Source organism: Osmerus eperlanus, chromosome 5 (genome assembly GCF_963692335.1).
Source record: "Osmerus eperlanus chromosome 5, fOsmEpe2.1, whole genome shotgun sequence".
NCBI classification, from domain to species: domain Eukaryota; kingdom Metazoa; phylum Chordata; class Actinopteri; order Osmeriformes; family Osmeridae; genus Osmerus; species Osmerus eperlanus.
Window position 1 is genome coordinate 6,223,631 of NC_085022.1, and position 144,179 is coordinate 6,367,809.

General features: G+C 45.0%; 3 protein-coding genes and 1 long non-coding RNA gene across 6 annotated transcripts in view; 2 read left to right on the forward strand and 2 right to left on the reverse strand.

Annotated features, from left to right (window-relative positions):
* Nucleotides 1-33,211: 33,211 nt before the first annotated feature.
* Nucleotides 33,212-108,099, reverse strand: LOC134021027 (A disintegrin and metalloproteinase with thrombospondin motifs 20). The gene is made up of 39 exons (XM_062461447.1): nt 107,994-108,099; nt 107,408-107,766; nt 104,523-104,688; nt 94,644-94,909; nt 92,032-92,115; nt 91,500-91,624; nt 90,872-90,912; nt 90,142-90,247; nt 85,456-85,602; nt 81,364-81,505; nt 80,489-80,593; nt 71,542-71,687; nt 70,495-70,676; nt 69,381-69,517; nt 69,021-69,138; nt 66,602-66,697; nt 64,289-64,455; nt 63,899-64,033; nt 62,860-62,981; nt 62,277-62,487; nt 62,005-62,169; nt 61,571-61,741; nt 60,176-60,295; nt 59,952-60,056; nt 58,842-59,006; nt 58,377-58,643; nt 57,102-57,263; nt 56,692-56,868; nt 43,929-44,096; nt 41,600-41,773; nt 39,770-39,940; nt 39,426-39,629; nt 39,145-39,274; nt 38,070-38,164; nt 37,884-37,978; nt 37,454-37,587; nt 35,985-36,076; nt 35,711-35,815; nt 33,212-35,372 (listed from the first exon to the last, which is right to left on the reverse strand). The coding sequence occupies exons 1-39, from the start codon at nt 108,082-108,084 to the stop codon at nt 35,283-35,285; spliced, it is 5,736 nt and encodes a 1,911-aa protein (XP_062317431.1). The 5' UTR covers nt 108,085-108,099; the 3' UTR covers nt 33,212-35,282.
* Nucleotides 45,894-52,266, forward strand: LOC134021029 (uncharacterized). The gene is made up of 3 exons (XR_009930468.1): nt 45,894-46,220; nt 47,239-47,283; nt 47,809-52,266. It is a non-coding gene; the product is annotated as an uncharacterized LOC134021029 (long non-coding RNA).
* A 27,580-nt stretch (nt 108,100-135,679) lies between the features above and the next one.
* Nucleotides 135,680-140,728, forward strand: irak4 (interleukin-1 receptor-associated kinase 4). 3 transcript variants are annotated; one of them, XM_062461459.1, is made up of 12 exons: nt 135,680-135,840; nt 135,944-136,105; nt 136,302-136,447; nt 136,664-136,816; nt 137,153-137,313; nt 137,414-137,478; nt 137,889-138,003; nt 138,114-138,223; nt 138,358-138,544; nt 139,134-139,196; nt 139,366-139,524; nt 139,916-140,728. In XM_062461459.1, the coding sequence occupies exons 2-12, from the start codon at nt 135,945-135,947 to the stop codon at nt 139,973-139,975; spliced, it is 1,380 nt and encodes a 459-aa protein (XP_062317443.1). In that variant the 5' UTR covers nt 135,680-135,840; nt 135,944; the 3' UTR covers nt 139,976-140,728. The 3 variants fall into 3 exon arrangements, with proteins under 3 accessions (XP_062317443.1, XP_062317445.1, XP_062317444.1); XM_062461461.1 differs by lacking the exon at nt 139,916-140,728 and having other exon boundaries at nt 138,358-138,503; nt 139,366-139,506; XM_062461460.1 differs by lacking the exon at nt 135,680-135,840 and having other exon boundaries at nt 135,979-136,100.
* The window catches only part of twf1a (twinfilin actin-binding protein 1a), a 6,561-nt gene continuing 2,962 nt past the window's right edge, over nt 140,581-144,179 (reverse strand). Inside the window, exons 6-9 of the mRNA XM_062461462.1 lie at nt 142,844-142,969; nt 142,241-142,391; nt 141,615-141,736; nt 140,581-141,466 (exon numbers count right to left, since the gene is read on the reverse strand). Of these exons, the coding sequence (XP_062317446.1) occupies nt 141,299-141,466; nt 141,615-141,736; nt 142,241-142,391; nt 142,844-142,969 (567 nt within the window). The 3' untranslated portion in view covers nt 140,581-141,298. The remainder of the gene's footprint in view (nt 141,467-141,614; nt 141,737-142,240; nt 142,392-142,843; nt 142,970-144,179) is intronic.

Here is a 144,179-nt window from a genome sequence, read left to right on the forward strand (position 1 = left end):
TCTCTCTTGCTCTCTTTCTCACTCTCTCTTTTTTTTCTTTTGTTCTCTTTCTCTCTTTCTGTCTCTTTCGCTCTATCTCTCTCTCTCTCTCGCTTCTCTTTCTCTGTCTGTTTAACTCTGGTTATCTCTCTCTTTCTGTATCTTTTCTTACCCCCCTTCTCTCTTTGGCTCTTTGTCTCTTTCTTTCTCTCTCTCTCCTCCCCCCCCCCCCTCTCTCTCTCTCTCTCTCTCTCTCTCTCTCTCTCTCTCTCTCTCTCTCTCTCTCTCTCTCTCTCTCTCTCTCTCTCTCTCTCTCTCTCTCTCTCTCTCTCTCTCTCTCTCTCTCTCTCTCTCTCTCTCTCTCTCTCTCTCTCTCTCTCTCTCTCTCTCTCTCTCTCTCCCTCTCCCTCTCTTTCTTTCTCTCTCTCTCCCACTCCCGCTCCCTCTCCTTCCTGCTGGTTATGTTTGGACGCCTGCCCAAAAAGTGTATGATTAATGAAGGCCTAATCTGTTTTCCATATCTATATTCCTGTAGATATTCTTTGGGGGATTCATCTGTTTGATCAAATAGTTGGAGGGCAGATTGTCTGTGTCGGCGCATGTTTTTATAAATTAGCTATCTGATGGAAGGAGATACCAAGGCACCATTAAGGGATATCTTGATCACTCTAAAAATGATGAATCTGCAGAGTCTTGAGATCAACATCAGTAAAGAATTACAGACTAGTAATCCGACCAGATCATTTTAGACCAGTCACAACCCAAGCAGCAACTATGTAAATAATGCAGCTTTTGTTCGATTTGGACAAAAAGGCTCTCACTCGGAGATGAAAAAGGAGATGTGATGGTTTTATGCATGTTAAACCCCCTTGTTGCCCTGGAGTCATGGACTGTTCACAGTAAGAGTCTCAGCAAACATAAGGACCAGAAGGGTTCTTCAACAGCTCCTGGTTCATCTCTTCATCCCAGAAACACTGACAGCTGGCCTGGCTGAGACAATGGAGGAGCGGGGAGCCCCAGCAGAGACAGGCCAAGGCTGCTCCTTTTCTTCCTCCATCCAAAATGGAACTCTATCTATAAAGGACCATCCTCTGGGGGCAGAGGGGTTCAACTCTTAATCCTTCGACATTCTCAGTGGCATTGGGATTAGCCAGGATGGGGTCCACACCTTCATCTGGAGTTAGGTCCCTCTTATACAGCCACGGTCAATATGGTTGGTGTTTACAGGGCAGACCGAGAGCATAAGGAGCCTTTTGACTGTTGAGATTAAAGGCCTTTTATTTTGACACAAAATGTCATCACTATTTGTTTTTGTGTGTGTGTGAGCGTTTATCTTTTATTTAGTGTGTATGCACACTTTGTCTGCACTTAACCTCTTAGCTGGGTCATTAGTGAAATAATATCCCCATTAATTTGTCAACAAAACATTGCAATATTTATGTAAACAAGTGCATAATTGTAGTCACTTGAGGTCTGGCAATGCCGACCCTAAACTGTGTTTTTCAATCCCACTTTAGAGAAGTATACAAATGTTTAATTGCCTGTTAGCAACGACTGTCACTAATCCCCACGTCCATCTCTGCCAAGTCACAGCATTTTGCGGGCAGCTGGGTAAAAATGAAGAACTGGGCGCAGTGTGTAAAGACACAGTGGTGTTAAGATTCTTTTGTTCAGGACTCAGGAGTGATGATAGTTGTGACGGTGGGCCCGTGAGCCCAGCAGAACCTCAGGCCCTGTACTGCTTGCTTGGCCGCGGACCGAGTCAGCGTAGATGAAAGCAGGGCACCACTTATGTTCCAACTCAACATGGGGGCTACACTGCTGCTTCTCCTTTGAACATGTGGGTCTTCCGACAATGCAAATTCATGTGTTAGCAATTTTCTTTGGTAATCCATGAATTAATCCGTTTTTCCAATTTTGGTGATTATTTTTTTCTGGGTCGTCGTGGAGCTTTGTCCGATCTTGCTTGTTGTATGGAGAGGTAGTATAAAAGAGAGGCTGGACATGGCATTCAGTAGCAATAGTTGGACTATCATCACAAGGATCAATACCTTTACCTGATCTATCGTTTTCTGGCAACGCCATTGATCCTAGCTATGCATGGCCGAATACTATATCTCTCTTCTAAAGGGAAAGTGTTTTTGAATCTGTCCTTTAATTGTTCTAAGTTGCCAGTCCAATTTCCAAGTATCATCATGAATGGGTTTAATCCTTTGAGTTTAGGACTGTGTCACATCTCCAGCTGTGTCTCCTCCCAGATTGCTGAACAGAAGTCTGTTGTTATGAAAGTCTACACTTTCTAAAAGCTCTCAACCAAAAGTGGAAAATGATTAACATTCTTGAACTTAGGAGGGAAAATTGTGAGCTGATTGCTTATACTTTGACAGTACACTATTTCAACAGGCTTCGTGTTTATTGGCTGAAGTAAGTGGATTCTGGTGTGTTGTTTAAGTGAAAACAGGTGTCCAGTACATTGTGTGGTTCGTAGACAGACTACAGTATCACTGCTGACACATGATGTCTGGGGTGGTACTGTATGTTTGTAAGGGACAGTTGTTCACCGTAATACTGTAAAGTATTGTGTATTCTACTATCCCTATTTCCTTATGAAAACAAGTCAGGATCTATTACAATCTAGCGATTCACTAAACTAAACGGACATTCATGCGGATGGTAGCTTAAATTCTTATTTACAGTTCCACAATTGGTATTTGGAAGCATGTGTGCTTGCTGTGGACATTTGCAGCAGGAAAAAATGCCCCACAGACACAGTGCCATCAGTCACAATGCGTGAGGATTTTTGTGTGACATTCAGTATTTCTCAAGTCGTAAATCTGGTGCCCTGGTCACACCACCACTGTCACTCATACCAGAAGAATTTAAAAAAACGTCCTACTCCATTTGGGATTGAATATTTATTTATGTTGTTTATTGAAAGTTTGATGTATACATTTGTTGTTATTCTTGTTTAGTTTTCATACTTATATATAGCATTTTTTTTTTTACATACATGTATCCGAAATAAAATCTAAATATAAGGCCACTGTGTGGAGAGCGGCTGAACTCACACAGAGGCACACACACACGCACACAATCAAGTTTGCATTTCATATTGTTTCACACATGAAACTATGCCGCATTGAAACTCAGGATACACACCACTTCACAGACCACTTGCTGTAGGACCGAACCTGAAGGATCCCATTACAGTGCGTGTAATAACAGTACAGTAGGAGATTGGCTTTATTTAAGTGACAATCGATAAAATAGTAAAATATCAATGTGATATAAAGATCCATATGTTATCTCTACCATGCAAGGAAAAATAGCAGCACCTACAGTATGTAGCATGACATGTTATTGTTGCACTGTATTTAAGCAATGGATATGTTGCTTGTTATTATTGCACTAGTATTCTATTTTGTTCACCGTGTATGGTAGTTGAGACGTGGTTCTTCTATCAGATGTGGCTAGTAAACAGACTGTTCATTGACTCTGACCATCAAAATTATGTAGAATTATACTTCTGATCCTTGATCTTCTGCTGTGATTACTAAATGCACCATTTGAAAGTCGCTTTTGATAAAGTGTCTGCTAGATCAATTTAATGTAAAATGTTATGTAAAAATCCCAAAGCAAAGCCTCTTAGATGATCTGAGATCAGATCACTTCCTATTATTACCATATTTTATCATTCTTTCTGACCGAACTACTTCCTGTGGTTCTGTTGGTTTACACAGCTACTGTTACATCATCACCCTCCGGTTTGATGATAGACTAGAGGAACGAAAATAAATCTTTGAATAATCCCAATCCATTGAGCTGTGAATACCTCCCTTTCTTCATCTCCTTGACATCCCTGTCGGTAGCAGGGGAATCTGTGGAATGACTGCATGTCATATTCACCAGACTGTCTAAATCTCCCTGTAATCTTTCAGAGATAACACGTCCTCCAATATATCTGTGAATAGACAGAACCTCTTAATTCCTCTTATAAATTGGAAGTATTGTGAGAAAAACGGCTAAATGTCTGGAGTTGCTGCAACATCAGTCATCAGTCAGCAGTCCTTAGAACTCTGGCCAGAAGACAGGGTCTGTTCAGGGCTCAGGCCCAGCTAAGCCTTGTTTTCCACCCCAGACCTGGTTAGGTCTAAATGGCCATGTTATGTCCAGCTAAAAGAACAGAGCGGAAGATCTGTAAAGGAGTGATGGCTTTGGAGGGCCGCTGTAAGCCGCAGTGAAACCAGAGCAGACCCTGTCACCGGGCCCTTGTTTATTACAGAGAGGATTAAGGTATTGCAAGGTTAAGAACAACTTTGATCATGACGGCATGACTCCTGGAACGCACAAAGATCCGGGCGTAAGCCAAGGCAACAATTACAGCCATGCATGCAGCAGCGAAGGAGGGTCGTTAGACATAGAGGTGCTGCCCACGTTCCAGACTCCCCCGCTGGGCACTTTGATAGCATCTTAACCCTCCCTCCTCCATGGAGCCCGGTCCAGGCAACCCTCCAGCCCAGGTCATGTCCTCCGTGCTCCCAGAGCTCCACCGAAGGCCCCGCAGAGCTCCACCATCCCTCGGACCGGCACCGTGAAGAGACGTCCACAGGAAGTGGGGCTGGGTGGGCCAGAGTTGGCTGCTGTGATCCTCTGTGTGGCTGGGTCCGCCGGGAGATCGGCTCCGATTGACCCCTGGATCTGATGCTATCTCAAAGAGCTTGGCGTGCTCTCTACTGCTCTGTTCTTCCGCTGCTCTTTCGGGGCGATTTTCTGCTTTTTACCCAAGGCACATTCCTGGCAACTTTAAAACTGCCCAGGTTGAGTAGTGGTGGGAACATGGAGCTATTTACACTCTGAAGTACCTGGAAATGTTGCGCTTCCCCCGAAGCAGTCATGATTCACTGACTTCTTACCAAGCTGATTTATTGGCCTCATATTGTCACACGTGCTTAGATGACAGGTATCATGGACGAAGTGTGGTGTAAATCTCATTGACTGAAGAAAGTGCATGCACGATCAGTCAAAAACTCCTAATCAAGCCGTGACCTCCTAATCTTGTCGACACAAATTGACATTCTATAGTAACAACATAATTACAAAGTGCCAGATGAACAAAGTAGGAACTTGATAGAAGTGTTGACAACCATGCCTTCAGCCATGACTGCAATTTGAAAAAACTGTAGGAATGATATGGAATGTGAAAATAACTGTACTCCATCCTACCTCATCACACCCTTGGAAAGCATGAGCTCAAAAAAGGTTTCCAACCCTGAATACCTTTGAAATGTATAGCCTCTGTGCCAAATAAATACACCTCCAGTTTACTCCTCCCTTCATTGCTGTTTGGTGTATAGTTTCATGCATTTTTTTTTACCCCAACAGTAATTACTGGGAATTATGTGGATTGGTATCTTGTTTTTTCCTCTGCAAAAAGCTATAGGTATACCTCAGTGGTAGAGCATTTTGATTGCAGATTGAAAGGTTGCAGGTTCAATTCCCCCTCGTCTGTTAATTTGGATAAAAACTTCTGCTTCATAAATAAATGATCTCTCCTCCTATCTACTGTATTGTGTAAGTCTCTACACTCAGTCACATCTTAAAATAACATATACAGGATTTTACCACACTCATCTTTAAAACATTGACCCGCAGAAACTTTTGCTCCACTGCAAGCTGATGTACAGTTACAGAAAAAGTATATTTTCCGAAATATACTGAGGTTTCTCAGTGTGCAGAGCCATTCTCTGTTTTGTCAAACAGGTTTAATCAAATTAGCTCCAATGGTACCATTCCAAGGGTTTCTGGATGACACTATTGTTTTGCAAGCTTATAGGCTAAAGTTACACGCAAAGATGAGTTTGGCCAAGGGTCACAGACAATTCATAAACTTCAAGAAGCCTTGTTAGGAAGAAATCTGGCAACCTCAGCCTGGTTCTTGGTTTACTCACGCTGGACGAGCCATCCCCAGTTGTAATCCACGCATGACAGTGAAAATTAGGGCATGAAATCAGCAGGTTGACCCAGCGCCCCCTTTCAATCCTGGGTGCTCTCTTAACCTCGGTCCCTAAGCTAGCTTTGGTTTCAGGGTCACAGGAGGGTCAGGGTACCTGTAAACCAGGAAGCAGTGGAGTGCAGGGCCGGCTTCTGTTGATAGTAAGATAACATTTGGTTTTTATTAGAGTGGTGAGGGTCAGGTGAGGTCAACACTAGTTCTCACTCTTGCAGCACTCACTTGTAAGTCTTTGTGCATCAAACCGAGGTCATTCACTGTCATTCTCTTATTAATGTCTGAGGTTTCATTGAATTGTGAGAGGACAATCTTTCTTCCTTTACATGTTCTATTTAATTTGAATTTGTTACGACACGATTCTAACCATAATGACACATCTTGTCAAGGTCCATAAGATTGTAACATCGTTTTGTTTCTCTTGTTATTTGTTGGAGTCTAAACACCCTCAAATATAATCAACAACATTCATCCTCGTCTAAAACTGAGGGCTACTCAGACCTTGGCAATGTTTTAATTTCCACTGCAATTATTGCTCTCAGCTGTTGAGGTCCTATTCAGAACTCTCTGCATGGGCATTTCTGTTTATCAGCAGGAAACAATTCTGATGAAAAACGGATGAAAATGCATTGCGGTACAATCATAAAGTCCTTGTGAGGAAAAGGAATGATGACTGACAGCAAATGTGTAAATAAACCACTCTATTTGTGCTATGCTCTCACAGAGATGCAGCAAAATCATTATATTTGTTTTTGACAAAGCAGGAGATAAATAAAGAGAGCCCAGTGTGACAACCGTGAGGGTCGTGCATCAGTAAACATCTAGCAGGAATCCACAAGGGGAACATGGGGATTGGTGCGCTCAGCTACGTGTCAGAGTAATTTCCGTACACAGAAGGGACATCTTGTTTCGGTTGTAAAAAAATATAGACATAAAAATAAAATTAAAAGACACAGGAAGAGAGAGGAAGCTAACAGGGATCGCTCTTGAAGGTGCAGAATAAGGCTGAGGCATGAAAAAGAACTGTGTAATGTGTCCATTGCTGTGCCCTAAATGAATAATGATGATTATAATAACGTATTAATTTAGCAGACATTTTTATCTAAAGCAATGTATGGGGGGAAGAGTTTGAACCTTGATATGCTGACAAATGCTCCACTACTGAGAGATACCGAAGAAGCTAGCTGTAGGGACATTATGATAATTTGACCAATTTCTTCAAATAATGATGAAAAGCATTTTTTCCATGCTTCAAAAACATCACAGCATGAAAGTCACTTTCAGATTTCCACTCCAGCAAGCGAATATGTAAAAACAAATTGCAATTTCCTATAGTGAGAGACGTGAGAGAGGCATGTGAATGAATTCTTAACTTTGGGAGGGAGTTAAAGTCAAGTTCTGCGGCTGGCAGTTTATTGAAATGACAAGACTTCCTTGGAATAAAAGCATGGGGAATAATGTAAGAAAGCCATTTAGGAAGAACAACATTCATTGAGTTAATAAGCCAGCATGTTTTAAGAACAAGGAGGGCCTCAAGACAGTTGTGGACTCTTACCCCTTTTTGCCTCAAGCGTATGTCATGTATTCACATACTCACAAAATGACAAACAGTACATAGTCTATTTGCCTATGTTGTCCCCGAACACACACACACAAACACACACACACACACACACACCAATCAGAAATCCTGCCTTCTGTACAGAACTATGCATTCTACAAATATTATACCTCCAAAAGCCCTCTTGATTCGATTCATTTGAAAGAGTGGCGGCCATAAACGCAAAACGATTTGGAAGCCCTGGAAACCTTTGTGAGAGCTTTGGTGTAATGTTTTCATAAACACAGCAAGCAGAGGGTGGATTTGCACACACGGAGAGTGTGTAAGGCAGGCTATCCCTGGATAATCCCTGACCCCTGCTTTACCTGCAGCTATCTAGCTGGGCCTGTGTGTTGGCTGAGGCCAAATGTCACACAATGTTGACCCATATTCCATTATTATGGCAGATTAGAGGGGGATTTAGCATTACCCTCTAATTTATTAGATTTCTCTATAAATGGCATTGAGACTAGCCGCCTTGGATCCTATCAGATATGTCGAATGCAAAATGAAAAGCCAGGAGTGCTCATGTGCACTAGTTCCAAATCCCAATTATGGGGAAAAAAAGGGTTGGGGGTAAACTGTGGCACAGTGAACCAGCTATCTACGGTTGTCTGCAGATGCTATGAGGCATTTGGATTTCAATCTTAACTCACATATACATCGCTTATTTGAATGGACTATTCTGTATAGGGGATTTCTACAAGAGTCTACTTAAGCACACTTTCTGACCTATTCTCTCCATAGCTCTCTTTGGCTTTTGGCAGAGGTGCAAAGTAAAAAGTGCATCGTATCATTAGATCAGCAACGTTTCTGAGGCCTTTGCCCCTATGGCATGCTCAGGCTTCACCGAGACCTCACTCTTATCTGAGACGACAACGCATTCCTCGCTAGGGAAGACGGAGACACATTTGTTAACTTTCGCTGAGATCTGCTAATGCGCTTATTATCTCCATGATTTGTAGATGTGTAACCCACTTCTGAAAACTCCCACAGAATTGAGCTTCTACTTTTACTCCATTTGGGTCTGGGAAAAGTTGAAATATAGTTCCATACGGTACCATATGCAGAAGTGTTACTTAAATGGTCATAAGTCTCGGTGCAGCATGGATTTAACTGTTGCTATTCGGAGGGAACAGCTCAGTGGTCAGAACACTTGACAGCGAATCAAGAGGTTGCAGATTCTAATCCCCCCTTTACTGTCCGTCTTTGGATAAAAGCGTCTGCAAAATGAATATGTTACAGATCCCACTGTTGCATGCTAAACCGGGATGCTAACTGTCTCGCCATCTGTAGATTGGGGATTATTGGGGTCAAAGGACTTGGACCCCTGCCAGAGTTCTGTCTAAGCCCGGATATTTCCAACCCTGATGTGCTTTTGACACCTCAGCCTAAGTGATGCCTGCATGCTAAGAAGAGGGTTTCACAAGATGACCTGGCATCACGAACATGTGTCTTCAACAGGGAAAACGACCAAGGCCATATTTTATTTAAAAGCCTCATTTCTTTAGTCTTGTAAATGTCTCCGGTCCTGAATGCTCACTGTTCTGTCCTCATTAGACACAGTTCTATTCTTCTGCTTTTCCTATCAAACATCTGAATGGGTCTCATTAGTTTTACAGCTTTCACAGGAAGTACTCTGCCCAAGGAGTGTGTGATGACGACATGCTGCAGTATGGTGGGTCAGAGTAGGAAGAAACACTTTACATGTTTACAGTGTACCGTAATGACAATATTACTGCCTTTTATTTCAAAATGTATTTATATTTCCTTGATAGCCAACACTGCCAGTGTAAGCACAGAATGTGAAAAGGAATATTTGCAAGTAGAAATAATAGTTATTTTATTATTTCTCTCTCTAACACCAGTCTGTGCTGTTTCATGCTCTACACTTTAAGGTTCTGACACCTTCTTGTAATTTGTACAAGATTACCTAAATTGGCTCTGCAGTGTACAAAATGGAGATTACTGGGTTACGACGGATCCAACATCTAAGTATTATTTACGGCTCCACATCTATTCCTCTTAACCCTTCAATTAGGGATTTTGTTAGCTCCCCATACATTCATAGCACCTTAGCGTTCATCATCACAGACAAGCTGGGATTGTACAGCAGTCTTGCATGTTCTCGTGTAGAGTCTAGTATGAGGTACATGCCCATGAAGTGAGACCAGCCTCTGAGATGGGCTTGGCCACTCCTACCACGGCCTTGTTGCTGATCCATGACAAACACATAATGAATGATGAGGGTTGCTGTTGAGTGACAGTGAGCAGCAGTCTACTGCTGTGTACAAATCCTCTCTCAGCAGACTGCGGTCTTCGCTTGCCTTAGAGACCGTTAGAGGGACACTACAGACTACCACTTTCTACTTTCGTGTGACTCCCGTCTTCACTTCCACACAGACAGACGGTATCCCCGGAATGTCTGACAGGCTGAACACCAATTTACAGCGCGTGAGCAACAAGATGACCAGTGGCAGGGCACGGCCTTCATCCTGAATTAAACCCCCTGTTTCTCAGCCTTCCTTTGTTTCCAGAAAGGACACATCCTCTGCCATATCCAAGGCCAGGGGTCTGTCCCAGTGGGTCATAAGCAGTTTAGCTGAGCTCAAAGTGTCCCCGACTCGATGAAAAAGGATGACCCCTCCTAGCTGGTCATCACATCCCCCCTTAGAAACAACTTTAGGCTTACAGTAACTGAGTTTTAGCTGAACCTCTAGTTTGGACCTGATAAGTTATCCTCCATAGGAGTCTCCTAGTGCCATTCTCCTTATGGGCCTCAGGATATGAAAAGAAAAAGGTGTTTGAAGGGTATTTTATGCTGCCAGGTTTTTCAGGGAATACATGTGAGGTTCAGATACATTCAGTTGGATCTGTCTTCAGTGTCTGGCAACACTAGGTAAAGCTTTCCTCTGGCTCCTTATGTTGGACAAACTGGTCATCTTCTTAGGGTTTCTTTTCAACCTTTGGGAAGTGCAGTTGAGGAATACAGTGATTTTATGATTTTTCTTAGCCCTTACAATTATGCTTACTGAGGTGTACAAAATACAGTAATACTGTAAAGAGCTCCAAAGTCTATCCAAGGAGAATGGGTGTGTGTTTTGTTGCCAAAAAAGAGCTCCACTCTGTAGAAATGAAATAATGACATAAACCAGACCTCATGTTTTTGATTAATAAACTCTGTTGTGCTTTGCTCAGTCATATCAAATGGAACATGCTAATGTTTAGTTGAACATTTTGCACGTATACACTATGTATTGAAATAGAGGTAAACAGAAAGAGAGGGAGAGAGAGAAAGAGAGAGAGAGGAAGAGAGGGAGAGAGAGAAAGAAAAAGAAATTAAGAATGAGAGAGAAAGAGAAAGAGAAAGAGAAAGAGAAAGAGAAAGAGAAAGAGAAAGAGAAAGAGAAAGAAAGAATGAATGGGAGAGACAGAGAAAGTGAGACAGAGAGAAAGTGAGAGAGAGATCATTCTCTCAACAGCCTGGCCAGGAAGATCTGGTACCGCCTCATTTCTGGAAAAACTCATCACCATTGTCCTAGACTAAAGGTCAAAGAGACATGTGGCCAAATGCATCAAAGACTGAGAAAAAAACATTGGCAACAATTAACATGAAAGTTACATTAACCACCATGTAACTACATAGCAAAACCTAAAGTGACAACCATATAGTGACAAATATATAACAACTGTTATACAATTACTTCATAATGGTTTTGCAGTACAAGTTATTACACAATTACAACTTCTGGGGAATGTGGGAGGTTGGGCCTTCCAGGGGTAAGTGGATGTTAAAATTGATGTGGTAACACAATATTCAACTACCCACATATTGTGCCACCTAACACTTTTGTAACCCATACCACTAAAACTTAATACCATTTAATTACATAGCAATTACAACGTACCTACAGTACAGCACAATGTTTTTGCCACATGCACTGCTACGTATGTAGTTACATCACCTTAATGTAAAGTGTTGCCAAAATCTTGTGTTTTGCGAGTTTGTTCACCATTCATTTGTAATGGAAACATATGTCTGTGTATTTACTGGTTCCCTACTTCTTTTTTTGTAAATGAATTGCGTTCAAATAATAAACTGTGGACAGTGTCATCTCCTACTATTAAAATGGAATGTTCTTTCTTTCACCGGAACACTAGAGAATATTCTTGTTTTATAGTCAACAGTAGGCTATGCCAAAAGAGTTCCTTACCTCTGCTCTCTCTCTCTCTCTCTCTCTCTCTCTCTCTCTCTCTCTCTCTCTCTCTCTCTCTCTCTCCTCTCTCTCTCTCTCTCTCTCTCTCTCTCTCTCTCTCTCTCTCTCCCCCCCCCCCTCTCTCTCTCTCTGTCTCTATCTCTGTCTCTCTCTCTCTCTCTCTCTCTCTCTCTCTCTCTCTCTCTCTCTCTCTCTCTCTCTCTCTCTCTCTCTCTCTCTCTCTCTCTCTCTCTCTCTCTCTCTCTCGTGTCTCTCCTGCTTATCACACACTCAGATGTATCGCAAAGATTTGAAGAGAACGTGACCTGCATTTTGATAACTTAATGTTGAGACTTGCAGGCATTTGGCCATGCCAGAGCACACGGCGTGCTGTCTACATCCAGTCTCCACCTGAGAGCTAATGGGACCCAGAAGAAGGAGGAAAGGAGGCCTGTGGAATGATGGATGGGTTGCATGTGAAGGTGCATCTTCATCTGCCGCGTCCAGTGGGCTCTCTGCAGACCAGCATTCCTGAGCTTGATGCTCCTCTCCAGCAACTCTCCTAACCAGCAGCATCGACAACACTGGGCCAAACACATTAGGACACCCTTAGATCCTAACACTGCCCAATACAGGGCCTACTGGGCACAGTAGGACACCAGCAGCTCCTGAGTCAGGTACAGTCCAAATATGTTCATATGTTTAAGGTTAAAACATCTCACCATGGCCATTCAATGCATGGTCAGGAGGAAAGGACACCACAATACTGAAGGTGCAAAGCGACCTTGCTGGCAGCGATCTTGGGTGCTCCAGCTGATCCATCCATTCATGTGCATGATAACAACACAAAACTACAACATCACAATTAAGCATTTTGGACAATAAACCATTTGTCATGCACATGTCTGAGCACTGAGCCAGATGGGTATCTGTTACAGATTGAGAGGAAGGGAAGTTAGTGGGATAAAACACCCCTAAGGCAATGAAGAAAACTGGAAAGATTTATACCCGCGATGACAACTTGAATGAAGGAATGGGTTTTAGCTTGCTACAGTACTGTAAACGTGCATCTACTTAAATTATACGGATTTTAATTACATTTCATTTCATATGAATAAACCCAGTGCAGTATGTTTGAAAGTAATCAAATAAAGTATAATGCATGAGAACAGTTTCACATGATGTTACAGGGGTGACATAGTACCAGCTGAATCTGAAGATGTGAAGGAAAATGTTTTAGTGCTTAGGTAAAACTGAACTGTAGTATATTGCAGTAACCTGTAACTGATTTTGACAATGTGTTCTTGTGTGTTGTCAACATAGCGAAACTATCCATTTATCATAGTCTGCTTTTCAGACCTATATTTCTCACCTCCAGCTGTGCAGTGATTTATGACTGTGTCGTAGGTCTGTTTTGACCGGTCTGTCACACACCGTGAGGGCCGCTTACTGTGCAGAGTCACAGCAGAAGGCAAACAAGACCTACATCTCAAGCTTCCAGCCTACCCCCCAACCATAACATCCCCACTCGCCAACCCCCCCCCCCCCCCCCCCCCCCCCAACTGTAGCCTTCCCACCCCAAACCACCACACCCCACCTCCCCCTCCCCACCACACCCCACCCCGAACCGTAACCCCCTCATACAAATGCAAAAACAATCGTGTACCCTCATCCACGTCACTGTCAGAGCCCCCTTTCACTTCTTTTATCCATTTAGCGTTTCTTCTGTGCCTCTAGGTGCAGTAAGAGGAGCCGGCCTCTCTGCAGTTCCAAGGAATGAAAACAGATAATGAGGAAAATGAAGAAACAGATGAATCTTTGAGTTCATGAGGATCCCAGCTCACCAATGTCTGCCAGAGGAGACAGATGAAGTGAAAGGAGGAGAGAGCGAGAGAGAGAGTGAGAGAAAGAGAGAGAGAGGGAGAGAGAAAGAGAGAAAGAGAGAAAGAAGAAAATGAAATGAAACAAAAGCCACAGTCATTGAATTCGAATAATGGTCTTTATTGTAATGTCAAAGCTTGGCAGCACTGTTAGTGCACAGAAAGGAAGGAAAAATCCTGGAACAAGTTGAGCACTTCATCTGCAGAGGATTAAGTGCACATTAGTCATAAGAGCAAAGCCGAGACCACAGAATAACCTTCAAGCAAAGGCCCTATGACATAATCACTTTTAAAAACAAGTGTTCGCTCCTCTTCTGCAAAACTGAAACAATCTTCCTCAGCAGAACTCTTAATGTTGGCTTCACTTTAATGGTCGAAACTCTCCTGTTTTGATGAAAGCCCTTAAAATAATCGTTGAGGGGTTGTTTTGGTGTAAACCTCCTGGTAGACTTGGAGGCTGCTCCCGATGACTTGGGCCTGTTCCTCCAGAGAAGCAGTAACTCACTCAGGACAGGAGCCCCATCGCCCGATGAGTAGGAAGAAAGCACAGCCTCCTCAGCGCACCGTAGACAACATCTCATCATGTTTTTACAACATTCCAGAGAGGATGGATGGGTGTGTGTGTGTGTGTGTGTGTGGGGGGGGGGGGGGGGGGGGTTTGCGGGGGCACAGATGGCCTGCTGTTCGCGTCCAAAGTAAAGGAAAAGCAATCCTTACCCTCCTTCCCATTTGTTTAAACTTGAACGGAACCAGGGCTGAGGGGAGATCGTGTCTGGGGGTCGTCAGGGCCAGAGAGATTCCCCCTGACGCGATGCTTCACATCAAAGATTCGGAAAGGTTCGGAATCAGCAGATAGCTGGATAACCCCAGCGAGCAGAAACAGCTGGGCCAGAGAGGATTAACCAAACAAGAGATGATATAAGTTTCTTCCTCGCTGGTGGCACCAGACCAAGGGAATCCGCGATAAGGCCCAGCCCAAACTACCTCAACCTCCCCCAACCATATCGCCACGTCCCACTCCTCAAACCCCAGACTGTTTACAGACCCCCACGTACTGCAGAGGAAACACGACGAGTGATCTCTTGAACCCCTGTTCAAAACAAATGCCTGGGTTTTGTCTTCTTAGCCTTTTATGGGAAGGAGCAGGAGTGACACTGACTTGTCTTGAGTCGGTTTGAAGTGTTTGAAACTGTGTCTCACTGCTTTTGAGGGAACTGGAGGGAGTGTTGTGTGCTTGAAGGGGATAGGATCAGACGCTAAAGGTATTTTCAGGGAGCTGAGTGTGAAATATTGTTTCCTCCCTCTTCTTCTCTTGCCTCTGGTAGCTTTTGGGGGGAGCCCACCAAGGGAAGGAGGGAAAATCAGTTAGAAGGACAGCGCCCCGCAGTGTGTCACAGACTGTTCAGTGAGATATCCTGCTAATCCTCACCCCAATCACACACTTCCACCTCTCCCTGATGGAAACACGCATTCACACACACCACACTACACTACGCTACACACACACATACATACAAACACAGACACGGATGCAGCCCTTCGTTTTTCTCACACAACCATATGGAAAGCGCACACAGAAGCACACAAGCATGCAAGCATACACACAGAGACACACATGCACACACACACACACACACACACACACATACACACACACACACTCACACACACACACACACACACACACACACACATGCAGACCCACACACACTCCAGCATTACACATTTCTGCAGAATATTCCCTATCGTCTCACACACACACTAACACACAGCATTCAGTCTACCAACCCTAACCCTGCTAACCCTAACTGTAACCTTCCCCTGACATGATTAAGCCTGTAATTTCTTATTCAATTCTTGGATATTTTCATACAGAACAAGATCATATTGAATGCATTATTTTTTGACAGTACTGAATATCGAATGCGGAAAAGAATGTGTTCCTTAGAATAACAGAAGTCAAAAGTGATTCACACACTTTCAAAATAGGCCAGGTTATGAAACAATTACATATTTCAAGAGCAAATACTATGTATGAGCGCAAAATATGGAAGCTGGAAAGCTTCCTGCTCTCTACTTTCCTGGCAGACGCCCAAGGTGGAGGTGGACGTTTTTAAGAGTACTGTACACCATTTCCTGTGGATTTAGCTGACAGTGCTTGCAATCTGAGGGTAGCATGTTATCGGCAGGTTCTAATGTGTGTGTGTGTGTTTGTGTGTGAGTGTGCATGTATGCTTGTGCGTGTTTGTGTGTGTGTGGGTGTGTGTGTGTCTGTCTGTCTATGTCTCTGACAGTCATTCTGTTAGTCAAAAAAGTCAAAAGGATGAGTTCTAAAGGGCAAGTGATGCCATGTCACAAGGTTTACACCATGACAGAATGGATGCATGGAAGGATGGGAGGATTATGGAATTGAAGGCTCTAAGTTGACAGAAGGATTAGGCTGGGCTTAGACACTAAATACTGGATGCATTTAAAACTCTTACACTGGTGTAACTACACATGCTTATGGCCAACTTTGACCTGTGTCTGGGCTTTGGGCCCCATGTGGAACGACACAGTTGCCCTCTTATCAGCAGTGGTCTACCGATGCTCATTTTTGGATGACATCCACAGGACCCTGTTGACACATTCAATTATTCGCTGTTGTAAATGACAGATCCCTTGTTCCTGTTCCTAAACCACCCCATCCCGTTACCCAGGCAGGGTGAGACAAGCTGGGCTCGTCCGCGGTGACAATGACCACACAAAAGAGGCAGCCGGCAGACCGGATCGGGGGGGCCAGACTATAGGGAGGGGAGCCCACGGGGGGGGGGGGGGGGGGGGGTAGTCTCTGCCGGTACTGCGTGAGGGAGGTTGGAAGGGGTGGAGGGTGAAAGGGGGGAGGAAATAAGGGCTTAGTGGGCTTCCGTCCCTCCACACCCCCCACCCCTCCCCGTCCTGGACAACCAGGGTGACATCACTGTCCCCAAACCCAGTGGAGAAGAGGGGTGTAAGGGGAAGAGGAGGGGGTGGTTTGGGGATGGGGGTGAGGGGGGGTGGAGATGGGGGTGAGGGGGCGCCAAGGGCGAGGCTCAGGCAGACCTGCTCTCGTGACAGTGTGAGTCGGGGATTATGTCCTCACACGCAGGCTGTTTGAAACGCCACCATCTGGGGGCCTGAATAAAACATCAGCCAGGCGGGGGGGACAGGGGGGCAGGGGAGCAGGGGGGCAGGGGGGCAGGGGAGCAGGGGGGCAGGGGAGCAGGGATTGGCACCAATTAACTCTGGCTGAGTGTGCTCAGAACCTGTTTTGTATCCAATTACTAAGAGAGCAGATTACAGAAGGGAACAGAAGAGGTAAGAGAGCGGGGTGTGACTAGGTGACAAGCGTGGGTAGTACTGGGGACAGTCACAGCCCAGGGAATAGGGGGAGGGGGTGCTGGGACTAACAGATAGTAGATTACCATCATAATGGTAAACTCAAGCAGAGAACTCTAGTCGTACACATTTACAGTAAATCTTTGAGTGCTGAGTTTTGTTGCTATGTGCCGTTGAGGAAAAGGAGGGATAAAAGTGAAAGAGAGAAAGAGAATTAGAGAGCAGAGGGAGGGCGCTCTTCTGGCATACTGTTGACTATAAAACAAGAATATTCTCTAGTGTTCAGGTGCAGTCCTGTTCCCAGTGAACCTGCTGCTCCCAGCTGTGCCCTGAACACACACACACACACACACATCTCGAGCTAGCAGAGCAAATTCCAAAGGATATAATCTTTACAACATTTGAAACTAGGAATTCATTGTGCACAGCTGTCAAAACCGCCCCTTTGGAATAGTTAGCATTCTACATCAATCTTTTTCCCCAGGGCAAAAATGAGTGTAATCACGGCGAAACTAGGGGAAACAGGTGTTCCTCTTTGTGTCTTTGAAGATCCTGAAGGAGATGGAAACATTGTGCTAATTGTGTGAAATTATACATCAGAGAAACAAAATGAAGTCACTGTAAGCATTGCACAAGCGTAGCTTCACCTTGGGGAAAGTCATGAGCAATTGGATGACAAGGGTATTTCTAAATGTTACTTGAAACTATAGCACTCATTCAGTAGGAAAGATGTAGGGGTTTACCCAAGGTTCACTCTCACTTGGATGATCAAAAAATGATTTATTTCAATGTCACAATGCTTACACAATAATGTCACATGTAATAAAACAATCAATGGCAAAAGAAAGAAAAACATCATCAAATCCAACTGCGTAAAAAAACAAAACTTTTGTACTTTATTTTGTAACAATAAATTATTTTTCAGCCCTCTCGTATACCTCTTGGGGGATTTGAGAACATAAAGATCCATCGCATTCAAGGCTGTCCAAAGCAGAACTTGAACCCTCTGTCATACACATGTCTGGGATGGAACACCCAAACTCAATGTGTTAATAGTATTACTGGGCTTGGCAGCAGCACTTGCTATTGCTTGTTAAACCGACAGGACTGCAGTGCTTGCGTGGTACAAGGGCTCTTTCACTTCACCACAGTCGTTTTATTGAAATAATTTCATTTGATTTCACCTCAGCCTATATTTGACAGCATGGCTGCCATCTCTAATTACAAAACACACATGCATTTCAGTGTGTACCCCACAGCCTTAGGCTCTAGCACAACATCATTTGTACAGAATATTTACACTAGGCTACGGCCACTTATTATACTATGGCTTTATCAGAAAAGGCAGCCATGACTGAAACGATTGAGCGTGGACACAGAGAAAGTAATTTCTTGTTTGAGCAAAGCCAACAATGGACACGTAAGCTGAGGGGATACAGTATGTGAATGGTGATCAATGCTGGAACTAGTTTCAAATTATTTCAGTTGTGTTTCTCTGGCTGTTCGCTCATTGCGGAACATGTATCAGGCCAGTTATTCCCGTCTGTCTGAATTGCATACTGTGCCAGTGCCAAATGTGATCAAATGTACATTCTACCCATGAGAAATACATAAAAGCTGAAAGCCCAATAGTGAGTGTTAATATTCTCTCCTAAAAGTTTACACAATACAATGACAAAACCAAACCATGTTTCTCACTTCCTGGACTCTGGACTCTGTGATTGGTTAACCTCTCTGACTAAGGAGCTTGTGGTCAGAAAGAGGATGGGAACCAATTGGAGGCTTTGAGACAGCCCTGAGGAAAATGGCGCTCACGTCACGTTTCTTTAAATCCGTGACGTCTGTCAGAGTGAGCGACTGGATGTGATTGTTTTGGACCATTGTCTCTTCTAGCGATTGCATGGGAAGTGTAAACCCATGGAAAAAGAGGAAATGCTGCTCTTTGGAGGAACATCTATGTCATTCATTAGCTGGCATGGGAATTACATACCAGCTAAATCTTATCAAATCCAATTTGAAATCTTTTAATCAAATCAAATATTTTATTAAAAGTTTGCATATATACAGTATTAATTATTTCCAATTAAATGCTTGATGTGGAACTGCTCCATCAAAGTGAATTAAAAGTAACAATATGACAAAAAACACAAAATGAATCAATAAAATAGAAAAATAAATGGCTTATGAGACAAATATTTACCTTTATTTGAAACACATTTAAGATTTCTGTCTATCCCAGTCACTCCTGTGTCTCCTGCATGACTAGCCTGGACACTCTGTCCTGCTCACAGAAGAAACTGTTTTCAGCATGCACTTAGCAGCTCTTTTGAGGGAAACCTCTTCATAAATCTCTTCTGGTGTCAATGATTTAATGCTGCAAAGCATTATATAAACCCTTGGCGAAATCAGTGTTTGTAATCCTTTTAACTCCCAAGAATAACACTGGAGCTTATGAAACATTTAGCTCTTTACCGGATAGCCTTAAACACACACCAAAAAAGGTTATGTACACTGTATGAAGTGTACATGTTTTATTGTTTGTAAACCAAGTACAATAAATATTTGAGAAAATCCATTCATGGTCAAATGTTGTATTATTTTCTGTGCCAGAATTAGTCTGGCAGCCCCAGATTCTAATAAAAAGACATCAAGTGTGTTAGCACAGTACAATAACGTAACTGTGGAAATAAAAATCTAAAAAAAAAAACATAATTGCCATGAGATTCTCTCAGATCCTAAACATACATTCTGCCAACGCAAATGTACTAAAGCAGTTGTCAAAAATGAAAAGATATCTTAAATATGAAATATCATATCTGAAATATATACATCAATAAATACATTAAGCTGCTTATCTTTGTAAGACACACCCCTTTGTTCCAACTTCTGAGACGTCAGCATTCTTGCTCTCATCAAAATGTGCTTGCTTGCAAGAAGTTATTAAAGGAAAACAAGTCAATAGGGGGTAGGGCTTAGTCATGGCAAATATCTATTATCTGCAATGGGTAAACGTTAATCCACACATGAAAGTGTTTGGTGTCTCGTCTAACTCTGTGTGACAGCCACATAATGGAATCCCCCTGAGCGTCATCGCCTAAAACTTACAAGCCAATGTCATCTTTTGTTGGGCCTTGCTCTGCTCCTGCTCTCTCTACATGGCTGAAATTTCAGGCCGGGCCAGAAGGGATTTGAGAGCAAAAGCTGGTATCTGCTGCTGGAACAATGCCGCTCGTCTTTCTTGTAAGACTGAGATTTATCTGGCAACACGCCACGTTACTTCCCTCGGCCTATGTCCTCACACACACACACACACACACACACACACACACACACACACACACACACACACACACAGACAGTCACACACCCACACACACACACACACACATACACACACACACACACACACACACACACACACACACACACACACACACAGCGCACACAGACAGTCACACACAGACACATGCAGACACAAACCAAAGACAGTAAAACAGACAGACACATAGTTCTCATTGCAGCTTAATGAAACATGTTGGCATTGGCACTCGCCACATTTACCCAGGAAATAAAAGGAAAATACTTTAGAATGTGTTTAATCAGTGGCCTTCAGAGTCTAGGGTATACACCCTTTTGATCTGCCAGTGTGTGTGTCCAGGAAAAGGGTCAATTACCCGTGGTAACTATTTATACTTGACTAGAATCATTTCCACTCCAGGTCTTGTTGTCTGAGCCTGCCAAGTCTCAGATAAGTAGCTAGCAAATCAGAGAATCACATACGCAAGCAAGCTGAACAGCATCAAGCTTACATCTGATCTGTCAAACTTCTGAAACCTAAGAGAACTGATGAATTATTAGCATGCTTTAGACCACTCATGCACTCAACGACCTCTGATTAGTTCTTGGATATGTAATGCGTAATCTACTGTACAGTATACAACAACACATGAACAGAGATTCAAGGAGACTCTGGAACGGGAAAGAGTGAATGTTCAATCAGCTGCCAGTTTGTTGAAACACCAACAAAGGTCACGAACTGAAAAATCAGCCATTAGCAATTCACCAATAACAGACAGAGAGAAATACCACTGATCTTTTGCTCCACAACTGACCCTTCTAGTGAGTTCACTAAATGAACGCAGGTATTTCAGGGCACTGGGCAACAGAAGGAAGTGTGCCGCTCACAACCTCTCAGGGGGGACGTTTCTTTCTCGTTTACTAAACATGCAACGTCAAACCCTGACTATAGCGTTGTGTAGTTGCGCATCATGGCTGCTGAGCAATCGATAATATCACACATGAATGGCAAAGAATCTTGATTTACGGAAACATACAGAGAACATTGTTGGCTGGTGTGTTTAAAGTATGTGTACAATTTAAAGTATGTGTAATTCCCTTTCAGATTGCCAGAAAAGGAAGACCTGAACTGTCTTGGTCGTATTTCTCCTCTCCCTCTACATTACATTACATTTACATTTAGCAGACACTCTTATCCAGAGCGACTTACAGTAAGTACAGGGACCCCCGAGGCAAGCAGGGTGAAGTGCCTTGCCCAAGGACACAACGTAATTTGTCTTAGCCAGGAATTGAACCGGCAACCTTCTGATTAATAGCCCGATTCCCTAACCGCTCAGCCATCTGACTCCCCTCTACACCTTCTGCTGTATTTCTCACACATAACATTTTGTGTTATTTGTAGCTTGACTCTGTGCTGTCTGCGGTTGCCTGCAACACGTTAAATCTATTTCACCAATTTGCTGAGGAATCAGACTGCACTGATTTGTAATGGGGAAGAAATTCTTTCCAGACCTCAGCGAGAATTAGTGCCTTTCATTTACAGTACAGCAGAAACTAAGGCCTCTGCATTCTTCTGTCTCTTGTTGATTTATGAAAGAAATCCATTTCAATATCCATACAGTATGTGGAGGGGAGGGTTTAATCATCCACAACAAGTTGTATTTTAAGAGGGTCAGTTTGACATCATGCACACACTGTACTACTACAGCATTCTGCACATTGGTCATATTTGAATATGAATCAAAGTGTATTTATGTATCCATTTAGCAGTACAGTACCGGGGGGATTGGGATCTGCAATCTCTTATCTGCAGTCAAGTGCTCTAACCACTGAGCTAGACCTTCCCCATTTCCATCCCTCTTCTTCATGCATTGTCAAGGTTGCTCTGTTAATAGGATTCTCCACCTTCACTTCCATTGGATGTGAGTCTAAGCAACTGTTCCTGGTACCAGCCTCCGGAGCACGTATGGATGTCTGCCAAGCTCTGCTCCCTCTGTCTGTGCTGACGCGGTGGAGAGGCACCCCACTGCGTCTGAGACTTCACAAGCAGCCATGACAAACGCGCTTCTGCTTCCTCCATGATGTGGAGACTAACAGTTTTATTGTTCTGTCATGGATGGCTGGAAGCGGGAAGACGTAGAACTTTGACAACAACATGAAAAAGCCCAGTCGAAAAGTGGGCTTTTTTTGGCGGATTCCAAAAAAGGCCCAGAGTTTTACAGTACTTGCACGTTACAGTCGTTGGAATGTAATGGCTTTTTGTTATTAGGTGTTGAAATGCAGTTTGGAAATATTTTAACGTTAAGTTTAAGCGTCCATGTACCACACATCCTGGACCAAAATAAATAATATAAATATTTCACTGCCTTTCATAATGGTTCTCTCTAAAAGGAAATTCCCATCACATTAAATCCCAAATCCAGTTCACCCCAAAAAAATAAAAAAAGAAGATTTGAACTCAAGTGGTGAGGTCCTAGATCTGGCAAGTACACCATCCAGGAATGCATGCATAAAGCACTTTGATACCGTATCATGTGTCCAGGAAATGAGAATCAGAACTCCTACAGGGATAAGGGATGGACAGAATCAATGCTCCGACCATATCGACAGAGTGCAGAACAAATATTCCCATAATTTAATTCTAATGCCTCGGCAGCTGTGCGAGCCAGCGGCTTGGCGTGTGAAAAGAGAACGGCCTTCTTGGAGAACAGTGTGCTTTGTCAGACTCAGAGCTAGCAGCTCAGCCGCTATCTGTAGCCCGTGAGTGAATCTGATGGCATTGAGGTCTGGAGATACAGAACATCATCCCTCTCTGGAACCACAGTGAGGGTAACTGTAACGCAGGACATTTGCGGTACATTAAGACCCATCGACTTACAGTACAGCTGTTGCCCACACGGGACAGTTTGTTGTGTGTAACAATAGATGCGGAGATTAGATGCAAACCAGCTGAACCTCGCCACTGCTACCGCTGCTATTGAGTTGTAGTCCTCCACAAGCTGTATCTTTTCTTTCAAATGTGAAATGAATCATCTTTACATAAGTTGAACACTCCCTCCTCCAGAGCTGCAGCACAAAAGGTGATCCATCTGAATAGCACCCCACCCCCCCTGACACACATCCCTGACCCCCCCCCCCTCCCCTCCTCTGCACTCTTGTTTACACATCAGCCAGTTGATCCCCTCCAGATGAGAGGGCTACTGCATGTCACGGCCCTGTCTGCTTTGGCTTCCTCCGATGGCCAAAAATACTTGATGCACAATTAGTTTCACCCCAACAATCTCATGCATGCTGCCAGGAAAAATGTCTCGATACCCCCGGAGTTATTTGTGAACGCAAGGGAGCCGCCAACTCGAATGCTATTGTTTTAACGTCTTATTCCTCTCATGCCAGCTTCTCGCACTTTCCCACTCATTCCTGTGCTCTTTCTAAATGCTGTTATTATTTAATCACTGGACTTTGCAGATCACGGTGCACTGAGATCCAAAACTCTTCTGAACACCATGATGGTACTGTCAACCTTCCTATCAATAAACGTTCATCATGTGTGGGATCTGAGTCCTCTGATCAGGAGACAGCACACAGGAGACACCACACAAGACAGAAAGCTTTCATTTAAAAGAGAGTTCTTCTGCTACTGCAGTCTGTGACTTTGGCTTCCGCCAGTGGCCCAAAATACTTACTTCCTCGTTATGTAGGCAGGTGTATTTCTTTGGGTTCGTTACCTGAGATCCACCTCCAGACTCCAGGTAAAATCTCTCTCATGAATGAGGGAACATAAACATTCCAGAGAATCATCCATAGACAAAAGAGTGGGTAAACAAATAAGTAGGCTGTCATTTGGACTAACTCCACGGGCTCTGTAATAAAAATGCTTCCATCAGTCAAATTACCATGGTCTCTCACTTGATATAAATCAGATGGCAAAAAAATTCCACCTTGTGCTGTAATAAGCATCTTCTGCTCTTGAACTCTACATAATACAGAGATCAAACACCTTTTCCCACATTCTTGGTAATATCCATGTGCGTGCCAACTCAAAATCACTCACCAAAAATCACACACACACCCTACAGCTCTTGTGTGATGTGATTATTATCCTCACAATGAGAATTTAGCTTTTGTTTTGACATTTGAGCAAAACCATTTAAGATTATTTCCCAGATAGTTTTAATACCTTTCGAGGAACACCCAGGGGAGATAATTTGGATAGTTTGAAGCCTTTGTCGTGGCCCATCTACTCATAAAGACAAGAATCCAGAACGTCATTGTGCGTGTGGATTCATGCAGGTAAAAGAGCATGTCAGGGATGGAACATGCAACAATAGATCAAGATGAGAGAGGTGTAAAGGTGGAAGCTTGAGGGGAAGACAGGGGCTGTTGCTTTGACTATAACACACTTATCTGGCAAACCATCAACAGCAAGAACAAATAGCTCTCGATGTGTGGGCTCGATGTCTTCAAGCTTCTTTCACTGGCACTGCCATTCTTAAGAGGTGCACATTAAAGATGTTCTGGGAGGACAGTCCTACCTAAACCGATAGGGGCCAGTCTTTCGTATATGTTGTGGAGTGTGTCTGCTGTCATGGCAACAGTCTTGGTCCAGCTTAGGGCTCCATTAACCCAAACAGAAGAGGAAAGACACAGGCAAAACTTGACTGCTCAGTTCATTTCACTTGTCAACCACATCACAGTGTCTTCACATGTGTCAACCATGCTCGTATTGAAAAGTAAAAAAATCCCCAGCTTATAATTTGAAGTTGCTGAATGCACAACAGCGGCTCCACACAACTCCTCTAAGGCATCAGATGTTGTTGTCTCTGGCAGATCCCCGGACGTCTGACGTCTGTGTCTTGTGTTTCATCTCTCCACCCAGTCATCCTCTCCAGATCCGGGGGAATGGAGACACACACATTCAGAGGCAGCACAGTGACAAGGGAGGATTCTCCCTCTCTTTGACGATGTCCATGCTAGTATCTACAGGGATGACACATGACTGACACTCTTACTTGACCAAGACACATTTGGCAGACAAGCATGGCACATGACAGTAAAAGGACGGCAGAGGTGCAAAGAACTGAATTTCCTGTCAGGTGTTTGAATCAGTCCAAACTGAGTACTCAAAATTTGACATTACGGTTACGTCAACCATGTAACCTCGTAGCAATATCTGTAGTAAAAACATTGTACTTACAAAGGAACTGCTATGTAGTAACACTTTGTTACGGTTTAGCAAAGATAGTGAAACTTGTAGTCACAGAGATTATTCCCTAATTAGAAAACATCACTATGGCTCATGTGGAGCAATTAATTTCAGTCACATCTTCTCCTTATGGCAACTGACAGACAGTCTGGTCACAATGGTCACTGATTCTGAGCACAGTGCCAGTTGAGGTGGCACAAGCAGCTGGAGTCAGTGTAGTTTTGAATTGTGGTACCATATGGGGTGCTAAAATGAAATGAAATTCAGACACCCATAAAAACGTGTGAAAATCCATGAATCTGTCCCTTACAGTCTGCATCCGTCATTCATGATGAGAATGGAACAACGGGCAACGACCGAGTTTCAGCCATGAGGCTTGAATTTGAGGTTGTTTTGAAAAGACGCGGCCTTAAGGGACAGATGATGGCTACTCTGTACGGTTTTAGAATCGCCCGCACAAGCCGTGATTACGCAGCCTAGAGTTAAAATGGTTTTGTTATTTTAACTTCAATATAATTTAGCTGAGGACGTCACCAGACTTTGACTCAAAACAGGCTTTCAAAACAGGACAGTTTGGAGAGTAGACAGTTTATCCAGAAACTGGGGGAAAAGGAAAAGAATATTCGAAATCCCCTCTTATTGAAAATAATTTGATATATAGCCAGCACCACTACAAGAGTTTCAAAAGAGATCTCCTTCACAGTCTCTCAAACAGGAACATTTTAGATAATGAAGTTCACTGATTGCATCAAATCTTTAGCTCAGTAAAAAAAAAACCTTGTCATAAACATACTCAATTACTCCCCATCGAGACGCTCAACTGGTTAATGGAGTATGAAGAGGTGGATTTCATGGCAAGTGGCTGAAGAGGGATGTGAAAGGCTCCGTTTAAACGGGTCTGCTTCTGTCTGAAGTGGCAATGTCTGTGGTGTGGTGTAGTGCTGCTGTGAGTATTGAGACAGGATGAGAGGCCCCTCTCACCACATCGGCAGACCCTACAAACTCTCCACACCAGACAGGAAGACCCCATGTCAGTCAGCATCAAGTCCCAAGACAGGACCACTCACAGAGGTTCTGAGTGGGCAGGAGAGGTGTTTGGAGAAGCTGGGAAATGGGTTGGATTTTAGGATCTTTTTGACAGAGGTGTGGCAGGAAATGATAATGGAACATGATGTGATTTAAACGTGTGCGTGTGTGTTTTTTGGAAGTTGACTCACGCCTGTTGACTCACGATGTTATGCATACAGTTGTATACTGTGTACAGTATGACTGCTTGCAGAGCTGTATTCCGTACACATAAATATATAGATATTTCACCTGTCTGGTTTTAAATGTCTCTAAATTGACTTTTCCAAAGCAAAGGCATTGTCGCAAAATAATAATCTTTGTACTGGAGATTGTTCAAAATTGTATTTGTACATCAACGTTTTTCTATCTTGTAGTTTTTAAGTCATCGAGACTTTGGTTCACTGAGATTATATCTACAAGTATACTTGACAGGGAAGGTTAGCGTTAGTGTCTCACAGTTCTGAGAAAACATTGTTTAGTCTGAAGGAAGGCAAATGAGTGTACTCTTAAAATGGAGGGTCCTTTCAGAGGAAGTGATTGATTGGAGTTAACCCTGTCAGAGTCAGGGTTATGGATCAGTGCAAAGGGGCCGTAAATCATTTCCAAATGTCCACTAAGTACCACTCTTAGATGGGACTGATATAACAAGCTTTGTTCTTAGTTACTGTTTTTTTTCTGTCTTTGTCTAGTCTCCACTCTCAGCCTCCACAAAACATTTGTATTACTGTGTAGAAGCATACAGTATACTTCAAATCATTTACTGTAACATACTCGTTGAAGACAACAATGCCCTACTTTGCCTATATCAACCTATATTTTACCTTATGGTAACTTGCCCATTTACTGTCTGTCAAACTGCACACTTGATGGTATTACAAACAGTATGTAACTCAACCAGTTTTTACTTGTAATGACACATACAAAAGGGATTGATTTTGACATCAGTGCCTGACATTTTCTGAGGTGATCAAACTATCACTTGATGTGCAACAAATGAATGATACTCAGTCATCTTTGAACCTGAATTTGAATCTGACTGAGGAAAGTGGTGCTGTCATAGACAGCTGCTTAGCAACTCATCATTCAGAACAATGTACACACTTTATAAGTCACCATGACAGGTATTCTCAGAAGACAATTCTCTTTCTCATTATAGGCCAACACTGTGAAACACTTTTTCATCGAACAACTATTAAAAGCAAACAGAATGCTGGTTCATGTGGCTTGTTTTCCAGGCAAATGTTTTGCAATCAACTTGTTTTTGTTCTCCTAAATGTAAGTGCAGTGATTTTCAAAAACAGTCTTCACTTAAATGAACCCTTTGAAATGGGTTTTCCTAAGGTCTGCAAAGGTCAGACCTAACCCCAATTCACCAGGAGAAAAGGTAGTAAACTGAAAATGAACTAACGAGGCAGGTATTTCACCTCCAGTCTGAGGTAAGCATATATGGTTTGTTGAAGCATAATCAACAATCGAAACAGGTTCTCTCCCTGTCCAGCTTTGTTCTTAATTCTTCGATATTTCTCAATGTTATTTGACTCCAGTCACTGCAGCTGTTTGTACAATCATGACTTGGCTTTAATGATGTGCTCTGCATCAACTGTAAGTATGTGGGCTGACAACTGGGAGCAGATAAAGCTAAAGTTAGAATAAAAAGTCTGCGTCGATCAATCTCAGGCTATATCACACCTCTATTCAGTCAATAGAAAGTGAGGACTGACGTTAGGTAGTTTAGGTACTACTGCCTATCCGTAATCACCAAAAGGATAGATCGATTTTAGGGGTTTAAATGAACTGCGAAAAAGCATACTGTCAATGCAATGCATCTTCCTCAAGGCACAACACACAAATGACTGGCAGCGTAAAGACAAAGCAATGTTGTGAGGCCAGAATAGAGAGAGGAGGAGTGAAGGAGGGGCGGGAGGGAGGAGGGAGGGAGGGAGGGAGGAGGGGGAGTTTAAGAGAGATGTGGCATTCTTTTTCGTGTGTTCAGTTGCTAGTCTGGCCTGTTGTCTGTGTCATCACTGGGGTGTGTGTGATTAAATAGGTTGTATGTAGAGTGTGTAGAGTACACACGACAGGCCTCTTATAGACCTGCTGCAATGGAACAAAGACAGCTTTCTATTTACAGACTTTAATATGCCCTAGTTACATGCTCAGACACAGTCTGTTAAAGTGTCCAGATAGCTCACTCAATTCTGGGAGCTAAGTCATTAAATATAATGAGTTTTTTTCCAGTGGTGGAACAACCATTATTATCAGGTATCTACACAATGAAGTGGACACAGGTATGTCTGGCCTTCACTTCACAACTTCTAACTGCATGGACCCAGTCAACATTTTCCAGACTGCTTAACTGCCTTCAGATTTTACTACGGGAAAGCGTTTTGCACAAATAAAGTCCTGGTCATAAATTTGTAGATATTCTTAGTAGTTGATAACCAATTTTTTGGAGGACTGTTTGACCGGAATCTTCTACCTCATCGAATGTAGTATTGTTTATCCTCATATGGAATAAGCCCAAGACTTGAAGGGCCCCTACACTACTGCCAAGTATATCCCTTGGGGTGTCCAGCGATGTCCAGCCAGTGTGTTCTGCTTAGCAGTGTGGAGTCGTAAAACAAAAACCCCAGAGCAAATGTCCAAATCCCCTCTTGCTCCGCCAGTAGTGGTGTGTGCTCTGCGAGCCCTAATGTGTGATTCACACCACCGTCTCACATTCACGGATCAAACAGTATCAGAGACACGGCTGCTCGCTGTTCCACAGGGGTCACATGTGCCCACAGACTTCCTGGACATTCCTCTCAACCCAAGGGGTCTTCTACCCCCCCACTACACCGCTAGACCCCCCCACAACCCCCCAACTAACCCCCCATCATCCCTCATACTCCCCCCCCTAAACCATCTTTCATGGCCTTGTTTGGCCCGTGCCAATCCGGAGACCATACCACACAGCCATGTAACATGGTCGCACACTCAGGAAAGGACAAGAGCTGAAATCCCCCACACATCGAACGCAGCTGTTACAAATGGACACTTCAGACGTGTGTAACGCAATAGCTGAAAATGACCTCATTCGGTCTCACTCGGTTACAGGCATAGTTGACACTACTCCTTCCAGAAGAACTGACTACATATGTGATTGCCAACCAATGCCCCAAAGTCCTGAAATAAACCAGCTGACATGGGAGAAGCACAAATCCTGCCTTTCTCTAATTAGTTGTGTTCAGCTATGCACATTTAGCATGGCAGAAACATTACAAACAAGAGACAATGAAACAGTGCAATAAGGGTAAGCTGGTATTTAAAATAGGAAACAGAGAGACAAAAATACACAGAGTGATAAAAGAGAAGGAACATTTAGGTTTCTTAGTAACAGTTTTAGTTTCTGGAAACACTTTCTTTAGTTTTATGCATTGGACATGTCCAATGATGTCCACTTAGAGAGGGAGATAAAGCACATTATATTTTAATAGTAAGGGATAACACTGTCCACAGCTTATTATTTGAACACAATTCATTTACAAAAATATGTTGTAGGGAATATATTTTAGGCCAGTAAATACACAGAGGTGAAAGAGAGAAGAAGAGAGAGAGAAGAGAGAGAGCGAGAGCGAGAGCGAGAGAGAGAGAGAGCGAGAGAAAGAGAGAGAGAGAGCTAGAGAGAGAGAGAGAGAGAGAGAGAGAGAGAGAGAGAGAGAGAGAGAGAGAGAGAGAGAGAGAGAGAAAGAGAGAGAGAGAGCTAGAGAGAGAGAGAGAGAGAGAGAGAGAGAGAGAGAGAGAGAGAGAGAGAGAGAGAGAGAAAGAGAGAGAGCTAGAGAGAGAGAGAGAGAAAGAGAGAGAGAGAGAGAGAGAGAGAGAGAGAGAGAGAGAGAGAGAGAGAGAGAGAGAGAGAGAGAGAGAGAGAGAGAGAGAGAGAGAGGGCAGAGCTAGGGAGCTCTTCTGGCATACTGCTGACTATAAAACTAGAATATTCTCAGTGTTCAGGTGAAAGAGAGAAAGAACATTTGATTTTAATAGTTGGAAATAACACTGTCCACGGTTTATTATTTGAACACAATTAATTGACAAAAAATGAAGTAGGGAAAATATTTTTGGCCAGTAAAAAGACAGAGATATGTTTCCATACCAAATGGAGGGTGAACATAGTCGCAAAAAGATTTGGAGAGAGAGGGAAAGAGAGGGAGAGAGAGAGAGACACTATTCATTAACAACGTTATATCTGGTGGGAGTGGAAACAGGCACACAGTTTGAGAGAACTTGTGGGACAAAAAACAACTAAAAAACATGTTTCTCTTCATATTTCCCAGGATCAACAGCATTAGTAATACCTCCACATACTTTATATGATGCTGCACTGCCATCTTGTGGCTTTAAGTGGATGCCCAAAACAATCTTCAAAACTGGAAGTTTAGATGTTCTGGAGTTTCGTAAAATGTCAAATATGCTCTATATAGTGTCAAGTACACATTTACAGAATTGGGAGAGTTGATGGGATTTTTCAGGAAGTGAGATTATTTAAGTGATATTGGCCGTCTCATAAATGTTGGGAGTAGATTGATATGACTTTCCTACACTCTGAATCCATTATTCGTATTCTACATCAGTAATCTACATTTTCAAACGTGGTCATATCTGATCAAGGCCATAGCCATGGAGTCAACATTCGGGGGGACAAATGAAAATGTTTATGATAATTTCGGACATCGTGCGTGGTTGCCTGTCGTAGCGTAGCACATTTATATTTTTATATCAATATATTGGGGGGGACATTTTGACCAAATTTGAATATTGGGGGGGATGTGTCCCCCCCCCCCAAGGGAGAAAGAAAATCCTCCCTCCCTGCCTCCCAGGTGTAATTACCTGTCAATCCAATAGAGGGCAGTGTTAATCTAATTCTGGGGTCAAAAAGCTAATCAAAAAGAAATGTATCTATGCCATGTTCTTCAATATCTGGCTTCATCAAAATCAATCCAGTCCTCAACTCGGGCACAGAAAAGGTTGTATTGGATGTGAAACAGAATACTAAATGATCTAGTCTGGACGATTCCTTAGAGTAGAACATGTATCATGGCTAAAATCATCATTAGTGAGTAATGACTTTTATGAGTGTGATGCTATGCATTCCAACCCAGCTATTAGCGATGTTTGGCATCGCCAAGGAAAACCCACCTGACTTCTTTGTAGTAGGCAGGAGAATGAATGTCTGGACATTGAGCACTGCTTGACTTTACTGGAAAACCGTTTATGGGATGTTTTTTGTTGTGACATAAACTTCTTCCATATCATTAGGTTACGGTAGATACCAGGGTAATAGGTATTTTTTCATCCCGCCTGGCACAGAATCAAAGTAAGTCTTCTGGGATAATTGTATCTGGATTCATTTAATGTACAAAGCGAACACTGTGCAACAAACCTTGGAGAAGTGGCCAGTATATAAACAGCTGACCTCATCGAAGTGACTGCGCCGTCATTACTTGGGCCTTGTATGTCTTTCTATGTGACATAATTAGTCCAAAACTATAATTTTGTTCTTCGGCAAAACAATTGAAAATGACCTCATTCTCTGATTTGACCTAAACATTGCATGAGTCATGTGTTGATCTGACAGCTCAAGTTGTGGGTCCAACACTTTGTTTTAGCAGGGAAAGAGCTAAAACGTTTTGTGTTTACGTGTTGCTGAGTTGAGCTGAACTCAACTCATGTTGTGGAAATGCAACCTGCACCAGTAAGTGGATCCACATGGACCCACAAGCCAGCGAACACAGGGGTCCAGCCTGACCCCCTGCCACTCAGTATTAGTCTGCTCTGTGGTGGAGCCACAGGAGATGTGGTAATCATGCACACATGAAACCATGCCACATTAAACTGCCTTCATTCCCAACACTGTGGAGAAATCTTGTAAGATCAGACTTTGAGGTCATTCTAGTCCTGGTGTTTTTGTCTTTATTGTCATAAATGGTAGTAAAGATTATGAATAGAGTTTTTCTCAGTTGTTAACACACAAAAAGTGCAAATTCGGCAAAATTTGCACAACCTTCACTATTTGTACCAATCGCTCGACCCAATTTGGAACTACTTCACACTCTCTTATCTGCATTAGACTCTGACTTTCCTTCCTTCTTTCATTGGACCGTATTCTTCCCAGGAATGCCATGCGGATGAAACAGGTGTACAGGGTCCCATTAAACCGGAACACAGACCGCATTACGTAAGGAGTGTGGATGAGGCCCTTTGGCCAGACAGGAACCGGAGGCATGATGCCTAATTCATTTTTGTGAAGGGGGGGGGGGTCAATTTTGCACTTCAGTGTGCTGTAAATGCTTGGTAGTGTGCAGACAAATTCTTAGTTGTGTACTCAATGAATGGTATGTGTGTGTCATTTGAAAATATGGCTGTGTACCAAATGAAAACACAAGTTCCATTTTGTGAACAGTTACAGTAAGAGATTTGATGGCAAAGAGTCATCTTGCAAAGGGAGTGTCAGGTTTAGCATTTTGTGTGTGAGGTTTTCTGTTTTGTGGGTGCAGTTTTGAGAAAACCGTTATTGTTTTGAGAAACGTGTGTTAACAATTGTGAAAAAATGTAAAAGCAGATTTTTTTTTATTATCATTTCTTATTTTACAGTGTTAGTAATGGTAGCAATGTTTACATTGTTGGTACATTTAGTGACGAACTCAAGAACCATTCAATTTTCCACAGGCTAAATACTGTACATATAAGGTAAATATTATTCTTAACATCTTTGGATAATACATGGCAAAACAAGCACCTTTTTTTGTTCAATATAAATGCCCATTTAATATTCAACACACAGTATACACTTCAAGTATGAATATTAACAAATACACATAAGTTACAAATCATAACTGTTATTTTAAAAAATAAATCGAAAACAGGCGTACTTTTTTCTATGTAGCACATAGTGCATCAAGTAAAATTTCTGATACAGACCTCATAGTACAATTGCCTATCAAACAAGAATGATAGCCAAACGTTTTCTAGCTGCTCATTTATTTATTTTTAAGGGGTTTTCATTCATTTCTTAAATTAAAAGTACCGGTAGCTGCATTGTCTGATATATATATATAAAAAAAATCTAATCTGCATCTAAGAAACTTTGGTTAAAGCTTAACATCAGAGTGATAGAATGTCAGGGTTGCCAGGTCTGCTGTTATAGTTAGTGGTCATAATAAGGTCCATTTAGAAATAAAACTCCTTCAGGGTGGCCTTTTGGGCAGCATGCAAGGTTCATTTACAGTATACTTAGCTTGCATGTCAAACCTCTTCGGGTAAACAAAGTCTCAAGGCTGCTGCCCCCAGGTTCAGAGCCTATGCCAGTATCTAGGTTGAATACATCGTCATATATTGATCCTAGGCCAGTGTTTTCCTTCTAAAGATCAGAGGTAATTCCAGTCATTCAAAAGCACCATTCCAAGATCCTCATACAGATTAGTGGTTACACATGCTATAAACACGTACCTTTCACAGCAACAAATAGTCAAACAGTGGCTTCTCCATTGGTAGTAGTCGTCGTCGCTTAACATTGAACATATCTACATATCATTATGGAATAAATACGGTAATTAACAAATATTTTACAATATTCTGAAATCACAGGATTATGGGTGCTTCGAGAGATATACAGGGACCTCACCAATCTAGAGGAGGGTTGAGATTCCACCTGAGACCAGACTACAGTTTAACAGACATAAGAAAATGAGTTGACCTTGTTACTTAAAAAAAAAAAAAAAATCACGGATGGGTGGCAACAACTGTGATTTAAAAAACAAACAATATAACACGATTGCTTGCCCTCGGGCAGATCAGAACCACTATTGGTGTAGAATGGGGCTTCTCTTGACATGCTGCTGAGAGATCAGTGTAGCAGCATGATGTCAGTCAGTAGTCATTGGGGTGTAAAGAGTTTTCAGTAGTGTTAGGAAACAGAGGGCTCAGGGATGTTGACTTCTACGTTGACCTTTAAGATAAGGCAGGTCGGGAAGGACATACGTAGGAACATGCACACGGACAGCACATACACGCTAACAAAGTCTGCTAACTATCTCTTTCCCTAATATCTCGAGTTTAGAACCCATGTCTGGCACAATCATGTGATCTGCAGCTTATTCAAGAGGAGTCTCAACCCCGACTAAACTAGTTAAATGTTCTCAATCACTGAGACATATCTCATTCAGGTTTAGAACAGGCTTGCCTGTATGTAATGCAATGGTGTTTGTCATTTCACAGATAACTATTATAGAACTTTGCTTGAACAGTGTCTGTCTCCAAGGCATTGAACAGTTTAATGTGCAGTTGATTTCCTAGTCTAATACCATTAATATTGTGTCCCTTTGTGTAAAACTGAACTTGGCTAAAATACTTGACAGGATCTGAAACAGTCTGTTTTTCATAATCCTGATGCATGGATGTGTTTGGTAACCATTACAAACATCATCGAGGATGGACAAAATGGAGTTGGCTCGTCTTCAGAGATAGCAGGTCTGCCCACAGCGCACGGCATCTTCTAGCTGTTCCTTTGTTATAGCTGCCAAGAGTACAAGGACAGCTGTGATAGGACGATGAGAGGGCTACAGTACATTCACAGATGAAGGACACGGGATGCTTGAGAAGTACTGCTGTGTGGACTCGATGTTGTTGTTAGTACTGTGGCCTTGATGTTGGTGTTCGGCCCTCACAGGACACGGACCAGAAGTCCATTGTGAGAATGGGGAATGCACTTCCCACAGAATCCACCACAGCGTCCGTAGATTCTAGCACCATCCTAAACACACACATGGATGCACGCACACACACACATACAGACACGCGCAGAAAAAAGAGAGGGGAATGGAGTGGGTCAGAACATTCCATAGATAGCATGGTGTTTGCGTGAACACAAATTTCTCCTCTGTGAATCTGATGTAAATATGACAAATGCCAATTATTTTATCCTTTCTTTTTGTGTTGGGCTTGCTGCAACAGAATTAATCAACATATGCATAAAGGAGAATTTGATATCCCATAAAAGATGTATATAGTTCATTAAGTGTTTTCAAGAATTCACAAATTTCACTGAATATATAAGCCAAGCAGAGTGGTGAGGATCACTGCCAACCTCACCTCTGATCTGTGGACTTTGACTGATACATAGTTGCCTTGGGACGTCCATTTAGTCGACTCGGCCACCTTCAGACCCGTTCCTATGAGGTTGATACTGAACTGGCCCTGTCGATGCACCACAGACCATTACACTTGACCGACCGAGACACTCAGTGTCAATCACAGACAGCAAATGGACTCTTAAAATCACTACAGGGGAACAGGTTTTTCTAAAGGTTTTATGTCGAGGTCGTGTCAGAGTTATGAATTGGGGTTTCTACAGTGTGTGACTTACCTGAGGACACTTGGCTGCACTGTAGCAGTCTCCTGCCGTCGCAAAGGGCACAGGCCGCCCCAGCAGAGTCTGGGAGAACTGAAGGTCTGTGACTGGGACACCAACATATACGTTTTACTTTCCATTCATTCAGCAGACACTTTTATCCAAAGTGACAGTTGGTCCAAATAGTGCATGTAGAAAGTACATCTGAAGATGGAGGATCGGCATTGCCTAGTTCTAATAGTTGTTTGGTGGTCAAAGTCCAGAGACAGTCTGTCTTTACAAGTCACATTGTAAGGTAACCACATAGACACAGGCAGCACACAGGCAGTATACACATAGCACACAGGCATAGTTTCTCGTATTAGACAATGAATAAAACACAAACGTCTATATTCTGTAAAAAAACTGGAAGTTCCCCAATCCTTAAATTGAGACGCTAGCTCCTCTGTGGTGTTTCTCCTAATTTGTCACGCATTACAGCGACTAGCCACGCTCCACGTTCTGTCACTCCTCCATCTCTTCTTCCCTCCCTCCCATCTTCCTTCCATCCTACATGGCGGCAAAGTTCATGAGAAATGCAACACACGCAATAGCCCGCCACTCCATAATCTTCCCTTCATCTTGAACTCATTATTCCCTCTCCTTTTTTCTCTTTCTTGTCAAGCCGCCCCAAATCCAAATGAGTACCATGCAGAGGCTGGGCCCTGTATAATGGGAACATATGCTGTCAGAACCAGCACCAGAACCAGACCAGGATGAAGACCAGAACCGGGACTAGGACCAGGACTAGGACCAGGCTAGAGGCAGGACCAAGCCCAGAACTACAACCAGGACGGGAATCATGACTACGACCAGAACCAGAACCACCCAGACCAGAACCAGGACCAGGCAGAGGATGGGATGAGAGGACAGCATGGGTCCAGTGGGGGGCAGGGAAAGGCTCTCTCCAACCCCACAGACAGTTACCACTAATCCTCCAGGCCACATGTGCTCGCTAATAGGAGACATGCTCAACAGGAGAGGGGCTGATTCTTGTAATGAGCAACGGAATATGGCCTGGAGATGTCTATATGTGTGGGAGGGTGTGTGTATAGAAAAAGGGATAGGCAATGTCTTCATCTCGTTATAACTGAGAGTGAGTGTGTAAGTGTGCATACACTTGGGTCTGCCTGTGTGTGGCCTAGTTTAATTCTATAACCCATGATGTGACCCTGGCCTTGTAAATGGTCTTAATATTGATTTTAAGGGAGTGTGGCGAAAGACTGTGAAAATTGAATTCCGACTGCAACAGCGTCTGTTTGACCGAACCATAAGCTATCGTTGCATGCCAAAGGAGGGGCGAGGGTTGAGAGGAGAGGGGGACGGGCAAGAGGAGGGGGGCGAGGGGCGGAGGTGAGGGGCGAGGGACGAGGGGGGTAAAACAACAATGATGTGTGGTCTCGTGGGCAAAGGAATCATTGGCCGGCGGCACAGTCGTTACTCACTCGTGATCCTCAGAGTAGAGATGTCCAGACGGACTTTGTGGAAGAGGGTGTATCCTGCTGCAGAGTAGTCGTTCCTACAGTGGCAGTCCGGCCTCCTACTACCATTGAACGGGCATTCGAAAGGATTCAGCAACCTGAAAGAAAAAAGGATTGTTACACACAAAATAGTGTATTACTTGTAATAACTAGTATTTAAGGAATGACTACAACACATTTTGCGGGTAAACAGATTTGAGGGCTTTATATTCTGTATACCCCAAAAGTTCACAGCCTTATCAAAAACAGTTACTAGTACTGGCACACTGACAAAGAGTACAGTCACGCTTTTGTAAAGCGTTGTTGAAATGGTGCTTAGAGAAAGTGCAGCAGGAAATCAAGAATAAGCAGTGCGACAGTATTTTGGTGGTTCGTGTCCCCTAAAGACAGCCACCTGTGACCGTAGACTTCTGAGTAGTTGTCTGTCTGACCGCTGCGCAGGGTCACGTACTCCTTAGGGAAATCAGTCTGCATCTCAGCACAGTAAATCTAGGAGCAAAGAACACATAATAAGGTCTGACCATGACACCAACGCAAAGTGATGAGGTGTATGCACAGGGTTCAGACACAGAATACACACCTGCAGGATCCTGGACCTGACTTTGAGATAGTACTCTCCATCCATCCTGACCCCCAGTTTCACCTGCACATCATGGCACGACGCGAACAACTGGCCTGGGGGTAGAGGAGAGGACGAAGTTAGTGCTCGGGACTACAGCAGAACTGTGTAAGGAACTGCCAGACTTTAAATCAAGTGAATGGGAAGTCTTTACATTAAACTAACCAGGCGCTTTTTAAAACCCTTTAATGGCGCTGCACGACTGACCATGGCGGATTTCACGCTGTGCTGAGACAGAGTTCATGAAAGCATAACTGCAGAGTGTAGTCATGGAAGTGTTGACGCAGCCATAAACAAAAACATCCATGGTTAAAAAAGGCACGCAAAAAAACAAGGAAATCTCTCTTTATACTATCTCTCGTTAGTTTCCAAAGTGCTAGGAGGCCATATAGTTCTGTTTAGCTGATCAGCATTCATTCTTGACCGCTGAACTGGCTGTCAAGCGAGCATATCCATTTCATTTCACCAGTGCCTGACTTGGCAGGAGCATAACTGCGGCATGACACCCTAGAACAATTCTGGGCCTGTGTCTAAACATCTAAAATGTGGGGAATGAACTTGCAAGCCTTGGCACTGAGCCGGTTTAGCTCGCAGGGTCAGAAGTAAGGCTGCCTTGGCCCGGGGCACAGTCTGACAGGCCTTGTCAGTATGCCTGCAGGGATACTTACTCAGTTTATTGTTTCAAAAACCCCAAAATCTCTTAGTGAGGTGTTCCAAAAAGGTTAACGGTCTTCCTGATGTGTTCAAATAAAGCAATAAGTGGGCCCATGGTAAACACAATCAGATATGGAGCTGGCAGTTGTATACGCCAGATGATTTAATACTATTACTGTGCAAATTCCTTTCTGGCATCGAGCGCAACATGGATCAGACTAAATTGGCAAGGAACTTAAAACCTAAGCTGTGTGCTTTAAAGCACCCCAGTTATGAGTCTGCCTTCTGCAACTCATTGCAGAGTTCCAGAGGGAATAGAGCCGATTGAGAGGAATGGAAGGCGTTTGCGAGGGAGGGGCTGTGACGGCTGGGTGGGACTCACACTCTCGTTCTCGGCAGGAGGCCTGTGTCTCGGGCCTCTCAGCTGGACGGCAGTGTTTGGACGGTTGGCCTTTGGAGGTCAGACACTCCACCCTGCGCTCCATCGCCCCCGCACCACACGTCTGGGAACACTGGTACACACGCAAGGATACCGCTAGTAGCTGGAACATCTGCTGTATATTATAACACACATCCTGCATACACACGCACGCAAGGAGGGATGGACACACACAAACACATACAATCAAGCATACACAATCATACACACACACACATACACACCTTGCTCCACTGTCCAACCTTCCAGTAGGCGTCGTGTGGGCAGTCCCGGAGGAGACACTGTCTGGTGCCTGGGGGGTGGGGCTCGGGGCAGTGAGCGCTGGCCAAGGGCTGATTATCATAGGAGGGGATCCCAGCGTGGGGGGAGAGCGTCGCGGAGCAGGACACCATGCGCTGCTGGTAGCCCACACCACAGCTAGCAGAGCACTGTCACACACACAGCCCATCCACAAACACCCATTTACTCATTTGCTGTTGTGTCTTGATCGGACGATCAAGTCTCATTTTCAATTCATCCTATCCGTAGTTGAAATGTGCGCCCTCTGGTCCTCCTCTCCCTGTCTTACCTGGGACCACTCCCCCGTCCTCCAAATGTATTGACACGGGTCTGTGCTGCAGGCCTGGAGCAGGGTGGGCTGAGAAGAAGCCACACACAGGCTGTTCTGGACCTGGCTCCCCAACGCCCCCGAACACACCACCTCCCTGCTCCTCACGCCATCGCCACAGGTGGCGTTGCACTGCAGGGATAGGAGGATGAAAAGGATCAAGTGTTTATATATATCATCATCATGCCACAATGAAATGCTACGGTTCAAGTGGTGTTGCATGTCGAGAAGGGTAAGGCCTCGAGGTGGCCAGAGGGGGCAGTGTTGTACAGCAGCTAGCACACATGCCCCAAGGGAGTGCTCCCAGGTTAGCCATGAGGCTTTGATGTTCCAGATTGCTGCATCTTAATCTTCCTAAAACAAACTTTGCACCCACAAAGACATGTATACAAACTATTTCAGAGCATAAACCAGCAAAGTAAAATGTCCTATTGGCTCTCAAGGTATATATACATACCTGAGGTCAAAAGTGAAGACAGGTATAACAGTGGTCAAACAAAGTCATACCAAATACTCGATAAACAAACTTTGACCAGTTCATAAAACACTGTCTGTGGAATGCTGAGAAGATATCTAGGCCAAACCGAGAGTGAGACCAAGAGAAAGAAAGAATAGCGAGAGAGAGAAAAAAGAAGAAGCCAGCTGTCAGCAGAATGCATATTGTAGCAACACAGCCAGGTTCTAAGTGTGTGTGTGTGTGTGTGACAGTGTGTGCATGTACAAGCATTCCTACACTGGGGGGAGGAAGCACCAAGACCTTACATGGTGTTCATCTTCTGTGTCCTCAACTTCAGACCAAGACGACTTCATGAAAGAAATAATTGTCTTTGAAAAAAGTCCAACACCTCTCTGTGCCCACACAGTCTCTCTCAGTACCGCCCAGTACCTCTCTGCGAGACAAAAGGGACGATATGGATCAGTGCTTTGAGGCTGGGATGAGATCTATCACAGACTGATGGCTATCACCAAGGCCCTTGTGTCTAGCCTAGAGGGGCCTCCTCAGGAAACCACACAGCTGTCCTTCCTTCCCTCTCTCTCTCTCTCTCTCTCTCTCTCTCTCTCTCTCTCTCTCTCTCTCTCTCTCTCTCTCTCTCTCTCTCTCTCTCTCTCTCTCTCTCTCTCTCTCTCTCTCTCTCCTGCTCTGTCTCTCTTGCCAACAACAACGCTAGGTGATTTACTGTCTGCCCTGCACACAAACACCATGACCACTATTGATTAAACACATATGCTGGTCTAACCAAGTTCTGCCCACTAATGAGTGTATGAAACTGTTAGCCAAGATATGAAATGTAGTATTTTATTATTTCGTAAGAAGAGAGGGGGTTTGGTGGAATAGCGTGTGTTGAAATTGATTAAATGCCAGTATTGTGGGCTGCTTCACTTTGTCAAAATGTCCTCACCTCTTGGTTAGTCTGCAATTGTGTGTGTTGAGTGAAGTTTATATTTGCTTTTGGCTTAAGCACAAAACTGAAAAAAAGGTTCTCTAGAAAACATCCTGGAAAGAGAGAGAGAGCGAGAGATATATATAGAGAGAGAGAAAGGGTGAGAGAGTGAAAATATGAGAGAAAGAGAAAAGTCAGGGTAATAGAGAGAGAGCGAGTGAGAGAGGGAGAAAGTAAGGGAGAGATCCTGAGAGAGAGAGAGAGAGAGAGAGAGAGAGAGAGAGAGAGAGAGAGAGAGAGAGAGAGAGAGAGAGAGAGAGAGAGAGAGAAAGTCAGGGCAAGAGGGAGGGGAAGAAAAAAAGAGAGACAGCGAGGAAAGAAAAACATACAGTAGAGAGAGAATACGTACATCTTGCCACTCGCCAGCCACCCAGGTGTAAGAGACGCAGTGAGCCAACTGGCACGTCTGGGTGCTGGCCGGACGAGAGAAAGGGTCACACAGCTCCTCACTGACCCGGCCTGCACGCTTCAGCCTGCAATACACATCTCTGTTCTGGGTGCCCACTCCACAGGTGACAGAGCACTACACACACACACACACACACACACACACATCAGAATAATTTGCATACTCGAGCGGTATAGCTACATCTGGATTTTTTCCCTCCCTCTCACCCTAACCCTTCCAAATGTGTTTAAAGGTCACTTCTTCACTTATCTGTAAATTAAGTGAACATCATAAACTATGCATTGAATTAGGTTTTCAATTCATATGTTTGGATGGAGAACAAAGTCCATTTTGGAAATCTGAACTTGGATAATCAAGAGAAGAAGAGCTCCTATTTCTAATAGACCGAATTGTTCTAAAGAAATGTATTGTCTTGTGCTGTTCCAATGACAGGTTTGGCTTCAGAAACCTGATTCTAATCTTTTTCCTTGAGACTTCTTCTTTCTATCTATAGTATTCAGGCTGTTCAATGTTCAGCTCCCTAATCTGCTGTGCTTCCCCCGACCCCCAGTGACCAGGCCAGTGATAAGGCAGATACCAGCCTTATAAAACCAGTTAATAGAGAGGTGGGAGGCAGACCCATGCTGGTGTGGACCTATCAGTGGGGATAGTAGCCACCACACCACTCTCCTCACTACCCCCTCAACACCCTCTCCTCACCCACCTTTCCTCCTCACCCACCCTCCCTCCTTACCCCACTCCTCATTCCCTCCTCACCCACCCCACCCTCTCCTCTCCTCACCCCCCCCCCCCCCCCCTCCTCAACCTCCCTACCCCCAGTCCGAGGAAGTCGAGAGTGAATGAGTGGCTTCTGAAAAGCCCAAACGGTTGGTGCTGAGGTTTCCAAAGTTGTCACAGGCATGCATGTTAAGATATAAAACATGGCTTTATGCTCTAGTTGTGGATTTCATGGTTTCTGGTGGTATGTGGAGGGAGATGATTGCTTCCAGACACCAACAGGAGAGAGTGAGAGGCGGAATGAGGCCCTTGGGGTCTGGGAAGTGGCAGCGGTCTCATAGAGAAAGACAGAGATAGGCTCACTCTGAACCTAATGGGGTTTCACGACTTTCCAGCAGGACTGTGGATACGTGAGTGTGCATTAAGGACCTGAGTAGTTGTCGACTGTATATGCTCTGAATTAATGAATGACCTATTTATTCGTCTTACTAAAACATTACAGTTTCAGTAGATGACTTGATTATCCAAGTTATTATTTGACCACCTTGGTCCAAGCAACTTGGTTGTTTGAGTTACTTTGCTGAATGTACTCTGTTCATGCTCTCTTGACAGCTTGCTTATTCCGTGTTCCTGGAAAGACGTTAGCTGTTCCATGGAGCCTGTCAGAGCAAGACAAACCTCCCCTTCACCTCCTCCCTCCCTCCCTTCACCTCCTCCCTCTCTCTAGCCTTGTGTTAAATTTGGATTCATGGCTTGCCCTGTCCTGGCCTCCCTGGATGTGCCTGCTCCAGCGTGACTCTGGGCCATAAGTGTGTCACACTCCTGTTCGCGGGTGGCAGATTCCAGTACTGTGTGGCTTCACCAGAACTTTGACCCCCCACCCCCCCCCCCACCCCAGTGGTTCTCCTTTGCCTGGCCTTTGCTCTCTGCAACCTTGACAGTGTCCGATTGCTCCAGGCTGCTGTCACTGTGAGTAACATGCTCTTACCTAGGAAGACTAAGCTGGCTGTGTGACTTGCAATGGAGTCAAATCTTTGGCACAGGAGTACCAGTAAGTAACTTACTTTTTAAGACATTTTGTAAGTGCAGTTTTACAATGCACAAAATTGAACTTTGTGCATGTTTTGTTGGTTCGGAAAATGCACAGAAAAATGTAGATAGTCCTATGCTGAGAACTGCATAACTGTTCTGAGTGTACTGTACTGAGCACAGAGCGAGAACCCAGTACAAGCTTTCTGAGCTACATTTTCCCATAATATTTTCTCTCACAAGTATACAAGCCAAGTGAATTGCATAAACAGCTATGCAAATCCTGACATGGGTGTTTATATTATGTCCAAACTGGTCATGCTGGTCTTTCACATGTGTAAACTGATTGGTGATTGGACAGGTGTTCATTGTATAAACTCATTGGTGATTGGACAGGTGTAGAGCGTGTGCGTATGAGGCGGGACTGCTGGGAAACTCATCTGTTTGTGCTGATGTCCCAGCTGCTAGCACAGAGGGGCCCAGGGGTATTTTGAGAGTGAATGGGGACAGCGAGGACACATACCTCGCTCCACCTGTTGGCCTTCCAGCTGGGGCATCTCCGGGCCCGGCAGGCTTTCTGTGTCCGGGGGCGCGACAGATGACCGCAGTGCTCGTCCTCTATTTGGGTTTGGTTCTGGTAGAGACAGGCTATCTCCCGCTGCTTGGTTCCCTGGCCACAGCTCACAGAACACTGGAGAAGAAAGATATGGCACAAGATGGCAGCATGAATACAATGCTTCCGTCTGACAACACAGTATCAAACAGTATTCTCTAAATGGAAATGTTACATTCCTGTGAAGGAAAATAATAGCCTGACACAAATGAAAGTAAAATACAATTTATAGTGGTGAGCCACTGTTAGTATTTATTTGTAAATGTTTAAGCAACTAGTGCTCATTGTTTAGTTTGGTTGTTGGGGGGTCCACATTTGAAAGTAGCAGGACAGATAAACTTGAGCAGAAACAACATCAAAAGCAGCCAAACTACAGTCCATATTCTAACCATCATAATTTACAATACCTAATGTAGATTAAAAAAAATCTGTCCTCACTCCACACTCCTTGTGATATACAAAGCAGTTGTGGCTGCATCTAATGGCCAAGTGATTGAGCTATAACCCAATTTGGTTTTACATAAAATTGATTTCCGCCAAAAATCTCACTGCCAGCCCATGGCTGAACACAGTCCACCCTCTTTAACCCTTGTGTTATCTTCGGGTCATTCTGACCCATCAGTCATTGTGACCCACCGTCGTATTGCGACATCTTTACCGCATACAAAAACAAAGTGAAGCATTTTCTTTTAACCGTTGGGCTGTCTCAGACCCCCCACATTGCAAATGTTAAAAGAAAATTATTTTTATTTGTTTTTGTATTGGGTAAAATTGGGTAAACACAACGATGGTTCATTATGAACCTTTGGGTCATGTGACCCGAAGGCAGCACGAGGGTTAACCTCTTTAACCTGTAAACAAAGGACTTACTGCTCAACCCCTGTGCATGGCACACAGCAGACAAAGACAAGACTCCCAAGCCAAAACCTAGATGCATGCGCAAGGCTAGACAATCATCTGGTTTCAATCAGTCTACAATGCTTCAGGAAATCTTGAAGGAAAGAAGAAGAAAAAATGAGAGAATGAAAACCAAGGACCCTGATTAGAGCTTTCAAAAAGTCCCTTTCCTGCGATGGTAAATATAAATATTCTAGACTTTTCTATCTTCATGAGTCCAGACAGCAATTAGAGGTCCCTCTATTTCTGCCCCGCGAAAGAGCCCCTCTAACACAAAGCCACTCTAAAATGGGGTGCAGGAATATGGTACACAAGACGTGGAAAACTCTGTTTTGTGTTAGCATATTTTCCAGTCCAGATAATAAATATAATATTGCATTGTCCATTAATTATGATCTCAGAATGTTGCATAAGACCAGAACGCAAGCATTTTGGCTCTCCTCGTGGCCATCAACCTGCATCCTGATGGATTATGTTGTAACACATCTCTTTAAGGGAGATTTTCACAACTCTTTTGAAAATCTGACAACATGCCCTTATTATTATGCATCTCTGAACAACAACCAGAACGTTTTTCTGCTGTTAAAGGGGGAACAGTCTAGAACATTCGAACTCATGGACAAGTTTGAGCAGCTCTTGGTATGTGCACTCCACTGGAGTACCCATTTGAACCCATTTGAACAGATCCTGTCTTTTCTTTACTGTGGTGCGGGCAGTAGTTGACACTCTACACACATACATCACACATTGTAATTACAGAGGTATTTTAAACACAGAGCAAGGCTCAGCTGACTGGAAAGATCAAAGCCGGCCCATAGAGAGTGGCTGATCTTAAACATGGCAGATTCAGAAACCCGCTGCAAACACACTCCCAAAATGATAAGACTATCCCTTCCACTTAAGACAGAAACAGGCAAACATTCTGTGAGGATGGGGGTGGAAAGGGGGGGAGGAGGGGTGGCAGCCCCTCCTCAGTACTGTTGTCGGAAGACGAAGAAAAAAATGAAAAGGAAAAAAGAGAAGGAGGAAGAAAGGAAATCACAGCCATACGGGCTGTGCTCGTCGTCTGAACTGTATCTGCTGTTTAACGGCAGGGAAAAGACGTTATATGACTGTGTGTTCCTCCCTCTGCCCAGACAGCCTCATCTGTCAGCCATTAGTTAATCAGGGCTGGTAAAACCGAGCGTAGAAAGCTGGCACAGCCCGTGGGACCAGAGGACAGCTTCACCTCTGAGAGCAAGAGGGGGAAGACCCAGGGACCTCTAGTCCACCACTCTCCTAACCAGACACACACCGCTCTCTCAGGTAAGGCAACTAACAAGTCTGTATGCTTTAAGATTAGGGAAATATTTGTGAAAAAGTGGGACGTAATTTTAAATACATTTTTGATACTGAGTGTTAAAAGGTGGTTGGTACTGGTTGAAGTGAAACATGTAGCATGTATGGCTAGTTAGAGTCCCGTACATTGGCTTTGTGCAAATAGTTAGCTATTGTTCGCTTTATGGTTGCCACAACTGCCTTAAGATAAGTTTATAGGTTATACTATAGGTAAACCCAGAATAGTAAATAGAAAGACATGTAACATATTGTAATGGAAAAAAGTTCATTGCATTTGTACGAAGGCAAACAATTCTTGAGAAAAGAGGCATGACTAGATCACATGAAAAAGGATATTCTCTTGGGACAGATTGCCCCCCCCAAAATTGTAACAGCAATTCACTTCACATGATTGTCTAGGTAAATGCAGTACAAGCCGATGACATTCATGTGGAAATAACATGGATTAACATATGGTGAAATAAGACCAATGGCTTTAACTTGCCACATTACTGATTACCCCCAAACCACATGCCTGTGATTCTGTTTAACAATGGCTGTCAACCAGAAAAAAAAGTTATATTGCTGATAAGCAATGGGCTTTAATTGGCAGATTATTGTATTTGTTCACAGCTTTAGTAAGTATCATGGTTCCACTTCACACAGCCTCCATGCAGAGAGTTTCATGGCTCTGGTTCACAGTTCGCTAATTTGAGATCCAAACTAAATCCTGCATATTCATGTTTATTTTGTGTGGTTTTCAATTTCTTAATACGTAAAACAGCTTGTGAATTACAGTATTAAACACGTTTTGATGATAATATAAATGTTGTGTGGCATTAAAAAATCACTAAATATATGTTATACTTTTCTATTTCCTATTTTTCTTTCTATCAAAAAAAAAGGAAAAAAAAAACGTTAAATGGTTTTTAAATTTGATTTGAGATTTTTTTGTCATATTTTTTCTCTGTGTGCATAAAAATACGTCTTTGTCTTGGATTGGCAGGTTACGCTCTCATGGTGACCCCACCCTCTCCATCACTGTGGACAGGTAAGCCAATAGCACACATGGAACCATTTAGAGAAGCATTTAAGAGAGACCAGACTAGTTCCTGTGGAGAAATATCTGTTATATCAGCCAACATGACTATTAGTACAGGTTCTGTCACTTCTGAAGAACACACAAGAAAAGGGACATTTCCACTTTTGTTCCCATTCCCAACGTCACGGATTTGAACATAAAGAAAAAAATCCCTGATCAGAAATGATTACAGGTCAGAAGCTGCATGTTTCATTTCTTTGCCTAATATTTAACTTGATTGTAAATACCTAAGTTCTCCTTATAATATATTTCATTTACACATTATCTATACTGGTAAATCATTTGAGACTGCTGTGATCAAAAAGTTGCACAAAGATAAGATGCATCCTATATTTACAGGTTCTAGCAAACACAATATCTCAGCATATCTCAGAGTGCCAAGGTTGAATTCCAATCACATTGCGGAGTGCTAGCAGAGCAAGTGGATGGTAATACTAAGCATATGGTAACCGTAGTTACAGTTTGTCTTCAAAGGGGATCTGAGAAGACCTGGAGCAAGAACAAGCTTGCAGTGCAGGGCTGTGTGAAGCCTGTCCAGAATATTACGCCCTGTACTTGCAAACAGACACTTAAGGTCATGTCAGCTGCATCAAAGATAGTCCAAATATGGCTGTTTTATCCATTCTCAAGATAGTCATGGTTTATCATACTTCTCACACAATACAGTGCAGTATGTACCGCCAGTCTTTAAAACAGCTATGTTTTAGTATCACATCAACATACATGTATAAAATAGACCTGCATTGGGGTGTAATGATACACTCAGCTCACGATACAATACGTATCAAGATACTGGGTGTACGATACAATAAGTATCACATTATTTTGAACAACATTTTAAATAAAACCGAAATGTAATTAACAGATTTATTTCCAAAACATTAAACATTTTCAATAATTTTCTTTGTTGTACATACAATTTAGTTAACTCAGTTCAAGCAATTTCTGTGAATGCAATGAATGCATGCATGACGCAGGTGCAGACTAGGTCGCGCGCTGGTAGCTCAACCAATAGGATCAAACGGACGTCGTATTGTAAAAATATTGCCGTTACTCTACAATACATATTGTTACATTTTTGTATTTCGATATATTGTTCCACGATATATTGTTACACCCCTAGTATTGCAACATTGTTATATATTATAAAGCTACATTATTGTCTGTGTCGTATTTCGTGTTTGGAAAAAGATGAAAGAATGTGCTGAGGATTTGAGACAGACTGGGGAAGTAAAACATATGGCCAGAGAGCAATCCCAGGCTGCTTTTCTGTTAAAGGTCCGGTTTTGCTGGGAGTTTCAAAGACAGAAGTCAAAACAACACATGTTGTCAACGTGGGAACAGCTGCTAAGAGAAGCATCGTGGGGCAGAGGAATGTCAGAGTCATAGATCTTACATCAACCAGGCCAAAACAGCCACCCAGGCCTGATCCAACACCTAGCACTAAACCTGCACCTCCATCACAGTCTAACCCTGTATAATGAAGTCCATACCAAAACCAATCTGGCATGCAAAAATTGTGTGACTAAAGACATTGCCATTCTAATGATTCAAAGTGGTTTAACCTAAATGTTTAAAAAAATGGTCACTGGCACTGCAAACATTGTAGTTCACATTCGCAGGGTAAAGAAGTGACACTTGTATGTACCATATCAGGACCATGTTGATATGGAAGTGTTTATTGTAGTGGGTGATGGTGACTAAAAGGGATAGTGTAAAGTCTAAATTATTCCACGACTGTCTTAACAAAGTATTTGATAAATTGTGCACTGTAGGAGCCGCTGACCGCATGTGACGGGGAAAGTTACACAGACTTTAACAGTAGTCTGTAGTGAGTGCCTAACTGGGCTTCTGCCATCAACAATGGCTCAAATAAACAACTTGTAGAGTAGGTATATTAAGTTTCACCAGCAGGGCTTTCTCTTGAAGCCAACACCTCTCACAAAAAGTAAACTGAGCAACCATAAGTCAACAAGAAATGGCCAAAAGGGCTCTCCCATCTGTAAGATGTTTAAACTGGAACCTACTTCGATATCCATATCCCACTCTACTGTTGCTCTACTGAATTGTAAACTTGTAAAGTCAGGACAGAATAGTAAAATGGGAAATGATGGATGCTAAATACATGTTATATTAATTGAACTGTCTCTGTTTACATCATTATCAATGTTATAGACAGTCAACAATCTTTAAAGCAGATGTCAAGATATCCCTTGTCAAAGTCCTTCCAGTTGCTTTTAACTTAGTGTATCTCAACGTCAAGCTGACAAAAGTATTCTTCAGTCTTGTGTAGCAGTCTCCCAAACAAATGTTAAAACAATTTGTAGAGGGAGTTGAACATTAACACCTGCTTGGTGTGTCTCATTAACAAATTCCTCCAAGCTAAACACAGGTTTATGGGGGCAATATTGTTCTGTGTTGCAGAGCCAAATAATGTGTTTACCAAAGCTGTTATCTCCTTTGAATTCTCCCCTAGTGAGAATAAAAAAGACTACTCTGCACCTGGTCTCAGCAAATTCAGAGACTGCATAAATCCTTACAAAAAAGACAACATTACTTCATAAAATTAAGATAGAAATGGAACAACCTCAAGTGCGACTACTATTCCTTGTCTTTCGATACATCAAAAGTAGACCTAATACAACCCCGATGTCTCTACTTCGTATTGTCTTCCCTGAAATATGCTCGCAATTACAGCTCTTGAGCGAATATGACTCTAGCAGACGATAAGTTTAGTTCCCCCATATCATGGGGGAACTAAAAATTCTGTGATGTAAACGGCGGTTAATCATGAGCAGAGACAGGGCTGAATATGTAACATCGATGAGAAGACTCAGACATTGACATGCAGGAATTTCCTCACCATCTGGGAGCCAGTGGCCCCCACAGCCTCCCAGAGAAGCAAAAGTAGAAACAGACCTGACAGGTAGCTAACGCACACCGGTACCGTAGGTATTAACACTTTATATAAAGAGTGCTACAATGACATCCATTGTGTCTCTAGCTGACATCGCATCACTAACAGCAGTGTATTTTATAAGACAGCGGTGAAATGTGATAAGCTCCACTGTCTAAGGCATATCTGTTACTTTGAGATGGTTACTACAACCCTCTTGGACACTTAATCCATCATACTGTTACCCACTACTACTCCAAGCACAGGGAGAAACACTTTTTCTTTGACAAAGATCCTGAGGTTTATGAACTCCAGAGCACTGCGTCAACTTAATAGCCATCGACAGGCCTGAACATAAACAGGCCCTATCACATCTTCAGCAGTAGCCTTACGTGAGAAGAGCATGCATTAAAGTACTGTCGGGAAGAGGATTCCCATCGATAAGCTTTAGATACCCTGAGATACTTTGCAATGCTAGTTGAGGCAAAGCAGACGTTTTCTGTGGCTGTCTACTGAGGGCCCTGTTCACGATCATTGGATAAACCAGGGAAAGCCCAACTTAAATACTTCCAGATTTCTACCCCATGTCTCCTCTTATTTGATTCCACTGAATCCAACCCCAGCTGGAGTGCCCATGAACAAATATTGGCCAAAACGGCCCTCTCCCGAAGTGTCTGTTTCTAGACCCAGGCCTTGTACTGCATGTGGTTCAGACTTGTGCTCTATCCGATGCTTGCATTTTTGTCATATCACCGAGGCTCCATTGACGTTCATGTGAATCATGTCCAAATGACTCCCAAGTATAATTTGCACAGGGCCTCAAAACAGAAGACTATATTTCAAACAATGGCGTTTGACGTCAACCATGCTCATCGCTGATGTTTATCAATCTGCGGCAGGAAGATCACTGGTTTACATGAAAGGCTTTCGTTGCTGACGTCAGATATTTATGTTCCATATGAACTGTATAAATACCTCTTCCATTGCTTGCTCAATCAAACGCTAGACAATTGTTTTGTTCAACCAGGATAAAAACAAATCAATCATTGTATGTGATTCGTGTCTTTTGTTTCTAATGAGGCGTGGCTGAATCTTATATTTCCTCTCTAAATTGCAATAAATTGATAAAAACATCAGTGTTAGCAGAGAGAAGTATGCTAATGTTAGTGTTTTGCTAAATACTCCCAAAGAACTCAAGCACATTAGTGTGATGACAAACAGATTGCAACAATGCATAAAAAATACAATAAATAATGTACCTTCTTTCAATATATTATTGTTGTTCTCCACATCTGATTAATAATTTTTTCACGCAGTTAAACTCTACTTATGTCCCAACAGTTGACTCAGATTCACATCTGTTTTGGTGCCTTTAAGACCACATGCCAAATTCTACAGGGCAAAGCAATATCCATTACTGACCACTAAAACCCATCAAACGCAGCATTCGGCTTGTTTAGTTTACAAACACTTAAGTCCCCAAAGTAACATTAGCATCCTGCTCTGGTTTTAACATAAGCCCAGACAACAGCCATGCAAGTAAAGACTCAGGAATCCTCCAAGGTCCAACCTTCAGTCAGCCATGCTAGGCCTGGATCAGGAAACACAAGATCAGTGATGTCATAACCATCTGACCCCAGGGTGATACCATGGGTTAGGAGTATTTTCCTGTCAGTGGCCTCAGGCTAAAGTCAAGTATGTCTATGTTGTCCATGTGGATTTCATTTGAACCAGCACATGTCACTTCAACAATGATCCCCCTCCAAAGGAGCCCTGGTACTGAACAGGAAATGGTATGTTTTTCCAAGCAATTCCTAGTATACAGGGTATACATTAACAAAATAGTGGTGTGTTTGCCAATTCATCACAACCTGCCTTGTTGTTGCATAGTACTTCCCAAAAGTCTCCACCACTGCTTTTAAAGGAATCGCCTTTTCCTGATGGTGTTTACATAGTTGATAATCTATTTGTGTACAACTGTGCTGCAACTGCGAAAATAATAAACAAATTGTCTTTGTAAAATAAAAGTTATTATATTCTGACTGTGGTTTTACTTTCCTATTCAGCATCACCTCAACTGTCAAAATAAATAAAGACATTAGGAGGAAAAAACCTAACCTTTAACCTGTCTTTTCTTTTTTTTTTTACTTCACGAAGGCCCCACAGCCTGACAAGTACAAATACAACAGCCTTTTCAGGGATCTGATACTTTGAAAGCATGCCAACTTGCAAAACCACAGGTGTTTGAAACAACCAACAGTCACCTTAAGGTTAATTCAATAATGTCTCCAAGTCAATCAGTATTAATAGCTATAAGATGAAAGATATTGGATGACTGAGAAGACCCCAAAAATGTCAATCAAGGTAGGTTTCCATGCTGAAGCCATGAGAAATATTTCAGTTATATTTCAGTTATTCCATGTTATGAAATCCAAAAGCTGGAAAGCCATTCTATTTCCTCTGTCTACACAGACAGACCATAAGCCTCTAATAACCCAGCCATTTTTCAACAGGACATGACCTGATACAGGAATTTCTTTCAATACTACATTTCACGTACAAGAATCTAGATGTCTGTCTTATGAATTCAGATGGTTCTGATTGATCTAATAGTAGGTCATATTTTGTAATGCCAGTTGACCTCAAATGTTAGGTTCAGTCAAAATACATCTTATTCTTCTAATCTTCAAATCTAATTCTTCTTCTAATGTCAATCCTGTTTGAGTTACACCCTTCATTTGAACACATGATGTCATACAATAACAAAGGTAAAGATCAAATTGTGCCAGCATTGATTAACCCCAATAACTGCTGTAGTCTAAGTGATGCTTTGTCGGTTTCTAGCCAAAGGCATTGTAGGCATTACATACAGCCTGTATTACCACAATTGTACACAGATGTGCCAGTTTGTGCCAAAGTTTGATTTGGATAAAGTATGTTTTCTCTATGGTTTGCAAAATAAAACTATAAAAACCATAATAAAAACTAAATGGGGCCTGCTGTCTGATAAACACTATAGGCTACATTATGAAAGAGGAGAAGCACCATACATTTCAAGGTCGCCTCAAAGGATCTCATATGATAAGATCCCATATGATTAAAAAAATACCTAAAGGTCACTAGGTCCATCGCAGGTCAAATACCAAATGCCACAAACTGGACCAATTTAAAACAAGCCTTTTCAATACAGTTATGTGACCTCAAGGAGGCATACAATCTATGTCAACATGTACTAGAATGTATTATATAGAGAGTACACTTGATCATCAGGTACCAATGCATTGTAATGTAGGCATCTATGACAGTTGTTACTTTAATAATAACATAATACATAAACCATGTTAGTTTGAGAAGCTCAAGGACTCATATGAACAATTCATCCACATAGGAAGGGATGGAAATAAGCGTTTATCATATTGAGGATGGAAATGCTTGACATTCCAATATGGTAGTTCATAAATGTGTTGTGGTTATGTTAGTTACTTAAGTTATTGATGTTTTTCTTTTTCTTTTACCAAGACCAGACATTATTAAAATGTGATGATAAACACATGAACAATTAGATTCTCTAATGATAGGATTTTAATTCCCTGATAGCTTTAATAATTTGGCATCCTCTAATGATGTGTTTTAAGTTTAGAAAAATAATACTCAAACAAGTTATTTTGCCAATCAATCCTTGCCATGTACCACAGCCTGAAACATTGAAAAACAACACAAATGTCACAACCGTTACGTTTCTTTAATATTCTTTACAGAGAGCAAAGCTAAATCAACATGTTTATGTATTTTTGCATGTGGATGAAATAAATAAAAAATATAGGAACAACATATGAACAACAACAAGTATAAAATCGTGTCACCCTGTGGCGTGGCAACATCACTGAGCACCTTAGAGTTAAAGGAGGGAGGCACAAGGATACCTGGCGAGGATGGAGAGTCTTGGATGGAGTGAATGTCTCCGGACAAACAGAGACACAGTGAGAGGAATGAAAAAGATCCCAGAGAGACCTCGGAGGATGAGAGGCGACGGTCAATACATACAGAACCTTTCGATATTGTGACGCTTTGCTTGGATCATGAGTCAGAAAGCCTTCATGGCACTGTGGCAAGTTAGACATGACTTCCCGTAGAACCTACTTGTGAAACATCAAGTGACGGGAGATTACATTAAAATGTGATGTTGTACTGTGTGGTTGGTTAGCCGTAAAGCAAAGTGTGCAAAGTGCTGTGAAGTAATCGTTGGATAAAATGTCCTCTTTGAGACTGCTGTTGTGTAGGTACTGACTAATAATTCAAGCAAAGTGTTACATGATCTGAATGGGAAAAGAAAACATTAAAGCTGCAACAATGAATTAACTACTGTAAACAAATAAATAAATTCAACAACAACAAAAAAAAAAGAAAAAAAAAAAGAATCCTTCAGAAAATATAAAAACTGGCCCAGGAGAATAGTGAAACAGCAACAAATGACTACAATATTATAAGAAAGAGGTATTTAAGTGTGTCAGTTGGTAAGTGATTTTTTACCAACTAATTTAGAAGCTGCAGACGTGAAAACTGCATTGCTATTGTGGTGCATTATGATCAACTTTACTCACTTTGACACAAGTTCTAACATAGCGTTACAGTATTTGACCTGGAAATGTGTCAACTAATGTAACTACTGCATGTGCAGCAGTGTCTCTTATTCACTTCATAAATATGGACAGATTGATGAATGAAGTCCTTCTGAAAACAGCATTTGGCAACAATTTATATTAAGGTTATGTTAACTAACATGTAACTACATAGCAATACCTATAGGAATAACATTGTAGTAACATAAGAACTGCTATGCAATTTGTAAAGTGTAGCACTAAGTGTTATCAGTATAGGTTATTACAAAAGTGTAAGGTGGGCCAGTTTAGGGCCGGTGTGTAAATGCTAAGTCGATGTTTTAAAGGGACAGGTTGTGTCACCAAAACGAGCTAAATATAAATATTCACTTAGCCCTGATTATCCCAATCTTCCCATACCAAGTTACACTTCTATAATAACAATATCATTTTAATAATAATAAAATGATCAAGTGTACCTTTACCAATTCCTATTATAACAACATGGTTACTACTAGGATTATATTATGTAGTTACATGATAGTTAAAGTAACTTTAATGTGAAGTGTTGCCCAGCATTTTGATGTAAACTTCAATAAGTGTAGTTCAACAAAAGGCAGATTCCTATTGATAGGCCTACAGTCCAGAACTTGGTCAACTTACTGTAACTTACTGTCAGCCCTAAGAGCCAACCGAAAGGGCACAGTCACTTGTGCCACTATGATCATCTAAGAAATTAGCTGTGAAATGCAACACAGACTGGTGAGAGTGAGAGGAGAGTACCCTAAAATTTATAATTGTGAGGTTGATTATTTTCCAAAACTCAAAACCCCTGTATTTTAAATGTGTATGTCATCTGTGTGAAACTGTAACTGGAAAAGCTCAAGTATGGTCTTGTATAGACCTAACCTGTTTCTACACCTGATACTCCAGCATTATCATTCAAAGGCATTGTAGCTTGTTTTCCTATATGATTTACAGTATGTAAAGCTATGTATTTTCCCAATTTATTTTAACTATCTCTGACATGGGCATTAGTATGTCCTAAATCCTAGTGATTGTAGCTTTCATTGGCATTGCTATTGACTTAACATTGATATTACATGGGAAGTATGGGGCAGGGAGCATCTCAATTATTATGTTCTAATAGAGATTACACAATATTAAGAACTCCATTTACTTTTAAGCTACCATTTAAAAACAATTTCATAATATCAAAGACTAAAAGTTTTGAAAATACTTTCCTCTTTACAAAGTATAGGTCTAACCAAAGCACCAGTAAAATATTAAATATATTTAGTTATAAAACCTATCCACTATAATGTAATCAAACTGTACAAAGATACATATACAGAATACATTAACAGTCATTTGTTGCTGTTTTATAGAGGCAATAATATTAGAACTCTTATACACAAATATACACTTGTGTACTTCGGATACAGGCTGAAGACAGCAATCACAAAAAACATTTACTTCATGCTTCACATTCGAAATAAATATATTTTGTGTTATTCATTTGCGTCTACGAATACATGGCGATGTTGGACAACATCGTCCGTCTAAATTAGAGATTTAATTTTGGAGCCAAAGCTCAAAATGGAATCCATGAGTTTCTAATGATTCTCAAAAGTGGAGCAGCATAACTAGCACCATGCCCCTGCAGGGCCCTCATGGGTGGGCCGGAGCTAGCATAAATGCTAATGCTCTATTGACTTTCTTACAGATAGGCTAAAACATAGTTAGCGAACGCGGGGGGCCAGAAGTACACTCCCTGTATATAAGCACACTCCATGTCTACTCACAGTGACGGGCCCCAGTGAGACAGGAAATAAAGGAGGGAATGAGGAACTACTATCGTACCGGCTTCCATGGGCGGCGTTGCCAGGAGACGCTGCCAGGGCAGGGTTGCTGGTTGCACTGCGCCATGTCTGGGGGCTTGTCCAGGACGTCACAGCTGTGGTCGATGAGTCTCTGGCCATTTGGTCGCTGGCACAGGACCAGCCGAGTCCGCCGCCCTCCTCCACATGTCTGGGTGCACTGTACAGAGGAAGGAATGGTTTTTAAAAAGAAAAAGGCTTTGGAGGAATTAACTTACTCCACACAGGGTCTCTACAGTACACTTGATATATCTTCTTCTGTCACTACACATGAAGATGAATGATCTTTCACCTATCATTGTCTTTCAAATCAGGTCAGGTAAAGTCAGGTAAACAAGCAGCACGCTGACTACAAACTCAGGGAGTTCAAGTCGCGGCCGGAGTCCTCCTCACCTCTCCCCAGATGCCATAGTTCCACAGAGGGCAGGGTCCTGAGTCACAGCTCTTGGACTCAGGCGGTTTGACCCTCTCGTCACAGTAACTGTTGCTGCGTCCCTCCGCGTCCTGACACACAACCACCCGCCTCTGGAAGCCTCCAGCACAGGTACTGGAGCACTGCAGGGCCACAGAGGGGGAGATGTTAGTGTTGCACTGTGGCTATGATATTTACATTTCTTAGCATTTACATTTTAGTTGACACTGTTATTTAGCTTTGTTCCATTAGCATGTCAGATTTATTACATTAGCATTTTAGAAGACGCTTTTATCCAAAGCAATGTACAAATAGTGCATGTAAGGTATAGCAGAAGATATTAGATATTTAAGAATTTTATTATTGTTGCACTGAAACGATTAGCATGAGCTATCATTGGCGTTAGTGTGAGTATGAGACCCTGTCTGGCACCCATGAAATTATTTGATGTTGCACTCAATAATTTTGTACTGTTCACTTAAGTAATTTAGATGCTATTGTTGAACTGTGGTTAATATATTATTATTATTATTGTTTTCCATGCCTGGTAGCTGAAATGTGGTTACCTTGTATTGTGGCTAGACCGTTCCTTGACTGACCACCAAAATATTGTTATAACTATGCACTTCTGCTCATTGATCATGTTCTGGACTTTCTATATGCACTATACATATGTCACTTTCGATAAAAGCATCTGTTACATGAATATAATGTAAATAAAATGTAGTGGGTGTCTGTCAAGGAGGAAACACACAGGTACAAACAGGAAACACACACACACAGACACACCTCATTCCTGTCAAGCTCACAATCAGACTAAAACCAGCTGTACTGTGTAAATGATTCCCCCAGAAATGGAAAACATGGATCATTGAAGGAGAACCGACAGAAAGAAACCTTGAACTTGAGCAGGTATGTCTCTGCATCCAATTAAACAGTATCCCTCTCTGTGATTGAACACAGTCAGAGGCAGATGTCTAATGTGAGACTCAGCAGCTACTGACCACAGCCAGCCACAGTATATGTACTATAGTATACCACTGTGGAAGGTTTACAGTATGTTGTATAAATGTAGTATGTGGTATAAAACTGCAATGTGGTGGTGCTCTCTCCCAAAAAAAGTACCAAGATCCAAATGTTATACGGCTGCCAAAGGAAATCCCTTTGAAAGAAGGGCTTTCCTTTGGTTATTTTCTCAAATAACCTTTCCAATGCATTTTTTGTTTGTTTTGTTTAATAGTGTACGGAGGACATACTGCTCCCCAGGGTCCCGTCCTCCACTGGTTGTCTGCGGACGGGACGTTCCAGCTGCTGTGGCCAGGGTGGTGTCCAGGGTCGTGGGGGTAGCCATAGGGCTGGTCGTTGGGTCTCTGGTGGTAGATGGAGGGGCAGGGGGCGGCGGTACACTCCTGCTCCGTGGCGGGCTTGTCGTCCTGGTCACAGAACATCTCCTCCACCTGGCGGTGGTAGTTACTGCACATCACCTGTCTGGTGGCGCTCCCAACGCCGCAGGACACCGAACACTGGAAACAGAGCAGTTACTCACACTGTATTCTAATAAGAACACAGTTTTTATTTCGCTGTTTTTATTTTCGATCCTAAGACCCGCTCCTTCTTCATCTGCTGTCAAATCCTCTACCCTTAAGCTATACCCACTCCTCTGTAGGGGGGTCCACACACAGAGATGAGCAATGTAAATGAGCCAGATGAAGGGGACGTACTGTAGACCACTCTGAGGAGCGCCACTGGCCACAGGGACTGAAGCACGCTGAGGATTCTGGGGGCCGGGGAAGATGGTCACAGGAAGACTTGTCGGCCACGACTCCCTGAGCGTCTCTGCAGCTGACGTAGCGAGCTCGCTTCCCCTTCCCACAACTCACCGAGCACTGAGCACACATCCACACACACACATACATAGATACACACACACATACATGCAGGAACACACAGGCATGCATAAAAACACTCATGCATGCAGAAACACACTCCCACACATACACACACACACCCACACACCCAAACACAGAAAAAAAGAATAGCATAGTACATCAGTTTTCCCATAATCATCCTTACAGTACAGTGGTTGTTGTTGACGCATTGTTCAAAGGACTCTAGTCCAAACACATTGCACAGCTTCCAGAGAATAGGACGGGAAGACTCCATGTTGAGGCCTCCCCAGATGGTGACACTGTGACTAATCACAAGGAAGAGTAAACAGCCCTGGAGGTATGAATATCTAATGTAATCACTAGGCTCCAGCTCATGCACACACAACTATCCCAGTCATATCCATGACACTCAACATTCCGCAACTTCACACAAATATAAAGCAGAATTGCTCCTGAGGGGAATGTATGAGTGGGTGTGTATATGGGAGTGTGCGTGTGTCTGTGTGTGTTTATTATGTGTGTGTGTGTGTGTGGGGGGGGGGGGCATTGAGAGAGGGATCTTTATTCTTCAGGACCACACTGCACACCACACACACAGTAAATCTGTTCTCCATTTGCACGGGAAAACAATACAAAGCAGAGAGACATATTTCCCAACCCAGACACCGAGTCTTTGCAGTGTGTGTGTGTGTATGAGGGAGTGTGTATCTGAGTTTGTGTGTTTGCTGGACAAAGCAAAGTACAGTATAAAAGAGAGAAAGAGCCAAGAATGTGATCGTTTAGTTTGTCTCCTGTATTATGTGTGTGTGATATACTAGACAGTGTCTGTGATGTACTGTAGTGTGTGTGTGTGATGTACTGTGTGTATGCGGGATGCCATGTGACTGCGGTGCGAGTGTACAAAGCGCGAGGCTGAGCAGAACGGGAGGGGGCGCTACTCACCGTGGTCCACGAGCCGTACCTCCACTGGGTGAGGCGTCCCGAGGCGTCGGGGCGCACGGTGCTGTGAGGACGGGAGGCCCAGGGGCACGCAGGCGTCTCACAGTCCTGGACACGTCAACACACACACAGAATACACCCTAGATCTGGGCCGGCACCTTCCAGTGTGTCCGTACAAACATGTGTGTGTACGTGTGTCTGTGTGTGCTCGTGTTTGCTCCCTCTACCTGGCTGTCCCTGGGTCGGGCCGCTGCGTTACACTCCCGGTCGTCCACGGTGACGCTGTACGCTCCGGACACACACCTCACTGCCCGCATCTGGTAGCCATGGCCACAGGTCACTGCACACTGCAACAGCACAGGATACAGAGACAGAGTCAGTGGAAGGTCTTGGACTAGAATAGACAAGTCTAGACTAGGCCACAGAAGTCGAGAATAGACCAGAAAAGTCTAGACCACACCAGACCAGACTTGACCAGTCAAGTGTAGACCACATAAGTATAGAATAAACCAGACCAGGTCACACTAGACCTGTACAGGCCACACCACACCAGATCAGACCAGACCAGTACCGACCAGACCAGTCGAGTAGAGACCAGACCAGTAGAGACCAGACCAGACTTTTTACCTCCTCGTCTCGACCCCTCCACAGCTCCCTGTTAGCATTTGAGTCAAGTCAGGGCCATCCAGGACTAAGAGCACAGAGGAAGTGCCAAGGGATACGTTTATTTGAGCAGCAAATTATGATTACACAGGTATTAACAAGCCAATATATTCCAGCTCTGTAAATACAACTATCTGATTTTCCCACCCGCGAACACGTCTGGCTGCCTATTAGAAGTATAAACTCCTTCATGAACGACCAAAGACATTCATTCTTCCACTCATTTCCTTTCAACTTGTGCTTTATCTTAACCCCAGGTATGTCTATTGAGCCAGACTGAGAGGGAGTATCAGTCGAACAAGGCTTTTATGAAGTGACGAAGATGTATGGGACATTGGGACATATGGGATGGTGTGTGTGTGTGTTTTTGTGAATGAGTGTGTGCGGGTGGGTGGGTGTGTGAGCGTGTGTTCTGTTGCCTGTCACAGTCTTTTGTACGTCCTGATCCAAATGTGTACGTGTGTGTCAGAGAGTGTGTGTGTGTGTGTGTGTAAGTGTGTGTGCGGCTCTTTGAAAAGCAGCAGGGGAACCTGATAGCCTGGTGAGTTATGGGGCGGTGTGCTCCATCCTGAGCTTCCATTTCCTCCCTCACACTCTCACTCTGCCCTCATATCCTGTCAGAGTAAATCTGACCCCACACACACACACACACACACACACACGCATACACTGCACACACACAAACGAGCATGAGGCATGGGACACATACAGGTAAACACACTTCATCATTCACTCCTACAAGTATGTCACTGATCTCATTCTCTCTCTCTCTTTCTCTTACACACACACGCTCTCAGTCTCTGTCTCACTCCCTCACACACACACACACACACACACACACGTCTCTTTTTCCCTTACACATGCATACAATCGAAAACACACAGTTGAAACCTATTGCCTTACTTAAACACACACACACAGCCATCCAGACATTTCCTGCAGAGCCGTGCTGTACTCACCGCTCCCCACACGCCGACCTGCCATGAGGCGCACTCTGGCAGCTGGCAGCCCCCCACGGTTGGGGGCTTGGTGGAGGGGTCGCAGAAGTGCTCACCGAACTTCTCCTCGCCTACCGCCAGGCTACACGCCACCTGCCTGTGTCTCGTGCCCTTCCCACACGTCACCATGCACTGGGACACGGACAAGCAGGGAGATGGAGAGAGATGGACAAAATGAAAAGGAGGAAAAACAGAGAGAGTGAGAGAGGGATGGAAAGAGAGAGAGACATAAAGGGCGACAGGGAGAGATTGAAAGAGAGAAAGGAGTGTGTCATTTTTGTCTATATATATTTTTTTTTACGTATGTGTATTATTGGGAGTGTTTAGATTCAGGTATGGGGTCATGTTTGTGCGTGTTCATATGTGTGTGTGTGTGTGTGTGTGTAGACCCCTACCTCACTCCACTCGCTGGCGGACCACTCGGGACAGGCCTGGCCATTGCAGCTCTCAGTGACGACCCTCTGGTGCTCACTACAGTCCCTGTCCACCAGACGCCTGCCCAGGTTGTTCATGCAGTAGGAGTCCCTGCTCCGAGTCCCCCGGCCACACGTCTTAGAGCACTACACAAGCAGCCGGATTGGGTGCAGATCAGAGGCGGCACACGGGGTTGGGTATAGCGACATGACATACTTTGTGCACTGACTACATGTTTAGTAGTGCTTCCTACCTGGGACCATGCACTGTACTGCCAGCTCTTGAGCAGACAGTCCCCGTGGCATGCCTCCCTTGTCTGGGGTTTGGCAAGGTCCCCACAGGCCCTGGCTTCCATTCTCTCACTCTGCCTCTTGGACAGGCTGTACTGCATGCACTGCACGTCCATGGTCCGGGAGCCAGGACCACACTTAGCCGAACACTCACTCTTCCCTGCTACGTGCCACCTGGAAACACACAGACAGTAGTGAAACACAGAGTGTATGTATGTTGCACTCGCTGTGAATTCTATTATTGTTGCTTGCTTTTTCGACAGGTACACTCTTCCACTTTTTGAGGTTCATGTTGTTTAATTGTGACTTGTTTAACGACATGCTGTTATGGTTCTTCCCATTGGCACTTATTTGCTTTTCCCAATGTATGCTTCTTGTTTTGGCTAACCGCAATGTTTTGGGGCTATCTCGTTGTTATGATCAGTGACCTATGCACTTTTTGAAAAGCTCTCTCTTGGAAGTCGCTTTGGATAAAAGGCTAAATGAATACATGTAAATGTATGTACTGTGCGTGTACTGTATTCAAGCGTGTCGTGACTCCAGTACCTGAGTTCGCAGTCCGTGTTACATGGCTCAGGCGCAGCACTAGGACGGGGTAGATGTTCACAGCGCTGGTCCGACACCTCCAGGTGGTCGCTCTTACGCACACACATTGCCTTGCGCCTCCGCTCACCTGCACACGCACACGCGGTTTGAATTAGACCCCACCTGGCTACAGGCTCAAATGATGAAATTCATTCTTTAAACGATTTCCCCCCCTGATACTGTACACTGCTCTCCCCTGAAACCATGGAGACTGGCCTGAGATTACACCCTTCATCAGGACCTTGCTAGTGATGCTGAGAGTGTGTGTGTGTGTGTGTATGTGTGTGTTTGTGAGTGTGTGTGTGCGTGTTCCCGCGTGTTTGAGCGCTGGGGGCAAAGCAAGCCCCAGGAAGTCTAAGGAGAGCAGCCGAGGGGGAAGTTGTGTGTGTGTGTGTGAAAGGAGAGAGAGGTCCAGAGGCAGTTGCAGCGGTTGGGCCCTTGCAGCCTGCCAGTGGAGGCTTACATTTACATTTTACATTTAGTCATTTAGCAGACGCTCTTATCCAGAGCGACTTACAAGTACATTCTCCCCGAGGCAAGTAGGGTGAAGTGCCTTGCCCAAGGACACAACGTCATTTGGCACTGCCGGGAATCGAACCAACAACCTTCTGATTAATAGCCCGACTCCCTAACCGCTCAGCCATCTGACTCCCCCCAGGCTTAGCATGGCCTCTCCATTACAGACTAAGGTAATGGTGCTGTAGCTGATTTAGCAGATGAGGTGTAGACAGCCATTTTGCTTACTTCATGCTGTACTGCATACACATTCTTAGTTGACCCTTTGAGGGAAGTTTAGGTTTGGCAAGTACTATAGGGTCCCAAAGGATACATCTCCAAATCTGCCTTACATGCAAGATCGTATGTCTCGATCTTATACACATTGACAGCACACCAATTATCATTAACAAACAGCAATCATGGGGAAGGATTGTGTAGCATAATATTATGGTCTTGGGAAGTGTTGAAGGAAATGGGCTGTGTTGTGGTGGACGACCATAACCTCACCCTGACAGGTGCGGCTGCAATCCAGCCAGGCACCTGAAGGCTCCCACACAAACTGCTCATGGTGCTCCAAGATGGGGATGTTGAAGGAGTAGCGTACGTCAGGGTTGTAGAGGTTCCCCACACACAGAACCTGCGCCAAGGAGGTGAGGATTAGCTTCAGGGTTAGCTGTTAGTAGAGACAGATAGAGAGAAAGAGAGAGAGAGATAGATGGAAAGAAAAGAGAAAAGGAGAGGAAAGAGAGACAGAGATACAAGGCCAAGAGAGATATAAAGAGAGAGAGAGAGAGAGAGAGAGAGAGAGAGAGAGAGAGAGAGAGAGAGAGAGAGAGAGAGACATAAAGAGAGAGGGAGATAGGGAAATGGAGACGTGAGAAAGCAGCCTTGCCTGTAGAATGAGCTCCTCCTCAATGCGTTCAGTACAGTTGATACGCTCCTCTGTGGTGTCTGAGCCACTGTACTCAATCACGGTTCCCTTGAAGGTGATTTCCCTTTTGAACATGGCCACCACAAAGTTCCCATTCAGCAGGAAGTTGGACTGGCTGTCAGATAGAGCTTAAAGGATGGAGGAAGTTAAAAAGTTAAAAAAAAATCTGTCAAAGGACTTTTGAGCATGTTTGCCCACATAAATATGCAGCAGATTGTATAGAATGTAAACATTCATTTAGTGTGGCCCACATGGTTCTATGAAACTATTGTTGCATGTGGGACTGTTGAAATGGTGATGGCTCCAGACTCCAGTCATTTAGGAATGGACCCTGTGATTGTTCTTACTGACTATGACTAATTTAAAATGCTAACACTGTGACACCGCAGTCTCCACATTCAAGCATGTTCATAAACACACAACAGCAAATGTACATTCTGAGGTCCAGTACAGATTTAAACACCAACAACCTCTTTCGACATGCTTAAATGGCGTAGTCCCTCAAAATATGCAATAATTACATGTTGAAACAATGTGTGTAATTAAGTTTCTATACAACTTTGTTTACGTTCATGTCTTTACATGACCAGACTAGGGACCCTATTTAAACTATCTGAAGTATTAAACCCAAGTAACTTTGTGGGCGGAACTCGAGTGCTGTTGCTGTTATACCGGCTGGATAAATGACTCTTGCGCCCCACGCAAATCTAAAGTGGGTTGGTCTGAAGGAGCTACATTACTTATAGGTGTGGTTTGGGCATAACGTGCAATAAACCAATCAGAGCGTCATCTCACATTACCTTTAAAACCAGGCGCGCTTGTTCCATGGCAGATTTCTATTATAATGGCAGATTTGCCAGGCGCACGCCAGGAGCGGTTCACAGCCGAGAGTCCGACTTTCTCGTCAGGGCCGTAAAAGACAGAGAAGTGACATTGTATTGGGATGGGAGAAACCCACCCAAATTAGCTTCGTCCTTATATACCTATGTGTCTTGCCACTATTGGTCAAACAGGTTTGAAATCTGTCATTACTGCAATTAGCCTGAATAATTTGGGTAAATGTGTACACCATGGTTTCCCTCGTGTGGTAATATTTTGCCTTGTAATTATGTATGGTTTGCAAAAATGGGAACTGCTGCGTGTGTGTAGATGAGAGAAGCAAAGTGTATCCGCGTTGAGCACACGCTACATTTTTGCCAAACATGCGCCTTTAAAATAGCATTTGAATAATGCGCCATTGACTTTAGACTACGTTTTTCCTGGTCTGTGGCGGAATTGTTTTTCGGAAACTGCAAAATAGCACCAGGGAACGTTTGCGCCGGAACACGCCTGCTTTTTTCGCTGAACCGCCCCCGGGAGCGCAAGTTAATTCCCTAATTTACCGACGTGCGTCTGCGGAGGGAAAAGTCCGCTGTGCGTCGGGTGCAAAATAGAAACAATACATGCGTCGGTGTACAGTCAATTGCGCTGGGTGCAAGATAGGGCCCTAGGACTCTTGTCATATTTAACCCTCTGGCTGCCAGTTGAGCTTTCCAATGACAGGTAGGTAGCTCTGACGGTTTTCCCTCACATTTGCCCATACTGCAGAAAATGGCTAGAGACACACTTGCACACACACACACACACACACACACACTACACACACAGAAACACACACACACACACACGAAAGCACACAAACTCAAATACATACACTCAACACACACACACACACACAGAACCCCACACACACACCAGTAGTGGAGAGTTGGCCTCAACCGGGTTCTATCCACTTCCATGTGGTATTGGCTACACATGCCTCTAATTAGCCTCATTCATCTTCCTCTGCCTCTGACACCTAGTTTGCTTTCCCAGCCAGCCCCACTCTCCTCTACCCAGCCAGCCCCACTCTCCTCTACCCAGCCAGCCCCACTCTCCTCTACCCAGCCAGCCCCACTCTCCTCTACCCAGCCAGCCCCACTCTCCTCTACCCCGGCAGTCTATCTCTCCTCTACCCAGATGCTTCTACACCCTGACACACGTCCCTCTCACACACTCTGACAGGGAGGAATGACCGGTGGTCTATTACACGCCCTCACTTCCTCTGCCCTGTCATTAGCAGGGTCACCTCACACCTAGGGTCACTGGAAAGGCCTGACCTCTGTAAGACCCTGAGAATAATCAAAGTGACCTAGGCTGCCCAGAGCCCACAACTTAAGGGTTCTCTCCCAGCTAATATGGTACATTCACAGAGTGGTTTTCATGGTTTGTCAGAGTGCCTGTGCGCTAACTTACCGAGGTAGTTGTCATCCTCTGGCTTCCCAGAGTAGCTGACCTGTTTGATATCAATGTTGGTGGCTCCCGCTGGGATCCGAACCACAGTGTTGTAACCTGAGAGAGAGGAAGTGAGAGGGAGAGAGAGGGAGGGAGGGAGGGGGGGAGGGGGGGGATAGCACACTAGTGGGTGAGAACGTTTTGACGTGCTAGGCACCGAGGTAAGGCTAGCCAGCTGTGGTACTGAGCAGTCACTCACACCTTGAGTTAATGACTTCCCTATGTCACAGGAAACTGGTCAGGCCAGGCTAGCTACAGACTAGTGCTGCTAACCTTCAGGATTCAAATGTCATCCCTGGAAAAATAGAAAGGGGTCATTTCACTCTCAGAGGCCCTTCCTCGAAATCCAACATAATTACACCGTGGCCAAACGCTTGCCCTGTAATTTACCTGCATCTGTGTTCTGTGACAGCAAGGAGTGAGGGATGAGGGGAGAGGAGCGGAGAGACGCAACAGGCCGTAGAGGTGGGAGGAGGGCAACGAAGAGCGAATGAGATGGAGGAGAGGGGAGGACGAGACGAGGGAGAAGGGAAGAAGGGAAGAAGGATGAGGAAAGGATCATGGGAGGATAGGAGAGGAGGATGGGGAAAGCAGAAGGGATGAAGCTGGGAGCTGCCCACATTGGAAAAAGAAAGGTGATTAAAATAGAAGGAAAAGTAGGAATACAAGATGAAAAGAGGGAAAATACTGTCTGTTGAAAAGGGTATCGAGTTGATCTGACGGACCACTCGGGGGCAGCACTAGTAAGGCAATGTCTTTTCACATCGGCCTATTAGCAGCTTAATACACGCGCTATCAAGCACCATTCTGTGCGAAAAGTTACGATAGTGTACTACAATACCCATAAACAAGATGATGAGGTCAGTCAATAGTGAATATGAGGAGGCTGTTGTTAACAACGAGAATGTATCACTATAATCACTATAAACACACACGCACACACAGACAAACTGACACATGGCCGGCTTTTCTCTGACAGCAGCTCCCAGTCTTACAACATAACAAAGCCATGACCAAAATATTGGTTTTCAGCCACAGCTTTTGAAGCACACCCCAAATTCCTGAACGTGACAAACAATACATTGCTTGAACCCGAACCTATCCTGTTCAACCTTAGAAAGAAAACACCAGCGATTGGTTTAAGTAGCGTATCCAATTCCTTCTCTGATCAGTCAGGACAGCATAAGCGCTTAAGTACATGGCTGGATGACGAACTCCGGCAACCGCTGACGAGGTCTGCCTTGGACAACGCCATGTCTTCTCCTCAGGGGCCCCCCTGCCTAGCCAGAGACCACGGGCACCCAAAGGACGCAACCGCAGAGCAACCGAGGAATGTAGAGAAAACACGGACCCTGAGGAGAAACAGCCTTCGGTTTCTCCCTGGCAGCAAACAAGTTGTGGGAGGAGGAGAAGACTAGCAGACCACTGAGGCGATTAAGAAAGTGCCCGAGCCACTAGCTTAGCTTACTGCAGATACCAGTGGTTCCCTAATTCATTTCACAGCAGGGAGAAGGTGAAAGGTCACACACAAAACCTATGTTAAACAGGGGCCCCTTATATCGGCCCTCTTAGTCTTCCAAATATTTGATTGAAGTTATGTACTGTAACTCCTGTTTCATTGGTTCTCTGGAAGTTTACTGGTAGTTTATTGGCTGAACTGAACCTGGGCAGACCTCCAATGGGCTGGCCAGGCCTGGAAGAGAGTAGTGGGGGAGAGAAGAGGCTGTGGAGAGGGAAGGAGTAGGAGGGAGCAGTGTAGTGAGGTCTGGACACTGGCCTGGACAGGGGCCACCCTGCCTGGGATTCTGTGTGACTTACGTCATCTATCTAGAGCTGGGCCAGAGACTGGCACACCTGGCTCTGAGGCCGGCAGAGCAACAGGCAGACAGACAGACAGACAGACAGATAGGCAGACAGACACAGACAGAGATTCTGCACCAACTGGTGCAGTTGGGTTTAAACAGACGTTGATACTGATGTGTTTTCTATTCCAACTGGAGGAGGACTGGATGCAATCCCCAGTTGGCCCACAAAGAGACACCACATAAAGCAGGAGTTCAAAGCAGTGGCGCAAGTTGGGGTTTAGTTTGAGCACAACAAGAGTTCATCAAGTTCTTTCTGAAGTATTTGGAGGATTATTCGGAATGTGCAGTACTACTGGACAAGGGTCTAGGAACTATGACAGCATGTTCCAAAAGCCTCTGAGGGGTCAGAGTTCATCTTGTTTTAGGGTCAATCCAGGCTATCCAGGGTCCAGGTTCAAGTTTAGGCCAGGCCATTGTGTCTCCATATCTATGGCAAATTGATTATTTTCATGTGTCCCCTATGTACGATGACCTCCTTTGACTACCAGCTCTATATGTTGGAAGACCAGACTCACCATACTCAGCATCGTTGAAGGTCCCAGCTTGGGTCTTGCAAGAGGAATTGTCCCCTCCACACACCCCACACTTGTCGTGCCTCGCCTTGGAGTTCAGGACGTGATCACAGCCTGCTTGCTGGAGAAGGAGACATGAAGACTGGTGAGACATGAGGAGCCAAAGAGTGTCATTCTGACAGCCAAACACTGACAAGAATTTCCACCAATGAAGTTTTATCTGATCCCAAAACCAACCAAACCACGGTTTTAGATGTTGATAATCTCATTTCCTAGGATGTATCAGAGTGTGTGTGAGCTAGTGTGGGCAGGTCAGCATGACCAGTAGTGTTGACATTAGAGGGAACAGCGTCGTTCCAGTACCCTGCAGAGGCCTTCGACGCAGATGTCATAAGTGTCCGGGCTGCAGGGGGTGCCGTCGATGACTCTGTCCTTCAACTGATTGTACGCCATCGTCCCGGCAACCCGACAGAAGAGCTTACAGCGATCCTTCATCAGAACTGCATCAGAACCAAGAGGAGAAGAAGACATCATCAGTGACGATTAGAGATTTAGCGCACCACAACATTGGCAGATGTGGATTAGCTACACGGGGGAAATGTTTACAGACAACAACACGGCAAAGACTCTGCTTTTGGCAAACATATGTTTCTTCAATCCACTGGTCTGGCCAGCAGTTTTCTTTGCTGAAAGACCCAAATCACTATAAGTTGTTTGGGAGGATCACATTCTTTCTGACAGTTTATTGGCTGCTGAACTCGGCCTGCTTGTATAACATGAATTAGGCTCTCTCACAGTTAATTCTTCAAAAGCATCTCAGCTCCAGAGTCTGACCTCCTGAGCCACATGGCAATCTGGCGCAGCTGAGCAAGCCATGTTAGTAACGAATGAGACTCTTCCTTGCAGTATGAGCTTAGAGCTGTCCAGGAACATCATATGGAAGTACTATGCAGCTCTAGTCTTGATTATTCTGTCCATTTGCCAATGAAATAAAACAAAGACACTGACTGAAACTCCTGAGCCAGAAATGAACTGTAGAGATTTCCTGTCTGGACAGGATGGGAGGAGGTGGGTGGGTGGATTAGAGTCATGCTAACTAATAGAGATTTCAAGATTACAGCAGTTGATTTAGGTATTTCACACAGTGGTGACCTGAGCCACACTCAACAAATGTTTCCAGCCATGATGTGGTACAGTAGATGTGAAACCAGAACTGCACTGTCCAGCCCAGCTGGGCTCCACTGGCTAATATTTAACATGACATTTAATTCATTTCGCAGACACTTTTATCCAAAGTGCCATACAAATAATGCATATAGAAAGTGCAGCAGAAGATCAATGATCAGAAGTGCAAAGTTCAAACAGTTTTCTTCAGTGGTCAGAGTCAAGGAACGGTCTTTTCTTTACGAGCCACATCGCAAAGCAGCCACATCTCAGATACCCGGCACAGTTGTGTTCCGTTAAATCGGTTACTCACTCCCGCTGTACTTTGGCACCCAGCGAACGGTGGGAGGTAGACCGTTGATGTTGAAGTGCTTGCCGTCAAACTGAGAGCACTGCTCCTCCCGGAAGTCTCTCTGCCCCCGGGGACAGGGCTCAGTGTTGCACGACTTGAACTTCATCCTGCGCCCCACACAGAACTTGCCTCCATTTCTGGGCCTGAGACACAAGAACTTTATTAGAACATGTCTTCTACAATCACTTACCTTAACTTACACATAACTATGTTATACATATACTGTATATATATACTTGCACTTTCAAAGGGTATTGGATCGTTTTGACTGTTGCCCATGTTTATTGGGACAGATCAGACCTATGCCCAAGAAACTGTTGTTGCTTTGACTGTTACTCCAGCTTGTTATGACTGGTGTCAGACTTAAAACAGATGGGTATAGCTCAACAGTACAGCCGTGGCCAAAAGTATTGGGAGCGACATACATTTTGTGTTTGCAAAGCTTGCTGGGCATAAAATGACTGCTAACATAATTTCAGTAAATCATATCATCAGCATAGGGGAAAGTGTGAACTAGTTCTAGCCAGGTAAAATAACTCTATCATTCTGATTGGATTTTAAGAGCAGATTGACTTTTTGCATATATTGAAAGTTTTTGCCCCAAAAAAGCTTTACAAAATACGAAATGTGCCTTATTGTGATTCCAGTATTCTATAGAAACGTGAAAATATTTTCTTCAAATACTGAACCAGCAAACTTTGCAAAACACAACATTTGTAATTGCCAAAACTTATGCCCACGACTGTAGAGCTTTAGACTGCAGATCAAGAGGTGGCAGGTTTGAATATACACCCCCCCCCCCCCCCCCCCCCCACCGACGCCCCCAACGCCACCATCACTTGGATTATTAAAGCACCAGCTAAATGAACACTCTATTATTATTGTTTGGATTATTAATAATTCTAATATTATAATTACTATTCTATGTTATTATTTAAATGAATACATTATCATTATTAATACATTATTTGTTATACAAAAACTGTGTTTCTGACAGGAGACTCTTACACAGGCTTGTTGCATTCCCGGAAGGTGCTCCTGGTGCCTCCTCCGCAGGTTCTGGAGCACACACTGTAGAGCCCCCAGGTGCCCCACTCCCCGTGGACCGGACGCAGGTCCAGCTCCTTGTTCACACACATCCCATGTCTGCAGTACTGTGATACACAGCACACACACGCGCACACACAGAGACACACACACACACACACACATGAAAACAGAGCCATGCAGTGTATACAGTACACACACAGTCTCCAATGCTTGAGAGTGTATTGTGTCACTCCGACTGTGAGTTCAACTCAACAGGCTAAAAGGCACCTCAGAGTGTAAACTCAGTCCGGTGCAGATTTAGCACCAGCACAGCTGGGCGTGTTGCCCCTCCATCCCTTCCTAATCCTCAGGTTAGGCGTAAAACTATACCTTAAAAGAAAACTTGGGGCGACGCTAATCCTGCTATCAGTTACCCCAAAGGAATGCTTCCAAGTTTTCCAGCTGTGGGAATAAGAGGCTAGCCTAGCCTAGCCTACAGTAACATCGGGTTGCACTGGTCCGGGTCTGGGTGGCAGCGATGGAGCCCGAGTGTCAGTGAGAGGAACCAGAGCGAGTGCTCTGCACACTGCAACACTTCCACGTTGTCAGGTTTTATTACATCACGGATTGACCGAGGGGGCAGCCAATAAAATCTTCAAATGCTCCCAGGCTTTGGTCTGAATGAGGGAAGCCAGATCCGCTGTTAAATTCCTCCACCGCTGCTGTCACATGCCCTTCTCGCTTGTGGACAGCAGGAGATTAAAAGCCAGCAATCTAAGCCTCACGGTGATAAGGTGATGGCCTTTCATCGGAAAAACATGGAAACTGAAAACGGTCCATGAGACATATCTCAGACTATCTCAGACCATAGGACACCCACTCATTAAGAGATGACAGCACGCACTGCAGCATGATGCACATTCACATTGATTTAAAACCCCTCTCACATGGACTCTATCAATCCGATTCCACTGTGAGTTTCGGCCGTCGGACGCTCTCCCCATTCCTGACACACGGCGCCAGCCCCATGCCAGGGCTTCTCGCAACGCGCTGAAAGAAGCCCCAATTCCACTGTGTGTGTAACCAAATCTCCCCCTACACGGGCGAAGATAGCGGAGGGTCCTTTTCGTCGAAAGAATGCAGGACAAGACGGCGTCTGTCTGGGTGCGCAGACGTCCGTCCGGGGCGCACAGGCACAGGGAGCGGTGGCACGGCGATAAGGGAAACCCTAGAGCTCTGATAAGAGAGGAACACGGCTTATTACAGCCCCGACATCGGAAGCAGTCTGCTGCACACTCAGGCGCAGGACGTCCCGGGACACTGTGGACCACACTCGGGGCTCGGCCGTGGGATGTTTTGAGACCTTTGTACGCTTCCACGTGTGTTGGAGTTACTGTGTTCGTTCAACCAGGGGTCCAAGGATTCCCCAGAGGTATGATCTCACAGCTGTGTTTTCATTTGGACTTTGGCCCAGTCGAGCCTGCACACATACAGTACTCCCCCTGTTGAACGGAGCTGGGTTATACACTGTACAAACATCCCATACGTCTCCCTAATGACATGATCAAGTGTTTCCCAGTCGATGTCGTCTGCAGGGATTTGAGTGCAGGATGCCCTGTGTGTGCCTCAGCATAATGCTCTATGAGCTAAGAGATGACCTGGGGTAACATACACACACCCACACACATTCACTCAGGCACAAACACATTCAGCCACTCAGGCACACACACACACACACACACACACACACACACAGGCAAACACACACACATACAAATGATTTGGAAGGGCCAGTGTGCCTGGGTCTAGTGTAACTCATGTTAAAGACCAATGATTGAGTATAAAGGCTATGCACCCTGACAGGCAGGTGTTAACTGGCCTGGAGCATGAAGCAAACAAGATTATCAGAACATGACGCACGTTCCCCCCCCCCAAAAACTCAGCACTCCCAGTCCCTTTAGTAACACTGTTAGCAATGAATTGTGAGCAATATTTTATTTGCTACAATTCATTTCCCAAAAGACATGGAAATGAATGTACTAAACCAAACCACAAACACATGATTGGACACAAATGGGTTCGACACATTAAGAAGAAGAACTGGGCCCTTGAGGTAGAGCACACACCCACATCCAGGACGTGGGATTCCAGGAGAAAACACCAAACGGAACACCACGGAAGACGGTATGAGAAGCATTCAGAGCACTCAGAGGACTAGCATCAACAAAGCCTGACAATACAACACGGAGCCAGGTATGACAGCTTACTGACCTTGACCCTCCAACCAACTTTGTTTTTTTCGACAGGGTCCCCCCCTCCCCCTCGCTTCAGCACCCACCCCCTCCCTCCCTCCCTCCCCTGACAGAGTACGGATTGTCTGCCAAGACCTAAGTGTGCCCCCCGTTTCAGTTCGTCTCCCCCTCCCCTCCCTCTCCTGCTTTCTCTCCCTCTCCCTCTCCCCCTCCATCTCCCCTCCCTCTCATGCTATCTCTCCTGCTACTGTACCTCTCCTTCTCTCCATCCCCCTCCCTCTCCTCTCCTTCTCCTCACCTCACCTCCGTCAACCCTCCCCCTCCTGCTCCTCTCAGCCCGGTCGGTGGGGTGGTTGGGGGTGGATGGGAGGGGGGGGGGGCGGGGGTTGTATGGGGCTGGCTGGGACCACCACAGCGTGACTGGGCGGTGAAGCCTGAGGAACTGTCAAACACAGGGGACCGGCTGTCAGAAAGGACTAAACCTTCGGTAAGCCTTTAAGGCATTCCACTCCCTGCTGGGACTCACTGTTTACAACCGTTTTGTTTGGCTTGAAAAGGTGAGGTGAATGAAGGAAAAGACACCGAACTTTTCAAAAGGTGGAGGGTGGAAAGAGAAAGGAAAAAAACAAAACACAACTGCCTCGACTGCGTGTGTGCGTGTTTGCATGGATGTGTGTGTGTGTGTGTTCAGTGCGTGTGTGTGTGATCTGAACGAGAAAGCATCTGGGGGCCATTCCAATTAGCCTCTCTCTGTCTCGTGCACAAATACAGCCTTGAAAAACACCGATGTGAAAAGAGTCTTGGTAAAGTTAGCACAACTGTTTGGGGTTCAGGCCCGGGCTCTCCTCGAACAATTGTCGAAATGAGTCCTCAGTTGGGACTGCAGTGAGACATTTGAAGGACTTGTGAGAGAAACTGGCCCAGCTGTCGCTAGCATGTGTTTAAAATTAGGAATTTCCCAAACACACAAACACATGGACCCACACGAGCACGCACACACATGCACACATGGAAATACACACATGCACACATGGAAATACACACACACACATGCACGCGTGCCCAGAAATACACAAGCGCGCACGCACTCACTCACATGCAAGTACACCCACACGCACCCACACACACACACTCTCACACAGCGGTAATCAACGTTTAAAAGATAAAGCCCACTAGGCTGTAAATAGAGCAGAGTTAGCCACAAGGGCTAAGCTAGTGTCAGGGGAAGCCTCTGCAGCATCTGCTTGCTGGAGTTCAGCTGGCTGGTTTCGAGGTTGCGCCCTGTAATTGTGAGGAAGCTGCTCAGAGAGCGCATCGTTTCTCCTCAAGCCATACATCAGAGCTGGAATGAGAGGGCAAAGACTGATTTAAAAACCTCCCACTCTCTCATTTTAACACGGCCATTTCCAAAAAGCGTCACCTTTCATGTCTCTGGTTCTCACAGCTCTGGGTTGGAGTTCAGTCCGGCCACAGCAGGAGAACATTTGGAGTCGTGTCCCTGACGCCACTGTGACCAACACCACATCCATCTACACCCCACAGATGAACAGCACAAGAGCCCAAACTCCACAGGGAGCAATAAATCTAACGACCACCATGTAAGATGTTCAATATGCAGGGTGCAAGTCAGCATATTACAGATGGTCGGAAGATGCTGTCATTTCACTTCAGGGATTTGGAATGCTTTGGTATTCTGACAGACAGGTTATTGTAGAAGTGTCAGGCGAGAGAGAAGGGGCTGGATGTTTGTGCTGGAGGAAGGGAGGGAGAGGTTCTGGATGGGGGTCAAAGGGAAGGCGTGGCTGAGGACGCTCCTCGCTCCTCCGAACTCCGAACATGAGTGACATGTTCGCACGTCCTCACGCGAACAAGGACAGAGGGATGTTGTTACAGTTAGGGGAGCCAGCCCACGTCCTCACACATACACACACATTCAGACATGCACACATACATACAGACATACTCGCATACGTACAGACAGACATACAGACACACACACACACACACACTAGGTTGTCCTTAGTCTGAATGAGCAATTCTCTCAGCTGTTCCATTCGTCTGGAACTTTGTCTGCACTTCACACACACTTTTACCTTTGGCGGTGTTCCTCTTTCATTTTACAAGAACACTCCTCTTATCTCTTTATCTCTCTGTCTTCATCTCTCTCTGGCATAGCTAGCATTCTTTTTAAGGATGATGAAAATGTAAATGAACAAAATCAAATCAACCCCCTACAAAGTATCAAAACAGACCCCACTCCCGCTCTCCGTAACACAGAACTCCATTCACTACTCAGATGTACTGTCACATTATTCCAGGAGAACATTACAGTGAGCATCCCCGAAGACAACAATTCACTTGTTCCCCCAGATCCTGCAGTCTGTCTGTGATGACGGGTGAATCAAAGTGGTAACATCCTGAAAACATCCAGAGATTAGCCCAGAGTGACATCAATGTGAGCCCCAGTCCAGAGCTCCAGCTCACAGCACTGCACGACAAGTCTGTCAGGGTGCCAGGAACACTGAGCCAACAGCAGGCACCCCGCGCCAACTCTCCCGTCTCTCCTTCTCTCTTTCTTTCCCTTTCTATCCTTTTCTATCTATCTATCTTTCTCTCTCTCTTCTTATCTCTCTTTCTCGGCTTTCTGTCTCTCTCCCCTTCTCCCCCTTCTCTCTCTCTCCCTCTCTCTCTCCTTCTCCCTCTCTGTCTTTCTCTCTTTCTCTACTGCCTGGCTTTTCAAGACCTCACTATCATTCTCTAATTGGCTGAAACCAGAGCAGGTTACAGCTCGGAAGAATGTTCTGGAAATCAGAAGCAAAGACTTCCTTTTTTTTATGACACAAGTTGTCCTAGGAAAATGATCTGTCTGGAAATATTCCATTTTGTCTGAGGTAGAGAACTCAGAGATTGAGAAGATCTTAGAATTTGACACAATGGGAATATCCACTGCACTGTGCTAAACAGAACAAATAAAAAAAGATTCAACAAAGATGCCTGTCAGACATAACCTCCAACCTGTACATCAGGCCACTGGCAATGGACAGCAGCTCAATAACTGCTGGACAAGGAAGGGAGACGACAAAACATTTTAGTTCATTCAAGTTCAGCCTCCATTGTTCTCCTTGCCACCCACCAAGCTACTTTAAGGCTACGTGGTGAGAAGCAGAGAGAGAGAGAGCACCTCAAAGAAAGCCAGGGAGAAAGAGAGGGGGGCGGGCGGGCTCTGGATATGGTGGCAGGCGGGGCTTTGGGGCGGGTGACAGATCCTGATTGACCGTACTAGCCTGGCCCCGCAGAGCCAGGGTCCTTTTGAACGAGAAGGGGAGGGGGGCGGGGGGGGGGGGGGGGGAGGGGGGAGAAGGGCGGTGGTGGTATTTATAGACAACAAGTGATGGGATGCCCTCGTTAGCGCACGGCCCACTGGGCCAGATGACAAGACACGCCGCCGCGGGGTCATGTGACCGCATTATTCACTCCAGCGCCCTTGCAAGAGTTGTAGAGAGGGAGGGAAGGAGCCAGGGACAAGAGGGGGAGAATGAACGAGGGAGGAGAGAAGGAGCGAGGGAGGAAAGGGGGAGAGCAAGGGAAGGGAGGAAGGTTGCAAGCAAGGAGAGAAGGTAAAGAGGCATGGAAAGCGATAGGAAAGAGAGAAAAAGAGACAGAGAGACAGAGAGAGAGAGAGAGAGAGAGAGAGAGAGAGAGAGAGAGAGAGAGAGAGAGAGAGAGAGAGAGAGAGAGAGAGAGAGAGGGGGACATGACCTCAACATAGTGCCCTACTTCCATCCAGTTGTACACAAACAAACTTGTTCTCACCAACTGCCCCCATTCACTAACACAGACTCAAAGCACAAACTCTATGACTTGTTTAGAAAAGAAACTCCACTAAGGTAAGAATTAAACACACAGGCAGGTTGACAGATGCTTTTTTTTTCAAATTTAAGCCAAAAAATTTGCCAGAGATGATGTTTCCTTTTAATGGGTAGGAATGACAGTGGGCCATGTCTAATGATAGGTTGGAGGAGATACTTAGAGAAGCAGCTATGGTTACAAAGATAATACCTCACTATAAACACACACACATACTCACACATACATGCACACACATACTCACACACACACACACACACAGCCTGGCTGTATCCTCTAAACCGGGCCTCCCTCGGGCCCAGCAAATGCCTCTGAAACAGGGACCTGGCCCTCAAGCCCCCTAACCTAAACCTGAACCCCAGCCCCATGACTTATCTCTCAGACAGAGTGAGAGAGAGAGGGGGGGAGGGAGAGAGGAAGGGAAAGATAACCAGAGATTAACAGACAGAGAAAGAGAAACAGAGAGATGGAGTGAAAGAGACAGAAAGACAGAAAGAGACAGTCAGTCAGTCCATTAAGAGAGAGAGAGAGAGAGATAGATTGAGAGATGAAGGGGGGTGTTATTGTAAAGAAAGGTTCAAAAAAGTAATTTGAATTCAACAGAGAAGAATGGTGCCTTCCAAGCTGAATATGTAAATGAACACACACACACACACAGTCCCACACATAAAAAGATTCTGAGGAGGCAGGTGGGAGCTGGTTCAGTGTGCCCTAGTCGCTTTCAAGTGGCCCCTCTTCAAAGAGGCCCCGCCTAGGGATGACACCAACCCCTCCACACCACACACACACACACCAGATAACCTGTCTAGAGACAATACCAGCCCCTCCACACCACACACACACACACCAGATAACCTGTCTAGAGACAATACCAGCCCCTCCACACCACACACACACACACCAGATAACCTGTCTAGAGACAATACCAGCCCCTCCACACCACACACACACACACATGAAAGGGGAAAACAATCCCACTTTAGGGGGTCGGGTCGATTCAGTCACTTAAGAGCACGACACTCATTGTACTTGTACCAGATTAGACGAGCCAGACTATGCGAAATGGAGTTATTAACGCAGATCTTAATCCTGTGATGACTGGCACTTCTGATAACTTGTTTGGTGTGTGGATAGATTCTCTACATGTGAAGGCCACATATTTTGCGGAGAAGACACTGAATATATATTGTTTCTTGACCGACCACAGAAATACTGTTAGAACTATACACTTCTAATCCTTGATCTTTCGCAGTATTTTCTACAGGCACTGTTTGTCTGTCCTTTTGGATTAAAGTATTTGCTAAATGAATACAATGTAATGTAAGGAACATACACCAATGACCAAAATCTTACACCCTCTTCTTACTGAAGCGTCTCCCACATCACTGTTAATGAGACAGGGAGAGAAATGGGAGTTCCTATGCCACAAGTGATACAGTATACTGTCGCTGTTTTAGTTGGATTAAGGTGTTAGCCATCCCCAGTTAACTTCTTTCAAGTCTAGTAACGCTAGAGAAAGCCAGTGAGACATAGACATTATGGAATTACATTGGGCCACACAGAGATTTTGACGGTCTAGCTAGACTTCTAAGGGGATACGGGTTACCCCACTGACACACAGTATGCACACACTCAAACAGACATTAGGCACATTAGGCCTCTCTCATCCTCTTCTCATCCTTCCTCTCGCCTCTTCCTTTTCCTCGTTCCTTACCTCCTCTCCTCCTCCCTCCCTCTCTCTCTCTCTCCCCCCCTCCTCCATTTGTCCTCCCTCTCTCTCTCCGTCTCTCTCTCTCCCGTCCTCCCTCTGTCCTCCTCCCTCTCTCCTACCTCTCCTACTTTTCGGAATCATTGATGTGAGGTCTTTCTGTGAGAGCCGGCCTCCGCCTTGGGCTCTGTTACTGCCTGCCCACTGACCCGCTCCCTCGCCTTTTAAATAGGTTTTAGGGTCACAGGTTCAGAACAAGGTGACTCAACTGTGAACGGCGTGCGGCATCTACTTTCAAAGGACCTGCGATCTCACCTCTCCCTCTCTCTCTCTCTCTCTCTCTCTCTCTCTCTCTCTCTCTCTCTCTCTCTCTCTCTCTCTCTCTCTCTCTCTCTCTCTCTCTCTCCCTCTGTCTCTCTCTGTCTCTCTCTCCCTCTGTCTCTCTCTCCCTCTCTCTCTCTCTCTCTCTCTCTCTCTCTCTCTCTCTCTCTCTCTCTCTCTCTCTCTCTCTCTCTCTCTCTCTCTCTCTCTCTCTCTCTCTCTCTCAACCCTCTTCCCCCCCCCTTACCTCTCTTTCCTCAGCGCTACATTGTTCACCCCAAAGCTAATAAGGACAGCATCCCAAGGCCATGAAGAATGAGGGCTAATGGGGGGCTGGGGTCGAGGCTAAAAAGCCTCCAGGTTATTCACAATTCGTATCACCTGACTACATTTTCATGGGTTAGATAGAGGACAAACTGTGTAAATAATGAATGGAGTGATATTAGTTTCCATGAGTTATACTGATTTTCAAGGTGTTCAGAACAAGGGGTGGGGGGCAAAGGGGAGTGGGGGGGGGGTGCAGAGTCAGTGCTGCTTCCATTGAGAAGAGTCTCAATGTTACGCGTGTGAAGGACAAACTAGCCTGATGATGGACGGAAACCAGTGTTGATTCAAGACAATATTCACTTCAGAGAGTTTTGTTTGCGATAGCCGTAAACTTTCTTTTATTACCGTGGACATAAATGAGCCACCAAAATAGAAATCTGAGTTATATTATGAATAGCATTTTATATTTTCACAGCACGGCAGGAGTAAATATGTAAAGATTGTTTCATACCATTCCATGTCCACAGTCAGTCCCATCAGCCAGGGGCATATGCTGAGTGCGACACCCTTTGTGTTCCCCCTCCGAACTCGTGCACCACAGCCTCTTGCACTGTTTCTATATGTGGACAGAGGAGAAACAGAGTTGCATTGGGGACATTAAACAGTGTTACACATCTTCATAACTTGTCCAGCACTTGAAGATAATAACTGACCAGTGCTCACACCAAACAATGAATCTGGAACATTGACAGAAGTGTGTGGGCAGTTCCAGCGGAGTCCCTCGCTGACTTTTCCAGCCATCTGAGCGGCAGCAGCCTACAATTAGCCACACATAACTCCTGGAGTCTCCAGGCGCAGTCATCGACTTTAGGGCCATAATCTTCTTGCCTCTCATGTAGTTCAGCATTAGGATGTGTTCAGTGAAGAGAGACAGTTTGCAGGCTGAGCAAAGCTAATTGTCTCATAAAACCGTAAAAGCTGTCAGTCATAGACAGATCATTCAGAAGCAGGGCTGGGCTGTGCGCAGTCACCGCCAGTAGACTAATGGGTAACATGAATGAGAAGTGTCAAGACTTCCATCTCACTAGGTTTTGGAGGACACTCCTTATTTCTTCTTTTAGCAGACTCGTTTTCCAAAGCAACGTACAGAGAGGGATTCTGAACCTGCCACCTCTTGACTTGCACTGAAAAGCTAAACCTATCCCGCAACGTATTGTTATCTCAGGTTGTGTCATGGAAGAATGCTGGCTGGTTATTTTTTTAATGGTAATATGAGACAGGGAGGAACCGGATCCTGGACCCAAGATCAGCAATCCGTCTTTGGGATGCTCTTTAAATACAGCCCCTGGATTGGAGGCCTACAGGCTGGCTGTATGGTTTACTCACCATGTAAGGGCAGACTTGAGAACCAGATCCAAACATCAGCTCACACTGTCGGTTGGCATTGTAGATCTGACCAGGGAAGTGGACGGGCAACTCATAGGTCCGGCTCACAGGCTCGTCCAATAGGCACTCTCCGTAGCCAGTGCTGAAAGGTTACAAACAAAAACACATGCCAAAAAAAACACATACTTTATTGTGTACAAGAACTCAAGGCATTCTTATACATCTTCTACTGTTAAAACAAATTGCAAACCTGCCATCATTCATACTGAGGAAGTCCTAAACGCCATGTGTCACGTCTTTGTAAAACATAATGGCAATGTAAACAGCTTCTGTCATCCGTTCCCGACAGATCGCACTTAGATCTGCACAGGGGGCGGTCTGTTACCTAACGGTTTGATTGATACCACTTCAAATCAATGGCTGGTTGGTGAGTGGCAGCACCATGAACTATGCCGTCAAACATCAGCGAGTGGATAAAGGCACTTCTCCATACTGACACAGAGACCCAGGTCGACCACATGTTTGTCTAAGAGCATTTCTTTATGGAGCAGAGTAAACGGGGGATTTGGAATAATAAAGCACCTTTTATTGAGTTGCGCTGCTGCTTATACTGGGCCCAGCTACTTGGTGTAAAATGAATAATTGTATGTCAGCCACACCCTAACCCTACAGTACTGCACTCTGAAAAGACTACAAAAGCACAGCTGGACCAAAATGTCCCCATACCAAGAACCGCTAGCCAGTTTGAAAAGACTCACAAAAACTTTGTCAAACACCATTTGCTCCAAAGATAAAAGAAAAAGATTCATTTTTTTTGTCTTCTGTTTACTTTGTGACCGTAAAAAGGAAACAAGCGATGAGGTGCTATAGAATGTATACTTACGTGACATGTCGGCGCAGTTTTTACAATTTGTCCCTTGTGTGTTTGGAGTTAAAAACCCTGTTCCATACAGTACCAGCTGATGTGACGAGGACGGTAATTACACAGGCTTATCTGGTGTTACCGCTGCGGTTGTCTTTCATTTACACACACACACACACACACACACAATGTAAGAAGCCTTTGTTGTGCTCCAGAACGTGCTGGTGGAATGAGCATGAGGAACAGTAAGCTGTGGGATGACAGGTGCGAGAGGGAGACTGTCAGGGCGACAGGGGATCCCAGAGAGGCTCCATGCAGAGGCATCTTTCACCAGGTCACGTCATTGGCTAATCAGGGCCCTGAGACCTTACAGAGACCCTTTCTAAAAGACAGGAGGGACAGGGGGAGGAAAGAGGACTTTGATTAAGAGGCAACGATTCTTTTAAGGGGAAATCAGCTGACGAGGTAGATTGTCAAGAAAGGTGATTTGTGGGACTTCCCCTCTAGCACCAAGGATGAAATGATTACACACATGGCAACCATTACCTGACTGCTTTAAAGTGAGGTTATTTCGAAAATGATGTCAGGTTATCTCAGTATCGGGTTCCATGAAGGCCTGTGTTTCTGATGAGAAGGTAAGGCTTAGGAGGACTTTATGTATACTGTACAATGAGAAGAATATATAGTTTTTTTTGTGATGTAATGAGTTGTTTAGGAGTTATTTATTAAAGGAGTTACCTTATTTTGAATGAATGTGAAAGAAAATTGACCATGTGTAGTTATGCGTAATAACAATACATAAAAAAAGTGCACTATTTGTCACTTTGGATTAGTGTCTTCCAACTAAATAAATTGTTATATGCAAATAGACGTGGGTTCCCTGTGCTACGGGATGTTAGCCTAATTCTATAAGTATGCTCTGGAGCACAGGGATGGAAAATGACAGGGCTTCAGCACCACCAACGCTTATGCGGTTTACACTCAAGTGTACACATCAATTAGCAGGTGGCAACGCCGACAAGATTTGCATTTTATCTTTATGCACGGTTTTGTGGGCTCAAATAGTCTGGCAGGCTGCCGCGGCGGGAATGAATAGGCTCTTTATATTGAGGCATACGCATAATAATACAGCTAAAACACACTGGGGGGATTTTCATCAGACCTTCAGGTGCGGACACAACGGGGGTCCACTTCTTATTAGTTCACCGCTAGAGAGGAGGGAGGCGGGAGGAGGGGGGCGGGGGGAGAGAAAGGGGGTAGCGAGAGAGAAAGAGAGAGGGGTGGGAGAGAGGTGAGAGGCAGAAGGAGAGCGAGGTGAGGGCTATGGTGACTTGTGTGAAGCAGCAGGGAAGGTTGGGGGGGGTACATTTGATGAGACCCACCATCTTCAAGCTGTCAAGAGAGAGTGGGGCAGACTGAAGGACACTTCAGGAATAATGGTCAGTGAAAACATTAGTGTACTTGACCAGGTCCATCTGGAGAGGAGTGGACGTGGCGTCTGGATCAATGCAGCTCTTTGTTAACGTGGGCGACTTCAAAAGCTGAGGGGCTAAGCTCTCCAGGACCTTTCCCATCACTGGTATACTGAGACCAACACTCTCTCTTCATCCCTCTCTCTCTCTCTCTCTCTCTCTCTCTCTCTCTCTCTCTCTCTCTCTCTCTCTCTCTCTCTCTCTCTCTCCCTCTCTCTCTCTCTCTCTCTCTCTCTCTCTCTCTCTCTCTCTCTCTCTTTCACCCTCTCTTGCTCTCTGACTCTTTCCATCTCTCCCTTCTCCATAACTTTCGGTCTCCTCTGTCTTTCTCCCTCTCTCTCTCCCTCTTCCTTCATCCCTCCTCACCAACTGTTTCTAAATATTACCGCTGTTAAACAAATCTGTGGTCCTCTTCATACATGGAAGACACATTCATGACGTCCAGTTGACATTTAACTCATCCTCACACACTGAGCACAAAGGCATTCCGCATAACACGGTAGGAGATCCGAATATTCCACGGCTGAAAATGAAGAGGCTCTTGTCTTGTTTCGCTCATTTGTCCACCCGACCACTCGAGTCTCTGGGTTTGCACGACGGAAACTATGCGGCGCCCTTTGCGAGGCGTCAGAGTGCGTGGCCGCCACGAAGCTCCCAAGATGCAACTGGTCAACAAGGCAGCCTTTTGTTGCACACTCTCTCCACAATCAACAGAGGAGGGGGGGACAGATCAAAGGGTCACGTCCAGGGGGAAAATCTAATTATAACTGACATTTCCCATCTTAAAGGGAAGCCCTTCACAGAGGTTGGTGGTCACCGCTTGGCTTTGGAGCCCCATGAATGAGCTGTTGCCCCGCGTTACCATTTTGGCGGGGAAAGCACGCAGAGCGACTAAATGACTGTTTGTCCGGAAGGATCTCTACAGAGAGAGAAATAGTGAAAGAAAGAGATGAGAGAGATGAGATAGAGAGAGTGAGAGAAAGCAAAAGAGGAGAGAGAGAGAGACAGAAAGAGAGAGAGAGATTGAAAGAGAGACAGAGAGAGGGGGGGGGGTTCTGCCTGAGTGGAGAGACAGCAGAGGATCAATCGCCCAGGTCAACTGAGGAAGACCTTCCTTTTCAAACAGGAAATAGTGTCTGGAGCCAGACAATAACAACATGTCCACACTGTTTAAACACATTTTCCCTACACACACACACACACACACTCTTTCTACACTTGCACACTCACTTTTCCTCACACATACACACACACTCTCCCTACACACACTTTACACACAAACACACTCCACACACTCCCTAAACACACACACTCCCTACACTTACACACTCCCTACACTTACACACTCCCTACACACACACACACTCCCTAAACACACACACTCCCTATGCTCACTCAGTAGCAGGAACTAAAAAACAAACAGCTTTTATTTATCCATTCAGGGGTCAGATGGCTGAGGTTAGGGAGTTGGGCTATTAATCAGAAGGTTGTTGGTTCGATTCCCGGCCGTGCAAAATGATGTTGTGTCCTTGGGCAAGGCTCTTCACCCTACTTGCCTCAGGGAGAATGTCCCTGTACTTACTGTAAGTCGCTCTGGATAAGAGCGTCTGCTAAATGACTAAATGTAAATGTAATGTAGTTCAGAGACAAAATGTTCATGTACAACTTTGAAAGAAGGCGTCAGCTAAAAAATGACTTGGGCAGTCATTCAGTGAGTTTGTCAGAACCCAAGAGGCCGAAACAGGAAGAGGAACCTACTCCAGAAACTCGGTGATGTACTTGCGGCTGCACTTGGACCAGGACCAGGGGCTGGCATCGTAGTTCAGCGTGGGCGCCATGACGTGATACTGGTGCTTGATGCCCGCCTCCCGGCACTTGGGGTTGTCGTCGTGGGGCATGTTGAACCTGCCAGGAGGGAGAGATGAAGGGAGGGATGGAGAGAGGGAGAGAGGGAGGGAACACACAGAGAGAACGATTAGGGAACGGTCCGCTCAATGGATCAGCCACAGCAAAGGGGATAAATGTCAGAAGATTTATAATCTGCCTTTTTTAACAAGGGATAACCTCGGAACCCTTTGTGAACCACCCCTCCCCACACACACGCACGCACACATACCACACACACACACATACGCATGCACACACGCGAGAAAGAACACACACAAGACATACATAGACACACATGGACAAACAAGCATAAATGCACACACACAAGCTCCTCACGTGTCTATCAACCCGTTTCAAAATGCCTCGATAGCCTTCTACAGAGCACTACACAAGAGAACACCAGAGCTCTCACTATCGTGTCCTGTGGGACCCGCACAATCACCTCACCATGGCCTACATGCTTGTCCCTGGCACCTCACACTCACCTCCGCTGGGTCACAGGTCACAGGTCACGATCTCACGGAGCTTAGATCTGAAGGACAGAGACTGGCCACCCAGGGCAAAGTCTTACAAAACTCACATGCTGCCCCAAGACTTGAACTGATACAGCATAGACTGACCTATTCTGAGTCATAAATGAAAAAATGTCAATGTGAAAGATGTACTCAGTTTCACATTGGGAGTGATGGATTCAGCTAATCTGAATAGAGAAATCTGGGATGTCCAGAATAGCGCAGTCCGTAGAGGATTTCCTGTCCTGTTAAGACTGTCGTCCGGAGGATGAGGTCGGCCTACATCTCCTCAGACACACACACACACACAGCTGCGTAGTGTTTATTGCAGGATGTGGGGCTGTGCAGCGACTCAGCTGGGGCCGAGCCAGGCCACCACACAAACAAGGCAGGAGAACAAGGCTGACATGACTGGGCGCTGGGAGACTGGGGGGCTGGGGGACTGGGGGGCGGGGGGCCAGGGGACTGGCCCCAGGGGACTGGGGGGCCAGGGGACTGGGGGGTTGGGGGGCTGGGGGCCAGGGGAATGGGGGGCCAGGGGACTGGCCCCAGGGGACTGGGGGGCCAGGGGACTGGGGGGTTGGGGGGCTGGGGGCCAGGGGAATGGGGGGCCAGGGGACTGGGGGGCCAGGTGACTGGGGGCCAGCTCGGCCGTGCAGTGGCCTGCCTCTGGCCTGTAGTGATCTCCTCACAAGCACAGCAAAAAAATTGGGGGATACTGAAAAGAGCATGCATGAGAAACCAGGATGAAATACTGAGAATGGGCCTTTTCACCTTGATTAGGTAGTAAATCTGAGAATTGTGGCCGTTTGGCTGTCTTCGAGATATACTGGTGAGGATCAATCAAGATAAGTGGGATTACAGCAAACAGCTGCTTGTTTTCGGTATCCCCACTACCTTTAGTATTGGGATCTCTACTTGGGTCACAACAGACTTGTTTGAATATCAGAGCAGAGCGCCACACTTTCCTCTAGATCTGGCAACGCTAAACATCTGAGAGTCTCAGTAACTGAAACACCCCTCACTGGCTATTTAGTCCTCGCTCCCTGTGTTTACAAGGACACACTGTGCCATGTCACAGTGTGGAGAGCAGGATGGGAGCTCAGCAGAGCTGCTTCCAGCTGGGAGCTTCATAAATAACCCTCCCAGACAGCCAGCCAGGGGATACAGTTCCAGCTTTTGTCAGCAGTGTTGAGAGACAGCTGGACAGAGTCAGTGTTGAGGGTCAGCTGGACAGTGTTGAGGTACATCTGGACAGGGTCAGTGTTGAGGGTCAGCTGGACAGTGTTGAGGTACATCTGGACAGGGTCAGTGTTGAGGGTCAGCTGGACAGGGTCAGTGTTGAGGTACAGCTGGACAGGGTCAGTGTTGAGGGTCAGCTGGACAGGGTCAGTGTTGAGGTACAGCTGGACAGGGTCAGTGTTGAGGTACAGCTGAACCGTGTTGAGGAACATCAGAAGCCTGTCACCTCCTAGAGGGCCTTGGGAGCCCCCACACTAGGAAACAGACATGCATGCACACCTGGACACGCATATGGAGGTACACACATGCACAGACGCAGACACAAACATACGTGCGGACACAGACCCAAACACATTCCTGCAAAGATGCAGACACACACACACACACATCACCCCTCCCACACCAATGCCCCTGCAGACACAGGAGATGAATTACAGTAGCTTAACGCTTGGTGATGGATCACTTCTCTGTCACGGGATTAACCATCACAACTCTTCCAAATTTATCACAGTCAAAATCAAAACCATATTGCTCAACCCTGTGACCTCATCGACTCCGCCAGTCTGCTGGGGCCTCATGCGTCCAGGAAATTGAACTGCCAATAAAGTTTGCGTGTCTTTGGGATATATATCTTGAAACAATACGAATATCTCTCACGGAGGGCTCTAACGACGTCTCAAAATGGTCTGGGGTCATTATTCGTGATCAAACATCATTTGATGATTGAGAACTTTATAATCCCTGTCTGTGTCACCTTTGAATTGCTATCGAGTAACTACAAATCTCTAAAAGGGCCCAAGTTGGCCGTTTGTAATCACACCAAGAGTCACCTGAGAAAGGCCTCCTTTCCATTAAGGAGAAAGCTTTGGGCTTTAGTGTCTTTAATCTGCAATACTCTGAGAGAGTCTTACTACCTGACACTGGCTTTCCCAGAGAGCTAAACACTCAGAGAAGGCTTGTGAATGCAGCGATTAACCGTGCCGAGAGGCAAAGCCAACTGGCTGTCCAGCTGCTTGAACTTTAGCATAAACAGTTTCAGGCAGGGGGCCTCCGGGCCCTGACCGGCCTTCTGCTGCCTTCTACTGCGTTCTGCTGCGTTCTGTTGGGTTCTACTGTTTGCTGCTGTGTTCTACTGTGTTCTGCTGTGTTCTGTTGGGTTCTACTGTGTTCTGTGGTGTTCTGCTGTGTTCTACTGTGTTCTGTTGGGTTCTACTCTGTTTTGCTGTGTTCTGTTGGGTTCTTCTGTGTTCTGTTGGGTTCTGCTGTGTTCTGCTGTACTCTTCTGCCTTCTGCTGTGTTCTACTTTATTTTGCTACATTCTGCAGTATTCTACTGCATTACGCTGTGTTCTGCTGTGCTCTGCTGAGTTCTGCTGTGTTCTGCTGCGTTCTGCTGAGTTCTGCTGTGTTCTGCTGCGTTCTGCTGCGTTCTGCTGCCTTCTACTACCTTCTACTGTGTTCTGCTGTGTTCTACTGTATTTTGATACGTTCTGCAGTATTCAACTGCATTACGCTGTGTTCTACTTTGTTCTGCTGCATTATTCGGAGTTCTACTGCGTTCTTCAGCGCCACCACCGCCACAGAGAGGAATGTGTGAGCCAACAGGCCACAGGGACAGAGGGGGTAGAAGAATAACTGTCATTCTCATTCCACTGACTCACACTGGCTCCATTTACTAACAAGAACAACTGGGCCTGACTGAAGGCAAAGTTGTTGCATTCACGTCCAGGCTCCTGGAGAAGGAGGGGGGGGGGGGGGGAGACAGATTCATACACAGAGAGATTTAGTCCCCTCGTAACTCATCATTTCTGCACTGGGCCATGTTGGCTGGGAAGCGACTGCTGCAGTCACCACAGAGAGGCTCCCTGGGCATAAGAGAGTGGGTCCTGTGTTGTCTCGTAGCCGCTCGCACCACAAAGCGGCTCATTCATGCAGCTCGTCTTTCCGCTCACACATACGGCGACATCGCCTTGTTATGGAAACACACCGGAGCGAGGAGGCGTGTTATGATGACACAGTTATTACTCGGTCATAAAGACACACAGTGTGACCACATTGTGCGATGGGCTCGTGTTTCCGCAGTGCTCAAGACGGGGCATCTCGGCGTGATGTACCTGATCCTGAACGCTCACGCACCCAGGCCTCGTACAGTGTCGTGAACTGCACCGCAAGGCTGAATTCATTAAATAAGTGTTTATTTAATGCAGAGAAAACACTAATTATCTCCAAGTCCAAAACAGAGGCACCCTGCGGGCTTGTGTGTCTGCCACATCTGAAGCGCCCAGCGGTGACATTCACAGTAGCCAGAGACAGCACCTGATGCCTAGAGGGTTAACTCTGCCTGGTACAGCGAGGGTATTAAAACTGGCATGTTATTAAAAAAAATGGTGCTTTATTATGTTTTGCACCTGCGTGTGCTGTGCAATAAGTATAAGAGGGCTTTTGTGTGAGGGACGGGGTCGGGGGAAAAGGGTGGGGGGAGGGGGTGGGGGGGGGGGGGAGAAGGACAATCTGATGGAGGGCAGAGGGTCCAAAGGGAGTGTGTCTGTACGAATACTGAACATGTGTTGGAGGTGTGTGTGTGTGTGTGTGTGTGGGGGGGGGGGTTATGGTGTGTGTGTGTGTGTGTGTGTATGTATGGGGTGTGTGCATGTATGGAGAGTGCCTGCATACGTATGTGTACTGAGTGTGTGTGTGTGTGTGTGGGGGGGGGGAGGGGGGCTGTGTGAATTTGTGTCTGTGTATGTGTGCGTGTGTGTGTGTATGTAGTATGTGTGCGGGTGTGTGTGTGTGTGTGTACTTACACATGGCCTAGCTCGTGAGCAATGGTGAAGGAGGCGCTGAGTCCGTTCTCCTCGCTGATGGAACAGCTCCGGTAGGGGTCACACATGGTACCCAGCTCAGCCAGCCCTGCGGACACACACACACACATCACACACCCATACACCAAACAAACACACACACACACCCACCAAACACACACACACCTCATACACACACACACACACCCACACCAAACACACACCCACACCAAACAAACAAACACACACACACACAACATACACACACACGTCATACACCCACACACACACCCACACCAAACACACACACCAAACACACACACATCCACACCAAACACACACCCACACCAAACACACCCACACACCACACCAGACACACACACACACCAAACACACACACACACCGTACACACATACCTCATACACACACATACTTGAATGGAGCAGGCGAGGGAGACGAAAAAAAAAAGAAACTGCCCTGGTCTTTGGAAGGCGATTAAGCCATCAAACTTCTGTTCCGTAAGAGAGATTAGTGCTGCCCTGCCCGCCTTCCACCTCCCACTTCCCTCCCTCCTAACCCCCCTTCTTCGATACCACTCTGCTCTGTCACTGTTAGCTAGCCGACATCACAGACCTAAACTCACTACTGTACAGGAGCTGGGATAGGGGAGCCAATTACAGCGGCCGCATAAGATATGGAAACATTTCGAGACGACTGAAGGTGTGTGTTTACCCAACGTATCACACTTGTCTTTCGCTCGGCAGATGTCTTCCCTGTGAACAGAGTCAAAGGCGCAAAACATAATTATTGACAGTTTCAGGGCAAATGTTTGAGTCAGGATATAGATAAACACTTTATAGAAAGGGGTGAGGTGGGGGAGGTGTGGTGTGGGGGAGGTGAGTGTGAAAGGTGAGGCACGGGACGTCAGGGGGAGAAGGTGAGCGGTGGGAAGTGAGGTGTGGGAGGTGAGGTGGAGTACATGAGGGGCAGAGGTGACGTGTGGGGAGGTGGTTGAGGTGAGCGTGAGAGGTGGGAGGTGGGGGCGCTGAGGGATGGGAGGGAGGGAGGTGAGGAGTGGGAGGGAGGTGAGGAGTGGGAGGGAAGGAGGTGAGGAGTGGGAGGGAGGGAGGTGAGGAGTGGGAGGGAAGGAGGTGAGGAGTGGGAGGGAGGTGTGGGGTGGGAGGGGAGGGGAGGGGAGGGAGGGAGGGAGGGAGGGAGGGAGGGAGGGAGGGAGGGAGGGAGGGAGGGAGGGAGGGAGGGAGGGAGGGAGGGAGGGAGGGAGGGGAGGGGAGGGAGGGGAGGGAGGGGAGGGAGGGGAGGGGAGGTGAGGAATGGGAGGGGTGGAAGGGGAGGTGTGTACCTTGTTATGAGTAGTGCAGTGTCGTGGTGCGAGGGGTGACTGTCGTCCTGAACGTTCTGGATCTGTTGCCACACACAGAAGTTATGGAGGGTGGTAGCAGCATTGAAGTTCACATTCGGCCCCTCCTAGGAAACAGGAGACTGCGGTCAGAATCTGAACAGGTGAGCCTTCCTTTAAACAGGCTACTATTGTTGTTCTATCCCTCTCTTTACGTGAATAAATGTAACAACATACCTAAAAGATTTCCCAAAGTCAAAGAAAAGCAGTTAATTACATTCTAAGTCTTCTGTTTACAGTTCTTTAGAGTTACAATGCCAAGAGCAATAAGCCTCACTCAGCCCTTGTCACAGCACAGGTGTAAAGGCACAGTAGTATCATTTTCCTTGTGAGGATCTCTCTGGAGACATTAGACTGACAAGGAGGGCACTGTCCTCCTAATACACTCCATAGAGAATGGCCCGGAACACCTGTGATGACGTCAGACATCTTGAGAGAGCCTCTACGGGTTGCAGGGTTGAGAGCCCTCAGTCACCTGTTCATTGTGGATGATGACTAGCTTGACAATCATGACGTTGATGAGATTCCCCACGCTTGGGTCCCTGTAAACTGCAGCAACCTGCAAAAAGATGACACAGACAAGGAATGCAAACCTCTAATAATTTGAAATATTACAAGTTAAAAAAAGGAACTTTGGGATTGGAAAGTCGGCAACTTAATTATCCTGAGCGAGAGTTCGCCAAAAGTTCCGGGGGGTGTAATCAAAACAGTAACAGGTGACTAAAGAATGAAATAAAGACAAATATTATGGATGCCTTCTGGGGGTCAGTTTAATCAACAGTGTATTAGGAACAATTACAATTCCCCTCTCGGGGAAAACATGTTTATGTTCATGAGTGTATGTTTATATGTGTAAGGGTGTGTGTGCATGTGCATAAGTATGTCCACATCTCTACATACAGGACATGCGTGTGCGTCCATGCGTGTGCTTGGTAGCACGTATGCGTGTGTGGAACCTCCCCCTTCCCCTCGTTCACCCCTGTAGCAGAGGGTCACCATGCCCCGAGCCCTGACAGGAACTCATTAGTGCCCTGTAAACATTTAGCTTGTCCTAGCCTAGAGGGGGAACCTGAGGGGGAGCACCATAGGCTGGGGAGCGGGGGACCTAGAGAGGCACAAGGGGGCACCAAGGGGGGACCAGGGGGCACCCAAAGAGGCACCAGCGGGACAGCCTTGTGTGCTGAGGACTCTCCAGGCTCAGCTACACAGGAGGAATGTCCATCCAGGCCTGGTCTCTGTGGTAACTGTAAACACTATGACATCATAGCGGAGAGCTAGCACAGCACAGCCCATCCATTAGCTGCACCCCCGCCCCTGCCCTCATACACACACACACCCTTGGTGTGCTGTCACCATGACGATGATAGATCTACAAGTCTTGGCTCACTTCCCTGTCCTGTCCAAAGTGGGGGGTTCTGCTTTGTGTTGACTGGATTGACATTCTTGATCGATCAGCACCAACGAGAGCTGAGGGTGGGTGTGTTTTCTGTGAATGTGTCCGTGTGTCTGTGTGTACGTGTAGCTTATGTGTACAGGAATGGGTGGTAGCTCAGTGCAGTGCATTTGACTGGAGATAAAGAAGTCGCTGGTTCAAAACACACCTCTGTGTGTTGCTTTGAACAAAATGAATCTGCTTGATAAATTGGGTGTGTTCACATTTTGCAAGGCACAACCTATATTCTCTGTCATATATACTTATTTATTATTTATTTTCCCATCCTAATTAGTCCCTCAATTTTTGCACCACATATCGATGTCAAAGTTTTTGTCTTGATAAACAATTGCTTTGCTTGTATTGGCTAGAAGATTTATGCATCATTTAAGTTTTTGTGGCGAAAAGTGACATTTATGGTAGCACTAGTTAGCCACGTCACAAACTGGGGAGCGTTTACCTACAGTAGAAACAGCAGTTCTGCAGTTCGTTAGCTTCTGAGAGATAGCTAGCTAGCTAAAACTGCAAAAAGACAGCTGCAGAAACGCCATAGGCCAGTGGTTGCGTTAGACTTTTGCATCATCCATCATTTTGACGGACAGGGTCACAAAAACAATTTAAAACCATGTGTGTCTGCATTGCGCTAGTCCTTCACATTACCACTCCTAAAAGCACTGTGTTTTCAACAACACATTTTTACTATTCCGTATTTGGCTGTAAATCCTGCCTGGGCCTTAGTTCGAGGAGTCGTTGCCAAACAACGCCAGAAGTTGATAAAACGCTGAGTCAACTCTCTGACGCCCTCATTGACATTGTCTCTGAGAGCTACAGCCACTAATATCGGCAACCGCATCCAGAAAGAGGAAAGTAGCTATAAGTTAAGACTCTGTAAAGTAATGTTAAGACAAGGCCAAGAAACATATCTTGGCAGGCTTTCTTTTTCTCTCTTTCTTTGCCTCTGTCTCTCTGTATATCTCTCTCCCCTCCCTCCCTCATTCCCTTCCCTTCATATCTCTCTCTCCCCCTCTCTCCCTTTCTCCCTCTCTCAGATATTTTGTGTGATGTTTAAAAACCAACTCACACTGTTGATAATAAGTGCCAGACCAATAACGATAAAAGGTTTGTGGGAAAACTTCCATCCATGGGTCAAAGCTTATGGGCAAATCCCCCAAGCAATCTATATCAGGTATGGAAGAAAATGGAACTGGCTCAACTTGATACACTAAAACAATGTCCAAGACATGAAGTACCTTCCTCTTCAACAGTGCCAGACAAGTCTTAACAGTAGGTACTGATTAACTAACTACAAGATGGGTAATGATTAAATCGAAACAATTTTGTCCTTATATTGGATAATAGGGTACATACATGTAAAACAAAGACCCCAATTCCTATGTCAAATAACACTCCTCATGACATACTTGAATCAAATTCATAACCAGCCACCACATGACGCCAGGAAGGTCCACGTAGAGAATGAACCAAACTAAAGATAAAGTAATCTTTCAACTCCCAAACGTCAGCAACGTATCAATGAGCAGATAACACATTTCCTCATACGTGTGTTTCGATAGCATTTTCGTAGCATTTTCGTCCGTCTCATGTGTGGTTGAATTTCTTTGTGTAATAGTTTTATAAAACAATATCTTACTTACTACTGACATGATAGTTAGGATGTAGTGTTCCAGGTTGCGCCCGTGGTGTCGCACCATCTTGGCATCTGCCGTCACCATCAGTTCCACATAGCGAGGATAAGACAGGAAGCGCTTCCTCCTGGAGTGGGCTCCAGACTGGGTGGTTGAGGAGGAGTTGGAAGGGGTGTGTGGGTCAGTTTGGTGGGGGTCCACGGTCTTTCTCAGGGAGTCCAGCTGTTCTTCCAATGTCCCGTCACTGTGGAAGGCGACTGGTGTCTTCAAGTGATCTTCTGTGGAGCACATTATTCAGGAGAGTGTTAAAGTTGATTTTTAAACTTGACCGGAAATGGTCTAATCAGACCTGGACAGGTTCTAGACCAGGAATAGGACACACTTTATTTGTATTTTGTGCAAATGCAAGGACAGGTCGTATGACCTGACCAAAACAGCAGTTGGTTATGAGCAAGCACATACACATGTTGCTGAAGACAAGATCTGTCTAGGACAAAGAAGATGAGAAGAAGAAAGCCAGAAACTCTTTTTTTCAAACCTCATTCCGGACATACACATTTTTCTGCTTTGTACACAGCCATTTCCTGCTAGTATGGAACATCTGCAGCCAAAACAGAGACCCTCAGCCTACATGCATTCCAGTGTCATAACACAGCATGCTGGACTTTGACGGAAAGGAGTCCATAAATGACTGTCAGTAAACGCTTGTACTGTTTCAAAACAGTTGTACAGACTGGATCATCCGTGAGCTTTAGGGCAATGTCAGAGAAGTTGAACTTTGAAATTGCTGGAATAACACCTTTCCAGACCAAGGACACCATACTAATGATCCTGCCCTGTCAACAAGGGGCTTGCTGAAGTTATCACTACACATTGGGTCAAAAGGTCTCCCAAAACACCCCTTTAACTTAGACCACAGATAGTTTATGAGGCTACATGAAAGAGGCAGGGATCAGAGGACACATAGTTCTATCAACTAAAACGCAGCCAATACTACATTCAGACATACAAATAATAACGTCAGTGTTTCCCCTACCATTATAGTAGGGGGGCGCCCCGCCCCCCAACGCCCCCCCAACGCCCCCCCCCCCCCCCCCTGGAAGGTCAACTTAAAAAAAATAAAAAATATTTTTTTTAATATATATATATATATAGCGCCCGATCACAAAATAAGTAATTTAAGGTTACCTTTCCTATAAAACTGGGCTATAGCTTGCTCTTTTATTAAACAAACTAAATGGCCTTATGTTATTTATCTTATTTACACGACAGCATGTCATTTCTGTCTCTACATGGTCGCCGTCGCCCCCCCCCCCCAAAGCTGTAAACCTAGGGGAAACACTGTAACGTATTCATTAAGCAGGTATCTTTTTTCCAAGTCAACACAGAGGGGGGTTGAACTTGAGTCCTCTTGATCCACAGTCAAATGCTCTACCACTGAGCTATGCCCATTTCAGATTAGAGATACAGTTATTTTCATAAGCCGAGGGTGAATGCATTTAATGACACACAGGAGATACAGTTTATGTGGGCCATTGGCATCAGATCCAGCACCTTCAGACAGACCTCATATGAACTGCACATGTGGTTCCTAGCCGGCTGTGGATATATGAGCGAAGGATTCCTTTGCCATGACAGGTAGAGAGCAAAAACAGGGGAGAGAGACAGACAGACAATGAGAGAAAGTGAGAGGCAGGAGAGGAAAATAGGAAGGGCCATAAGGCCGGCCTTTTGTGAAGATGCAGATAAAGGACATGGCACCTGTTAATGTTAGTCGTTTTCTGACACACTGGACTGAGACTTAGCTCAAGGAACACGAGGAAGAGGGTGTGGTGAGGGGGTGAGGGGTGAGGGTGAGGGAGGTGAGGGTCAAGTTGGTGAGGGTGAATGGGGAGGGCGAGGGGGGTGAGGCGAGGAATGGGGTGAGAGCAGATCACCAACACACACGCTCAGGCCAAGATCAACATCGTATTTGGATCCTTAAGAATGTCAGTGCTTGTTGGGTGTGTGTTGATCATCCTGTGGGCGTACACAGCCCGCCAAGCTCCCCAGATCTCGGGGATGAAGGACCACATGCGCTAAGCTGTAAGAACTTTGGGATATTTCTGCTGCCTCACAGCGGAAGGGGGCAGGCTGTTCTGAAGTATTGCCAATACTGCACAAGGAACTGGAAAAGGAAGAAAGCAGGGGAGCAGTAGAAAGCAGGAGAGAGGTAGACGTCAGGGGAGATGGAAGCAGGAGACGTGAGAAAACAGGGGAGAGGTAGAAGGCAGGGGAGAGGTAGAAAGCAAGAGAGAGGTGGAAGGCAGGGGAGAAGTAGAATGCAGGGGAGAGGTAGAAAACAGGAATCAACCGTCAAACGCTAGCACAAACTTCCTCTACTCCAGTGTGTTGAAACTGAATCCCTTTGTGAGGAAGAAAACGGTGGAACAACATACCGATTATTCATACGACGTTGAAAGGTGACTTCCAATACTATAAACGCGCTTATGTAATGGTTTCCTAATGACCTTTGGCATTGTAACCTGTAGAGGCTCACCTCATAAAGGAGGCGACGCTCTGTTTCCCTCTGCACAACCCTGTTAGAGTGAACAGTTCTCGTTCCTTCTCTAAACACTCCCATCTCTCCTTTCAACAGACCGAGACAGAGAGAAATTGTAAGAAAGTGAGAGGGGGGGGTGAAAAAAAAAAGAAACTCTGGAGATCGTTCGAGCGATGCCCCCGGCGGGCACACGAGGCGGAGCGTGACTCCCTGGCACAATGGCGCACGGACTCCTGCCAGCGCGGACGCCCAGACCCGCGCCAACCCAGCCTGGCCCATGCGGAGGGAAGGGCATGACTGGGCTGAGATCTCGGAAAACAACGTTCTTAAAAACAGACACAGACGACAAACGGATTGGATTGATTGAAATGGGTTTAGTTTCAGTACATTTCAGTAAAGACTTCACAGAGACAAAGTGTCCAAAGGTAAGGCTGATGAAAGAGGCACAATCTCCGTGATAATAGCCTTGCTATCACGTCCGATTAAACAGCCACACACACAACCTTGGCCAAGTCGCCTTAGGAACAGATCTGCATGGTCTGCTGCATGGGAGGTTTCTTCAAAGGCACGTGCCATTAGCCACTATTCACCACCTCTGACTATATCTGTATCTGCCATATGTAGACTGTACACTGTCTGTTTGAAATGTTATACAATAGCCTTCCTTCATATTATGTAATAAAACACCAATACAAATATTTTATGAGACCATATCTCCATCCATACAATTGAAAAAAAACAAAAAAACAATATAAAGTAATGCCAAGACCGCTAAAACCAATCGAGTACCAGTGAGCAGCCTTGAAACCCGAAATAGACTAGCATTTTGACTGGGCACCTAATTTTAAATTATTTGTTACGTTTACTCACGAGTGAAACCCAAATGAAAAACTTTTCCAGAACCAAATACTTTGATCATATACAATAATTATACGATTTTACAACTTCAAATCAACAAATCGTAAACAATGTTTATGCTTTTTGCTTACTTTGACATTTGTAAGTCAACGCACCATCTGCGCACACATAGGGATCCCACATAAACTATACTGCACAAGAGGCGCTGGGAGACACTAACCAACAGAATGTACCGTACACACATAATGCACGCATATGTTAATGCTGTAATGCATCAAACTGAACCTCGCCTTCAGTCCTTCATATCTGGGAGTGTTTTTTGTTTCGTAAGCAGCGTCATTCAATCTGGGTTTCTGAGCCTCAAGAATCTCTTACATCTCATCTGGTGTCAGATGAATGAACTTGTCTGCTGCTTCAGGTCTATCTGACCTCGGTTCACTCTCTTGTCAAACGTGTCAATGCCAGACACCCAACGACGTCGGAGGCTGATTTCATTGTTGGGCTAATTAACATTCTTTTACAAAAGCCCACTGAGAGTCAAAGTGTTCTGTCCCAGGGGGGGCAATTAAATAGACAGCTTTACCTTTACACCAAGCATAGGTAATGCCTTGCCCTATGGGAGGCAGGCCGATTATGGAAGTTGAATGGTCACTGCAACACTAAGCAAGGAAGAAGAGAATCCACAGGCAGACTTACAATTATTTTGTGCAATTCATTGGCCAGACAGAGAGAAGTGGAAGTAATTGTGGAAGAAGAATTTGAAATCTAAAGTGGCATGCCTCTTGACCCCTCGGGAAACTAGAAGGCTCTGTACACGGGCCTTCGCAAAGCTGTGTAAGTGCCCTGACTAAACCACTTCAGACAGAGAGAGAGAGAGAGAGAGAGAGCGAGAGAGAGAGAGAGAGAGACAGAGAGACAGAGAGAGAGAGAGAGAGAGAGAGAGAGAGAGAGACAGAGAGAGAGAGAGAGAGAGAGAGAGAGAGAGAGAGAGAGAGACAGAGAGAGAGAGAGAGAGAGAGAGAGAGAGAGAGAGAGAGAGAGAGAGAGAGAGAGAGAGAGAGAGAGAGAGAGAGAGAGAGAGAGAGTGGGTGTGGGAGAGATGCTTCCCATGGAGGATTCCAATCAAGATGTGAAAAGCAGCAGTAAACCACAAAGTCATAAAGCTCTGGCCCCGATTCTGTTAGAACAGCATCTGGCACCTCTCTTCATCAAAACACGATGCATAAGTGCACTAAAGATAAGAAACTGATGTGTCGGGAAAACATGCACATCCCACCCATTTCGATCCATCCCAGTCATACGAACACAGGCCATTTCAAACCAAATTAAAGTTCATTTCTGTTCATTTCTCACAGTATACAGGAGGAATACTGCGCAATGGCACGCTTGCTCAACCACCATGCATGCACTGGTCCCCTAAAAGTTCAAAAGGCTTGTCAAGGTCTAGAACAAGTCAGAGCATGTCCTCGGCCTGCCTACATCCATCCCAAATCAGGCCTGTTGTCCCCAGCCAAGGTCACCTGGAAAGGGGACCTGTCACTCAGCTGTCACCAACTCTCACCTCCCGAGTGACGGCCATGCCATCATGGAGTCTGTACGAAATACCCAGACAGTAGACACTGGCATAAATAGATACTAGTAGAATTTATCACTGGAGCCCCAGAGACAAAAAACAACACACTGTCCCCTTCTGCAGGCCACATGGCAATGAGTCAGATGATGAGGAGAAAATAGATGAATATAGATGCTATGATGAGCTTGTTATTAGCCAAGCGCAGTGCTCAAGTGAAATGAAGAGAACTAGGACCCAATGAAGTTTAATAACACTTTCTAGTGAGTAGAAGCAAGTTGTTTGCATTGGATTTATACAGCATTCGATATTCAAATCAAAAAGCTTGGAATTTAGAGTTTTAGTCCACAGATGCAGAGTGGGGTTATGGTTTGAATGTCTGAAGTTTGCGGTGGGACAGGAGAGGAGAGCGGGGAAGTAGGCCCTGACAACTGTCCAGGGCAGGTTGCCAGGTTCTCAAGCGACACCAGTTCAAGAGGCACAGTGGACCTGTTCGCTCTGACAGACAAAGAAAGAAGCCTCTCTCCTCCTCCTCCTTCTCTGTTCACTCAATCTGCGAGACATTTCTCCACGGCCGCCGCCATGGAGATGACAAGCACTCAGACTGCTAGATAAGCCTGGTGAAGAGAGTTCACTCAAACACAATATGCAATTACTACAGTCAGCAACAATAGACTCATCTGGGTAAGTAGGGGTCTCCTCTGGGGGGGGGGGGGGGGGGGGGGGCAGACGGCCTGTACTAAGCCCAACGGAGCCGACTGACGTCCATAAGTCCCCATACCTCACTGAGATAGACCCTAAAGGTGGGAGAGATTGTCTTACCGATAACCATCCATCCGTCACCCCCCCCCTCCAACCCTCCCCTCGATGTAACTGTCCTGACCTCTTTACCTCTTTCAGAGCCCAGCATGACACAAACGAAGCCCCTAAACGAAGCCTCCGAACCAGGCCAGGCACCTCGAGAAGGGCGAGGCCCAAGGTCCCCTCTTGTGACCCGCGGGTCTAAACAAAAGGGAAGTGAGGTCACAGGCAACAAGCGCCTCTATTCACGTACATGAAAGCATGCAATGAAAAAGGGCAGCGATTCAAGGCGGCTAGTTCAAGCCTGGGGATTGACAGGGAGGGCAAGAGAGAGCATTTTCCATGTAAATGAACCCATTGAGAAGAGACCCTGATGCTTGCAGTTGGAGCACCCTCTATACAAGGGAGATTCCCACCGGCGAACAGGGTGAGGGGGCACATAGCATGCTATGGCAAAGCCCTGTCAACGCTGATGCCAGTGACAGGACTGTGCTGGCCTCTCTTCCTGTGCTAGCACACAATCCCGTTTTCCGAGTGCTACCGGCTTTCTCATTCAAGCCAGAATGTGTTCCGAGTCTAGTAAACACCTACAGTCACAACTTATGCCTCCGCCTTCGTTAATTGTTCCATTCAGTAGCAGGACGAGACCTATGGCACCAACACCAGAGGAACAGACCTGGGACTGTGTGAGAGGATGAACAAGATGACAAAACTCTGCCACTTCTCACGCCAGCCCGCGGAGCTAGCGAGCGCTGAGACCGAAAAATCCGCCCCTATGCTGAGACGCCCCCATCCTCCAGTCTATCTCCGTCTGAAGGGCACTCGGAGACTGCCATGCAAGCACACAGACAGATAACCCTCAGAAGGTTTCATTAAGGAAGCTCACTGTCGTGATTTCAGGCCGACGAGGTGCTTCTCCAGGGGCTTTCAAATCCGGGGCGGCTGGCACAATGAAGAACGATCCGCTCTTTAAAGCCCTAATCACCTACTCAGCAGCTCCTCGGCTCCACAGGTATCGCAAACAGCAGCAGAACCACCCAGGATGACTTACGGAGGGGTGACAGAAGTGCTGGGGGTGGAGTAGGTGGAGGAAAATGAAGGTCAGTTGAGTTCAAGGAAAATACCTGTTCCACAGACTTGTGGTTCACAACTATGGGGGATTTCTGTTTCAAATCAGATGGAAGGACAAATTGTTCATTGTGTATCGTATGGAAACTTTCAATTGAACAAGTTTCCATGTCTAGCATGAACATGCTTCAGTGCTCTATCAACAATGCATGAACAAACATAGGACAGGTTAACTAAAACAACAGCTTTGTACTGTATGTCATGACTGCAGAAACAACTAAATTCTATTTTCCATAAAGCCAGGCCCAACTCTGACTTTTCAACACTCTACCGTTAGAGAGGATATGTGTGAGGACATTTTGAGAATTATGTTGAAAGACCAAAGGGCCCACAACAAGGAAAAAGTGGATCCCTCAAACTTCCACTTCATCATTAAGTGGAAACATTCTGTTCCTTGTCTCTCAACATGTGTCAGTTGTGAGAAGACAAAATCAATCCAATGGCGGAAACAGGACTACACCATCTTGGGAATGAATGCACCTATAGTGTGCTATTGTGCACAGACCTACAGTATACTGTACCAAATAGGTCTCCCTTATGGCATTCCTAGACTGAAAAGTACCTTGTACTGCATGTTGTATAGGCATAGGAGCCAGGAGAACTCAAACATGAACCTTATCTTGCCAGATTTATCTTTCAGCAGATACACATTTTGTTTGTGTCCTGGAAGACCACTTGACAAAACACAACTTGTTTCATCTCCCTGAAGAACACACGGGGGGGAGAAAAAGAACGACCGAATGGACCAGTAAAACAAATATGTTTTTAAATGTACAGAGAGAGAAGAGGACTGGCAGACCGGGGCTTTTGTGAAGAATCTGGCATTTCCATGTGTTTTCTGACCAACTGGGACATTTGGCAGGTTTGACTGTGACCCTCCACCCCCCCCCCCCCCCCCCCCCCCCCCCCCAAGTCCCAAACCTTTCAGCCCCCCCCTCAGCAATCAAACTCAGGCTAGCAACTTTGATTTAAGACAAGACTCCCCTTTCACAGAGGCATACAGAGTGGAGAGAGAGAGGACCATGAGATCATTGACCCTTACAAAGACTGCTTTTATACCTCCTTAGGAAGAGGGATGGAGGGACAGAGGGATAGGAAGAGAGGAATCTGCCCCTTCGCGACTGCAACAGGTTCCCCACTCTTTCACAGCTGCATGTGCTGGGGAATACTGATGGTACTGGACTTTAGAGAGCAGCTGGTTAAGTTCGATGGCCGACTAACCTACATAATGGTATGGTTCCATTAGAACACAGTCCACACTTCTCCTACAAGTATATAGTCTCAATCAAGAAGAATGGTGGACGTTCTGGAGATCTATTTTCTTCAAATAAACACTATACATTGTATAGTTGTGAGAGTTTTCCCACCTAAGCAGCCCTCGTCTCGGTGGTCCTGAGTTGCATAATGCAACTTGCTCTCAGCAATTAGGCTGCGATTGAGAGCTCCCTATTTAGGCAACGTTTTGGGGTCTGAACAGAAGGTTAGGGAGGATAAGGGAGTAAGGGAGGAGAGAGAGTTACAGACGTGGACGATCGCAAATAGTCAGCAATGCCACCAGGAGCATGACAGCAGGAGCACCGACACAAGTTCATCCCTTTTCTAACATCAGCCGTATTGTCGATTGGGACAGTAACACAAATATGCTGGTGAGAAACTCAAATCAGTCTTCCTCATGCTCTGAGAGGAAGACAACACACAGTTGAGAGTATGTTTACTCCAGGGCCCGATACCGCCAGTGTGCAGCGCTGTACTCATTCCCTTAAAAAGACAGGAGAGCTACTAGCCTGGGCCCACTGGGGCCTTCAAAGAGACCAATTATCTGTGCATCTGGAGAGCGGCCTATCTGATAAGAGCTGAGGAACCACGGCACTGGGACACCTCACAGCCCTGTCCCAGCCCCGCTTCTTTAATCCTGCCCGCCATTGTGTTCCTACTGCCCTTTGATGAAACCTGCAGGTGTCCTCAATGTCTCCCCTTCCATCTCCCAATGGCAGACTCAATGGACGTATTAAAGGGTGAGAAGGCACGGTTGCCAGTGTTTGAGTTTGTGAATAGAAACATATCAATGTATCTAATCTGTGGTGAAGTAGGCTGATATATTAAAGAAGCATTAGGTGGGTTTTTGGCAGACCCGCCGCTAGCTAGCAAGATAACCCTTGTCTTTCAGCTGTCTCCCGCCCTGGGCCAACACACAAGGATATTTCAAAGGCTTCTAAAGACCATCCTGAGACCCTCCAGATTTCTCCCTCACAGTTTGCCACACACAGAGTCGTGGAATGAAAGGGGAAGCATATTAAGGAGGTATTGGCCTGGCCCCTTGGGTCACTCTGACTACTTTAAACCTCGGCCACAAACAATGGCCACCTCCACGGAACAATAACTGGGTTCAGACAACAAGCAAATCAAGCGTCCAGCACATAAAAGATTTATAGCATCAGGCAACAAAGGGTCGCCCACAAAGCTTGCTGCAAGAGCTCCTTTACGGGCCTGTGTCAGGGGGAACATTGCAGGGTCACTTCGCTTTCTCCCGGGGGCCTCTCCACCACCTAAAGGCTCCTGCTATAAAAATTCAAATTAAACAGGGGGAACATTCAAATTGCCTCCAAAGTGCAGGGAAGGGTAGACTCTCAAGTGCTTTTTCTCCCCCACCACAAACTAAAGAGCAATTATTTTCTTTGCCTGCCGTGCCAGAGTCTCAAAGCGCTTCACGGGCGTAAACGCTTCAGAAACGTGAGGAACAACACACCAGACGAGGCTGGAATGCGTTTTGCTTAATTTAATCAAGGATTTCAATAACACCCCCTCAATCAAGGCTCAGATCTTCACACAAACCTGCCAGCCAAAAATTGTGACTGAGTATAATTTGCACTTTCGGTGTAGGTTCTCATTGCTGTAGCACAGAGTTTGACTGCAGGTCATGAAGACGGTAAGTATAGAGGAAGAAGCCCCAGTGGGGTGGTTTTTATGGGCGCTGAGGTGTGTCTGTTACCTGAGGCTGCGCAGTGCTCTGTGGGCTGGCTTGGGGTGCTTCTGCTTGTCCTCTGGTGTCTGTACACCAAGTGGGGCTTGTTGTGTTCCTCATCATACTCCTCCCCCTCCACGTTCAACAGAGGCTCCAAGAAGTATTCACCGTTGTGCGTGGTAAACGTCCCAATCTGCGAGAGAAAGTAAGGAATTATTCATCAGATGAGCCATACTGTGAAGGGCTCATCTTGCTCTGAGCTAACACTGGCAAAGACTTGTTTCAAAGTTGAGGACTTGTGGGGGGGGGGGGGGGGGGGGGGGTTCTTACTGGATGGAAGTATTAGTCCCAGTTGTGTTCTGTGGCATGTCTAAAAATTGCTAACTGTGTGATTTCTGTGTGATGTATGTATGGCTGTTGGGGACAGAGTTCTGGCCCCGGGTTCAGTTGGAGTGTTACTGTATACATCATCAGTTCCACTTGTCTGGGCAACTTCTCATGTTTGACAGTAGGAAAAGGAAAAATCTACCACTTACGAAAGGTCTGTGTCCATCACTGTCAAAAACATCACATAGATAATCCCCTGGATTTGGGTCACTGAGTAAGTCTGACTTTACAAAATATATCACGCAGACTTTTGATAATCAATCACAAACATCATTACTCATTTACAGTATACTGTATATGATATATAGTATACTGTACTGTACTATACTATACTATATATAATATACATTCTATCCTACTGGCATTGCTTGAAAATGTTCAGTCCTTTGCATCCGTGCAGCACACAGCTAAAGAAGTAAGGATCTGAGGACTACTAGATAATATACATCATCCACGCAACCTGTCTTGGAAGAGTGACAGAAAACCAATGGGAAAAGTGACTTAATCTAGTCATGATGGAGGAATGCAGATACTACATGTGGCCGCTGAGGTTCTGACAAAGCTTCTTAGTACCACAGGCACTAAGTCTCTGCCCTGAGCACAAAAGGTGTTTGTATGGTAATGTTATACACCCACTGTAACAGAACATCAGCCTGAGGTGTGTTCTCTTTTTCAGGAGAGGCATTACAAGAAGTGATGGACGTTTGACAATGGAAAATGTAAGACCTGGAAAAACATCCACAGCATGCAAACGCGTACATTTCCTCTCCTGTCCTGTCAAGGCGGGATACACATTTGAGCACACCCTATGTGTATCTGTACATCCATTCAATGTCAGTGGATGTACAGTATAATGACTAGGTTATAACAACATACAAAGTAGACACGAAAACAGCGTGATAGCTGCCAAAAGTTCTTCAAATCGAAGCATTGCGTCGACTCTGTTAAACACAGACCCAGATTGACCCTGCTTGACTAAATGAATGAATGAAGTTTTCGATATGAGATCTCTCTCTTGTCTTTGAAAAAGCTAGGCACATGCAAAAAAATCCATAACCAGCTTAGAAAGCAGCAACAGTACCCATGCCCCAGCCCTCCTGCTCCTGAGGTGTTGGAGGATTTTCCCCAAAGACAAGCTCGAGGATCAGCCTCCAGGATTACCTCTCACTGATTAATCACTCCTTCGACCCAAGTTTGGGAACACAATGGTAGCTGTTCAGGATGGAGTGCTGAAACAGACCTTATGATGGGGGGGGGCGTCCACACTGAGCAACGTCACCAAGCCTTATATCTGCCGGTACAGCTAGTGGGGGGGTTGGGGCGTGAGGAGAGAACCACGTTCTCAGAATGACCCCTTTGTTTCAAGGCTTAATCATTGCTTAATGACCTCATCACACCAAAATGTCCTCGTCGGTGGAGCCCCAGTGATCAGAGACAACACTTTTATGACCCAGCAGCCCCAAGCCATGGGAGGGCTGAACACCGGCTGTCTCCATTGTCCTGTCATTCTCAATGAGTGATAACAATGATGACGACTTCACCAAGAGCACTAATAAACGTTCAAGATGCAAACATGTTTACTAAAGAGCCCCAGATCACATATCAAAGTTGGGCAGAGCGACAATCAAAAGCCTAAACTAGCGTTTTATCGACACATATATTAAGTCATGAAATAAGCTTGTGAGGCGAGAGAGGAGTTGATTGGTTACTCCATCACCTTGGTGAGTTGTATCCATCAGTAGACCCAATCAGACGCCAGTATAGTTCCACAGCCAAGGTTGTGCACTCGACATCATGCACAAGCATGGGTCTTGGGTTGCAGTGACCTGTACAGGGTTACTCAAAGGCTGTGGTTGTCAGTGACCTGGTGACCTGGCAGCCACACAACTCTACCTCAAACACAACAGACCCCAAGGCAGGCATGAGTCAAAACCTGCACTCCGCTCAACCTTATGAGTCTCATGACAAATTCAGTTCAACCCTAGTAATCTGCTTGCTACACTGCCAGGAATGATGATTCTCTTTTAGACATGCCTTTCCTCAATGGTCTGGCTGTAACCCCCCTCCCCACTCCCATACCTACGTTCCCACCCCAATGACATCACAAAGTAAGCAAGCCTGCCAAGTTTATTAACAGGTTAGAACTTAGTGTAAGATATCACATAAAAGTCAGGCAGTAGTGGGTGTCAAATCACAAGGGATTTAATTCGCTAATAAAACATGGGGTGACAGCTGTAGCATTTGGCAAACACCATGTGAGCCTAAAAGTATCCCGAAATTAAAGACGATCTAATGCCAGTGTGTGTGTGTATGTGTGTGTAAGCCTAATAGCATCATCCAAGTGGCACCTGAGATGCACCGCTCCTGTGTTGAAGACATGTCTTAAGACACTTGTTCACGTTACACCCTTACGCATGTCCCTTGAGTTGGTAAAATGAGGAATACGTCGACATGGGAATACGACGAAACACTTGTCAGCATTAGCTGATAAAAGTATTTAAGTTCATGGGAAAAGTTATACTCACAAGGCCAGTGCACAAACTGAAGACTGCGGCGAATTCAGTCTGAGCGTTGACGTGTCCGCGGAAAAAGCAGTGCCGCATATCGCTAAGATCTTGATGGGAGCCCGTTGCATTGCTGTTCTCCGCTCCCATATGTGTCACCGTGTAGGAGGGAGCGATAAAGCCGGAGTCGGCAGTCAAATTGAGATGAAAGCGTTGTCCGAAAGCGTCAACTCTGTAGTGAGCCCGTAAACCAGAGATATCAACATTTAAACTTCTCCGTTTTCGTTTGTAGTGCATCTTGTGTGGAAATAATTCTCCGTAATCATTTATTCGGAGCGGGGTGATGATTTCATAAGATGACAATTGTTTGATGAAACTTTCTAAAAGGCAAAGAAAATCATATCGGGTTATTGGCTATTCGTCCAAATCAAACAGTTGATGCACAAAGGTAACAGTATGAGCTAAAATAAACTATAAGCTACACAGTCATGTAAGTCATATTAATATTCGGTTATAACAAACATCAACTTTAGCCAGTAATGCAGTTACTTAAAGTTAGGCTATCTCATTTTATCCGGGCGGTATCCCTATACATTTGATAGATTACCTTGCTTCGGATGTAATCGGTATTCCAGTGAGCTCCGGACAAGTGCTGACAGATGACACATTAGTCCAACCAGCCAAATTGCAAACTGCATGATTTCCTCAGCGAAGAAACCGCGGCTCTCGTCTCCAAGGCACTACCCTCTATCAAGCGGCTCTCCCTCTCCTTCTCCCGGCTTGTCAGCAACAGGTCGTGGGATCCGCGGAGGCTCTCTGCAGCGCAAGTCTTGCAAAGTGCACTGGCCTCATCGCATTACCTACTAAACATGCATCCACTACTCACAGTAAACACGCACTATTTACCATACATTCCAAAGAATTGCTGCTCAATGTAAACCACGTCTGTTAGGGATCAGTGCCAACTACTTTTTCTTAGCCATCCATTGAACACTCCTTGCACCCTAAGCACTCACCAACTTCACAAGGAACGCCCCTATGCCTGGCAGCCAATGGTTGAGTGCTCAACCATCATGGGGCAGTCTATTTTCTAAATTAATTCAGCAGTTCAGACGTTCATGACAAAAAGGAACATTAGTCAGCATCAGCCTCCAAGTATTTTGATATTTTTGCAATCTGAACGTATCCCTCGATAAATGTCCATCCTTTAGGCAACTCAATCAGAAATATCTCAGAGACACTGAAAAGTAAAACGAGACGAATTAGCAATTGATGAGACCATAATACTTTTAGCTTTTAGGCCGTGAGTCTTTATTACTAAATTATCACTCCAGATAACTATAAATAACTAGGCTGTTGGTAGGCTACTGATGATTGTAACACTGGAAGTGTTATATAGCCTATTAGAGTATTTGCCATCGGCCTCGCTCAACGCCACATGGACAAAGTTGGGTTTCCTTGGCCTCGGAAATGGTCAGATCCTCGTTAGTCATTTGGGCACGTAAAGTCTAGCACACACTTGATGGACATTTGAAAAGGCTCTTGTTTTTTCATCCCCTTTGGCCACAAATGTCACCGTATTGTGCGTGATTAGATTCGGTGGGCTCACCGGAAGCGCTTTTGGATCTTGTAAGATCCTCCGCTTTGACTTCACACAAAAACATCCTATACCCGACGTTATGGCTATTATTTATTCAAAAAGCACGTTCGGTAGCTAGTTTAGTTGCATTCACTGAAACTGAACAAAGAAATAATTACACTCAAAACTATCTAAACGGCTACTGTTTGAGCGTAATAGTCAATTACTTAGAAAAAAGGGGGACTCACTGACTCACTCACTGCACATAAAGTCGGGATTTTTTCAATAGGGTCAGCTATAGAGTATAATACAGCTGGAGCATTGTTCAGGTGACCTAGCCGCGAAGTAAATTCAAATAAGCTCAAGGCTGTTCAAAGCAAGCACCTTTTGCTGCATATTAATTGGAGAGGTTGTGAGATAAAGTTATTGTTCGGTCTAAGTAATTCTCTTTACAGCTTCTCAGATGCTTCCCTGAGGTGTTATTCATCCGTTTCCGAACCTCCTGCGAAGCCATTGATTCCGAAACCACTTTCAGAACTCTTTTATGATCAAGCCATACTGTGAATGTGGAGGAATCGAATTTGACAAACAGTAACAAGTTACAGTTCACATCTATTCTCACTCCTCTGAGACGCCCCCCCCTCTCTCTCTCTCTCTCTCTCTCTCTCTCTCTCTCTCTCTCTCTCTCTCTCTCTCTCTCTCTCTCTCTCTCTCTCTCTCTCTCTCTCTCTCTCTCTCTCTCTCTCTCTCTCTCTCTCTCTCTCTCTCTCTCTCTCTCTCTCCAACTCCTCACAGCTATCCTGATTATGAAATAGTGAAAAAATCCAATGCTTTTTAGATGACCTTTTACGATTTTTTCAAAAACAGAATCACATTCTGTATATGTTCATGTTTTACATCTTTGCTAAATCCTGAGTTTTCAAATCCTGATTGCCGAAGATTAAGAGGACAAGAAAAAAACGTCCAAATATTCACACTTGTAACAAAGAGAATCTAGCTGGTGGCATGCCAAACAGGTGCTAAGCTCTCCTTGGGCTATACCTTTACGAACCCTAGCTTCTCCTAACAAGCTTTCATCACCTACAGCACCTTCTGACTTCTGAGAGGAGATGCAAGCCTGAGTGGGTAGGCCGGCTAGTATAACTTCCTTTTATTCTCATTAATCCTCTACAGATGTAGTGGTTAATGAAGGAGATGTCCCACTGGCTTGTGGGACTCTCATCCTCCCACCAGATGTGCACAGTCAGACCACGGTTTTACTGTGCTTCCCATTCTTTATCCCTCACTCTACCTGCACATTTGTCCCTGTCCTCCATTTTTGACGGAATATCGGACCATAGAAAGGATTCTAGAATAGACAAACGATGTCCTACTTTACAACAGAACCCCCTCAAAACCTCACGCACCATTCCTCATGCCCCTGGCAGCCACTAATTGTTGACAGTTGAGGTCAGGGCTCCACAGATCAAATGACAGTGACAAGAGTGCCGTTCAGAGGAGGGTACGAGTTCAAAATGTCGACCAGCTCTTTGTCAGAGATTAGAAACTCTGGAGTCCCTCTCATCCTCTCATGCCCCCTTAGCCTGGACTCACCCTATGAGGCTTGGATTTGAGTAACAGGGTGGAGGGTGGGGGTAATAGTAAGGATGGGGGTAGGGTGCATTCTGAAGATTTACCAGTGTGAGAAGGGAATTTCAGCAAAGAGGATGTGACCATTTAAGTATTGTCTTTTTAAGTGGAGACCAACCACGGTGGTGTCTCAAAGCCTGTGTATCAGAGAGGGCATCTGACAGGATGTATGACTGCGGACATTGGGGGCTTGGAATACAAAACAAATCTCATAATAAGTGCCTTTGTAAAAATGTAGTTACATCAATCCGTTCAGTGCCTCCGAATTTGGAAAATAGAATATTTAAAGCCCAAGTATTGTCCTCTTTTGATTCACTGCCGCAATCTGGCTTTTGATCTTTAACCTTAGTTGATAATTTACTCAACACAATATTTCACCCGGATTTAAAACGTAATAGCTGTGCTGTTCCTCCCCCAAAAAATCTTTGCTCCTAGAAAATGTGTTAATCTAAGATATACAACCAACCAATGTTGACAGAAGGATCAAAAAGTAATACTTTGAGAGTTAAAGTCGACCCAATAGGGCTTTTAAGGCTTGTCAGTGCCACTCAAACGACACCCCTGTGTCAAAGAGGCAGGAGAATGATATTAACACATTTCTTAGTTGGACACACGTATGATTGTTAACCTCTGTCCAAATGTGACAGTGAAAGAGGCTCCAAAGGGAGAGCGTGAAGTGCTGGTCGGTACTGTACACCATGACTGAAAACAGCAGTGGGAGCCTTTCAACTGGCCTCCCCGGTGAATTATCATCCTGCGGGGGCGACCCCCCTCCAGCCTCTCCTCCCAGCTTGAGCGAAGCTTGTCTCGGCCTTGAGAGCTCTCGCACAACTCACATCCCCTCCCTGCCATGGTTCAGTGGGTTTGAACTCCCAGTCATAACAGTGAGCTATACCTCCAGATATACATGGGTAAGAAAGGAACCTGGCGCGCCACTCCCTCCGCTGTGTTGCAACTGCGGTTCCTTTGACCTGTGTTTGCTCGTATGAGTCGCGCTTAGAGGGCACTGACACCAACTGTGGTCTAGCCAGAGGATCACCAATTATTCACCGGTATACTGAACGTGAATGGAGTGAGATGTTATGTAAGATCATATAGCTGTACCCTCAAACTACTCTTGTTCTCGAGTAATGAATGTATACCCACACAATGAATGTTTCATGCCACATAGTGCTGGTCCAACGATGCAAATCATCGGAGGAGTAAATAGAGGCAGTGAAGTGTAAATGGGATGAGGTTACTATGTCACCAAGGGAGTAACCACAACATAGTGACCATGCCCCTTGTCTCCCTCTCTCCCTCAAATCTTCCAACCTCCACCACGGCCTCCCTCCCTCCCCATCTCACCCCCCCCCCCCCCACTTCATCTCCCCCATCTCCTCCTTTCCTCCCCCCTCCCCCCTAACCACCACCCTCAACCTCGTCCTCACACCCTTCCTAACCATCTCCCTCCTTCTTTCCCCCCTCCCTCCCTCCCGTCCCACCCTTCACCCCTTTCCTCCCTCCCTTTCCCCTCCCCCTTCCTCCCTCCCGTCTTCCATCACCTCCTCCCAACCTCCACCATGACCTCCCTCTCCCACAGCTTTCCCAGCTCAGGTGCTTCTCATGGTGGATGATCAAGAGGCTCGGCCACCTGAGACCTGTGTTGGCTTGCACTCCAGATTAAGCCCCCCCCCTCCCAAGGAAGCTTCCGCCCCCCCCCCCATACACTGCCCTTCACAGACTTTCATAAGCTCAGAAATTCCACTGCCTTTAAACACAGTGGTCTGTCAACTTCTTTCCTGCTCCCATTGAGTGGTGCATTGTTAGCTTTAGCCCTGTAGACATCTTTAAAAACGCTGTCAAAACACTTCTCTCTCCCTACTCTCACTGTGCTTTGTCCCCTGAGATGACTGTAAAAATGGTAAATAGATGTATTTATTTTAAGATTTTCATCTGTGAAGGAAAGCCAGACAGGATAGGGTTTTCACAGTAAGTTATGAGGATTGTTTTGAAAACAGAGTACAGAGTAATTGTATAGCACGTTCTTATTGCTTTCATAGAAACATTTGTGTTTTGGGATCCCCTTTGAGCTTGACAGCTTGATGTTTACCCTTTGGGATTGAATGGCACTAAGAGAAGACCTAAGAAAGTCTCTTGATGATCATTGTGTTGCTGGGGCAATTTCACCACAAGCAAACAAACACCACCAAGATGGATCCTATTTGTCTGGGGTGCTTGATCTTTTCAGTCTAATTCCAGCTTTGTTTTGGATCTTGTTCAACACTTGTCTTTCAACGTTTCCATTTTTCATGTTTCTCCTTTAACCCATATCTTGTTTTGGTTTTTAATACAGCTAATTTGTATCGAGTGCAACTCCAAACCAGGACCAAAATGAGGCATGTGAACAGATGGCCCAGAAGACATCCAGGTATTAGTCTGTCATCTCTTCCCTCCCCTATCTTTTCTTAATCCAGGTGAGATTTGAGCCATATGTGATCTTAACCTATAGGGGCTTTGACCTGGAAAGGAAAGCTCCATTAGATGAGGCTCTCTAAACATGTGTTGGTACAACCCCCCCCCCCCCCCCCCCCTAACTCCAGGCTGAGATTTCTCTGCTGATCCCCTCTTGGGGCAAACACCTACTTAGTTCTGTTTTCTATACCAAGCATTGCACAGGTTTCTACCACTAATGGGTGCCATGGGGAGGCTGGTCTGAAGAGCACTGTGGGAAGGGAATGTTTGTGTGTGCGTGTAGGACCGTGTGGGAGAGCGAAGTGTGATGTGTTGCTAAAGTTTTACTGCGGCAGATTGTGACGAAATTGACGGCGGGTTTCAGACAGAACGGACCATTCATACGAACTTAATCTGTGAAATTAAATACTTACTGCAAGCATAATTGGATAGCAAAGAAATGAAAAGGGCCCCGTTTGAGATCGCAGTCGGACACAAAGTTTGTGGGGATCCTTAAACCCTGTGTAGACTCCAGGAAGACGCAAACAGAGGCCAGGGTAGCAGTTTACTGGGGCTGGGGACACAGCCTCTTTGCCCAGCGTGTCGTCTGCTATCTGAGCCATGTGAATGTCTGTGAGGGCTCAGATTTCATAGAGAAACGTATTCCCTGTAGCAGCTGTCTGATTTGCAAGCAATCACGTTTCCAACTCCCCCCTAAGAGAGAAGGGGTGCCCCTGCACACTCAAGAGGAGACGCTTGCATGCTACTGTACTCTCACCCACAACACATACTTGACCGAGATATGTTTCAAAAGTCTGGACTTACATTCAATTAGGGTCTTTACCTCATCTGGCCACAGTTATCCCATGCCGTCTTTGAAATCATGGAAACTCATCCTTTTTTGACTCAATGAGGTACATTGAATTACAAAGCGTGGATCATTTCTCTTGGCAGGCTTTTTCAAACGTCACATCGTAACTAATCCTGCGGTGATAAGTGCTACGGGCCCTGCCGGAGACAGCTGCCCAGTATTTGGGTTATTAACAGCTGTGAACTTTTAGCTGCACTGACTCATGAGATTTGATGACAGTCCAATAGGGGGTCCTTTTTTGCCCACTTTAAGTCTATACAATATCCTAGGTGTGGCGTCTAATGGATGATCTCATGGTTGAAGACAGGGCAAGTCTGAAGCTCTATTCTTCAGTTCTCTCTGTGAGGTAGCAAGAGATGATGAATATGTCCTGGATCCATCTGGGGATGAAGGAATAATCAAGCCCAGGGTCTCTCTCTCTTTCTCTCTCTCTCACACACACACTCTCTCTCTCTTTATCTTGAAATATCTCACTCCCTGTTTCCTTTCTTCTTGCAATTCACCTCTTCTCCACTTTCATTCCCATTTCTCCATGTCTCCTTCAACCATTTTTCATTTCTACACTGATTCTCTTTTCTCGCTTTTCCTCTCATTCTTCTAACTCTTCTCATACTTTCTTTCGCTAACTCCGATGAGTTCCCTTTTGCTTTTCCAGCCCTTTTTTTCTCTAAATCTCTCCATCTCCCCTCTCTTCTTCCCTCTCCTTTGCTCTACTCTCACTCTCTCCCTCAGTAGGTCAGGGTCAGCAGGTTATGTTTAGAAATCTCAGAGCACAAGGGAAATGAGCTGTGTGGACTTCCTAAAGGATAGCCTCGTGCTCGCAGACAAGTCCACCGTCTCAAACGCACATTTCCCTTTAATCTCCTCTACCCCTTCCCTTTTAATCATCCCCGGAGGGTGTTGAACTGTCGCGAAACATGTCACACTAAGAATCTGAGAACCCATAAAAGGTAACATGACTACACCCTTATTTAAATGATTGCATGTAAACTGTCTCCCAGAAGGGACCTTCAGAGCAATCACGTGGATCACGGAGCTTAAAAAAGACCATCTCTAGCATATATTCATTTGGTGGGCCATAGATTGAACTAGATGATGGGAAAGCAGAGGAATGTCAGTTAAAGCCCTGCAGCCCACTGGCGAGACAACTGCTGCACTATTTGTGAACTGAAACCAAAATAACGGGGCCAGCGCATTGGATGGGTACGGTGCTGAGCGGCCAATGAGAGTCTGGTGTTGGGGTCTTCTGTCCATTAAGGGTCTCCTATAGGTATGGTCAGTTTAGGCTGGGAGAATGCCCCACAGGCCCACTGTCTGAGAGCACTGAGCTTGCCTGCTAATTAGGTACAACAGGGACAGGCTGGCTTAGACTAACTCATCCTGTCATAACACTAAATGAGGAGCTGGAACATTAAAGCTGGGTCAGACTTGTGCATAGGGGGTCCACGTCTCTATTAAAAGTCTATTAAAAATCCTCTGGCCTTGAGGGGAGATGAGAAGTACAAGCACACATCCATTATTGAGTCTATTTTTTTGTTCATTTTCAGCTACAGGTGCCTCCGTGGCCTCTGGTCAATATCGGGTTAAACATTTATAAATACAATGATTGTTATAAGATTATAGGTTTCCATCTCGCTCCAGATATAACATAATGAAATACAATATGTAGTCAGGTGAAACGGACACAGGTGAGACTTTAACATTTCAAACACACCGACACGTTAGATTACACTGACATGAACCATGCTCCCTCCATAGCATTGGTCTGCTCTTCGATCAGTTTGCCTTCAACTCCTTTTGATGGCAATAGAAAAGCATATAATGGAAACCACACTGGGGATCACCTCTCACTGTTGATTTAGTTAGCTTAGCATTGTCCAGATGCTGGGAGATGGAGTGATTCTCAGACTGTTATTTACATTAAGCTTGTGGAGAGGAATGACTCACGAGAACGTTGTGTCTGGACCAAGTTGCTGCAGGGCAATGTTACTGTAAAAGCTAAACAGCCGGTTACAAGGTGGACTAATTGGAGTAGAGTGGAGAGTGAATCCCTTTTATTAGTGTTTTATATACAGTACTGAGAGAGGTGTCAAAGAATTGTTTTATTTGAATTATTAGACAGAGAATGTTTCGATTCAACACTGAAGATCTTAAGTTTTTCATGAACATTTACACAGTTACTCAACCATGTGTCTACGAGGGCATTTATCCACTTCATCGAAGCCAAGGCCAGACAAGAGCGTTACTGGTCACAGGGCCCCCAACCTCACCCCACCCCCTTACGGCTTTAACAGTATACCCGTCCACATAACTGTACCTTCAGCTCCTTCCTTCACAGTCCCATGCACACCCCCACCAGCCTCAAGCCTGTCCCTCTGCAAGCCGGACGTCTTTTCCCCCCACTCCCCCACTCCAGCCCACCCCCTTCTTCCCCCCATCACAGAACAGCCTTCAGCTCTGAGGCTCATCCTGTCCGCTGATGACAGGATAAGACGTTTCAACCCACGGAGAGGTGTGGGGCATTCCTCCCACGTCCTCGCACAGGCCCGTCTTCAGCCGTGGAGGCTTCAGTCTGCCAGGGTGTCCCATGATGAACACCCGCTTCGCTCAGAGAACATGGCAGTTCCCAGAGCCCCAGCACCCTCACACACAGATAACCAGCCTCGGCAGACACAAACAGGGCCTAAATTTAGTGTGTAGAATGCTCCCCCCCCCCCCCCCCCCCCCCCGATAAGGCTGGAGGAGAGTTCACACTTCACGGTGGTAGTCACTTTGTTCAGTCCCACAGTTGAATCCTTTGTTTTTTTCGTCTGCCCCCTGACTCTTAATGTATTAATTCATCAGACACTTTTAATAAAAAGGGAAGGGGGGGGGGGTGAAACTCCCACCTTCCCATTCTGCATTGAGACTGATATTACCTGTGATACATTGTTGAACAATAACAGTATAAAAACAGGCGTTAAAAACTGAAATTGTCTGGCAGCAGGGGTGCCGAAAAATATCAGAATTCTCCCTATAATTCCATGAACTAGCTACATATTTTAATTGTTAGAATAGTCAAACACCTCAAAATAGTCATACACCTAAAACAATGAAAATGTACACACATTTCCCCAACAGACCGAGTAGGCATGGGGAAGAGAGATTCCACCCAATCATCTCACAGACTTGAACAGAGGTGGGGGAGGGGGGAAGTTTGAGGAGTGGGTCCAGATTCAGGATGCCCTCAGAGCCTGATGGTAAAATCTACTTTTGTCATGATATAATACTTTATTGATAAATAAGAGCTAATTTGAAAAAGATTGTCATTTAAAATCGCATTAATCATTTGAATAAACAGTTTATTATGAATATTTTAATATGATGTCCTTGTCATTTTGAAATACAGGGAACATTTGTAAAATATTAGAGGGGAAAAACTGTGAAAAGAAAAAATGGTAACAGTGCAGGCTTTTCATTTGTCAGTGACAGGACTGCTGCGAATAGAATCAATTTTGCACAGTTTGAATGGGGACTTCTCTGGACGTTATGGAGCCTCTTAGCTGCTTTAGTACCTGGACTGCCTGTGGCCAAAGGAAATTGGTGCCACACCTGTTAGTAACTCGCTGCCCAGGCCTGACTCTATCTACAGACACATGCAGACAACCAGTCTCCATGGATTAATCTCTGTTTGCTCTCTGTGTGTGTGTGTGTGTCTTTGTGTGTGTGTGTGTTTGTGTGCGTATGTGTGTGCGTGCATGTGTGTGTGTGTGGCTGGGTCTGTGCATTTTGTGGCAGATGTATGTGATTTTGATTAGGTGAAAGAGACAGCTAAATCAAAGGATAATCTGGATATTTATCATTATTGTTCAAGGCACTTAGAATCTCCAAAACATCAAAGCTTTATTAGATGTGCTATCTGAAAATCTGCCTTAATATAATTACAACAAAGACAGTTTGAAAACAGTATCAGATGAATTAAAGTCCCATGATCCTAGATAGCATGAAACTGGTGCAAATGTGAGATAACTATATTCTAATGAGAACCACAACTTCTCATTTTATCAAAGTAAAACATCCACAATTGAATAAACTCAGATTACGACCCTACCCTACCCTACCCTTCCTAACAGATATTAAATACTAGTTTCCAGAAAATTGAAAAAGTTGGATATTAAAACTGTATACACTGTAATACATGATTGATTCATCACATAGAACTGGCCCCTGTGGATCTTTGTACGTATTAGTCATAACATGAGCTACGGCCTGCACCAGGTTCATGACATCAGAGCTGATGTGCCTGTCCTTCCCCCCTCTACCACCACCCACCAACCCATCCCCTCCAACCCAAATAATTCCCAGGCCTGTTTCAAATCCCAAACTGTGTAAATCCAATGGCATGAGTCCCAGTCCAGGTGGTCTTCATTTAGCCCCCCATCTGGAGACTGCTGCAGCTGGATGCAGCATCAGAGCTGCCCCCCTTCCGCAACCCTGCACAGCCCCATCCTCAGTCTCCAGTCTCCAGCCTCAACCCCAGCCCCCCCCCCCCAGCCTCAGCCCCAGCCCTGGTCCCACACCTGGCCTCGGCTTTGGCCCTGACCCCAGCCCCAGCCCCAAGCTCCAGTCCAATCCCCCATCTCCCATCCCCCAGCCCCTGGCCGTCATCCTCACCCCCAGCCCCCAGGTTCAGCCACAGTCCCCAACTTCCAGCAGCTTAATTTCTCCATAGGAGCATTTCAGCACTCTCCACCAGTGCGTGCAGCTCATAAAACTCTGTTGGATCTCTATTACATTTGATATAGTGCTGTGATGAATGGCTCCCTCCTCGGACCAACAGCTGGGATCTCCCAGGCGTCGTGACTACCGGACGGGCCGGAGTTGTGCTGTGGAAAAAGCAAACCAGACAGATCTTCTTCAAATGAATCAATACAATAAAGAGTTTTGAAGAGGTCCACAGCTGAACCTGCAGATTAGGATCCCAAAAATAACCAATTTAAGTTTCTGACGAACAATAGATTGACAAAAGGAGGGTATTGCTTAGTGGTTAGAGAACTTGACTGCAGATTAAAATATTGCAGGTTCAAATCCCTCCTGAACTATGCTTTGCTTTGGATGAAAAAATAAATCCATTATTATATTAGTCGTATCTGGAACCGAAAAAACATTGTTTTTAAATTTTAACTTTACAGAGACAGTTCTGCAGTAAAAAAAAGAATTACTACACTACTGAGTGTAGTGTAGAAATTAAGGTAGTAGGGATAAATTTGAAATGAATTGATGAATGATAATTATCAATTTTTGTTGTATAAAGTATGACTGACTGCAACCCCCAACACATCCAACCAATCACTCCCAGCTAACACAGCTCATGTTTGGGCTTAACAGGTATTGTCATTCTGCCTGATAGTGTGCAGTCATGTAAACAATAGTCAACAGCAGAGGAAAACACCTGAGGGAGACCCTGATCAAAGGCTGCTCTGTGTTTGTGTGTGTGGGTGTGTGATGACAGGCAGACAGAAATATCTTAACCATGGGACCCTCCAGGGGGCTGAGGGCCTGTTGTGTCCACACCCACAGTTACCACAACTTATAACAGACCGAAAGGCTTGGAGACAGGCCTCATCTGAACAGGGACCTTCCCACACTCAATGGGAACCAGCATGGGGATGTCAGTGTGCTATAAGCAATTTATGCTTTATGAGGCTAATGCTAACATAAAAATGAAAAGACAAGTGACAAGTGACAAGAGGCCGATGCAGTTTTTTTAACAGACCAGAGAGAGAGAGAGCGAGAGAGAGAGAGAGAGAGAGAGAGAGAGAGAGAGAGAGAGAGAGAGAGAGAGAAGAGAGAGAGAGAGAGAGAGAGAGAGAGAGAGAGAGAGAGAGAGAGAGAGAGAGAGAGAGAGAGAGAGAGAGAGAGAGAGAGAGAGAGAGAGAGAGAGAGAGAGAGAGAGAAAGAAGACAGATGACAGATGGTGAAAGAGAGATGCCTTTGAAAAACACAGGAAACATGGAGAGTGAAACAAAGCAAAAGTTGTTCCGTCAGTCTGTGCTTTGGAACATTTTTTACCGCGTAATTGTTTGGGGGTGACATTGCATGAGAGCTCCTTTGGCCTGGCTGCTTCCATGCAGTCCATCGCCTGACATCCACAGACCACCCGTTAGTCTTTTCTGACGGGATGCCTATTCAAACTTCACGCCTATTCACAGACCTGCCTGTCTCTCCTCTCCGCTCTGGGCTGGGTGGGGGGCTTGGAGAGGCGGGGGTCCTGGGATTGAGCTGAGCCCGCTGCAGGCTGCCTGTTCTCCAGCCAGAGCCGCCAGAGTCAAGGGGGCCTCCTGCAGGGAGAGACCAGGGCTTTGGCCCGCCGCTCGGCTTTCGGCCGTGTCACAAAACAATCGTGGGATGATTCCTGGGAGCCTGGCGCGGCAAGGGAAGGGTTCTTGGCGGGGTTGGCATGTGGAGCGCATGGTGGTAAGGGCGACATTGACAGTGATGCAGGGACAATGTTGCAGCAGGCAGCTGGATGGGGAGGGAGTCCGGGGGAGTGGGTTAACTGGTTCTGGAGTACTGTGCTTATGAGGGTAGTCTGAGGAGGGAGTGTGTTTTGAGTGAGAGGGGCCAGGGTTTGTTTGTGTGGCTAACAGTGGAGTGATTTGTGTGCTGTGTTGAAGTGTTGTTGTGTGTTTGTGTGTGTGTGTGTGTGTGTGTTGAAGAGACAGTGTTTGTGTGGCGGCAGAATGTTTAAGTGCAGGGTGAAAGAATAGGAACTTGGAGGTATGTGGAACCATGCTGTGTTGGAGTGTGGGCTGAGTGTGTGATTGACTAGAGGCCGAGTCTCCTATTCACCAACTACAAGATGTGTAATGACTACAACACAGTCTCCTCTATAGTGTGAACAGCATCAGGCATGGGATGTGTGCCTTTCCCAATGCAGAACAAGTGTGTGTATGTATCAACAAGTGTGTGATTGACTGCTGCGTCCAGGGGATGCGTGTGCAATTTAAGACAAGCACGTGTATTGTTATCAGTTAGTGCGTGATTGACGGGTGCATACCGTTCATGGGATGGATGTGTGTCCAATTTAAGACAAGCGATCGTGTTATTATCAGCTAGTTTGTGATTGACTGAGGCGAGAGAAGGCAGGCCTGCGGACTGCTGGAGGCCCCTACAGCTCTCAGCCCACCTGAGTGGATCTCCACGTGTCTGCTTCACGTTATCCCTCCGTGGGCTAGTCAATGTGGCTCACTTTAGGGGAAGACGTGCCGCAGCAAGGTCGTAAATGGATTCACATTGTGTGCTTTCGAGGAGAAAGATCGAATTGCTTGGCAATTGACAGTCTCATCTATTATGGAACAGCAAGCGAAGGTCTGCTTAGACTTAGGACTTCACCAAGGTGAACACATCCAAGCCATCAATGATTCCCAAGTCACTTAGATAATCAATATTCTACCAATAACTCAAGGCATTGAGTTTTGAAAGCAGCCATAAAGCATCAGCAAAAGCAAGTACTGTATATGCGTAAAGAATGAGTTGAAATGCAAAAATGACAATTTGGTTAAGGTTGGAGGTGGAGATTTCTAAATGTTCATTGTGCATGACTAGAAGCTAGTTCATCATGGCCTGAAATTGAGAGAGATTGACAGATACCGACAGTTACTTTTATGAGTGATACAAGTATTACTTCCAAAATGGAACGGGAACGATCTGTCAATATGTGCAATTTATTGGTCTATGCTGTATTCACTGCTGTTGTGAGAGATGCCGATGCTTTTCATGTAATACTTTTAATCAACATGGTGAAAGATAAGCTGTATCGTTGTTCTGTGGGAAAGAGTTTTAAGAAAGGAAAAAAGGCTCTCCTTTCACAGCATGTGGACAGACGAAGGGTAAAAGAGGTGAACACAATCTTATCTGAATAACCCACAGGAAGAAACAGAACCTTGCCTACAGTATTAACATTCACGGACAGATTCAACACACACACGACACATATACACACCAAACACACACGCACGCATTCACGCTAACACACACACAAAACACACATATGCACACACACAAACACAAACAACACACACACACACACGCAGGCACACACACGCACACACACAAAACACTCACGCGATGCGAGGACACAAAATGCACACACGAAAAACACACGCAAAGCACATGTACTGAACACACAGAAATGCACTCGGTCTTGAACACGCTAAACACTTACCCAGACGCTGTATGGCTACCAGCATTTCAGTATTACTTTATTTGTGTCGGGTTCAGGGAGTGCATGTGAATTCTGGCCCATGTGGATTCTTAAAGACAGGCATAGAGACACTATGCACTAACTCAACATAAATACCTTCCTTTTAGAAAGGCCATCCCACCCCAGGAGAGACCCCCAACACAGAATCCCCCATGCCTCTCCTTCAACTTGACGGGCCCAGGGAAGGAGCCCTAGAATGCTGATATGTCCCCCACCATTCACCCTGTGGTTCGGTTCATATTTTTGTGGAGGTCCATTGACTTTCTCCTTTTCAGACTCACTTTAATCCCCGCGCCTGTGTCCGCAATGGCTCTCCACAGAAGGGCCATTATTCAGGGCCTTATTACTGCGCCCCTCGCGGCTTATCTCCTTCCTGGTGACAGTCTTTTCAAGCCTTTCCCTAATGACCTGGGGAAGCTCACATGCTCAACTTCCCAGGGCTGCAGGGCCCCGATGATGTCAGAGGGGCCGGCTCCCCTGTGCCGGGGCTCCTGGAGGGGGTGGAGAGGTCCGTCGCGTCACACGTTCACTTATTCCACCACTCCGCCACTCTGCCTCTCCTTGCAGACCCAGGCCCCAGGAGCAGGGACGAGGTGGAGGACTGGGAGGATGGGAGGATTGGGGGGGGACTGGAAGGATGGGAGGATTGGAGGCCCCACCACCCAGGCCCAGAGGGACATAGCCCATTGTGATTCAAATGAGCCTGGGAGCTGCGTTCCTCAAAGGTGGTTGAGGTGATGCACATTGTACCAGAGAGCTGCCATCCCAATCAAGGAATGAGCTCACGGAAAAGAGACCAGATTTTCCTTCCTGATACTGGTTTTCAACATGGTTTACAGTAATATCATGTCAGGAGTGCTGTGCGACTACGCACTCGCTGCTTACAAGTGATGACTGGGTTCTATTCAGCAACCACTTTGTCTACAAAGAAAAACAGGAATTCAATGCATTAGTATGAGTGAAGCCTTTTCACTCTATTTACACGGTTTTCCTTGTGTGAGAAAATGAAAAGACGAGAGCCCCTCACAGGACCTCTCCTGCTGTCCACTCAACAGACTAGATTACCTCCGCTAAGGGAACTGAACTCACTTCCCCACAGCTAGCCTCTGCTGAATGGATTGAAAAACATTCATTTCATGCCCTAATATCCTACTTAAAGTCATTTGGAAGAAGCGACGATTTATTTCGAATTCCAAGCTTATTTGGATCATGTAAATCACACAAAGATAAACAAAGTGTTGTATTGTTATTTTGGAGATAGACATATTTCTAACTGAGTCCAACAGTCTATAGCAGTTACCTTGCTAGGCCACGGCAGCCATTGTGGAGTTGAGATGGTCTATCATCCCAATAACAAATACACTTACATTTTCAGCAAGTGATATATATATTTACAAGAAAATTTACTATTTAGAAGCTGAAATTCATTTGTTCAGACCATCATGTACATCTCGCCTCGCCTCTCACACAGGAGGAATTCTGGGTATTGGTGTCTCAGCTGGTGAACAGACGAAGAAAAGGATGGTCGCTTCGTGTTTGTGTCTTGAAATCGTAAACTACTTAAGACTTTGGAAAACATGCTGAATTGGTCCAATTAAGCAAATAATGATTGGTTAGCAGCTGTTTACAACAGAGGAGGCAGGCCCACATGCAAGCCCTGGAGGAGGTACCAGTTTATCCACCACCATCCTCCAACCCATCTGGATGCTTTTATAAGGTTGTGTGGAAAGAAATGCACACCGTAAAGCCTCTCAGATGGGAGAGAGATCAAGTTTGGAAAACATTCGATGGCAATGTCTAAGAAAATATTTCTGGAAGCGTACTTGTGAGTTTCAAAAGAATGGAGATGTGCTGTATTTAGGGCTGAATGAACTTCTGACACAGGAGGAACCTGTAATCTGTAGGATCAGTCAACCTCACACAGACATAGTTCCGAAGTAAGAAGAACATCAACCTCGTTTGATCTTTTCGTTTTGATAGTTCCGAAATTCACTCAGGACAGTACAGACGTTTACCCAAACAATAAACTATTCCACCATCATGCTCTCACCCTCACACACACACTGATTTCACTGCAAAGCCTCTTGGAGTGGACTCACCAGAGGCCTTTAACCCTTCGCTTTAAGTCTTAGTTGGTGCTTTTAGCCTCCACCTAAACCAGCTTTTAATTACTCCCGAACACTGACCCTGTCTATCAACAAGGAAGCTGAGTAGACAAAAGAATGCACAAACTCAAAAGTGAGAAAGCTAATGCACCAACTCTTCATCCACAAATCATGACTATGACAAGACTGCTTTTCAATAGTAAGGAGGGGGATTAAGGTTAAAGTACTAACATTGAATTTGGTGGCAATCCATTTACTGGTGGGGAATCATTGTTGTAAGTAAGCAGCTTGCCTGAGGATTTATAAATGCCACCTTTGTCAGTGTCATTAGTTCAGCCAAATGCATCGCTGCTTGCATTTATGAGGGCCACAACACAGTAAAAGCTTAAACAATGAATTAGCTCTTTATATCCGGGGGAGATTTTCCAACAATAACAGCTACATAAGTGAAATTAATTTAGCTAATTTAACTAAACAATGTTGTGAAGTTACTCAAAAAAAACTATGCTCTCATAAGAAAATGGCACGACAACAAATAATTCGACAAAAATATGTAATCCGCAAATTTACATTTAATGACTTTCTTCCCTACGACTAGTTTTTGCATAATTGTTCTCACAGTAATGTGCATTCCAAAGAACCACAATGATGCAAACATAATTTATTCACTAATTCAGGAAACAAATGATTGGTATGAAAACTGCAATATTGCAAGAGTCTGTTGTTTGTTTTCCAGAAAGTAAACACTGTCTCTCTAAATCTTGACTGTGAATCAAACCTCCATATTCGGTTACCTTAATCCAGCCATGTCAGCAGTTTATCACCAGATGAGAGACATATCGTTGGATCCTCTGGGATGGACTCAACGTCTGTGGTTATGAATCCTGACAAGGGAGTCAACCCACATATGGACACAGGTCGGGGTTCCTGTACTGCAGCAGCAAGCATCAAAGACAGTCTGGCACTGAAAAGAATGGAAAATGTTCTGACATGAAGGTTTAAGTAATTATTGGATTTAGATGAGAGGGGAATTCCATGAGATGCAAGGTAAAACAAACCAAACGGGAAAAAGCATTTTTATTCCACCAGCAGAACTTTGTCCAGGAGGATCTGTGTGTTGGCCTGATGTCATACTGTTTGTGATCATGCCCCCAATAAGTGATGGAAGGTCATGCACATCTTTGTAGTCGCTTTTTAGAGGTCAAGAAAACAAGGTCAGTCGATAGACTAGGCCTCAGAGGATGTGGCCCCGGAAAGATGATTTTAGAGGAGAGTACGGCTCAGTGTTTAGAACAGTTGTCGGCACATTTCCAGGTTGAAGGTTCAATTTTCCCCTGGCCTGTAAGTCACTTGGAGAAAAACATCTGGTAAATGAATACATTGCTTTACATTTTGATGTTTCCATGTTTCCCTTTTGAATCCTGGATTTCCAACTGAACCAAGACACTGCTTGAGATCATGTGCTGCTGCTCCCTCCTTTGCAGTACTGTCTTCCTGACACCAAACCAACTGTGACTCATCTTGTTCCATATCCTCCACTAGCTGTTCTCTAATTAGGAATCTTAGATTGAAAATATAAAACAGCAACATATAATCATGTCCTGGGAGCTGTTTTCTGTCTATTTTCCTTCCCAGAGTTCCTTATACAGGTGGTGACAAACATTAAAGCAATGTCTGGGTTTAAAACCAAAGACAGAGCTGGAAAGTTTTTTTAAACGAAATTTAGAACTTATTCAAATGGAAATGTCCTTTTCCTTTTGTCATCAACAGTCAATTGACATGTCATGTTTTTCCTCAGACATTTCCTTTCAGACTTCCCAGTGTTCTGTTTGATCTTCTGCTCCAGTGCTGACACCAGACGTGACCTTCTGTCTCAATAGTGAAGTTGGGCCGACCTGGACTCAGGTCACTTCAGAAAACGTTCTTATGCGAGAAGAAGGGAGTTTTATTTGTTTTCACAGACTCCCTAAGCGCAAACCATCTGTGACAGTTTGCAGAGTCGAGTCTACGAAAAGTGATGTTCTTTTTGAGGACTAGTGAAAGGTTGGTTTTCGTCAAGAATGTTATCTCAGTAGTAGTGGGCTCTGCAACTCCTTCTTTTCTCTTTCCACGCCACCACCAACAACAACTTCTCAAACTCTCACTCTATTCTTCTCCATTCTATCACTCTGTGTTGCCAGGAATCTAGTTCTGCTCTGTCTCTCTCTCCCCCTCTCCCTCTCTGCTTTCCATCCCAAACTGCTGTGGCTTTCTATGACTGGTGGGTCTGTCTGTATCTCCAGTCTGGCGCGGAGGAGAGGAGACAGAACAAAGTGCACTCCTATCTGCCCTCTGACCCCACCCTGCTGTCTGAGAGGACATCAGAAGTAATGGCCTACTGACACCTTCCTCAGTTCCTCAGTCAAACATCACAAGAGATTTCTCTGTTACCTGAAGACATTAGCCTTCACTGACTGGATGACCCAGCAGACGCCCTCAAGTCTTTGCCAGTAGGGCGACTCATATGAAACACAATCCAGCGGACCTAATGAATCCCCCCTCCCTGAAACTCTGGATATGTGACCCATAAACACCCCAGTGAGGATCTCTCCCGCTTGGTGAGTGGCATGGGGTTGGCATGTCTGTGTCATCATAAACACTTCAGCGTCTCTGCCTCAACCTTGATGCAATGTCTTAATTGAGGGAATATCGTTTTGCGACATACATACATACATACATACATACATACATACATACATACATACATACACACAAACATACATACAGTACATACCATACATACATACATACATACATACATACATACATACATACATACATACATACATACAATAGCACAAATTGGCCTTGGATATATTCAGCACCGATGTAACTTATGAGTCTGTCACTAAGGATGACTCTTACTGATGACTCTTCCCTCATCCATGCACCACACACTCAGATTGGTGTTGTGCTATTCGGTTGGTGGTGCTTGTTCTCCACTATCTACAGCCTACATCTGGCTCCACCTTCCTCCCTGAAGGCCCAGGCTGCCTGTCTGGAAGGGCCAGGAGAGGCGCCTCCTGCTCAGGCAACACAGCCTGCTCAGTCCTCGTCTGGACCTGGTCTGGGCCGCTCCGGCCTGGCGGCACTGTTGATGCCATCTAGACGATCTTGACATGAATAGGGACAGACAGGGAGTGGCTACAGGCAGGGGGGAGGTTGGGGGGAGTTTAAAGGGTAAATGGATGTTGTAAAGAGGTAGTTGAAGGTTATACTGTACCTCTAAATCGTTCTGAAGTGTAACTATGGAGCAGTTTCAACATGACTAAAATGGTGTTGCTCTAGGTATTGCTATGTACTGTAGTTGCGTAGTAGTTAATGCAACCTTAACGTAAAGTGTTGTAAACACTATCATCTTAAAAGAACAAAAGGAAAGGTAAAACCACCTACATATGTTTCAATATCTACTGCCAAGTCTTATGAAAAAAGGTTTCTGTCAAACACCAACTTTGGCTCCTCATCCAGAGACAGTTGTAATGATGATAATCTCAAGTCTGTGATCTACAGAGGAGAGGTATGTTTCCCAAAACTGCTTCACTCCTCCAGTGTTTGCAGCTTAGTGTTCTGGGCTGACACCACTGCAGAGACACCGGCCGATTCTCTTTTGATCTACTCTTCAATTACACTGTGTAGCAATCATCCCTCCATCCCAAGGATGGTGATTGAACTTGAAAGCATCCACACTGATAATTTAGCAAGCATGCATGGCTATTTTGAACAGCTTGTAACTCTTGTAACTTGTGATCAAAATGAATTGTCTCGGTTCAAGGCTCTGCTCGACTATTCTTCAACATCTTTTCATAATTTGTGGCTCAAGGGACATTTCCAAATAGTGTCAATTTGCAGTTACAAAAAATTGGCGAAAACGACAGCTTAGTTAAAGACGCAGCGTTCTCTAAACAGTAGTGGATCCGTAAGGCACGGAACTCTCCGGCCTCTGGATCTAGAACAGCCGTGCCTCTAGATGACAGATAGTCTGTGGAAAATGAGGTGCCCTGTTATGCACGTTCACAAGCATCCTTTCATGTGGCAGCTTTTCCAAAGGTGCAAAGGTGAACCCTCTGATTGACTGGAGGCCTATTGAAAGGCACTGGTTCTCACTTGAGGGCCACGAAATGAGTTTAACATACAGGAAGAGGTTGGGGCGGGATTAACGCGTTCTGAGGATTGTGTGAACGGTGAAGCATGTCAACGTGTTGGCTCATTGTGGAAAGCGGATTGGACACGGCAGTCTGAAAAGGTAGCTCCCGTTAGAAGCTGCGAGGCATCACACACAACTGTCACGCTCATAGGCCACACACACGGGTGCTTAATTTACTGGCAACCGATTGATAACCAATCAATCTGGACCCCATGTCAAACTAGACATTAGTTAAAAGAAGAAATATGTCTCCTTTCTTGCATCACAATGTGCAGTTGAAGTAGCCAAGCAGAGGGGAGAACTATATACTGCCCGGTCACGCACAGTATGTCTGTTTCCTGTGCTCACCACCATTGTGTTCACTGTGGTTCAGTGTGGTCCTTTCTGTTCTCATTCATCCATGGACTATGGTTGAGGATGTGTTCAATCTCCCAAATCATTCAAGGACCCCCTTTCTCTCAGACGTTACTTCTTTCCACTTGGTCAAACATAGCCTTTTACGACAATGTTTTTTGGACATAGAAGGATAAAATCTCCGGATTAAGATGACTCAGCATTTGGACGCTTACACAAGCTTGCCAGGCGTTAACGGTAAGCGTTAACGATACGCAAGAGAAGGCTTTAGTGTTTGGGATCAGAGAGAAAGAATCGCGTCATAAACACTCGACGAGGGAAAAGCGTCATAATCTACCGGGTACTGAATAGAAAGTCAAGGTTTGTGCCCCAGAGTGAGGATGGAGTCGCAGGCTTTATAACTTACATTGGCCGGGTTTCCCAGATTCGTTAAGAAGCTCTTAACGCTAAGAGCTTCTTAGGAGCATTCTAAGAGCGTTCTCTTAAGAAGCTCTTAGCGTTAAGAGCTTCCTAACGAATCTGGGAAACCCGGCCATTGTAAGTTACATTGTTAACCTGCTTTGTAGTCATATAGCAGCTGAGCTGTGATGGGTAAACCCAAATATACATATTACATGGCTCGACATGCTTTTTATGACTGTTTTTCACATTATGTTAAAACATGGTATGGGACAAATTGTGAAGGATTGGCAATAGGCATTATCTACAGCATTACAGTATAGTGTTAAGAAACAATGGAGAGTATCAAACATTTGTGGGTAGGGCAACTTTTGTTGATGACTGAGGATGCGGCCGTTTAGTATTATTTTCTTAATGTTAATGTCATGTATGATGAAATCTATTCCCCTGGATAGAATCACTACATTGTGATATTGTAATTTCCTTTATAATATGCAATACAATTATAATATGCATTGTTTCTTGATATTAAATTGAGACATTGACAAGGCAATATATTGTCTTGATCTAGCGTTCATAATTACCATATGCCAATGGTAAATCCTTCAATTTCTCCCACTTTGGACACATCATGAGCTTAAAAAAATGATGACACAGTGACACCTTTTTAACCTGTTTTACCCCTTCCTCAGGCATGAAAAACTAAGTAAATCCTCTTACATGTTCAAGCAAGTTTCAAGGGAAAGTGGTGAATAGTTGTTTTCATTGTTTTATTGTTTGAGGAGGAAGACACCTGTGCTTCTCCATTGTCGCTGGCGTGCCTCTGATATTCACCAGACTAAGATGCTTGGATCTTCTTTGAAGTCTGAGGTACTACTGTAGAGTCACCAATGCTATCCTGCCAGGGATATTTCTTCAAGCACAGAATAGTATCCACCACCTTTCAAAGGGTTACAATTGAGGTGACATTGAGGTGAATTGCTTTTGAGAACAGCTTGTTTGAAAAAAACGACTTCTAACAAAAGAAAACAACGTGTTACTTACATAACAAGGGATGACTTCAAGTCTTGACGTCTTTCTGGAAGGTCTCTGTGCCCACCTGAAAAATATAAATCTGACTGAAGGAGACATGAAGTCACTCTTTTTTCTGTCACACAAGGCTGCTAATATTTTGAACAAAGGCAACAAGACTCTGAATCACGAAAGAGCTGTCCACCTCAGTTTTTTTAGGGTCGGGATCTACCAGTTGTATAAAAATATCTTTACTCCTTAATAGCTGCATATATATATATATATATACATATATTATATATATAAGTATGGTAACTATATTCAACTATTTGAGCCACATAGGACCATAAACACTGAAATATACTCCAATTTCACAAAAGGCAGGTCAGCGACAAAACATTTTGTGACTAAATAAGTTGACAACTACTTCAGATTTTGTACAGCAGCAATAACCATGGTGACATAAGAGAAGGTAGGCTATGTCTTTATGTTTACTTGTGAGCCAGCTCACATATTTGCTTTTCAAAATTCACTGTTGTGTAGGCTACTTAAACTTCTTTGCTGTTACCTTTTTAATTTTCTTTTTATCTCGCATCACGTCAGAGGTTCTTTGGTATACTGCCCCACGACTTTTGTTGCTATTGCACCTTGCGTATGCGTATTTTAAGGGCCAGGGAGATGTGCACAAACTATGCACCAAACGAGTGCTGGAGGCCTACGTGCGGCAGCCATTCAGCACATCCAGCTGCCTTAAGTGAGTCCTTCTGTACTGGGACAGCTAGAACATGGAGAATTGTGTTTTCTTTGCATCCCAATCCCATCCTGAACTTCATCCAAACACACTTTGTAGAATTTCAAGATATAGGAAACCAACCCAGATGTCACATACTTGACCTCTGCCCTGCCTCTTTCTCACAGTTCATTTGTAGCCAATTAGAGTAAACCCTTCTCATCAGGGAACTAGCAGAGATTTATATCCCAAGTTTCTTTTCTCTCTTCAACAGTTTTGCAACTTCCTATTTGTGTTGTCACTATCCTCCTTATTGTCTGGCTGTGTTTGCTCTTTTTCTCCCTCCTAGCCGGCAGGGGTTTGTTGTGCTAGCAGTTAGCGTGTTTGTTCCGGGTGTCTTTGTGGCTATGGAGATCAGGATTAGCATTGACAAGCGTTGGATTACAGGCCTCCTGTTGCCGTGTCAAAGGTCCACCCTGGCTCCTTTCACCTCCGACCATGGAAGAGAAAAGCATCAATCGTGGGGGTTACCTACCGTCCATGATTCGCTTAAGATGATCATAAAGCTTTTTGAATGATCTGGGTCACTGTTCACCCCCCTCCTTTCTCATGAATTATTGTACGGTTTGTGTCCTTAGCATGGACGCACCCACAAAAGGAGCCCTCAAGATGTTGGCTCTTCACAATGGTTGTTATAAACTAAACCTTCAGATCACAATCTACTTCCCTGGACTTAATCCCTGATGGAGTGTGTGTGTGTGTGTGTGTGTGTGTGTGTGTGTGTATGTGTGTGTGTGGGGGGGGGGGGGGTATTGTTGTCCTGACAATGGAAAAAAAACATAATTTGCGGAATTATTTTTAAAAATCACTTTGTGTCTATATTGCAGACTTTCCAACATTTTGAGGAGTTGACAGTGAACTGAGTCCTGAGTTTTTAAGATGACCGTAGACTACAGTTCCTCGTACTACAGACCAGTAGAGATGCCAGGGTATATTTTGCTCAAAGGGATCTGCTTAATTGGGTAGACCATTTAGGGATCCTGGCCATGTTTCTGTGGAAATCTGAGAGGCCAACCGCCTGCGACCACGCAGTTTTGGTGACCACTCTACTACATCACACCAACGAGCTGCCAATCAAACTGCGGCCAGACCATTCCTGGGACAGCTGCTCTGATGAGGTGTGTGTGGGTGCGTGTGTGTGTGCATGTGTGTGTGTGTGTTTGTGTGCGTATGTGTGTGTGGTTGAGGGGAAGGGGGGGGGGGGGCACAGGACGAGGCACATCCACCGAAACAGCTGCTCCAGATGTTTCCTCTGGACATGCCACAGTTCAAGGGAGAGGAATGGGCTGAGGCAAGCAGCAGACTGGGCTTAGCCCTAACAGCAGACTGGGCCTAACCCAGCAAGACTGGGCCTAGCCGTAACAGCAGACTGGGCCTATCCCTAACAGCAGACTGGGCCTAGCCCTAACAGCAGACTGGGCCTAACCCAGCAAGACTGGGCCTAGCCCTAACAGCAGACTGGGCCTAACCTTAACAGCAGGACTGGGCCCTAGCCCTAACAGCAAGACTGGTCCTAACCTTAACAGCAAGACTGGTCCTAACCCGAACAGCAAGACTAGGCCTAGCCCTAACTGCAAGACTGAGCCTTACCAAGACAGCACTGCCCTCTTCTGGGGTCACATGAGCCCAGTATCAGATGTCACAGGTCATCGACGAGCACTCAGTTCCAGAGGACAACGGTGTAGTGAGCTGTTTTATTTCCAGCTCAGATAGTTTCACAGCAAGTTTATTTACTGAAGTGCTGAAGTGTGGGGCTGATTTACGGACTGTTTTGGTCACTGTCCTGGTAAAAAAAATCGAACAGGACACTACTGCCCTCTATGTCTGTGCCTGGTAAGAACAATGCACTTGTCCAATTGACATCCGCTCTATAAGGGTGTGCATAATGTTAGCACTAAATTCTGAAAACAACAACTTTGACATTTTAAATGAAACAATTTCTGAAAAACATTTGACGTCATTCGTGACTTTCCTGCACAAAAATATTCAATAGTCATGGAGTTGAAACGCAAGACTAGGTATTACAGGTAGTTCATTGATGGGAGAGGGAACAACAGGAAGAGAAAACGTCTGAAAAGCGAGAGACGAAGAAAGCAGAGCGATGGAAGACCCCCAACTGAGAGCCCACAATGCCCATCGGGACAGTGCTGCCAAGGCCCTGGTGTGGACCATGGGTACACAGACATGCTCTGTGACTCCTATGGATCTGATGCCATGCTCTATCCCTCCCCCGGTGTTCCTTACTCTGTGCTAGTGGGTCATGCCATTCACAAGGCTAATTGTCATTCTGCCATAGAGGACCTCTAATCATTGGGCTGTTTAACAGTGTTGCTACCTGAGCAGACTACTGATGTTCTCATGGATGCTAGCCTGTAACATACTGTACAGCGCATGCATAGCTACATCATGCAGAAGGTGGCACGCACCGGTTCAAGCACTTAGGGACAACATGTACGGGTTTAATCACAAATAAGTGATTGGAGAGTACAAATCCAACGAACTTGAAGTTTCTACTTTTATGATCCAATGTGTTCTAGCTTTAATGGTCAACAATAAAAGGACTATCATAAGGCATGCAGCGTCTGTTTCTTAATGGGAAGATAAAAAAGAAGTCCTGCCCCCCCCCCCGCACACACACACACATGCCCCCAGACCCTCCTTGTTGTTTACGAAGGTCATGCCATCATCACATGACTTGTTACGACGACTTCCTCCGCCCACCGGGCCTCTCCCTGGTGATCTAACCTGCTCTGGCACTTCTTTACCCCAACCCTTGTTCCTGAGCAGCAGGGGGCTTCCTGGTCTCTCTTCTCTGCCCTCTCTCTCCCCCCCCTCGTGTCTCTCTCTCTGTTCTCTCCCTCTCCCCTTCTCCCTCTCCCCCGAGGGCTCAGACTCTGCTTCCCTTCTCTGGCACATGGTCACTGCAAATCAGAACCTGCCTGGAGTCTTTCTCTCTCTCTCTCTCTCTCTCTCTCTATCTCTCTTTCTCTCTCTTTCTTACTTTTTTTCTTTCAGTCCCTCTCATTCTCTGACTCTATCTCTTTCTCTACTCTGATACTTTGCTCCGTACAGAGCAGGAGACTGAAGCTGGACTTGCTCCCTATCTGTGCGTGTGAACTGTGTGCAGTGCATGGGGGATCCTCCCTGCGCGGTTCAGGGAAGCACGCAGGAGACAACTAGGGACTTCAAAGGCACCCCTTGTGCAGGTGTGAGGGCTGTCTGACACAGCTCTAATCTGAGGGTGGCTTGTCAGTTGCACGCCCCCGTCAAACATGGAACTCCTTTGAAGGTTCTAAGGCACAATAGCAACATCTTTACATTACAAACATCACACCTAGCCGGTCGCAACCTTGGGCGTGTATACAGACACGAAGACAGCTACATGCCAACACACACAAACTTGCGAGAAGGCAAGCATGCAGCCATGAATAAACACACACATACATAGAAACATATGTTGTTTTTACCAGCCAATGCAATAAGCTCATAAATGTGCTGTATTTGTGGAGACTTGCTAAACCCGGGGATTGTGAGAGCTCATGTTTGGCCAGCATCATGTTAGTGGTTTTAATTATGTTGTTTCATTCAAAACACGTTTTAATTTTATCCTTATGCCTGTCATTTTCAGAAGTTGTAAATTGTTGATTAAGTATTTGGATACAAATTGCCCCCCTGAGATGATAACATATGCTTGTGTCTCATAGGAACATGGTTTGTGGAGTATTAGTCCCCTGAGGCAGGTGGTATTATTCTTTATTATAGTCTTATAGTAATTAATAATGTTATCATGAAATGATGAATGAAATGTGAATAACCAAGTAATATCTTACAGGACTGGAGCAACACACACTGTACACGAATTCTCTCTCTCTCTCTCTCTCTCTCTCTCTCGCTCTTTTACACACACACACACACACACACACACACACACACACACACACACACACACACACCCACACACACACACACACACACACACACACGCACACACGCACACACACCGTGTGTCCTCATCCCTACAGCCAGACCACGCACACGGAACTGATCATCCAAACAGAACACGCCCAGTACAAATAGCAACTAGGAGACCATAAACAGAGTAGGGTCTGTGCGGCTAATAAAGAAATGAATGATTGATGAGTCTCGATTACTTCCAAAGAGCAATTAATTCCTGGCTGCTTGTACGTGTGCTGTGTTGAGCATTTACCACCCCCTATTTTGTATTTCATCATAACATAGCACACATTCCCTAAGCCAGACCGAATAAGGCTTTTACTTTGTCTCAATATGTGTGCTTCGACCAACTGTTGTTTCCGAAGTAGCCTAGGCTACTTAAAGGTTGGTTAGATGACAAAATAGTAGGTTGAACCAGAGCTAGATTTCTCTTTACAGCTCTGGGCTGAACAAGTTAGTTGTCGCTCTGCTCACATTGTCCACTATAGGGCGATGTTGAGACAAAAAACAGTTATCCTCAACACGCGAACACTTGGTGATGAATTTCCCATTGGACTAGGGCTTCCCACTAAATTATTGGACAGTGTACAGTTTGTATTGTTTATAAAGTTCTACTTGGTTGTTCTGCATAGGAATTAAGAAATTATGTGGAACGTTGAACACACACACACACAAGCATAATGTGGGTACAAAACTGAAAGCAGTTGAATCGAGGACATTGAAAATGAAAGCGCATTATCCGTGTTGTCGAGAAATTAAAGGGGACGCCAGACTTGGCCCCTGAGCCGACTATTATTGTACGCGTAACTTTTAGGGAAGTTACTCAATCGGGGAAAACACGTTTTAAATGTGGATTTTCATAAACAAGTTAGACAACGAGCACTCCACGACTCTTTTTCAGGTAAGATACCTTTTGGAACTTAACGGATGACCATTTCAAATTGACAAACAGATAACCGTTCTACGTAACTTCATGAAGTTAAGTCTACATTTGACATTTTCAGAATGAATACCACGATGACATCGTCCACGTTAATCCGAAACCTGAACTACAGCATCCGCCGCTCTCTTTCCGACTTTTTGGATCCTCAAGACAGCTGGAAAGAGATCCTTGTATCCATACTCAAACCCACAGGCGAACCTAGATACTCACAGCATCATGTAAGGTATAGCCTACAGTCTATATACAGATTCTTATAAGCATCTCTCAGACCATCTGTAAATAGATCTGTTAAAAATGAAACCAAATCATGTTCTCTCTCTCTCTCTCTCTCTCTCTCTCTCTCTCTCTCTCTCTCTCTCTCTCTCTCTCTCTCTCTCTCTCTCTCTCTCTCTCTGTGTCTTCACTGATCCTTCTTACAGGAGATTTGAAGCATTTATTGCACAGGGGAAAAGTCCAACGATGGAGCTACTGAACGACTGGGGCACAACCAACAGCACAGTTGGAGACCTTGTGGACATTTTACTTAGCCACAAGTTACTGGCTCCAGCCAGTATTCTGTTGCCGGGTAGGATATTAGAGAAAAATAATACGGTCTTCTTCAACTTCATTTTAATATTAGTGTGGGATTGAAGAGAAACGAAATCCCCATTCTCGTTATGTATAAAGTAGCATAATTAAACCAGAAAATAATAAATAGATAACTTTCCAATATTTCTGTATTTTACACCTGTGTATTTATGATTTACTCTGTCTCTTTTATTTTTCCTGGCTGGGTCACTAGACAGAGTACAAGCGCAGCGTTCAGCATCTGCTGTTCAGCCAGCCATCTCTGCCAGTGCTACAGAGAGGATCAACAACACTCCAACTATAGCCATGGGAGAGAGTACACAGGTGTCTTCCACCAGAAACACACCTGTGCAGGTTCAGGACTCTGGTGAGTGGAGACAGGTGGACTATCACATAGTTCAACCTTTGTACTAATAATAAGTGTTTGTTCAAATGCTCTATTACTCAGCCATACTTATCCCCCAAACATATACACACAGCACAGAGCATGGTCATTTATTACAAAATATTTTTTTCTTTGTAGGTTAACATTCAAGAACCTGTGAAAGGTTTAAAAGTTTGAGACAAAATAGTTTTAGTATGTTCCAGTTTGTGTGAAGACAGCGGCACACAGCAGTCAGTAGATGGCAGTAGATGGTGTTAAATGAAACATTGTCTGAAAGATATGAAGAAGCCACAACTGTTAAATATGTCCACCTTTTAGGCTTTTTAAGGTTCTCATTCCATGAGCTGGAAAGGATAACTGAGAAGTTTGATAACCGGACAATGTCAGAAGGTGGTAGAAGGCTTGGTGAAGGAGGCTTCGGGACTGTGTACCAAGGGATCATTGATGAGAAACCTGTGGCAGTTAAGAAACTCCATTCAGTAAGCAGCACATATGTATTACAAAATGTATACACTGTCTGCTAGTGGTGAACAGCTTATTAGCCAATGGCTATGAAACATTCAAGGTGTTTTGTTTTAGATGGAGGACATCTCAATGGAAGAATTGAGAGTTCAGTTCAATCAGGAGGTCCAAACTCTGATGACGTGAGTGTCTCTTCTCTACCTGCTGTGTGTGTGACTGTTCTGCTCTGTGGAGACTCACAGGAAGTCCCCGCTTGCTGACTTCCTGCCTATTAATAACCACTACACCCTGTCATAATGCCCAACTGACAAATACATCTATTTGATGAAGCTCTTCCCTTATTCATTTGATTAGGCCGTGTCTCCACCAAAAATGGGTTTGACAAGTTGCTGCACTTAAGAGAGCCTTCTGGTCATTCTATGGAATGCATAGAATGATTGTTTCAAAGATGCATGTGTCTCACAACCTCACTGTTGTTCTGCACAGAGGGCACTGTTTGGTTACGTTGTTTCATGCAGAGGGCACTTGCTGATGACATCATTCTAGTTGCATGTTGAGGGCACTGGTTGACGACATCATTGTTGTTTCCCAGGTTGACGCATGAGAACTTGGTGGACATGGTTGGGTATTCCTGTGATGATCACTGCCCTTGTTTAGTGTACGCTTACATGTCCAACGGCTCGTTGCTGGACCGACTGGCTTGCTTGGTAAGCTTGGTGCACACATACCATTCCCCCCATGCAATCTCTGTAGCACATACACATATATTTATGTGTGTTGTGTTACTACTGTATGTGGTGTTGGAATGCCGTTGTAGGACGGGACCCCCTCTCTCTCCTGGCACAGGAGGTGTCTGATAGCTGTAGGAACAGCCAGGGGTTTGGATTACCTGCACAGAAACCACCATGTTCACAGGGATGTCAAAAGGTTGTATATCTCTACAGATGTTCCACATTTGATCAATTATATCAATAACATTGAATACAATCGGTTATCACTTTGCTAATACATAGTCATACTTTACCTGGTTGTTTTTGACCAAAAATGTGTTTTGTTTCCAGTGGAAATATTTTGTTGGATGATAAACTGGTGGCGAAGATCTCCGACTTTGGGCTGACACGGGCTTCGACCACGCGGTCATCATCCACGATGCTGACAGAGAGGATTGTGGGTACTACAGCGTACATGGCACCAGAGGCCCTCAGGGGTGAGATCACCCCCAAATCAGATGTCTTCAGCTTTGGAGTGGTGTGTCTTTTTACCTCTATAAATCTCTCAAGACCTAGTACAGTGAACAGATATTATACAGCAACATTTTGAATTTAATCTACATACATTTGATCTGCAGTAGCTATAACAAACTACCCCACTCTAAACTAAAAACCAGTGTTTGCTTTTTAGACCATTACTTAACAATTTGAAAACATCGTAGAAAGACTATGGTAAGAATATTAATGGATACTGAACTGCTGCACAAGCAAAAAGTTGAAAACAAGTGTTAACTCAGCAATTTATCTCTCAGCCAGACTCTTCCAAATCTACTGACACAACATAATTTCTGGACCCTCAAATTGGGGAAAATCATATACACATGTTTAAATCCATGCATGTGGACCAGCCAGCGACATTATTTTCCCTATCTCATCAGTATGGAAAGGTTTTTGAACGTATTGTGTGACACCGCTATAAAGGAGACCAATATGGCGCTTGTCAACTGTGAGAACCATAGAGTGGCTGAAATGTGCAGCAGTACAGAACAGATAGATCAGTGGAGTAATAGAGGCCTTGTGTTGTGAAGACAGGTGGTTAACCTCAGGTCTCTCTCTGTCATCTCCAGGTGCTTTTAGAAATACTGTCTGGACTCCCGCCAGTCGATGAAAACCGCGACCCGCAGTTTCTAGTAAGCGTCACAATAGCGGCTTTCTCCATCGATCCATGAAGGACATCATACTAATTTTCTAATGATGACAAGCGCACTGGTGTAAAATCACCAAAGACTGTCCAGTACCTGTCTGCCACTAAATGTTCTACTGTTGACGACGTGCTTGTCTTGGTCTCCGCCGTCCTAGATGGAGATGATGGCAGAGATACAGGAGGAAGAGAGCACTCTGGAGGACTTTGTAGACAAGAAGATGGGCGATGCGGAGATGCCACAGGTGGAGTGGACCTTCGCCCTCGCCGGCAACTGTCTCAGCGACAGGAAGAACAAACGGCCGGTGATCCAACAGGTGGGGGGGGGACGTTGCGTATTCGTAGGAACACACAAATAGATCTCACAAGTAGATTTCAGTCGGTGGTAATGTGGTTCGTTTACCGCAGAAGAAGAATGCACAAACCCCCATCCCTGCAAAGCGTAGATCCCGAAAAGCTATGCTGAGAACAGTGAAACAGACAATGCCTTTGATGTCAAGCAGCTATGAATAAACTAAGATATTTCTGGAGGGTTAGAATCCCCATCTGTATAGAGCACATGGGTTCTGCTTGAATCTAGTCCTCGTACTTCCTGTTTTCTAGAGTTAGTCTCACCCCCCCCACTGTGTGTAATAAGACATGAAGGCATGTCTGTGTGCATATTTGTCTGTACAAACACTTGATGTTATTGCCCTCTTTTCTGGACAGGTTATGGAAGAACTTGAAGATCTCATCAAAAGGCCTTTCCCTCGAGGAGCAGGAGAGTGAGGCTTAGCAGAAACAGCACAGCAGGGGAGGAGTTTCCCTGGTGTAGTCCCACCTGCAATTTGCTGCGATTCTTCACGTGTTGTTAAGCTGAATGCTTTTAACATGGCAATTGTGCTTATGAACTGTGACCAATAATATAGCGAAGAAAAATGTATCGAGTATATATTTAAACTTAAACGTGATTGCTTGCAATAGAGTAATATTGAATAACTAGTGTGAAGGTGATCACTAAAGCGAGTCAAGTTATGATTTAAATATTTTATTTACCTTTTAAAAAAATCAAACATTTGAATTAAGAAAAAAAATTAAGACCAAACATGACAGTTTTCACTACTATAACCATGACGTCATAGAGAGCGTAAAGGGAATTCCCTTGTCAATGAGGTGAGCGTTTTAACAAGAGTGGTTCATCTAATGTTCATCAGTAGACATGTGACCTTTGTGGCAAAGAAGTCAACATAGGAGCTGTCATCCCTATTCTGTGACTTCCACATCACTGAAGCTGGATGGCACTGCAGTGCCTCAGTAACTGGAGATTGCTGCTGGAAACTGCTGGAAGCTCCTGTTCTCCAAGTCATATGACCCCAACGGACAACATAGACGGATAAGTACAGACAGACGAGACCTTTAATTACAGAGCACCACAGACATACAGCACTTGCATAGAAAAATAAGTTGTTTCTCAGCAGATGTGTTTTATGTAAACCACAGTTTCATAACAAAAAAAAAAGTCACTTATTTCCTATATATATATATATATAAAAAAAAAAAAAAACACGGTATTAAAATTATGAATGACAAGGAATTTCTTTTTTCTATTTGGACTTCTTCAAAGCTGTGCAGAGACAATTTGTCTCAATTCCCAATGAAACACTTAATTTGACACTGACACAAGGAATGCAGGGACAGATTGCAAGCATGTGAACTGATGGATGGGTTTGGCACAAATTCACATTAGTCGCGCTAACATTAACATACTTCTGAAGCTTTTTTTGTGTATCTGCAACTACAGTGTAAAAACTCAGACCGTCTCAAATCTAGCCTCCATGACTTTGTCAAATACTTGTGAATACTTGTGAATGCAGTTAATACATATATACTCCTACAGCTTCCATTTGACAGGCTTACAAATGGAAGTTCTCAAGTGTGTGTTTCTCTGCTCAGTTGTCCTTGATGTGCATAGTAGAGTCTCTGGGTGGTGGTGGGTTGGAGGTTTGGAGGTTTAAGGAGATTTCTGAAGGTTGTGTCAAATGAGAATTCTCTAGATCACTTGGTATGTCCCACTGTGGAACACGTGTGTGTTTTGGGGGGAGCGGGCGGTATTCAGTCATCCTCCTCTCCATCTCCAGGCTGTCTGGTTATGCGGCGTCCACCCCTCTTCCCAGTAGGGCCCTTGGGCTTGGCGAAGGCCTGTTTGTGGGCATGCTGCTTGGGATGGACCTCTTCGTACAGGAAGTCACCAGTCAGCTCTTCCCCATTTTCTATCTCTAGCTGAGAAGCGACACAGAAACGGCAGTGATCAAACCGAGATCGCGAGGTCGACTCCATTAGTGTGCGAAGCTACGGGACTTGGAACAGGAAAACGTCAAAACACATGTATTGTTTTAGTGCTGAAGTGTGTGCTATGAAGGTCTCCTACCTTCTTTTCAATCTCCACCTGAAGATTGTTTTCCACCATGTCTACAAGGGGGTTCTTGCAACTGGAGTACAGCATCCTCTCCTTGATGCTGCACTTGTACCCAGGCATGGAGTAGATGAACACTGGCAACACAACAAAGGCAAAGTTCCACACAGCATGAAGAACAAGGTGGTTTGGAGAGCAGCCATCACTGTCCACCTACTTCATAACCTCCAGACACCCCTGCCTTCACTTGCACCCAGGTTACAGACACTGGGATGTACTTTTAAGTGTAGTAGAGGTGGTTCGGCAAGTAGCCATGCTAGATTTTGAGTCAAGTGTAAAAGCTCTGGGTTCAAAACCATGGCAAAACTTTACAATAAGGTGACACTAAATACCCTGTAACAAAATGGCAATACCTTTTGTAAAAAAGGAATAGCCATGTAATGAAATGGTATAAAGTGTTATCAGTATGTTATTAAAAAGGAAGGCATAGTATGGGGGGGAGGTGTAAGGGGTAAGTGGATGTTGTGTTACCAAATCAAGATCAATGTTAATCCACTTGGTTGAGGTTGGGAAAGCCCAACCCCAACCAAACCAAGTTTCACTTGTGTAATAACTTGTACCTCTAAACTTATCAAGTTTACCTGTAGATTCCAGGTAGTCCCCCTCGTGGGAATGTTTATACTGGAAGAAGTGGTAGCGGGCGGTGTCTTTGGGAATGCGCTTCGGCAAATCTTTCAACTCTGTCGGGTCAGTGTTGGTCAATCGAATGAGCTCCTTTTCAAAATCTATTTCCTGTTGACAAACAATCCAATAATGTGTGAATGTAACATTTATGCCTGGAGAATATCATTTTGTCAAATGTAGAATCTTTGTTTTATTTTTGAGTCATGAAATACTGAGGGACTTTTTATGTTCTGATGATTACATAATTCTGGTACAAAAAGGCAGATTGGACAGGGCAGTGCCGGCTGTCCGTCACAGTTATCCCTTTGTCACCAAAATCTGACCCTGTGACACAACCTCTTGAATTTCAATGAGAACAAATGACACAATGTCACACAGACAAAATGCACTGTTTTGTCTCCTAAATAACCCCTTGGTCGAAAATCTCAATGGAGATGTGTCACTTCAGACAGAAGATGATAGAAAAAGGAAAAACAAACATGGCTGATTCAGCGGACTCGTCGGGCTTAAGCCGGGGAAATACACCAGAGATAAAGAAAGAGGAAATGAAGGGAGCTCACAAGTTGTACATAGTTGACTTTCTTGTCCCTGAATCGTTCCAGTGCCTCGACAGCATCTCCGTGCATGGGGAAGGCTACCCCCTGCAGGGTCTGCTGCTTGGTGTCCACGCTGATGTCTGTCTGCACCTGAACACACACACACACACACGCGCACCAAACACTTAAAAAACGGAATAACAAGACTTTGCAAATACCTTTAGTTATGGTCATCGCACAGGTTGTGCATTGTTGAGAGGGAACCGCTATTTCAATTGAGCACAACTCCCTTGAGATTAGCATTTAAACCTCTCGGCCCCACAACACTGGAGATGTTACTGGCGCTCCTTTATTGAGCCTGATGAGGCGAGGCTCTAAATCCCCACCTCGGTTTGGAAAGGGAGGGAGATTACTCTGATAGATTTTTAGAGCCTTGTTCCCCACTCAAACGCCAGCCCTGCCCGTGCACACCTATGGCACTCTGATGGGCCAACCGCATTCAACCAGAGGATTGTGTTTTTTGGGGGGGTATTATTTAATTCTATCTATTTAGGAAGAGTATGCAGTCTCTCTGATCCGCATGAATGAACGATAAACATTTCAAAGCCTCTTTTGTTCCCACTCACCGCTTAGTTTGTATTATCTTCCTTCAACAGCTGGACGACAGACATGAATGCAATTCTGACTTCCTGATTTGCTTTTCTGCTACTGATTGGCTGTCCTGGAGAGGAGAAGCCTCTAAAAAGACTTCCTTTTATGGTGTGTTAGCTGACAGATCGGGTTTACTTGATAGACTGGGCTCAGGAAGACAATGCTGTTTCCCTATAGCCAAGAGTCCTTTCGTGTTGTTTTCCGAAAGCACTGCACTGCCTTTCAATGGAGACAGTGAAAGAGGAGAAGCGCACTTCTTTGTTCGGTTAAGAAAACCCAAACAATGGAGTACATTCTAAACAAAAGTTAAATGGTATCGGATCCACTATACCAGTTTAGCACAGGCCATCACTTTCCAGAGTTCTCCTAATCTTATCAGCGGAGTCAGGTACCAGACAAGGGTGTGACCTTTCCTGAAACTTGCACACTCATGAAGAATCAATAGAAAGTATTGAATGACCACACCTCATCAGATTTAGAATAACGGGGCCTATATATGGGCTCATGAACCCATTTTAGAACAACATGTCTTTGTTCACAAAGCACAACATTCATAAAGCAACGTTCTGTTACCTTTTATGAGATTGTTGTCTACAGGAAGAAACATTGCTGGCCCTCAGTAACAGAAATTTGTCTTCCGCAGTCTACACAAAATTCAAAGCAGATGTGTTTTTTGGATATCTTGCTTTCGTGTTGAAATAAACCACTA

Coding starts and splice junctions, on each gene's coding strand:
- LOC134021027 (XM_062461447.1), bottom strand. CDS start 108,084: ATGCAGTTTGCAATTTGGCTGGTTGGACTAATGTGTCATCTGTCAGCA. Junction 44,097..56,691: donor AACGCCGCCCATGGAAGCCG/GTACGATAGTAG, acceptor TTTCTTCTCCAG/TGTTCTGTGAGCTGTGGCCA. Junction 39,941..41,599: donor TGGCTGGCGAGTGGCAAGAT/GTACGTATTCTC, acceptor CTATCCCTGCAG/TGCAACGCCACCTGTGGCGA.
- irak4 (XM_062461459.1), top strand. CDS start 135,945: ATGAATACCACGATGACATCGTCCACGTTAATCCGAAACCTGAACTAC. Junction 138,004..138,113: donor TGGACCGACTGGCTTGCTTG/GTAAGCTTGGTG, acceptor ATGCCGTTGTAG/GACGGGACCCCCTCTCTCTC. Junction 138,545..139,133: donor ATGTCTTCAGCTTTGGAGTG/GTGTGTCTTTTT, acceptor TGTCATCTCCAG/GTGCTTTTAGAAATACTGTC.